We start from the raw sequence: 144,179 nt of genomic DNA on the forward strand, positions 1-144,179 counted from the left end.
CTAATTTTGAATTTTTCCTACCTAAAAATCATATCCCCAACTTGAAAATGCCTTGACCTTTCCTTTCTATCAAAATTCCTTTTAGTTTGCAATTGATGGTACTCCATAGTCTTCATAGCCTTGTCTTTGATCTCTTCTAACTACATAGGTTGTGCAGGTTTAACCTACAAGGGATCTCCCTATTCAAACAAAATAAATTAGCTAGCAAGGTCCAGAGTTGTCATCTCTTTTGATTTTATCAATCATGCCCATTTTGCATACACTACCATAAAGTGAAGTCATTATTTGATTCCCAATTAGTCACCCTTAAAATCCAGTGCATTATCTGATATGATGGATTCTAGAAACCCAAATCTACAAATTGGGTCTTCATAAAAAAAAAATTTAAATGACTCATTAACTTCTTTCAATGTTGTTGCTTTTGTCCAACAGGTGAAATATTGAATGGAAATTATTATCCACTTATGGCCCACACTTGAAGGTAGATTAATCATTCCAATGAAATTAATTCCCCATGTCATGAAGGTTTGTTCTACTTGAATTGGATGTAATGGTAATGAAAAGTCTTTTCCTTACCTAAAAACATTGCACACTTAACAAATTTTTCTAACATGTGTATGCACATCCTTGAAAATACTAGGCCAATAATAACCAACTCACATGATCTTAAATATTTTTTCCATTGTAGCATAGTCTCATCCTAAAGGTCCAAAAAGAAATTCATGTAGCACTTGGATGATCATATCAACATCAATGTACCTTAGTAGTAAGCCACCATGATCCTTCTTAAACAAGATATTGTTAATCAAAACAAAAAGAACTAATCAAATCCTAAAATACATTATCTTTGCATGGTCAAGACTAGGTGGACACTCGCATGTCCTTAGGAAATGTATCATCTTCTACAAAAACTTGTTGGTTGGTCACTTGCACCTATCTTATTGTTTGCTAAAACTATTCTTAATGCATCATCATCATCCAAGATAGGCTCCTTTCACAAAGACCCTTTCCTCTAACCAATTTGGTCACTTGGATATCCACATCATACTCAATCACCTTGGTGATCTACCCAACCCTCTTCTTATTCAAGTCTATTCTTAACAAAAATTCTTGTATGCTTGGGTGTGCTACCATTAAATGAACTTTATTATGAGACTAAAAAATGCCTAATTTTTTTTCAAACTTTTCACAACAAGGATTTCTTTTTCCACTAAGCTATACCTTTGTTCATATTCCTATATTCCTTTGCTAATGCAATTTATAGGTTGGTCAAAGCCTTCTAAATCTCCCCCCCCCCCCCCCCACCTTTTCTAATAGATTATATGCTAAACCCAACTGAACTATAATATTTTTTGGCATTACAAAGTTGGTAGAAACCACTATCTACCATAAAATCATGCACTAATTTATCACCAATAATAATTGAGATGCAAAAATAAAAGAAGTTTCATGCTCTTATCTTGGACTTTATTGTTGTCTTTGGGGGAAGCATGTAATTTTCAAAATAGCCTTGTGAGTTTCCACAATACCTTGCCTAGGAATAGCTTATTTAGACAAAGGCTTCTTTAGAAAATCAACTTGTCCCAGGATAACCAATGAATCCCTTATGGTCACACGGTTATGGTTATCTTCTTTATGTTGTCTGTAATATTGAAAGGCGTAGATTAATGTACCTTTTGGTGTACCTTAACAACTTTTGGATCCAAATCCTTGTGAGTTTTCTCTTTATTTGGAATGACATATGTTTTCTTAGTATACTTGAAATTGGTGTAGATGATTTCTCTATAGTTGCAGGCCCTTTATGCTTATCATCTATTTGCTCCATTTTTAGAGCTCTCTTTTTTTCTTGTGTATTGGTTGCAATTATTGAGTCATCATGTACACCACAAAACTCATCTCCTTGTCAATTAAGGAACGCAAACTCATTAGCTTGTGCATCCTATTATTGTTCATATATAGAAGGAGGTACATCTAGTTGCAATATCACAATATTTTGGACCATAAGTTCCTGAGTCATTACCACATTCAAACATGTAGTTTAGTTTTGAGCTTGAGTACATGAATAACACCATTCATACTATTTTTCTAGGTTGTTTTGTGTTTGAATAGTGTCCTTTACTAGATTAACAATATTAGGAGGAATTGGTTTTTGTGGATGAAAAGGCCTCTGACTAATATTTTGTCAAGCTCCTTGATAAAAACCTTGGTATGCATTTCTATTTTGCTGAGATTGATACCCCTTACCCTGATACTATTGATTCACTCCTTTGTTCTATTATTGAAATTTTGGCCTAGGCCCTTGATATTGCTTCTTAAAACTAATCCATGGTTTGTAGATATTCTGTATCTTTTGTTGACCACTTTTGATTTCTTGTAACTCATTAGAGATACATGAAATTGAAACTTCATGATTCCTAACAGTAGGAAATATTGGAACAATAGGTAAAAGGGCCAAAGGGTGGCACTTGAAGTGGCATATTAGGTTGAATGTCAATGAAGTAAGGCATGGGAGGCCTATGAGTTATCTTTGTTAGAATATATAGTCCACATGATATAATTGAGAGGGGGGGGGGGGGGTGTGGGTGAATCAATTATACAAATATCATCACAAACATTAACCTTAAATAAACTTAACCATATAAGTAATATTAACTGAAACCACAACAAGATACTCATGCACAACTAACACCAAATATATTAACTAGGGAAACTTTGGATTAGAGGAAAAACCACGGTGGGGATGGTACCCACAAGATGATGTACTAATATAAATATTCCTTGTTAGAGGATAGACCCTATTAGGAGTTGGTTACAACATTTAGTACATATGAGTCCCTATTAAGAGACTTTGAATCTCTATTAGGAGATTTCAACCTTGTTATGAGTTGTGGAAGATAGTTGGACCCACTACCCAAATGGCTTCAAGGTTAAGATCAAGGAATCCACTGTCCAAATGATCTCTATATTATTCCTTGTAGAATAATAGAATTTCAATGTACTTCCTTCCTCTATATCTATCATTTCAACCAAACTTCTGCTCCTTCAGATCTTTTGACCAAATCTCATATTACGCATCCAATGATCCCTTGGATTGCTTACATGCATTTAGTAAGCATTCTACTCCTTCTTGATTTGTGCACTAATACTTTGCATTCCACTTGATCCTCTCAATCCAAGTCTATTTACAAACATGGAACACATCTTTTCTTTATACCATATCTTCATAATAATTCCTTAACTCGTCCTTGAGGCTTTCCCAATTAATTAAAATAAGATAATTAATTAATTCATAATTATAACAACATTGTCGGCTCACAATCTATACCAAACTTTACACGTGTGAAACCACATCTTGTACACATGCTGGCATCATCACATGACTATTCTTTATCAGTTTTATCTATGCATCACCTTCATTACATCTCAAATGAAAGATAGTGATAGATCATCAAAACTTTGTTTTCCAATGCTCTATTTCTACACTACTTCTAGTAAAAACAAGTGTAACTTTCATACAACATCGAATCACATAGTCCTTTGAACCACATCATCAGGACAACCTCAAGAACATCTTGACATCAATGAAAAATGTAGTCATAAATGCAACATATCAATATTATTCAATGCTTAGGATACTCCCACAATGTAGTATCATCGGCATTCATGCTAACAATCTCTCACTTTTGCATTGATGACATCATAGATGAAAAACATCTAAGTTCCAAGAATATCAAACTCTACTCTACTTCTATTTTCTTCTCAAATCCTCTTCATCAATTTGAGATCTGCTAGAATGTTGTATTATTCTTCTTCTTCTTTTAGGATTGGTAGTTGTTTTTTATACTAAATAACTTATAATACTTTTTGATTGCATCTGTGCACTTACACATCCTTTTGCGCACTTACATGAATCTTTCTAAATCTCTATAAAGAGAGAACTCTCTCCCATTTCCATCTCAATAGGTTCTAATATTCTTATGTACATTCACTCAATATGTTTTTCATGTACATTATCTCCCTCATTGACATCAATGTCAAAGGTGTCAATCACAATACCAATTGCTAATTAGCTTCTAAAATCATCAATCAGCACAAGTGTCCAAAGACATTATTCAATACCAAATACCTAGATTCCTTCATGATTCAATACATATTAGATACTCCCCCATATAGAAAGTGGCAGCATTCAATCCAGTCTAACCATAGTGCTCTATACCACTAGACTGATGCACTACTTGCATCAACTACTCTAAAGTAGGTAGGGGAATAACCCCTAGCATACCTCTTAGGTACTCAAGAGTATCTTTAGGAAATGACTTTGTAAAGATATCTATAATTTGATCTTTAGTGCTTATGTACTCCAACCTTATTTCTTTCTCTATTTCCCTTTCTTTCAAAACATGATACTTTGTGTCCATTTTCTTAGTCTTAGAATGCAATACTAGATTCTTAGACATACTTATTGTACATGTTTTATCACAATAAATGATAAGATATCCTATAAACTCAATTCCAATATCCTTTAACATTTATTTCATCCACTTAACTTGATTATAGTTATATGTTGCTACAATATACTCTGCCTCAGTTGTACCCTAAGATATATAATCATGTTTCTGGTTCAACCAAGAAACCAATCTTCCTCCAAAAAATAATGCTCCACCACTGGTGCTCTTTCTATCATCTAAATTTCCTACCCAATCTGCATTAGTATAAATGCACAAGTTGAAATCACTTGATCTATCAAACCATATTCCATAATCAAATGTACCCTTCAAATATCTAAATATCCTCTTTATTGTTGCATAATGATACTCTTTTGGATCAGCTTGGAATCTTGTGACAATCCCAACTACATTTTGTATATCTAGTCTAGTGTGAGTCATATATTGCAATCCTCCAATCATAGATATATACTTCTTTAGTTCAACTATAGGTGTTTCATCTTTACTGGATAACTTGTGACTAGTTATCATGGGTGTACCAACAAGTTTGTAATTCTCCAAAGAAAATCTTTTCAACAAATCTTTCAGATATTTAGTCTGTGAAATAAATATCCCATCTTTGTTTAGTGCAATCTACAATCCTAGGAAAAAATTCATTTCTCTTATCATGCTCATTTCAAATTCATTTTTCATCTCTTCAGCAAGCTTGTCACTCTCTTCATCATTTCCTCCAAATATTATGTCATCCACAAATAGTACAATGATAAATATTCCATCATTAGTTCTCCTCAAGTACAAATTAACATCTGGTGTACCTTTAATAAATCCAAGCTTTGATAAATACTTGTCCAATCTTGCATACCAGGTTCTAGGTGCTTGCTTTAGACCATACAATGCTTTCTTTAGTCTGCATAAAAAGTCTTTATCTTCGATTAGATGGAATCCATTAGGTTTCTCAATGTAGACTTCTTCTTCAAGTTCTCCATTTAGAAAAGCTAACTTGACATCCCTCTGATAAACCTTGAAATTCTTGATTGTTACATAAGCCAAGAACATTCTTACTACTTCCATTCTTGCCATGGGTGCATAGGTTTCTTCATAATCTATGCCTTCTTGATGTGAGTAACCTTTTCAAACAAGTCTGGCCTTATTTATCACAACCTCTCCTTGCTCATTCATCTTATTTCTGAATACCCATTTGGTTCCTATCATATTCTTGTCTTTAGGTATGTTTCATTCTTCACAATCTAATCTAGTTCTTCTTTTATAGCTTGCATCCAGTGTTCTTAGATTCCACTTGAGAAATTAGACACAATTCCTCATTTACTATGTTCCTTATCATCACACCTTTATTCTTGCTCCCAATTATTTTCTCTGGAGGGTGATTATTTATCATGTTTCTGCTGGAAGTAAGAGTTGGCATCTCAACTATGATCTCTTCCCTAGGTTTAGATCTTTGTTCTTCTCTATGCTCAATAGATACTTAATTCTACAAATAATTGTTAGTCTCAAAAAGAACTTCAACATTCTATCTAACAATTCCAAAATTAGCCTCTTCTTCATCATAATTATAATCTACTATCTTCTCTTTAGTACCAAACTTTTCATCAATCCTTATGTTTGTGCACTCAATTATTGTCTTGGTTCTATAGTTGAAATATCTATATGCTTTATTTTTCAATGAGTGACCAAGAAACATACATTCATCACTTTTGGGATCAAACTTACCTATATCATCATCTCTCTTTATGTAACACTTACTTCCAAATATTCTAAAATACTTGACTAATGGTGAGTGACCAAACCCTAACTCATAGGGCATCCTGCTCATACCTTGTCTAATTTTTACTCTATTCAAAGTATATACTATAATTTCATCTACTTCTATCCAAAATGTCTTTAAGACATCATTCTCAAATAATATCACTCTTGCTACTTTTTCTACTAACTTGTTCCTTCTTTCAACAATCCCATTTTGTTTAGGTGTTCTAGGTGAAGATAACTATATTTTGATTCCATTCTCTTCACAGAACATGTTGAACTCTCTAGATGTGAATTATCCTCCTCTAACTTATCTTAAACACTTAATCTTAACACCAAATTCATTTTCAACTCTATTCTTGAATATCTTAAATTTCACAATAGCTTCAGAATTTTCTTTAAGAAATGCTACCCACATTATCCTAGTGAAATCATCAACAAAAATCATAAAGTATTGTTGCTTATTTTTGTGCCCCTGCCAAAAAATTGAATTCAAATACAAACCCCACCCAATGGCTAGTTCCCAGGTTTAATGTTATTTTAATGCCTAAGAAATACCAAAAAATTAAATGATTAAAACCTTAGTGTATTTCACTCCTTCCACTAGCCTGCAACTTTCGCACCATCAGATCTTCCCTATATCTACAGATGGCGCTATGTCGCTATTGAAAGTTGCATGTTGTTTTGCATTAGTGACATAGCACCCTTTTTGCCACGTGTCAGGTGGGTCCTCCTTTCCTTGACTCTTTAGCGTCGAGTTTTGATAGATCTACAGTGGACGCTATGGCGCCATCAAAAAATCCATAATTCTCGCCATTAGCAACATAGCACCCAGACAAAAAGTGTTACTGTGGCAACATCAATTTTCAAGTGGATCCCAAGTATGCCCTATCAAATATCAGCGAGGACTTGTCAGACGCGTTGGCAGTTGATCAATCTTTTCATTGGCTAAGATATGACTGTGTGAAATGTGGGTCCTGTTTCACTTGGTGGGCCTCAAACGAGGGTTGTTAGACAGGTTGGTACGTGGCTAGTTTCTATTGGTTGGTACATTGATAGGTCAAATCTATCGTGCATGCTATCAGATCAGTTCAAATCCATGATGGGCACTATCTCGCTATGGAAAGCTGCGAGGATTTTAACCATAGCGACATAGTGCCTCGGCAACGCGTGGCAGGGATGATGTACTGGGCCCACCCTTCTCCAAAGAAATATAATAGCTCATCCTTGGTGACATGTTGTCAGGTGGGTCATAGTATGGTGGCAATTTTTTATTGGTCCATTCAGCCAGCTCGATGCGCAGTTGTACAATTTTGTGGATCATCATAGATCTAAAGAAAATCCATGATAGGCACTATCTTGCTATGGATAACTGCGAGGATTTTAACCATAGCGACATAGTGCCCTTTCGCCATGTGGATCAGTGGGGCCAGGTCTTGCCAAGATAAAGATTCTAGGTTGTGCCAGGTGATTTCCAAGTGGATTCATGGATCAGAAACTTTATGGAGGCAAGCGCAGATCTTCCATGATCATTGATCTCATGGAGATCAATGGTGGGCACTATCTCACGATGAAAAGCTATGAGAATATTACCGTTAGCAACATAACACCTCACTGACACATGTTTTGATGAGTCCAATGCAAGCAGTAACAGTTAGCGGCTGGCAGTTAATGCGACCATCATGATCAGGGTTTGCAAGTTGGTGCAGTTAGTAATAAAAAGAGATGGTCAACTGCATTGGAGACTTTGTGGGGTGGTGAAAAGATAAAAGTCTGTTGGTCCATGTGGCTCATCCTGTTGCCAAGATAAGTTGGCTCGCTAATTCTATTGATTCATGTACCAAAAAATGATGAGAAATTAGGTTTTGTTGCACGATTTGATCTCTATAATCAACTTGAACCAACCCAAAATGAATGCAAGACAAAGAAGAATACTCCACCTCCGATCCAATCCATCTACTTGGTCAGAGCATAGTTATGGCACTGCCTCTATCTTCTCAAGGCCCTGTTTTAGTTAAAAAATAGATTTTGTGGTACTAAAAGCTATACTTAGATTAGATTTCTTCAGATCCCTATGATTGTCCTTGGCAGAGCCTTGATGGTGGTGGTTACACGATGGTTTTGGAGGGAAAATCTCAGTTATGTCTGAACTATAAAGGAAATTTTTGTGAATTTTGAAAAGGTTGATCATTCTCTATTGTTCTTTGTTGTTGCTCTACAATTCCAATGTAAAATTCCCTTTGCCTCTAAACTGTATGATTTCTGCCTTATCTCCTTCAGCCATTGGTGTGAAGTGCAAGAACTCTTTTCCTCCACTAGTTTTTTGTGGAAATTTGTAATCTGCATGATTGTACCTCCTTGACCTATGAATGATAATATAAGTGAATCTCTCTTTCCTTGTGTCATTCATCTTGGTCTTCTAATTTGCATGTGATTATTGGATTAAAGCAAGTTGGAATGTGTATATCCTTAGTTTCATTCTGGTTCAATAGTGCATATATGGGCAAAGATTGGTCTAAACACTCTATTTTGGTGCATCACCTCTTTAGATTAGATTAGGTAGATTTTCTTTCATGCTCTCCTTCTCCCTTTTCCTCTCCAAGAGTAGTTAGGTGCATCTTGATAGTAAGAGGAATTTGGCCTTCTCCAGAGACTCAACTTTATAGTTCAAGTCCCACAACTTGGAGGTTGTTCCCATATTTCACTAGGTTGTCCTCATGCATAGGCTTTGGACAAGGGTGCAAACCTAAGTGACAACAAGTACCTTTCACTATAGAATCCTTTGGTACCTGTAGGACCACTCAGATCTGTGTGAACAATCTCTAATTTCTCTATAGTAGAGAACTTCTTGCTAGGAAAAGATACTTTCCTCTGCTTAGCCAGAACATATTCCTTGTAGACAAGATTAGTAAGCTTAATACTCTTAGGCAGATCTCTCATTGCAAATGTTCTACTAACTTTTAAAATATTATCAAAGTTTATATGATAGAACCTTCTATTCCATAACCAAATGTTATCAACCTTTGCAACCAAACAGGTTATTTCAGTAGGATTTACCTAAAATCCATTTCCTCTGGTTCTGGTTCTAGTACCAATCAACTTACCATCTTTGTCTTCGATAATGCAAGTTTTCTCTATAAACTGCAATAGATATCCCTTGTCTACCAACTATCCAACATTTAACAAATTATGTTTCAAACCATCAACAAAGTAAATATCATTGCTGTTAGTTTTACCATCAAGAGTAATAGAACCAATCCCTATAATATGATAGGCTGCATTGTTACCAACTCTAACAATACCTCCAAAATTATTTATGAACTTAACAGATCTATTCATATCTTCCTTAATAGCCATAAATCCTAATTCATCATCAATGTCACTCTAATCCTTTTCATCAAAAAAAAATTTACTCATTAGTATATAAACAATTTCTATCCTTATCTCTTCTACACTTAAATTTTCCTTTGAACTTTTTCTCTCTTTTAGGACATTTAGATGCAAAATGACCATATTCATCACAATTCCAACACTTAAAAATTTTCTTACCATATTTTTCTCTTCTTACTAGAAGGGCTATTCCTTCTTCAATCTCCTTATCTTCTTCAGATCTGCTACTATTGGAAAAGTCTCCTCTTGTGCTTGTACTTCTTGAAAAATTAGGTCAAATAAGCATAGTACTAAAAGTTGTCTCAACTCTAGCTAATTCTCCAAACTATATCATTTCTACTTCTACAGATTTTAATCTTCCAAGAAAAGTTTCCTTTGTGAAATATTTGGTGTAGGGCATTAGTACCTAAATCATCTAAGTTGTTTTCTTGAATAGTGGTGATAAAATTTTCAAGATCTTCCATATAACCTCATCATCATGTTTAGTTCCACCAAGAGATCGAATATGTGCAAAAAATTTTGATGTTCTTCCTACTTAATTTCTTATGGATTCATCTTCCATCATCTTAGCATCTTGAAATGCATAAATCCAACTTTGTAGTTTCATTCTTTTTGCATGATCATCACCTTCAAAAGTAACTTCTAATGCTCTCCAAATTTCATGAGAAGTTTGAAATGTATTTACAATTTTATTCATTTTTTGGAAGAGATGATAGTAGGGCTTCTCTGGCTCTCATGTTACACATGAACATATATCTCTTTCTCCCCCACTGCATTCCTCTAGCTTTGATTCTTCAAAAATTGCCTTCTTAGCTTCAATCAATAGCCAATATCCTGGACCCATGCACAATAGATGAGTCTTTATTTTTTCCTTCCAAATATCATAGTTGGCCCCATCAAATCTTAGACTATCTTTTATGACCATATTCTTCATTGATCTCCCAAAGTTGTTAAGCCTTATCTTCAAGGACCTAATGCTCTGATACCAATTGTTAGAATATATAGTCCACAGATATAACTAAGAGGGAGGGTGAATCAGTTATACAACTATCATCACAAACATTAACCTTAAACAAACTTAACCATATGAGTAATATAAACTAAAACCACAAGAAGATACTCATGCACAATTAACACCAGATATGTTAACTAGGGAAACCCTTGATCAGAGGAAAAACCCCAACGGGGATAGTACTTACAAGATGTTGTACTAATATAAATATTCCTTGTTAGAGGATAGACCCTGTTAGGAATCTGTTACAACGTTCAATACATATGAATCCCTATTAAGAGTTGTGGAAGATAGCTGGACCCACTGCCCAAATAGCTTCACGGTTAAGACCAAAGAACCCAATGTCCAAATGATCTCTATATTATTCCTTATAGAATAATAAAACTTAAATATATTTCCTTCCTTTGTCTCTATCCAATTAACTAGAATTTTGCTCCTTCAGATCTTGTGACCAAATCTCATATTGTGCATCCAATGATCCCTTTGATTGCTTACACGCATTCAGTAAGCATTCTACTCCTTGAGCTACACACTCTTACTTTGCATTCCACTTGATTCTTCCAATCCAATTCTATTTACAAACATGGAAAACATCTTTCCTTTATACCATATCTTCATAATAATTCCTTGAGTCATCCTTGAGGCTTTTCCAATTAATTAAAATAAGATAATTAATTAATTCACAATTACAACAACACTATCGGCTCATAGTCTATATTGAACTTTACATGTGTGAAACCACATCTTTTGCACATGTTGGCATCATCACAAAAAATTTATGTATCACTATTATTTATGCATCACCTTCATTACATCTCAGATGAAAGATAGTGATAGATCATCAAAACTTTTTTTTCCAATGCTCTATTTTTGTACTGCTTCTAGTAAAAACAAGTGTAACTTCCATACAACATCAAATCAGACTTAGTCCTTTAAACCACATCATTAGGAAAACCTCAAGAACATGTCCCCTACTACACATCATTTAAAACTTCCTCTAATCCTACACATACTAAGATTGGTGACTACTATTCTTCTAGTCTTTATAGAATTATTGCCATGTTGACATCAATGACAAATTTAGTCATGAATGTAACATATCAATATTCTTCAATGCTTAGGATACTCCCCCAATGTAGTATCATTACCATTCATGATAACAATCTTTTCTAATTGAATGAAACTATTTTATGCTCTAATAATTATAATATAGGCTTATCACAATGAGGTGCCTCTCATGGATTGAATCATTATTGAGATATCATTATTTAAACTCTTTAGAAAGCATAATCAATGTATGACCTTACTGTAGCAAGTATTATATTCCATGGTTTTTGGAAAATATTAAAATCTATCATTTTCTCTTGAGGGGCTCTTTTGATGGTAGTCAATATTTCTACTAAAGCCAAGTGATCAATTCTTTCTTCAAAAAAAATGGTGAAAGCATCTCCTAGTTCATCCCATGTAGAAATTGAAGCAATTTGTAAGCTTCTAAACTATTCCATTGGTTTTCCTTTGAAAGATGCAACTAATAATATAACAACCACATTCTCCTATGTCACATGATGAAAATTAAAAAGTAAGACTACATATTTGATGTATTCCAATAGTGTTATTTGACCTTCTCCAATTAATTATGCTAGCTTCTTTAGAGCTACTAAAAAAATATCATCATGTTGGAAAAAATTGAAATGATTGCCCTGATTGAAAGGTACAAATACAAACACTCTTTGTACAACCATGGAGTTGGAATTTTGTATAGAAGAACTAGAACTTGCGAAAATCAAACTACAGCCTGCTAACTCTAATGCTAAAATATTAGAGCTTGTTGATCAATTATTTGCTGCTGAAAAAATGAAGCACTTGTTGTAACAAAGTTAATACTTGTTGAGAATGTGAAAGTTCCAAAAGAAGTGGGAGGCTTTGCTCTATCAGTTCGTGATGTTGAATGTCAAACATGATTCTCCTTTGAAGTCCTCATCCTCCTTTTGTACAATAAAAAGGGCTAATCACCTACACTAGGTGGTGTTGATTGGACTCTAGAAGAAGGGGCAGTCCTACTAAGTGTTCTCCCTCTTCTTCTTGGTTGAGGTAACTATGAGAACTCAATAATATTTGAGATCCTGGTCTCTATCCTTATCATAAAAACATGACACTGATATATTCCTTCACATAGAGTTTCCATATCTAATTGAAGACAACCTCTTAAAGGTTAATAACTTGTTATTCGCACATCAAAATAGGAAGAATTAAAAAAAAAAATCTATATATGTCTCACTAGGCATGCCAAAAATGTTATGCACCCAAATTGCACCCTTGAATGAACTATAATGTTTTTAGAATCTTGAAATAACATGGGAATCACTTCATCAAATCTAAGATATTCAAAACTGAAGTCAACCTCTGGTTCCTAGGTTGGTTTCTATTAAATGATCACTTTCTAAGCTTAAAATGAATTGTAGAACTTTTGAAAGGATGAAATAAAAGTGGATGCTTCAAATCAACCTAATTTAATAGATGATACACCAAACAAATATGGATATAGTAGAACCTTGTACAAAATATAATTTTGAAAAATATTTTAGTGATTAACTAACACAAACTTGGTGTTGTAGACACCTAAATTTCATTACATCACTAGTTAATCTTATTTAGTCATCTTCTAGGGAATTTTTTTATTTATCGGTAAATGGTTGAAGCCTAGATTAATTATTTTTATTTGTTGTAATTATTTTTTTTTATGTGTTAAGAAAATTTTGAACCTAAGACCTCCCACATGAGAGGCTTGCAAGTTACCATTGTGTTGTAGGCTCTTGCCTATCTTTTAGGGCATTATTGATTAAATATTTAATATTTAATTAATTAATCAGCATCCCCTAGTTAATTAATTAATTTAATTAACTATAGTCCAATTGATAAAATCAAATGACAACCCAAAGTCAAATTATCAATTAAATCCCTTTTTCTCTATTAAATTAAATAATTGCATAAATTTATTTAATTTAATCCCACGTCCTCTTTTATTAGATAAATCATTTAATAAAATAATTTCAAACCCCTAACCATTCCTAAAACCCTATCATTACCCAAATCCAACCCATTCACCCATACTAAACCAGCTTAGCTAGATAATAAACCTACCCCATTAATGCAAAACCACTTGCCTCCTAATCCCCTCCTAAGCCAAGCCTAATCCCCCTCCTAAACATGTGCACAACTTTAAGCAAGGATTAAGGCTTTTCAACCCAAGATGAAGTCAAAGTCCTCCCCATCCTCTTACATTCCTATCCAAGAGAATTAATGGCTCTTATATGCATTAATGACCTTTGAATGCCTTTTACATCTCTCTTCCACACCCTTTCTCCCTCATAACTCCCTTTGACCACTCATTTTGACCTTCTTCCCCTATCCAATACCCTTGTGACACTTGTCACAAGGCTACAACTTTGAAGAAGTAAAATCCATGTGCTTCCCCTTCCTTGCATCCTACCCTCCCTCATCAAAACCCCATCTTTGAATCTTGGCCCTCCATCTTACTACTCAGTCTATAAATTAGACACTTCCCTTCTCACAAATCATCCACTTTTTCATGAAAACTTATAATGTCCCTTTGAAGAACAAATAATTTAAACTCACCCTTACAATGAAAGAATTTATACTTACCCCGTACACCATGTTTTACCCCTTTGAATGCTTGAAGCACATTTGAGCATAGATCCATCATCCCTTGGGACACATGGAAACATCAAGGTCACACTTGGGGAGCTCACCATTCTTGGTTTGGCTTCATCTATAGTGTTTCCTTCATAATATAATATTTATTGTTATTTTATTTAGATGTGTGAATGTTATATTAGTTTTGATATTCATAGAACACTAATTTCATATCATGGACCCCACATTCGGGTCATTTCTAATCATTTTTTGCACTTTTGCATACTAATTAAAAAAATTAACATGTTGTGTCTTTTGTGTTGCATGTTAGCTTTTTAATTTTGTTTATAGATGTATTAATCCCAATCTAGGAAACACACTTTCAACCATTTTATCCATTTTCCACTAGCAAAACCCAAAAAAACATAATTTTCAAAAACCCGTGGTTGCAAGTTTGAGAGAAGAACTTCGCGAGATTGTGAACCCGTGAATGCGAGATCGAGTCTATCACAACACTTACCTTCCCTGTGGCCATTAAATTCCCTTTCTACATTCCCACCCTCCAATTTCTCTATGAGAATGCTTGTTACTACTAGTGGTTCACTTACAACACCTATGGGATCGCTCTACTAAAACATTCAGTCCCAAAAATCATGTTTAAAATTATGTCTTCAAACCCATTATTAAAATTGTCAGTGTAAATGCCTACCAAATCAATAGGGTCGACCTTTTGTGGGTTTGATCTATGAGTATTTCTTTCGTAGCCTAAATTTTTCTCTATTTTTCACCAGTTTTGGTACCATAATCCCACTCTATTTGACAACACTCCTACATTATGGGTGTATCATATTAAAATGGAAGCACGTCTATGTTAAGAGTGTTTAGCCCTTCAAGTAAGTGTTTTAGGGTCATGTCAAGCACCTTGAATGGGTCTTTGCATGGATCTTGTTGTTTTCACCTTGTTCTGCTTCTCTCTCTCTCCATTTCTAGCCTATTTCTAACAACTTGCTTTGTGAAATTAAAGATTTTGACTTCTAGGTCAAGGATGACCTGGTGGGAAAAGGTTGACCTTGATCCTAGCCTAGGATAAGGATGACCTTGATCCTAACCTAAGGCAAGGTCAACCTCATCCCTGACCCTAGTTCCAATTTCTAATTTCTAGGAGTTTTGGGATATTGGGCTTCAGAAAGTTTCATTTTCCTACTTTTAGGTTGGTTATTTCAAGTTTTGGAATGGTACACTCTTAAATTACATTTAATCTAGGTCCATTTCTAGGGGTTAGGGTTAACTAGGATTTAATGCTCCCATGTCGGCCTCCTTTAGAAGTTTATGCCCTAAATCTCTATATTAGGAAGCCTTCTTCCCTCATTTTGACATTGACTACCTACATGAATTTTTGATCTACTATCTATATTCATGAGTGCATCCACCTACTATGAAGTGAAGATCTACTATCTATCAAGCATACAAGAATTCAAGTATTCAAGCATTCAAGATTCATCAAGAGATCCATTATTAGCTATTGAAGGATTCAATCTCTATGGAGCCTTGTTGTTGAAGATTTCTCAAATCCTTTTCCTATGCAAAGATACATTCAAGATTGGTGTTGAAGATCTAATACCATTGATTTGATACATCCTACACACATTTATACATAAATTTGGAGCATCTATACTTTTGGATTCAAGGATTTGAATCCTCGACAAGGATTTCAATACAAGTAAGGTGACTTATTTCATTTACTTTGTTTATCTATATTATAATTTCAATTCAATTTCAAGGTTAATTCCAAACTAGGGTTTGACTAAGGCAAACCCCCCATCCAAACAAACTGACCATTTTTCTTGCAAATACAAATGTGGAACAATGAATTAAAGAGTGGATTTAGATACCCTTTTTGTCAAACTTGCAAGATCTATGAACAAAAATTTCATCAGAGTGGTGCAAGTCAAGGTCCAATTTTTGGGGTACAATTGTGCCACGAGGTAGGATTGTGCCCTACTATCAGGGTCAAGGATGACCTCCCTTCAAAAGGAAGAAATATTTATGGATTTTCTCCATCATGACATTTTTAGTTTGGAATGGGTTGTAGATTTTCCAAAAACTATACACAGACATCAGAAAATAGTACTTTCAAGATTCAAGGTTAGCATTTGTCTTTTATCTATTTTAGGATTTAAGCATGTACCCCCTCATAATAGAATGATCATTTAACTCCCTCTCTCCCTATTTTCCATCACATAATCCATTTCTGCATTGATCACTTTCTTGTGCTTAATCAATTTGGATCATCACATTAAAAACAAGGTTAAGAGAGAAAACCTTATTTTCTTTCTATTCATTTTGCTGAACCCGACATGCTTACCCTCTTTTCTTTTGTGGAATTAAATGTCCTATTGTGTTTTGTAGTGTTATATTTCATTTTATATTTGTTAGGTATTTTCTTGCATTAAGATTAGATTTCATTTATACTCTTGCATTTTAAATTCAAAAATACAAAAAAAAAATGAAAAATCTCTTTCAAAATACAAAAATATTTATGCTTTATGTTTTCTTAGTTTAGTTCATTTACATTATATTGGTTTATGAGCTTTATTACTTCTAGTCCTACTTCTAATCTTAGGGTTAGACATAGTCATAGACTTATGGGTACCTTTGAGCTTGAGTCTTCTGCTCCTTTCCTTAGGTTCCCATATGAGACTTTGATTCTTCCTTATTGTAATCCTCTTGTGGAGTAAAAACTCTTCTCACTCATCTCATGATGAGGATGATGCTTTAACAATTCCTCCTAGACAAGTCCAAAAACTTTCAAATGAACTTGATGAAATGGGTAACTAGCTTCTTCAAGAAAACCATAATCAAGATTCTATTCAAACTATTGAGGCTCTTAAGAAACTTCTTTGTGATAGTAACCAAGACATTAATCTTTTATGTGGTATTACAAAACTTGTACATTCAAATGCTAAACATTTAGCTCAAGGTTTGAGGTTTCTTCCTCCTGTCACTAGTGTCGAACCTTATTTTGTTCCTCTTCCTAGTGTTCCTACCTATAGTCCTTCTTTGGTGATTGTGACAATTCCCTCTATTTCTATGAGTTTTCCTCCTGTGTCCCTTCTTATATCACAAACTTCTTATCATATTGTTCCTTTTACTTATTCTACTCCTATGCCAATTGTCATTCCTAATGTTCCTCTAGTTGTATCTTCCATTCCTATAGCTTCTTACACTTTACCTAATGTATATAATGTTGCTATTCCTCCTATTTCTTTTCATGATTCTACAATTATTAGTTTGGCTCAAACTATGTCATCTTTACAACAACAACTTGCCTTGACTCAAAACAAGTTTAGCATCCCTACTTGTGACATGGGAAGCCCTTTTCCTTAGGATATTATTTGTACTCTTGTTCCTCAGCAAGCCAATATGCCTCATCTTGAGAATTATAATGGTAAGGGAGACCCTGTTCATCATGTTAAAACCTTTCAAATCCTTTGTAGTGATTATACTCATGATCATAGGATCTTAGAAAAGTTATTTTCTCAAACTTTTTATGACAAGGCTTTACAATGGTTATTTTCCTTGACTCCTTATTCTATTCATTCATTTCCTCAACTTGCTAATGCTTTTATTAAACAATTTCAAAACAAAATTGACCTGCAAGTGTCTTTGACTGATTTGATGCATTGTAAACAAAATTCTAAAGAAAAATTAACTGAATTCATTGGTAGATTTAAGCATTTGCATACTCAACTTTCCTATCATTTTCTTGATATTGATATTCAATGTATGTTTATTTCAAATTTACAAAACAATATTAGAGATAAGATTATGCTTATTGAATTTACTTCTTTTCAACAACTTTGTGCAACACTTCATCATTATCAATTAAAAGTGAGTCAATTTGAGAGCACCACTCCAATGGCTCTTGTTCTTGTTGATAAAAGTTTTGTTGCTCCTGATCCAAACAAAATTCAAAAAATCAATAACTATGGAAAGATAAATAAACAAGAAAATGCAGTTGTTGATCAAGTTGTTGCATCTCATAATTCCACCTCTATAGCCTTTAATTATTGATTGAATTGCATGTTTACTCCTCTCTCTAAATATTTACATTCTATAATGAATAGGTTGTTAACTGCTAATATGATTACTTTATCTCCTATTTGACCTCTTCTACCTACTACAATGGCATAGCTAAATATTTTGATCCGAAAGTTTTTTGTCAATATCATCGCCAGAATGTTCATGATACTAAGAAATTGTATTCTTTAAAACATAAGGTTTTGGACTTAATTAATTCTAATACTTTATCTATTAATAATTTTGATGGTAGTGGGAATAAGTTTGTTTCTCCTCCTAATCAAAATTTAAAAATCTATATAAATCCTTTACCTGCACATGATACTAATACTATTTCTCGTCCATCTTCTATGGATATTGTGTATGATTCAAAGATAGATGGTCTTAATCATGTGGTTAATTAAGTGGAGCATGTAGTTCAATTTGTACCTCCACCTTAGTCTCAATCTTTGCTTCAATTTCAAGTTTCAACTCCATCTCAACTAAAACCTAAGCCTAAATTGAAGCCTCAACCAAAATCTTGACAACAACCTAAGAAAAAACAACCTCGAGAACCTTTGATTACCTTTGATGATTCTGAGACTATTAAAGCTCCCACTGGTCCCCTTTATATTTATGCTAAGAATTTTGAGATACCCACTCATGGTTGTCTTGTTGATCCTACAGCCTTAGTCAATGTTATTAGAAAAGAAAGTCTTTTTATGAAAAGTTTGCAATGTGATTTTAATGATAAATTGGATGTGTGGATTCAAACTTGTAATGGTTTTCATTATCCATCATTTGGTTCTATTGATTTACTGGTTCAACTTTGTGGAAAGATTGTGAACACCACCTTTGTTGTTGTTCCTACTTCTAATCAATTTCAAGTTAATCTTGGTTTATCATGGTTAAATGCCATGCATGTTGTTGCTTCACCTATTCATTAATGTCTTAAGTTTATTTATGATGAAGAAGTGAAGACAATTAATCATAGTTTATATCATACTTCTAGGCTCAAGGATTCTATAACCATTGACTTATTTTGGCCTTTATTACCTAATTCATGTCCTTTTCTACATGGTCATCTTTTTCGTTCATATCAAGTCAATAAGCATAATAAGATTCCTGAGTTAAGTTTACCTCCTAAGGATCTTAACCATGGTCTTTTGCCCACACCTTCCATACCTGTTGTATCTATGACTTTTACAACTGTTAATCAAGCTCCTCCTATTATTTTTCAATCTACTAATAATCCTCCTATAGAACCTACGAAGGATCCTATAATTGTTCCTCTTATCTCAACAAATTTCAAATAAGGAAAAATGTAATCAATCTGCTAATGAACTTCTAAGAAGCATCATGCTCAAACTAAAGCTAGTAATTCTGTTATTCAAAAATCTTTACCTTCTTTGGAAATAACTATGCATGATGTGTTAGAAGAAGTTATTGCTAAAAATAAGTTGCATAATTCTATTTTTATCTTAGATCTTAGTTTGATTAATTTAGATGAAAAAGATACTCTTGATGATGTTGATGATGTTAATGATGACTATGAAACTATTGACATTGACACTGATTTACCTAATATGCTTTCCTCACAATTAAAAATTACACCTAGTATCAAACATTGTGATTCTCAAGAGGATCCTTGTTTGGAACTTAATATCATTCCTACTATGTTGAATATAGTCCCTCTTGCAAGTTACCAACCTTCCCTAAATGATATACAATGATATGGGGAGAGTAGGCGACGTGCTTGATTGGCTAATCCTTTATGGTAGTATTTCTTGTGTTTTGTTCTATTGTATTGTATTTCTCCCGTGATGTGTTTTCTATATGTTGTTAGATTCTTTTATACGATATTTGTTCCTTTGTCGATACAAGGTGATAAAAGAATTGAACCTATTTTAATATTCCTCTATATTATTCCCTATGTTGTTTCATGTTATGTGTACTTAAGTTGTTATTTGTACATGTTTTCTTGTGTAATCTACTTGGATTCATGATTTAGTAGCACTAATTCTTTTTTATCTCCAAGTCATGGTCTGAAAAGATTCTCCTTTTTATCTCTTACGTAATCTTTCCTCCTTTGTGATTGTAGTTATACTTTCTTTTGGTAATGATGTCAATTCATTTGTAATAATATCATATATATATTATCTTATGATCATACTGACCCCACAGTAGGTAGATCCCTTTAGTGTTCTTTGTATGTTTATGTACAATTTCCCTAGATTTGTCTTCGTCTGGGGACATCTCGTAGTGGACACATAATCAGTAGAGTTGTTTATGTTTCCATCAAAGCCATTGCTCCTGTTAAAGTGTTAAAAATGACTTTAACATGGGGGCATACGCTCTGCTCACTTATTGCACGCATACACTTTTATATATATTTATTTATTTATTTATTTTTATTTTTATTTTTTATTTTTATTTTCAAGATACTTTTTCTCGCTTTTTGGATTAGTGACTAATCCTTAAAGCATGGATTTATATTTTAGGATCTCTTGATCCCTCCAATTTGAAATATATTTTTGATCCCTTAAGGTCGAAGGTATCCTTAAGATTGGATCTCTTTTGACTTTTTGTTTTACTCTTATAGAATAGAATATCCTTAAGAGTGAATCCTTGATGGGTTGACTAGTGAGTAGCCACATTTACTAGGTGGTTCAATGCCATCTTTCCATTTGCTTAGTTTCCTTGTCTGGTTCACAATGGGACATAAGTTCTCATTAGGTGAGATAATCATACTCTTTTTCTTTTTCTCTTTTTCTAGAGATGCCTTTCTTATTATGATCTTATATTTGACAAAGACTTAAGTCTCTACAGGCTTAAGGATCTCTTTGTCTCTTTGATTTTAATAAAATTATCTTTTCATTGTGATCTACTCTACCAAGAGTTTGCAGCGAGTCAATTCTCTTGCAAAAGTGGGGGCTAAATGTATCATCTTAAAATGGAAGCACTTCCATGTTAACAGTGTTTATCCCTCTGAGTAAGTGGTCTAAGGTCATGTCAAGTTCCTTGAATGGGTCTTTGCATGGATCTAGTTGTTTTCTCCTATTCCGATTCTCTCTCTCCATTTTCCATTCTATTTCTGACAACCTACTCTGTGAAACTAAAGATTTTAACTTCTAGGTCAAGGATGACCTAGTGGGTCAAGTTTGACCTTGACCCTAACCTAGGTCAAGGATGACCTCAACTTTGACCTAGGGTAGGGTCGACCGTGCCCCTGACCCCAGGTTCAATTTTTCAAGTTTTGGGAGTTTCGAGATATCGAAGTTCGAAATGTTTCATTTTCCTACTTCAAGTTTTGGAATGGTACATTCTTAAATTTAATTTAATCTAGGTCCATTTCTAGGGGTTAGTGTTAATTGGGATTTAATGTTGCCATGTCAGCCTTCTATAAAAGTTTGTGCCCTAGATCTCTATATAAGGAAGCCTTCTTCCCTCATTTTGGCATCAACTACCTACATGAATTTTTGATCCACTATCCATATTCATGAGTGCATCCACCTACTAGGAAGTGAAGTTTTAGAGTGGGGTTGTCATTACAGCAAAAGACTAATTTGTCAATGCCTGATACAAGCACTCAACTTATAGTACACAAGAGATGGTTAAGCCCTTGTCACAAATCCCAAGGGGAGCATTGAAAAAAATTTCAACAATCTCCCACTCATCCGTTACCCAAGGGTTTGATGATTTGAACCTGTGACCAAGCTTTAATACCACTTGTTAGAGTGGGGTTTCTATTAGACCAAAAGATGGATCTGTCAATGCTTGATACAACTATTCAACTTATAATACATAGAAGGTAGTTAAGCCCTGGTCGTGAATCCCAAGTGCTAAACAAATTTCCAATAGTGAAGATCTACTATTTATCAAGCATTCAAGCATTCAAGTATTCAAGTGTTCAAGCATTCAAGATTCATCAAGGAGATCCATTGTTAGCTATTGAAGGATTCAATCTCTATGGAGCCCTCTTATTGAAGATCTCTCCAAGCCTTTTCTTATGCAAAGATACATTCAAGATTGGTGTTGAAGATCTAATGTCATTAATTTGAGACGTCCTACATACATTTGGAGCATCTATACTTGTGGATTCAAGCATTTGTATCCTTCGCAAGGATTTCAATAGAGGCAAGGTGAATTATTTAATTTACTTTGTTTATTTATATTACAATTTCAATTCAATTTCAAGGTTAATTTCAAAATGGGGTTTGAATAAGGCAAACACTCCATACAAAAAAACAAACCATGTTTCTTGCGGACACAACTGTGGAATAGTGAATTGAAGAGCATATTTGGATACCCTTTTCATCGAACTTCTGAGATCCATGAACAAAAATTTCATTAGAGCAATGCAGGTCAAGGTTGACTTTTTGGGGTACAATTATGCCCTGAGTTAGGATTGTGCCCTACTATCAGGGTCAAGGTCAACCTACTTCAAAAGGACAAAATATTTTTGGGTTTTCTCTATCTTGACATTTTCAGTTTGGAACGGGTTGTAGATTTTCTAGAAACTATACACAAACATTAGAAAATAGCACTTTCCAAATTCAAGGCTAGTATTTATCTTTTATCTATTTCAAGACTTAATTGCATACCCCCTCATAATTAAAAGATCATTTAACTCCCTCTCTCCCTATTTTCCATCACATGATTCATTTCTACATTGATCACTTTCTTTTGTTTAATAAATTTGGATCATCACATTAAAAATAGGGTTAAGAGAAAAAACCTTATTTTCTTTCTATTTGAATGCTTGAATGCTTTATAGATAGTAGATCTTCACTTCATAGTAGGTGGATACGCTCATGAATATGGATAATGGATGTCAAATGAGGGAAGAAGGCTTCCCTATATAGAGATTGAGGGCACTAACTCCTGGCCAACATAGGAGTATTAAATCCCATTTAACCTTAACCCCTAGGAATAGACCTAGATTAAATGTCATTTAAGAGTCTATCATTCTGAAACCTGAAATAGCCAACCCAAAAGTAGGAAAAAGAAACTTTCTGAATCCTAATGTCTTGAAACTCCTAGAAATTAAAAAATGGACCTGGGGTTAGGGACAAGGTTGACCCTACCCTAGGACAGGGTTGAGGTTGTTTGTGACCTAGGTTAGTGTTGAGGTTGACCTTGACCCAAAAGTCAAAATCTTCAATTTCACAGAGCACGTTATTAGAAATAAGCTAGAAATGGAGAGAGAGAGAGAGAGAGAGAGAGAGAGAGAGAGAGAGAGAGAGAGAGAGAGAGAGAGAGAGAGAGAGAGAGAGAGAGAGAGAGAGAGAGAGAGAGAGAGAGAGAGAGAAGCAAAAATAGGGGGAAAATAGCTAGATCCATGCAAAGACCCATTCAAGGTGCTTGACATGACCCTAGACCACTTACTCAAAGGGATAAACACTCTTAACATGGAAGTTCTTATATTTTAAGATGATACATTTAGCCCCACTTTAGCAAGAGTATGGACTCAATGCAAACTCTTGGTAAAGTAGATCACGATGAAAAGATAATCTTATAAAAATCAAAGAGATAAAGAGATCCTCAAGCCCCCAGGAGACTTAAGTCTTTGTGAACTCTTAGATCATAATAAGAGAGACATCTCTAGAAAAAGAGTCTGATTATCTCAACCAATGAAAACTTATGTCCCATCGTGAACCACACAAGGAAACTAACCAATTGGAAAGATGACATTGAACCGCCTAGTGAATGTGGATACTCACTAGTCAACCCATCAAGGATTCACTCTCAAGAATATTCTATTATATAAGAGTAAAACCAAAAATCAAAAGAGATCCAATCTTAAGGACACCTTCAACCTTAAGGGATCAAGAGATCCTAAAATATAAATGAAATATAAAATATAAAATTAAATATAACACTACAAAATACAATAGGGCATTTAATTCCAAAAAAGAAAAGAGGGTAAGCATGTCGATTTCACCAAAATGAATAGAAAGAAAATAAGGCTTTCTCTCTTAACCCTATTTTTAATGTGATGATCCAAATTGATTAAGCACAAGAAAGTGATCAATTTAGAAATGGATCATGTGATGGAAAATAGGGAGAGAGGGAATTAAATTATCTTTCTATTATGAGGGGGCATGTGCTTAAATCCTAAAATAGATAAAAGACAAAGAATAACCTTGAATCTTGAAAGTGTTATTTTCTGATGTTAGTGTACAATTTCTAGAAAATTTGCAACCTATTCCAAATTGGAAATGTCGAGACGGAGGAAACCCAAAAAAAAATTGTCCTTTTGAAGGGAGATCTACCTTGACCCTAATAGTGGGGTATAATCTTACCCTAGGGCACAATTGTACCTCAAAAAGTTGAGCTTAACCAATACTACTCCAACTAAATTTCTATTTGTGGATCTTGCAACATCAACGAAAAGGGTGTCCAAATTTTCTCTTCAATTTGTTGTTCCTTACCTATAACTACAAGAAAAAAGAAAAAAATTGATGGGGGGTTTGCCTTAGTCAAACCTCATTTTGGAATTAACCTTGAAATTGAATTGAAATTGTAATATAAATAAACAAAGTAAATGAAACAATTCACCTTACTTATATTCAAATACTTGTGGAGGATTCAAATCCTTGAATCCACAAGTACGGATGCTCCAAATGTATGTAGAAATGTATGTAGGATGTCTCAAATAAATGGTATTAGATCTTCAATGCCAATCTTGAATTTGCATAGGAAAAGGCTTGGATGATTATGGATGGAGAAACCTTCAACAAGAGGGCTCCATAGAGATTAAATCCTTTGATAGCTAACAATGGATCTCCTTGATGAATCTCGAATGCTTGAACAATTGAATGCTTGAATGCTTAATAAATAGTAGATATTCACTTCATAGTAGGTGGATGCACTCATGAATATGGATAGTGGATGTTAAAATGAGGGAAGAAGGCTTCTTTATATAGAGATCTAGGCACTAACTCCTAGAGAAGGTCAACATAGGAGTATTAAATCTCATTTAACATTAACCCCTATGAATAGACCTAGATTAAATGTAATTTAAGAGTCTACCATTCCAAAACCTGAAATAGCCAACTTGAAAGTGGGAAAAAGAAACTTTCTAAAGCTCGATGTCCAGAAACTCATAGAAATTAAAAAATGGACCTGGGGTCAAAGATGAGGTCGACCTTACCTTAGGTTAGGGTCGAGGTAGTCCTTGACCTAAGTCAGGTTCGAGGTCAACCCTAAACCACTAGGTTGTCCTTGACCCAGAAGTCAAAATCTTCAGTTTCATAGGAGCAGGTTGTTAGAAATAGGTTGGAAATGGAGAGAGAGAGAGAGAGAGAGAGAGAGAGAGAGAGAGAGAGAGAGAGAGAGAGAGAGAGCGAGAGAGAGAGAGAGAGAGAGAGAGAGAGAAGTAGAATAGGGGGAAATAGCCAAATCCATGCAAAGACCCATTCAAGGTGCTTGACATGACCCTAGACCACTTACTCAAAGGGCTAAACACTCTTAACATAGAAGTGCTTCCCTTTTAAGATGATACATTAGCCCCCACTTTAGCAAGAGTATATACTCGATGCAAACTCTTGGTAAAGTAGATCACAATGAAAAGATAATCTTATTAAAATCAAATAGACAAAGAGATCCTTAGACCTCCCAAGAATTAAGTCTTTGTCAACTCTAAGATCATAATAAGAGAGACATCTCTACAAAAATATAAAAATAAAAAGAGTGTGATTATCTCTTCTAATGAGAACTTATGATGATTATCTCTCCCAATGAGAACTTATGTCCCATTGTGAACCACACAAGGAAACTGCACCACTAGAAAGATGGAATTGAATTGCCTAGTGAATGTGGCTACTCACTAGTCAACCCATCAAGGATTCACTCATAAGAATATTCTATTCTATAAGAGTAAAACTAAAAATCAAAAGAGATCCAATGTTAAGGACACCTTTGACCTTAAGGGATCAAAAATATATTTGAAACTGGAGGGATCAAGAGATCCTAAAATATAAATCCATACTTTATGGATTATTCAGTAATCCAAAAAGGGAGAAAACGTATCTTGAAAAATAATATATGTATTGAAAAGTGTTTGTGTGTGTTTCTGTGCGATAAGTGAGCAGCGTGTATGCTCCCACATTAAACTCGTTGCTAACACTTTAATAGGATCAATTGCTTTGATGAAAACATAAACAGCTCTATTGATTATGTGTCCACTACGAGATGCCCCTAGATGAAGACAAATCAAGGGAAATAGTACATCAAGATACAAAGAAGATAGAAGGGATCTACCTACTATGGGGTCAGTATGATCATAAGATTTTATATATATATATATATATATGATATTATTGCAAATGAATTTACCTCATTCTCCAAAGAAAGTAGAACTACAATCACAAAGGAGGAAACATTACATAAGAGATACAAAGGAGAATCTTTTCAAACCACAACTTGGAGAACAAAAAGAATCAGTGCGACCAAGTCATGAATCCAAGAAGATTACATAATGAAACATGTACAAGCAATAGCACAAGTACAACATAATGTGAAACAACATATGGAATAATAGATATACATATAGAGGAATATTACAACAGGTTTGATTCTTTTATCACCTTGTACCAACAAAGCAACAAAGATCAAATAAAAGAATCTAACAACATATAACAAACACATCACTAGAGAAATACAATACAACAGACAAACACACAACAAAGACTACCATGAAGGATTAGCCAATCAAGCGCGTCACCTACTCTCCCCATCTCATTGTATATCATTTAGGGAAGGTGGGTAACTCACAAGAGGGACTATGTCCAACATAGTAGGAATGATAGTCAATTCAAAACAAGGATCCTCTTGAGAATCATAATGTTCGATACTAGGTGTAATTGTTAATTATCAAGAAAACATATTAGGTAAATCAATATCAATGTCAATAGTTTCATATTCATCATTAACATCACCAAGAGTATCTTGTTCATCTAAATTAATAAAAATAGGATCTAAGATACGAATAGAATCATCATAGTCATGCAACTTATTATTAGCAATAACTTTTTCTAACACATCATGCGTAGTTGTATCCAAAGAAGGTACAAATTTTTGAAGAACAAAATTACGAGCTTTAGCTTGAGCACAGTGTTTCTAATGGTGTTCATTAGTAGATCAATTTTTTTTTCCTTATTTTAAATTTGTTGAGAACTAGGAGGAACAATTACAGGATCCTTCATAGGTTCTAAAGGAGGATTATTAGCAAACTGGCAAACAAGAGGAGGAGCTTGATTAATAGTTGTTAAATCCATAGATAAATTAGGTATGGAAGGTTAGGTAAAATACCATGATTAACATCCTTTGGAGGTAAACTCAACTCAAGAATCTTATGATGCTTATAGATTTGATATAAACAAAAAAGATGATCAAGTTGAAAAGGACATGAATTAGGTAACGAAGGCCAAAAGAAGTCAGTGGTAGTAGAATCCCTGGGCCTAGAATTATGATATAAACTATGATTAACTATCTTCACTTCTACATCATAAATAAACTTAAGACATTTATTAATAGGTGAAGCAACAGCGTGCATGGCATTTAATCATGGTAAACCAAGCTTAACTTGAAACTGATCAGAAGTAAGCTCAACAACAAAGGTGGTGTTCACAATATTTCCACAAAGTTGAACCGGTAAATCAATAGAACCAAATGATGGATAAAGAAAACCATTACAATTTTGAATCCACACATCTGATTTATCATAAAAATCACATTGCAAATTTTTCATAAAAAGATTTTCTTTTTTAATAACATTGACTAAGGATGTAGGATCAATGACACAACCACGAGTGGGTATCTCAACAATCTTAGCATAAATATAAAGGGGACCATCTAGAGCTTTAATAGTCTTAGAATCATCAAAGGTAATCAAAAGTTCTTGAGGTCATTTTTTCTTAGGTTGTTGTTGAGATTTAGGTTGAGGCTTCAATTTAGGCTTAGGTTTCAATTGAGGTGGAGCTGAAACTTGAGATTGAAGTACAGGTTGAGATTGAGGTGGAGATACAGATTGAACCACATGCTCCACTTGATAAACCACATGATTAAGATCATCCATCTTTGAATCATACACAATATCCATAGAAAATGGTTGAGCAGTAGTATTAGTATCATGTGTAGATAAAGGATTCATATAGATTTGCAAATTTTGATTAGGAGGAGAAACAGATGTTTTCCCACTACCATAAAAATTATCAATAGACAAAACATTAGAATCAATTAAGTCCTGAACCTTATGTTTTAAAGAATAACAGTTCTCAGTATCATGGCTATTCTAGTGATGATATTGACAAAAAGCTTTCAAATCAAAAGATTTAGTTGCCATTATAGTAGGTAAAAGAGGTCAAATAGGAGGTAAAGTAATCATATTAGCAGTTAACAACCTATTCATAATAGAATGTAAAGATTCAGAGAGAGGAGTAAAAATATGATTCAATCGAAAACCAGTGGATGTAGAAGTGGCATTATGAGATGCAACAACAACTTGATCAACAACTACATTTTCTTGTCTATTTATCTTTACATAGTTATTGAACTTTTGAACTTTGTTTGGATTAGAAGCAGCATTACCTTTATCAATAGGAATAGGAGCCATTAGTGTGGTGCTCTCAAATTAACTCACTTGTAATTGATAATGATGAAGCACTGCACAAAGTTGTTGAAAATAAGTAATTCAGTAAGCAAAATCTTATCTCTAATATCCTTTTGCAAATTTTGAAATAAACATACGTTGAATATCAATATCAAGAACAAGATAGGAAATCTAAGCATAAAAATGCTTAAATCTACCAATAAATTCAGTCAATTTTTCTTTAGAATTTTGTTTACAATGCATCAAACCAGTCAAAGACACTTGTGAGCCAATGTTGTTTTGAAATTGTTGAATAAAATCATTAGCAAGTTGAGGAAATGAATGAATAGAATAAGGAATCAAGGAACAAAACTATTGTAAAGCCTTGTCATGAAATGTTTGAGCAAATAACTTTGCTCAAATCCTATGATCATGAGCATAATCACTACAAAGGATTTGAAAGGTTTTAACATGATGAATAGGGTCTCCCTTACCATTATAATTCTCAAGATGAGGCATATCATCTTGCTGAGGAATGAAGTATGAATAATATCCCAAGGTAAATGACTTCCCATGTTACAAGTAGGAATGCTAAACATGTTTTGAGTCAAGGAGGCAATTTTTTGTTGTAAAGATGACAAGTTTGAGCCAAACTAATAATTGTAGAATCATGAGAAGAAATAGGAGGAATAGAAACATTAGATACACTAGGTAAAGTGCAAGAAGTTGAAGGAATAGAAGACACAACTAGAGGAACACTAGGAACTATAGTTGGCATAGGAGTAGAATATGTAAAAGGACAGTGCGATAAGAAGGTTGTGATATAGGAAGGGACATAGGAGGAACACTCATAGGGATAGAGGGAACCACTGTAGTTGCCAAGGAAAGAGTATAAATAGGAAAACTAGGAAGAGGAACATAAGAAGATTCTACACTAGTGATAGGAGGAAACAACCCTAAATCTTGAGCTTCTTCAGCTAAAGGTTTAACATTGGAATGCACAAGGTGAGTAATACCACACAAGAGATTAACACCTTGGTCACTATAACGAAGAACTTTCTTAAGAGCCTCAATAGCTTGAATAGAGTCTTGATTATGATTTTCTTGAAGAAGCTAATTACCCATTTTATCAAGTTCATTTGAAAGTTTTTGGACTTGTTCAAGAATAATTCTTAAAGACTCATCCTAATCATGAGATGAGTGAGAAAAAATTTTCTCCACAAGAGGATTAGAATCAGCATGAACACCTACCAAATTAGTGGGATCAACCTATTATGGGTTCGCTCTATGAGTATTTCTTTCGTGGCTCAAAATTTTCTCTATTTTTCACTAGTTTTAGTACCATGATCCCACTTTGTTTGACTGCACTCTCATGTTTTAGGATCACAGCTTGAATCTTGCTAGTTTGCTCTCTTTTTTTATCTATTGTGTTGAATTTGTTGAGAAGAAATGGCATGCGGATGTTGCTTTTTATTTGGTCCCTTAATTTTTTGTTTGCAATTTTACTTTAGTTTATATTTGTGATTATCGAATTCAATCTTGAATGCCCTAAAGACAAATTAACATGCTTTCAAAATGGAAGTAGCAAACAAAAGTTGTTAGCAAGATCATCTACAACAACTTAGGAGTACTTCTAGTGAGTTCATCATCCCCTAGGAAGTGTGTACCCTCTGGATAGAAGCTCAAATTAGTAAAATACTCTGGCCAGTATATAAATGAGAGGAAGGGTAAACCTTCTTGGTCCATCAAGAAAGTTTTGGCAGTGTATTTTTGGGGGTAGCTTGTGGTGGGAAAACTTCCCATGAATAGATTCTTAAATGGATCACATACATAACAACCGAATGGCTATCTCCATGGATCTTATTATGAAACAACTTAGTAGCTACCATTTTATCCTTGGTGTGTTATTCATGGTGCAAGAGAATATAAGGCTTCTATGAAGTTACCTAACATATGTGTTTTCCCTAGTAGAGGCATAAGGCTATTTGGGTTTCATCTCCATGAGTCATTGTTCCCATAGAAGAGGGGCTTCTATTTTTCATACCTTGAAGGATCATTAACATGAAATTTGCTCAATCGAATCTTGTATTGACTCACCTCTTTGATTAGAGGGAAATATTGCACTAGATCTAAAAAACATCAAGATGGGCTCCATTCGATAGGCCCAATGAATAACACATTGAAACCAAAATGACCCTAGGGATAAAAGGTGTGATTGAATTATCTTATTTCTGCAAAATGCCTTGTGAAAAAAATTTGTAGAACATACACATTTATGGTTACTATCAAATCTTTTTGCTAAAGAGGTCATGTGTCTATCTCTCTCAAAGTTTCTTTGTCCTTTTAGAGATTTTTTGCTCACAATACACCATATCCAGTTATCAAAAGAGTCTTATCCTTGTTATTTCAAAATAGTTGCTAGCAAGTCTATTTGCAACAACCCTTAGTCTAGTTGGTTTTACTTCACCTCTTCCAAAATGAAAGGTCGTTACAGCTTCCTTTGATAAAAATCACTATCCATTTATCAAAAGAAACGTGTCTTTACCATTTCAAAATAGTTATTAGAAAGTCTATTTGCAACAACCCTAAGTCTAGTTTGTTCTACTTTACTCCTTATCTTTAAACTAAAAACAGTTACACCATCCTTTGGTTAACACCATTTCTTATCTACCTAGACCTATTTTTCTCTCCAAAAGATACATGGTGTCCAACCTAAAGTAAAAGGTATACTTATCATAGTCACTATGTGTTGGTACTCATATAGACCCAATAATTAAATTTTTAATTTATGGTCTTGAACCCCTTTGAACAATGGTTTGAAGTGGTTCAAAATGGTTCAATTTTCTCAAATAGATTCAAGTGATTCATTTGGTTTGAGGCAGTTCACCCTACAGGTTCAAATTGTTTTCAAGAAGTTCAAAAGGTTCAAGAATTTGGGTTCAAGATTCTAATCTAAGATTCGAGTTCAAAGTTTCAAACTCAAGGGTGTAGGTTTAGAAGTATGGTTTCAGAATCTAGATTCATCAAAGGTACATTAAAGATTCAAGTACCCTAATTTGAAGTTTGACTTCAAATTCATATTTCAGCTCACAGACATGATCATGGGTGCAATTCAATGGTTCATATGGTTTGAGGTTTAAGATTACAGAGTCCAAAGTCAAGTTTTAATTTCATATGTGTGCCCTTGTTAGACTTGAAATGTCAATTCAAGATGCAGTTTCAGTTTTTCAATTTCACACCCATAGTCCAAAATGCAAATTTTGAGGTTTTAGTGAGCAATTCAAGAGTTCAGTTTAAAGTTCAAGCCCAACATCATAGTTTTAATGTCATGTCTTGGTATCAAAATATGTTAATTATTTGGCTCACATTATTTTGACAAGGATTTTCTTTCAAGATAGAATATCTCGAGTGATATAGGTAGGGGTATGCCTATTTCAACAATATCCAAACCTGAGTTTGATTTTCCCTCAAACCTAATACATAAGATATGATTGGCAATATATGCATAAGACATAAAAGAATGAAAGAAAAGTGGAATACTCAACTGAAGATGTTGAGATGGGCATGATAGGTGCTTAAACACAACTGCATTATTGATGAACAAATAATGGTATGAACATATCCTTCCTAATTGGTTATGGTGGAAACATAATTGACCCAAGTTATGGAATTAACATCCTCCCAATCGAACAATGGTTTAAAATCTTATCTTGCAATTTTGGAGCATGATACATTTTGTGTGACAAGAAAAAACCTATCCTAATAGAACATTCATTGTTAAAGCTGGTCATGATAAAAGGTTTTTCATAGATCAAATAAGACACCTCAGTCATTATGCTCATTAGCAATATCAGAGAAGCTTGAACCACTCCAGTTAAAATGGAGAGGCTTATTTAATCATTATCAGCTAATGATTTGGCACATTGTGGTTCAGAGTCTTGAATAAAATGATGATGTAAATAATTAGTGCAATTAGAGGAAGGTACTTGAGAGTGTGTACAAATGTAATGTAGGTCCAATACTAGAAATTTATGCTTGTGGTGGTGAAATTAATTCAAACAACTTCCTTAGTGGTAAATGAACAATGACTACTGGTCTGCCTCACAATAGGTGTATAATAATCATGCCAAAGGTCATACTTAGGAATAGTGTATTCAATCTAAGGATTATTTTTCCCACTATGAGGTGCATTTAATTTTGTCAACCTAGGGATGTATACTTGAAATGGTCAGCATAGTGTGTGCACTAGGTTTCTTAAAGAGTCATTATCCTTATGTTGCAGGAAAGTAAAATGCAAGGAAAGAATCTACACTAGTGCTATAGGAAACTAACACACTTAACTCTTTACTAAAATGAATACTAGAAATTCAATGAAATGCTAACATATATTCGAACTCAGTTCATCTACTATAACTATTCTTACAGATGTTGTAGGAACACTCACAAAGTATGATGCTACAAGAAGGAACTTATAACTTCTACCTACAATACTAAAAATGTTTGAAAATAAATCTATACTACTCTAATCTAATCCACCTCCCAAGTGGTCCCCCTTGGTTGGATTTTGCTAATCTACTAACATAGAATGTAAACCAGGAACTATTTCATTATGTTCCAAAAATTTCTTACATGAGAATGATACATAGAACTATAAAAAAAACTCACTGCAAGAGTCAACAATTTCTTTTCATAAACTTTCTTCTAACTTCTAACACTATTGGTTTGATCCCTATAAATAGAAGATAGATGCTTATTCAGCAACATAAAAGAAAAATAAACTAAATTTTAATTTGCTAGATAAAAGGGAAGAAAAGATAACAACTCAAGGTAAGAAGAAAAGATAACAACTCAAGGCGGGAATAATAAAGTCTGCACAACCGCTTTGTCACAATAAAAAATGCAGAGAAATATAATAGTTCTTCATAGCTCCTCCATATTAGCAACTATATCCCTTGGTACCATTATGATTATGTCCACTGTGGCTTAACGTCTTTTCTCCTCGAATGTTATTGGTTGTCTTCAACATTTCCCTTTGAATGCTTCTAACCATCTTCAGCTCCCTTTGCTAATTAGGTTAGTTATTATGTAGAGATATTTGTAAATAAGCATTATCAAATTAAATTCAAATATGAGAACACGCATTTTGATGGTTATATGAAATACTACATTATATATATAATATTGGCAAAATATAACATACTATCTACCCATAGGTTTATCATTAGTTCAAGCAAACATAGGTTCACAAATGTCTTGGTGGAAATAAAATAGAGTATTTAAAACTATCATAAAATAGAGTCAATAATTAGCCTCATCATCTGTGCCCATTGCATTTCCTAGTCAGTGACCTAAATTCTCCAACTTTGGTCCTTCCTTTCCTACTACTCTTGAAGGTGTAGTAGAATCCTCATGTTCTTTCCCACACTTCCCTTCTATTGTCCTCCTACAGTTTTTCAATTCTATCAGCATTAATATCATACAGGGGCCACATGATCATTGGAGGTTGCATAGTGAGTAGGCTCCATAGTTTTGGCCTAGCTAGTTTCCCCTACTCTATATACTTTGGAACTCTATGAAGGGTAGCCTCTAAGTTGTTAAGACTATGTGGCTATAATCTTTTAAGTGTCTTAGGTAATCTGGCCCACCTACTTCTAGCACCAACCATGGCTCTCTAAAAGGAAAAGTAAGGTAGGTTCTCATATTCTGCGTACACTTTGGTTCAAGCAATGAAGATTCTATCCCTTACTCCCTTGTTCTTATCCCCATAAGTTAATCTAAATCAGTCCCTAAGAACTTCTTCTCATTTATTGCTCTCAACTCTTAATGATAGGGGCTATGTTCTTTCCTCATTTCTATAATTATTCAATTGTCTGACATAATTAGCTTCATTATGCATCTAAAACATCAAAGCCCTCAGATGTATATCCCCTATATAGAGTAAGGGATTCCATTGAGGTTCTACTAGAATGATAAAATTGTGCACGTATAACTCACAGAGAAAATTTTGCTGCCATGATGGCAGAGTCTGGTATAAACCATAGAATTCCTAAGCTAATTTGACTTTTGCATTTATGTTCTTGAGGGTTAGCATATAAAAGGAATTGTTCCTTTAAACACAGAGCATAAATCCATGGTGGTGGTCTACAAGCAAGTGCTTGATTAGCCAATTTGAGGGCATGATCCATCCTTTATTTTTTATTTGCCAATTGCTCTTTTAAATATGTAATTTGTGCACCTAGAGACACTATGTCTTTCTTCATTTTCTTCTTCTCTTCTTCCCATAGGGCTATAGCAAACATATGTTGTCCAAACAACTAGAAAATAATTTTTTATAGGGTAATGGAATTGATGTCCTCTTCATAGTTTCTTTTCCTCTTCCTTTGTTCCTTCCATAACTGCCTTACGAAATCTGTAAGCCATGTTGGTTTATAGGGAACTAGGCTAGTGTTTGAATAGACTAACTCATTCATTATAGGAACTATTGGTTGGCCTACTGGAGGATCATTTTGATTTTCATTTACTTCAACCCTACATTCCTCATTAGGGTTTTCAAGAATGTTTGTAGTTTCAGGGTGAGAAGGAGGATTGTCAGGAACAATTTGTACTGGGGATTCTTTAGTAGATGGTTTGGATGAAGTAGACTGAACTTCTACTATTACTTTAGAAATTTGTCTCCTCATTCTAGGACTTCTCATAGGGGTCTCCTCTAGTATCATAGCCTTCTTCCTACTTCTTCCTTTCGGTGTCTTTGCTATAAGAGTAACTGTTGTAGGACCCATCTTACCTTTCTTCTGTTTTGTGACTACAAGGTTTGGCTTTTCCAATACCAGAGCTAAGGTCTCCTCCTATAATTTATGTTTTCTCCTTGCCTAGGCAGAGGTAGGTTTTTGAGTCTCTTAAATAGGTAAAGGCATAGTTTCTTGCACATTCTCTTACACATTTTTAGCTTCAGCATCTTGAGTGCTTTGCTTAGTAGGTTCATCAGTGAGAACTACATTCTCCTCACTAAGCTATTCATTAAGGACAGCTTGGGGTTGTAGGGTTTTAGCTCGGAAAAATTCTACCCATGTCATAGGAGAGACATCCCTAAGTGATCTTTCCATGAGTAATTTAATTAGGGCATGATGGGTGATAGAATTGTCCTTCCCCTTTTAGGTTTCTTTAGCACTAATGCATAACATGTTATACAAGAAATTGGAAACATTTACTAGACAATTGTGCCTTATACAACTAAGCAATTTAAAATGATGTACATGTAAATATGAAAATCTTCCTTCACAGGTGAGGTACCTGATAATGTGCATAGCCAACTTGTTGTATAGCGACAGAAGAGATGTCCTTTTGCAACCTTTCTTGGTAATATCCAACTGAGGATCAATTGGTATGACAAACTAAGCCCTGGCTGATCTTGCATCATGCATATTAGGATAATGTTCTCCTATTACCAATAACCCAGTTACTTCAGCTATTCACTCTTCTGTAGCAACAACTGTTAAACCACATACAGTAGCTTCTCCTTCATTAAATGTTCTTGTAAACTCTGTAGCTACTTCTTCATCAAACACAGTTAAACTTACGAAATACCCTAACCAGCCACATGCATTAAATCTCCTCACTACTTCTACATCTAAGAGTAAAACAGTATGCTCCATTGATTCTCTTACTACAATTGTCCACCCATTCTGCTTAACAATTTCACTCTCTACTCTGTTTGCACTATTTCCCTTCTATGAATTCAAGATTTCAAACGTATTTTCACATTTTGTCATTTTTTTAGCTGATTAATGTCAACAATTCTTTATGAGCAACAATAATGTGGTTTATCATGGATATGTGAAAATCATCCAAAAATGGAATTTGGATCACTTGAAAATTAAATATGGGTCATATCATAGCCTGACAGCTAGGAATCATTAAAGAATAAGGGGTACGACATCTAGACACTTGCATACTTATAGCAATTGAGTTTCATAAAGGAAGTATAAAGATTTGAGAAAAATATTCATGAATAAATAGAAATATCATTGGGTTTTAGTAACCTTCCCTACCCCCTACAAAATATGGACAAGTGTCCACACATGTTAGACTTAGTACGGGGTATGGAACTGGCATAACGTCACCATAATATAAATAATGTAGTATTATATATAACCAACAAAATTAATGTACTATAAATGAATTAAGATTTGAAAAGTTTATACCTATGATTTGATTGTCACACATACCGAAAGTGGTAGAAATTACATTAGCATTGACAGCATACATTAGCAAACTTGCAGTGTTTATTGAAAGCATTAGAAAATGATGACATGGAAGGTGGGTGGGTGGTAGGTAAAGAAGTGAGATGAGTTGGAAAAGAAGAATTAGAAGGTGAATGGAGAAATTTGGAACTTTATGTGGCCATAAAGTTTTTATTATGGGCATGCATGAAGATATTAATATTGAAGAGTTGTAGGAAGAGTTACCTGGTGTGCATTTGAATTTGGCCGTTGAAACTACTGCAGGAAGTCCTCTTTTGTTTGGGGCCATTTATATAACTTTAGCCCATGACCATTGAATAATAATGTAAAAGGCATTAGGTCAATGGTAGTTAATTGGATGGCTCCATTTTCAAAGATATGGTTAATTTCATATGACCTAGGCATCTTGTCTACAACTTGCCTAGCATATCTTTATATCTAGAATCATATAGTAGTGCCCAGTCGCCAACTTGAAATTGTTTATTGCTAATGTGGGAGTCATACCATTGCTTTCTTTGCTTCTATATAATTTTAGTGCATTCCAAAGCAGTCTTGTACATTTCATCCAAGGAATTAAGATGTAGAAGACATTCTCTCTGTATTGTAGGAAGTTTAATGTTTAGCTCCAATGTAGTTCTTAAAGTTTTATGTTCAAATTCAATGGTCCATATTTTTTTGTAGGCCCAGATAGCTTCTGGTAATCTGTTATTCCAATCCCTACAGTGTAAATGAATTGTTTTTGTTAAGATAGCCTCCATCTCCCAATTTGTGACTTCTGCTTGCCCATTAGTTTGAGGGTGATAGGGACTTGATTTCTAGTACTTGATATTATATTGTTTCATTAATTATGTGATCGAATTAGAAGTAAATTTTGCACCTTGGTCAGTGACTAGTTCTTTTGGTACACCACAATGAGCAAAAATCTCTTCATATAGAAATTCTGCAACTTTGTGATCATGAGCATGCTTCATGGCTTTCACTTCAACCCATTTTGTCAAGTAATCAGTGCACACAAGGATATATGATTTCCCATTGGATGGAGGATCAATTGGACCAATAAAGTCCATACCCCATTTGTCAAATGGTGTTAATGCCAGTTGTGGATTCAGAGGCATACTATATACTTCTGTGTATAGTCAGTTGCATCTTTGTGAAGCGTAGGCCAATAGTAACCAGTTGTTAAAATTTTCAAGGCTATTATTTTTGCTACAAAGTGCCCTCCACATGGTTCATTATGACATGCATGTAGAATATCATATGTCTCATCCTCTCTCACACATCTTCTCATAACTTGATCAGGTCCAATGTAAAATAAGATATTATCAATCCAAGATAAATGAAAACTTTTGTCTACAAGCATCTTCTTTTCCTTATAAGAGAAATGTTCTAGCATTTTATTAGATGCAATATAGTTAGCAATATCTGCATACTATGGAGTTTGAATAGCAATATGAATAAATTCTCATCTAGAAATGCATCATCTATCAAAGTACTATCATTCTCATCATGATGGATTCTTGATAAATAATCAGCTACCACATTAGCTCTTTCAGACTTATCAACAATGGTGATATCAAATTCTTGCAACAATAGTAACCATCTTGTTAATTGGCCTATTATAGTAGGTTTTTTTATGAGATATTTAATTGTTGCATGATCAGTATGAACAAATATGGGATAGCCAGTTATGTAATGCCAAAATTTGTTCAGAGCATAAACTATTGCTAATAGTTCTTTTTCAGTCAATGTGTAGTTTAATTCTAGTCCATGAAGGCTCTTGCTAATATAATATATTGCATTTTCAAGATGTTGAGATTGTTGTCCTAGAACTACACCTATGGCATAGTTAGAGGCATCTTTATATATGTAAAAAGGCAAAGTCCAATCAGGGCCTTGTAAAACTAGGGTTGTAGTGAGAAGTTTCTTAAGCTGTAAGAAGGCTTCATTGCATTCAGATGTCCAAATAAATTCAACTTCTTTGGTCAATAATGTATACAGGTAACTAGCTATTTTTTTGAAATCTTTTATGAAATGTCTATAATATATAGCATGACCTAGAAAAGATCTTACATCTTTTGGTTTTAGGGGTGTGGGCAATGCTTGAATTACCTCTATCTTGGTTGGATCCACTTGTATTCCTATAGTTGATATGAAATGACCAAGTACCACACCTTCCTACATGAGCATGAAACATTTTTCACTATTGAGTGTCAAATTATGTTCTTGACATCTTATCACAACTTGTTCAAGATTCATCATTGCTTCTTCAAAAGTGACTCCAAATGTTGTGAAGTCGTCCATATATATTTCCATACAATCATGTGATATATCAGTAAATATGTTTATAATAGCTTGTTGAAATGTTGTAGGAACATTACATAGACCTAATGGAAAAATAGAGTTTGCAAAAGTACCCCATGGGCATGTGAATGTGGTTTTGTCTTGGTCTTTAGGAGTAATATTGATTTGATTATAACCACTATACCTATATAGAAAAGAGAAATACTTCTTCCCAGCTAGAATGTCTAGAACTTGATCTATGAATGGTAAAGGAAAGTGATCCTTTTTGGTGGCCTTGTTCAATTCTCTATAATCTACACAAATCCACTACTTCTCTTCCTTTTTGGGCACAATGATCAGGGGTGACACCCATCTACTATCAGATATATGATAAATAAAACTAGCATTAAGCAATTTTTGCAATTTAGTTTTAACTATTTCTCTAAGACTAGGATTTATCCTTCTCTGGGGTTGACGGAGTGGTAGACACCCTTCATTGATGTATATTATATGAGTGCATAATGTAGGACTCAAGCCTTTCATATCACCATAATCCCATCCAAAAGCCTTTTCATACTTTTGAAGCAGCTTCTTTAACTGTTCCATTTGTGTGGATATTAATTTGGGATTAACATGAAGATTATGACCTTTGGACAACTCAATAGTAGTGGTAGACTCTATCATAGCAATTTTAGAAATTGGACTTGTATCTAATTCACACGGTAAAATTTGATGAAGAATGTCTGGTTCTTTAAGAAAAGTACAATTCTTATCACATTCCTCATATGTGGTTAATTCTAACACAGAACTTTCTGATACATCTTTTTCTACCACACAATTGTTAGTAAGAATACTCTTAAGTACTAAATCCTCTTCCTACAACTTTAGAAAGGATTGTCTATGTAACATCATAAGTTTTCCTATAGAGTTTAATTCTTCTTCTTCATCCGCTCAATTTTGCCATACATATGTGCTCAAATCTTGTAATGGTTATGTTGGAGGATACAAATCAAATTTCTTTGTTGCTTGACCATTTGATATGGTCATATTTCTTGATCTACAACTTATATTTGCATTAGTTGTAGGTAACCAAGGTCATCCTAGGATGATAGGGTAACCATATAGATTAACTTTGGGAGACAGAATCATGAAATTTGCAAGATACTCTAGAGAGTTTAAAGTCACAACTATGTTCTCTATCATTTTATCAAGAGTGACAGTAGAACTATCTACGAGTTGCCGAATTGTTGGAGCAGCCTTTAATCCTTCTATTTTCAACTTCTTCATATTATCCTTAGTCATGAAATTTATAGCAGCACCAATATCTATTAAAGCATTTTTAATAGACTGACCATTTATACTCACATTCACAACTAGACTACCTGGATCGCAATATTTTAGATTGACCAATTTTCCTAACATAATGTCAGCCAATTCTCCCACAACATGGACTATAGTTGGGTCTTTTTTCTTCCTCCTAGTCTTCTTCAAGCAAGCTTCTCTAATGGCTTTTCCATAGATAGGAACATCTTTAATAGCTTGAAATAGGGGTATTTGGACATGCATGTTTTTCAACTGATCAACAATATCAAAAGATTGTTCCTCTATTTGTATAGGTTTACTTTGTACAAGCTTCTTTGGAAAAGGAAGTTTCACTATTGGCTGAGCTTGGACTAAGATAGTGACATTGGTTGGGTCAACCTTGTTAGAGACTTGGGGTTCCGATGTTTGTAGGATTATCTAGTATTTTAGTTATAAGAGGTGGTTTAGGTGCTGGTAAATTTGTACCAGATCTCATATGTATATTTGCAAAATTCAAAGCATAAGTAGGATATTGTTGAGCATCAGCAATACACATGGGTTATTGTGGCTACTGGTTATTTGGATTTGGCTAAGGTTGTCCAGGTAACTATGTTTGCTTTTGAGGTCTAGGATTCACATGTGGTGGCATTAATGCAAGTTGTTGAGATAGGGGTTGTAATTGTGGAGTACTAGTATTTTGGTTATCCCACTGTTGAGGTCCCCTCCATTGGTTTGTAGACTGCCTCACAATACATGTATAATAATCATGCCAATTCCCTTGGGATGGTTGCCATTGATTATGTTGGTTTTTCCATTGATTTTGTTGGTTTTGCCATTGGTTTTGTTGGTTGGGCCAAGATGGTTGGAAGTTATGAGGCCATTGGAGCTGTTATGAATTATTTTGCCAAGCATTGCTCTAATTAGGTTGATTATATTGTGGGTCACCTTGGGAATTATGGTTTTGTCATTGATTACAGTTTTTCCATTGATTATCATATAAATTTGGATTTTGCAAAGGGTCTTGAGGCATACCTTGACGTTGGGCCCATGGATGGTGTTGAGCAACAAAGAATACTTGCTCATCATCTCTATCTACCTTAATGTACTCAGTTGGAAGATGTTGGTTCTCCATGCTGGCAACCAATTTGCATTGGAAATCCTTCTTTTACTTCCATCAATGAGGACAGTATTCAGCTAGTTGTAACTTAGCTTCTGCATACTTCTTCTTTGCAGTCATTGTGTTGAGATGTGTAGTGACATCATTTATGATGTTCTACTTGAAATCTAAGAATAGGTTAGATATCTTGAGCTTTGAAACACCTTGGCTAATTCCTTTAGTGACTATGGAAAGAGATCCTCATCCTTTCTTCATAGTTGACCTTGAATAATTTTGACAGATCTTCTTGAGCTCATCCTAGGAAGCTTGATATACATCACCACTAGCCATCAAGTCTAGTGCCTCTAGACAGTTATAATTAACACCTCTCAAAAAGACTAGCTTTTGAGAATCCTCATATAACACATGTTGAGGGTTCTTTTGTAGTGTATACAAGAAATGTGAAACATAGTCTTCCAATGTTTTTTCCTTCTTTTGTGATATCTTGAAAACATCATCTCCTCTTGAACCAGATGCTTTGCAATACTCTTTATATTTATCCAGAAATAGAGCTTGTATTTCATCCCAAGTTCCTATTGCATTAGCTCCTAAGCCCATGAACCATCATAAAGCTTACTATTTCAATGTTGCTGGAAATAATTTAAGCTTGTGGGCATCAGTGTTGTAGTCAAAACTATGATAGAGTATGTCAAATTCAAACAAGAAAGTATCAAGGTCTTCGGTTGCAAGGCCATAGAACTTTGGAAGAGTAGCTACAAGTATATTCTTGAGGTTATCACTATTCATGAGGCTTGGGAGAGGAAATGGAAAAGTAGGTTGCACCATTATTGGAGGTATTAGATTATGAGGTTGTTGCTGAAAAGGAACATTGGGTATTGGATTATTAACAACTAGTGGATTTAAAGTAGTATTATCAAGGAAACTAGCCAAAATTTTAGCAAAAGGTTGAAGACCACTAGTATTTATAGGTTTTTCTCTTGAGGATGATTCTGTAGGGAAAATAGGGCTTGCATCTTCAAAAAGCAACTCAACTTCTTCTTCTTCAATTTCTTCATTCAAATTAATAGATTCTCGTGGAAGAAATCTGCCATATTCATCTCGTCATCTTCCTCTTAGATGCATGCAATTGAATTCTTCACACTGGTGAAGAAAGCTTTAAGACTACAAATTTCTAAGAAAAAATTAACTAAGAACTATGACTCAAGAATGCTCCTAGCTTGACACCATCTCTGGCAACAGTGCCAAAAATGGTTTGCCTCACAATAGGTGTATAATAATCATGCCAAAGGTCATACTTAGAAATAGAGTATTCAATCTAAGGATTATTTTTCCCACTATGATGTGCATTTAATTTTGTTAACCTAGGGACGTATACTAGAAATGGTCAGCATAGTATGTGCACTAGGTTTCTTAATGAGTCATTATCCTTATGTTGCAAGAAAGTAAAATGCAAGGAAAGAATCTACAGTAGTGTTGTAGGAAACTAGCATACTTAACTTTTTACTAAAATGAATACTAGAAATGCAATGAAATGCTAACATATATTCCAACTTAGTTCACCTACTATAACTATTCTTATAGATGTTGTAGGAACACTCACAAAGTATGATGCTACAAGAAGGAACTTACAACTTCTACCTTCAATACTAAAAATGCTTGAAAATAAATCTATAATACTCTAATCTAATCCACCTTCCAAATGGGACCCCTTGGTTGGCTTTTGCTAATCTACTAACATATAATGTAAACTAGGAGCTATTTCATTATGTTTTAGAAATTCCTTACATAAGAATGATACATAGAACTATTTAAAACAACTCACTGCAAGAGTAAATAGTTTCTTATCATAAACTTTCTTCTAACTTCTGACACTATTGGTCTGATCCCTATAAATAGAAGATCGACACTTATTCAACAACATAAAAGCAAAACTAACTAACTTATAACCAGCCAGAGAAAAAGGAAGAATAGATAGTAGCTCAAGGCGGGAAGAAAAGATAACAGCTCAAGGAAAGAATAATAAAGTCTGCACAACCACTTTGTCACAATAATAAATGCAAAGAAATATAATAGTTCTTCATAGCTCCTTCATATTAGTGGTCATATCCCTTGGTACCATTATGATTCTTTCCACCACGGCTTAACATCTTTTCTCCTCGAATGCTATTGGGTGTCTTCAACATTTCCCTTTGAATGCTTATGACCATCTTCAGCTCCCTTTTCTAATCAGGTTAGTTATTATGTAGAGATATTTGCAAATAAGCATTATCAAATTAAATTAAAATATGAGAACACACATTTTGATAGTTATATGAAATACTACATTATATATATAAGATTGGCAAAATATAACATAATATTTACCCATAGGTTAATCATCAGTTCAAGAAAACATAGGTTCACAAATGTCTTGGTGGAAATAAAATAGAGTATTTAAAACAATCATAAAATAGAGGCAATAATTAGCCTCATCAGCTACCTCTGAGTCATGAACCTGCTCTTAAAGATGAACCCGATCAATGAAGGCATTAACTATAGATGTGAATCATTTGAAAAAATTCCAACACAAGGAGCATAGGTGGACTATTTGATATAATAGTTGACGTCTAACATAACGTGCTCCTGCTCCCAATGATGATCGCTAATGTAGAATGGGAAACCCATGAGGCATGGATGATAGATGGGAAATTTCTAACACCTTTCACTTTTGAAGCCAACAACTAATGAACAAGTGTGACTTGAGAACATCACATTAAATTCCATCCAAATCCATGGCGACATGCTTAGAAGGGAAAGACTCCTCATACAGAAACACATGCAAAGCATTAAAAAATTTGAATTCAGGAATCCCATATGAATATTCTAATGGTCGAATATAAAAGGTGAATATGTGTGATTGGAAGGTTTGATAATAGGTATTGAACCTGAGTGGACAGGGTCATTTTTCACCCATAGAGGGTAAATTAGAACTATTTGACAAATTTTCAACATTTTTGAATGAATATAAAGTAAGAAATGTGCCCAAGACCCAACCAGTGATGAAGATTGTCAATGATAGAACCTATGTGCAAGGCATTGAAGAATTAGAATAAATCCATGTACATTTCTACATAAAAAGCCTAAAAATTGTTAAAATCAAATCCAATTTTGTGAATGAGTAGGCACCCACATAGTGAAAAAAATATTGATAAAGAATATACTAAATAAAAGAATCCAAATATGTGGAGAAGGCCTTACAGTCAAGAGAACATGACACCCTTGATGACACATAACATTAGTAAAATACCATCTATCATGGAAAAATTATGTGTCATATATGACATAAAACCTTCATGTTGATATTATGAAAGTAAAAAATCTATTACTCCTCATCACTTATCATAAAAAGGTAAAACTTGGTCCAATTGTCATCCAAGTAAAATTACAAAGAGTTGAGTGTGACTTTGATCGAGAAAGGCTTCTTTTGCAAGAATCAATTATGAGGAAAGTGGTTATGATAATTGATAAAGGGATGGGAATAGTCAAATTAAATAGGCATGTGGAAGAAAGAGAGATGGTTCCAATTTTTTGATGTGAGGAGCAGACTTTGTTCTATGAAAAGAGAGTCAAGAATAATAGAAAGATGAGGGGGATTGTACTTTTCTATGGACTTCATGCTATAGGAGAGCAAAAAAAATTATGAATAAGTGATTTTTGTGTGGCAAGGAATAGATTTTTCTTTGTTTTATTGTGTTTAGAGGAGGAAAGTTTTAATATACCATAACTTTGGGTTTGTATGTTAGCTTTTTGGTCAATGTCAATCTTTGAACTATCTTGATTGCCTCTAAATGTATTTTTGACACATATGATTATTGTCATCATTATCATTAAGACTTTGGGATTTTTTTATTCATGTGTTTTGAGAGAACAATTCATCTTCCTTTCTATATTTCTCCTATCATATAATGATTGAGTAAATGAGCTTTGTATCATTTACTTATTATTTTCTTTTGGTTAATTAGTTTCTTCACATCTACATCCTATTTACGAGTGGATGTTTGTCTACCTTTCATGCTTTCTGGTTAAAAGCATTCATATTTGTAGGTTTGTAAATTAATTGTAAATCATACATGGGGAGCTATACCTGGATAAATTTAGAGGGTGCTTATGCTCTTCAATAGTGAAGTGACCCAACTATTAGCATTGATTTAGTCTTCCTATTTGGGCCTTTTAGAGTTAATTTGTAGGTATTTCTTGGAAGAAAAATTGTTCACTAACACTACCTTAACTCACAGTTGTGATAAACTTAGTAAGAATACCCCATGTCAAACCAACCAAAACCTAAGTTCAAAAAGTTCAAGCTTCCATAAACAGTTGTTTATAGAGAGACAGAAACAGAATGTAAGAAAAACACACCTAATCCAAGACTTTCCAAACTAGATCAAATTTTGAAAGAAGGTGTTGAAGTTGCAAACTAAGTGGGACCGTAAAGTTTAGAACTTAACCCTAAGACATGGAGTCAACCAATGCCTCATTGACTACACTACCTAAACCCACTTTGATTAGGGTCTTCTTCTTCCAAAAACACTTTACATTTATCAAATCATAGATTTAGGTCTTTATATAGGTTCTCATCCTACTTGGGTATTTTATGGTTTCATCATCTCTAGGTCATGTCCTTTAGAAATCCAATCCCATCCAAATCTACATCATAGATCAAAAACATCCTCCATCATCTCCACCATACTTAAGTATTTGGTGTCACTTTGTTAAGAATTATCTACCCTGCATCCTACATCCATCACACTATCTCAATTATCCTTTAAACAAAGTATTTTTTAGGTAATCTATCTTTGCCCTTTATGTCCATCATCACCTTGAACAAAAGGTTGGGCTCTGCACGTAATCATCATTTGTCTTCCAAAACGTCACAAGTCTACCTTAAAGTTAACATCACCATCATATCTCGAGCTTACACATAGGGAAAAATATCTCCTCTTTTACTTCGACATCACATCACTCATCCTTAGGTTTCCCAGGTATCATATCATTAGAAGTAAGATCCTGCCCACACATCTACCATACATCCTTTTGCATCCTAGAAAATTCCACCATCATAGTTCTATCCTTAGGAAGTTTTAGCAAACCCATCCCCAAACATATTCTTACACTTATTACCCTACCATCTTACATTTCATCCTTAGGAAAATCATCATTTCATGTCAGCTACCACATGTCTCGCTAAGAATAAAAGGAAGAAGAAAGACATGGATCTTATTCTTAGCAATAGTTCAGCTAGTGAACAGTCATACCCACCACTATCGGCAAGCATACATAATCCACCACCATGGAATCTAGAATAATTGAATCCCTCACTAGACATATATGTCTTTATGAATCAACTAGGACACACGACCATTATTAATTCTATCATAGATAGAAATAGGGAAACCATCATGGTGAACTTCTTGAGAGACAACATTGGTGTCTTTGGCTTTGGGAGACTACCACCTTTAGACACATTTGATCCTGCACATCCCTTATTTGGAAGGCTACCACCCCCCATTGGTCCATCTAATCCAAGCAATCTAATTTTCATACCAGAACAAGGACATGATACAACCAAAACCCATGGATCCAAATATACCATCAACCCAACTTGATGCTTTGATCCCACAAAGCAATCAACCCACCATAGCATAATCGTTAGTCCACACAATATCCCAACATACCACTACTACACCATCTACATCTAAAAACACCACCACCTTCATTACTCCAATTTTTCAATCCTCTTCTATCCCACTCAGTAGTGTTGCATCTTCCTTCCCCCAATTTTTCACTTCCACTTCATATGCATCTACTAGCACTACAGTCCCTCCCCCTTGGCAACACAACCAATCAAAACTTCATTACACCATAGGGATGTCCTCCTTGGGTTCTATCAATCCACACTTTATACCACCCACTATTAGTAGCAACCCATATTCTACTCGTCACAAAACCGCCACCTCATTTCCACTAGGTCCCTACAATTTTACACAATCGCAAGGTCCACCTACAAACCTTTTTCACTAGCAATCCATTGATGCCTAATTTCCAACCACCACCACCATCTTCTATCAATCCTTCACCTACCATCACAAATTATTTTTCCATGTCACCTCTAGGAAGCAACCAAACCATACCATGCCAGTTAGTGCCAGTAATGGGCGCATTTTCTTACACTAACTATTTGGCTCCATATAACTCCCCATTGTCACCTCAACCTAGTAAAAAATCCAAAACTATAGCACCACTATATCCACCACCTTTACTCTTCCAAAAAATCCCACTATAGTCATCGCATGTCCAAACCTCCATATAGAATCCTTTGACTAGACAACAATCTTACACCTACCCTTCGCAGCAACAACTACCCTATCAAAACTACATCTAGCAAGCACAATAATATGTCCAACCACCATTCCAACAATCCATAACTCTCATCCTAGTAGTAGCACAATCTGCATTTTATCCACCATAGCATACAAATCAAATCTACCTACATTCACCTACCACATCGATACATACCCTCCATCGGGAGCACCAGGATTGGGGCACTAGCAATAACTCCTATCAACCCTAAGTGGGAAGAAATGAAAAGATCCCTAAAAGAACTCAAGGATGGAAACAAGTCCAATACCTTCAAGTTTGAAAATTATTGTCCATATCCATTTGATAAGACTATAATAATGGTGCACTCCCCTAAACACTTTGAAATCCCAAAATTTGATAAGTTCAGGGGGAAAGGTGATCCAGTCACACATGTCAAAGAGTTTTATATGCACTAAAAAAAGTGGCTTATAATGACATATTCCTCATGTAGATTTTCCCTAAAAGTCTAGGAGACCCCACTCTTGAATGGTTTTATCACATACCCCAGGGCACAATTAGTACCTTTGTTGATCTTTCAAAAACCTTTGTGGCCCAATATGCTCACCTAGTTGAGACCGAGTTATCTATAGTGGATCTAGTTCATACCAAACAAAAAGGAGGGGAGAGCCTTGCAGATTATTTACAGCAGTGGAAAACTCTCACAACTCGGATCTCATGCACCATACCTGAATGTCACCTTATCAAGATGTTCATTAATAATGCACATCCTAGTCTTGCACAACACATGGTTATGAATTGCTTGCAAAAATACAAACATGTCAAGGAAAAGGGGATGGGGCTTGAGAAAGGGCTTATTAAAGATGGTGTCATCAAAATTTACAAATAAAATACCCAAGTTTGAGGGCAATACAATGGCAAACCATGATATTGGAACAAAAACAAAAACATGGTCATCAATGGTGCCACTAATACCTGAAAAGTTCATGTGGTGGGAGCAACGCTTACTGCACCTAATACTCCTTATCAACAAATGTCACAACAAAAACAATTTGTCTATCAACAAAGTGCATACCAAAAATCATACCAACAGCCTCCATCATAACACAATCAACATAGTACACAAGCACCAAATCCTCCAAATCAAACTAATGCCATTACTATCACAGTTAGGCCAAGGTCATGCATCTAGAGGCAATCCTGAGTATACACCCCTTTGGGGGAACCACTTGATGTCATCTTTGAAAAATTGGCTAAAGATAATCTTATCTAACACCCACCAACTCAACCATTAGACAAAAATCAATCAAGGGCATCTTGGTATAAAGAAAATGAGTTTTGAAAATTTCACCATGTTAAAGGACATCCCACCCTAAAATGTATGCAACTCAAAGACTGTGTACAAGATCTCATCAAGCAAAAGAAAATCACAGTAGGGGCACAAACCTCTCCAAAAGTAGGATTATTGATCTACCAAAATGCATTTTCCCCACACAAAAAAAAATGGGAAAGGCACCTTTGAATGATACTACTACCAACAATGCCAAAAAACCCCATATTGTTCAAACCAAACAAGGTGATAACCACAACAAGTTACAAAACTATACATCAGTATACTTAGACTATGGTAATTTGATTGACTACATATCTCAGATAGAGCCTTCTATAAATGTAATAAATATCAAAGGCCCAGCTAACCAATGGCCAGTTACCACAATGAGAAATTGACTCAATATAGATGGACTGTCTGCACCTACCCCATCAGGCCCATAGTATAATATCTTGGAACACATTGGGAACATGTTAGCCCAAATTTCTATTCTAGAATTTTTGCAAACTAGTCCACTTTACAAATAAATCCTTGACAATAGTCTTCACAAGTCATGCATCCCTACTAATATCAATGCCACAAAATTTTGAAACATGGTAGGCCATCTCTCTACATCATGTGCATTGTCCTTCAAAACTTCTAATATTCTTGTTGTTGAGCTAGATCATATCCTTCCACTCCGCATAGTCATCATGGTTTCTAATTTTTTTGTCAAAAGGGTCATGATAGTTAATGCATTAGCCTTAAATCTCTATACTTTAAAGTTCATCAAACAAATCAGATACACTGAGGTAGATATCATAAATGAAGTCATCACTATCAAAGCCTATGACAACTTGGAGCAGACCACCATAGGAACTATCTTGCTACCTATTAAAGTTGGCCTTCCCACTCAAGAGAAATTTTGTCATGTGGTTGATCTTAACCTACCCTTCAACATTCTCCTCAGTCGACCATGAATTCACACTATGAAGGTCATTTCCTCCATTTACCATCAGTGCATCAAATTTTTGCATCATGGCACTGAGATAACCATCCACACTAATCCTAAACCCTTTGCTTATTACAACATAGTAGATGCCTCATATGATAACCATTGTCCTGGAATTGAGATTGGCAACTTTATAAGCCAGATCCTCTAGTACTTTCCACAATCAAGATACCATATTAGCCTCCACTCTTTCTACAGTTAAGATCAACTACCAAGGTTGTGGAGAATATAGTCTTTCGGATGCCTTTGTTGTTGGTTTTGTACTACTTGATCCACATACTTAGGGTTTATTGACCTATCAAGGACCAAAGCTAGACATGACTTCCTAGCTCAAGCAACTTGAGCCCACCATATTTGTTGCCAATGGAATCCTCAATGGAGAAGAAACTACCCCTAATATTAGTACATGGTTATACAAAAGGTAAAGAGCTCCTTGACTATTTCTAACAAAAATATCCATATTCATACTACCTTGCTACTAAACAGTGGGATTATCAAGGAGGTGGTGTTGACTACGAAGAACTAGGAATTAGACAACATGTAGAAGTGTACAAAGAGGAGAAAAGAAAGGTCTAGACTATGAACTCCCTATGATAGGGGGCACCACTAAAGATGGTCATGCCTTTTTAAACATCCAAAATAACCTTGAAGAAGTCAAAGACATCCCTAAGGAAGTTAAAAAGAAATCCTATGATAATATTTTCCTTGACAAACTCATCCTAGGAGCCTCAAACTTACCCCTTTCTCACCCTAAACTCATCGATTGGGGCCAACCAAGTGTTATTCATGTCAACAAATTCATTATGGAGCATGTGCTCCTTAGAGTCATGGGAGCTAAGACACCAAACAAAAGCTGCCACCATAATCATCTTATGTCTACAAGTTGAATCCCAAAGGTTACTTTGGGGAAGATGAAATCTCTTATTGTAAAAATGATCAAAAGAAAGAAAAAAAAAAAGAAAAAAAACAAAGCAAAAGTATCCCCTGGTGAAAAATCTTCAAGAGCACCATCAAATCATTCAAAAAATGAAATAAAAATAAAGGACATATCTAACAGTGAAAACCTTTCTAAGGCACCTGAAGATGGAGATTACATCCTTCCCCTACAAGACCATAGGCTTGCAGTATTATCAATCCTAACAGAGGACACCAGACCAGTCAACATTAGTCTAACAGAGACACCAAGGATCACATACATTGTGGCATCTTTATGACCAAAACAAGTGGACCTTCTCATTGAAGTGCTCTAGGAAAATATAGGTTAGTTTGCATGGTCGTATCAAAACATGCTAGGGCTAGATCCTAAGTTAGTGGTAGATTACTTGGTTGTAGATCCAAAGGTTAAACCAGTCGAGCATAAACTCCCAAAGATGGATCACAAAGTTGTTTTACTAGTCAAAGTGGAGTTAGAAAAGATGCTAGATGTGAATATCATTCTCATTTGCCCCATTGACTATTCAAATTGGATCTCTAACATGGTACTAGTCACCAAGCCTTCAGGTCATATAAGAATTTACTGATTTCAGGGACCTCAATAAAGCTTGTTCAAAAGATGATTTCCCTTTACCAAATATTGACATGATTATTGACCTCAAAGAAGGCCATGATCTCTCATCTCTCATGGATGGTTTCTTTGGGTATAATTAGATACAAATAATAGAAGTGGACCAACATAAGACAACATTCAGTACTCCTTAGAGAACCTTTTGCTACAACATGGTGTCATTCAGGTTAAAGAATGCAAGGGCAACCCATCAGCGAGCTATGACAATCATCTTCCATGATCTCATCCATAAAACCCTTGAAGATTATGTGGATGAAATCTTGGTCAAATCTCTTAATGCCCTTGATCACTTATCTCACCTCAAGGAAGTATTTGATTGGCTGGCCAAGTATCGTCTCATGTTGAATCCCAAGAAATGTTTCTTCAGCATCACATCTGGCAAGCTCCTAGGTTTTATTGTATCATGGCATAGTATCGAGATTGACCCTCATAAGGTCAAAGCCATCATGGATATGTATCCTTTTAAAACATTGTGACAACTTTTCTCTCTCCAAGGAAAGTTGTAATTAGTCAAAAGATTCATCTCACAGGTTGTAGATAAGTGTCAACCATTCACACGTTTGCTAAAAAAGGATCAAAATTTCAGATGGGATCTTATTTGCCAATGTAGCTTTGAATAGATCAAGCAATACTTGGCTAACCCACCTATCTTGGTTCTGCCAATTGTCAAATGACTGTTGATATTATACATAACAACTACCCCGACAACACTAGGTGTGCTTCTAGCACAACTTAATGACAAAGGAAAAAAAATGGCTATTTACTACATCAGCCACACTCTAGTTGGCCATGAGCTTAATTACATGCCTATGGAAAAAGATTTTTTAGTTATGGTTTTCACCACTCAAAAGCTTTGTCATTACATGTTAAATCATATTATGCAACTCATATCCAAGATTGATCCTTTCAAATACATGTTATCATGCACAGTACTCACAGGCCACCTAGCCAAATGGGTCATGCTTCTTAGTTAATTTGACATCCAATATGTCAATAGAAAGGAAATCAAAGGACAAGATATAGTAGATCATTTGGCTTGTATGCCCTTAATTGTTGATTACCCTCTCGTTATGGAGTTTCTAGATGAACATCTCTGCATGATAAAGGAACAACCATCATGGAAGCTATACATTGATGGATCTTATACATCTCATGGCTCTGAAGTAGGAATATTATTGGTCACCCCTCAAGGTGACTACATTCCTAAATCTTTCAAACTATTTTTCCAGTGCACCAACAACATCTCAAAGTATGAAGCTCTTATTGCAGGACTCAAGATAGCAATTGAATGAAACATTACAGAGCTATGGGTCTTTGGAGACTCACAACTGATTATTAAGAAATTTCTTGATGAGTACCAAACAAAGGATGATAAACTTCAACCCTACAAAGAATTGGTTGATCATTTAAAAGAACATTTAATTCAAATCCAATTCACACAAGTGCCCAGGTTGCAAAACAAGGTTGTATCTACCATGGCCACTATTGGTTCACTCTTGGATATCCCTTGGGAAGCTACACAATATGAATTCTTAGTTGAGAAACCACACAAGCAAGCATATGAGAATGACAAATACATAGGGTATGCATCTTGGTTGATCCGCAATCCCCGTAGTACCACAAAGTTCATGCTTATCTAAAAAATGGTATCATATCTCCTCATCTCACATGAACCCAATGCCACAACCTTATTTTTAGAGCATCCTACTACACTATCATAGCTAACACCCTATATCATTTAGGTTATCATGATATTACCTCTCAGTGTTTAGACCAAAATGAGGTTGCAATGGATCTCAAAGAGGTACACATTAGACTTTGTGGTTTTCACATGAGCAATATAGTCCTAGCTAGAAAAATAAAGTTAGATACTATTGGCCTACTATAGAACATGATGCTTGTGAGTTTGTCAAAAGGTGTCTACCTTATCAGCAACATGGGAGCATATTTTTCTTATCTTTTTGTTACATTGAAACCTTGGTATATCTCCTTTGTCATTGATGTCAAAGGGGGAGAAAAATGAAGAAGATGTCTACATGATGGATATATAGGTACAGGTACACATGAATATATAGGTATATAGGTACAAATATAGGATATACAAGTACACATGGATATATAGGTGAAAGTTGGTATTGACATCAATGTGAAGGGGGAGTATGTTGAACCATTGGTATTTGGTTTTTTATTGTTGTCATTGATGTCAATAATGAGCATATGCTATGACTAACATCATGTAATTATCTTATTTGATGTCCTTCAATATTTTTCAAAACATATTCAAGACAAATACTTAAGTGTTATACAATTAACACTTAATGTTCACATTGGTTTTGAAAATAGATATAAAAAAATAGTTCTAGTCTATTAGAAAGTCGACAACATTTTTTATTAGATATGTCCCAACTATCATACCTTTTTGGAAATTTCTTGGAGTTAGCTAAAATGGGTCTTTGTTAGTTTTTGCATAACACATAAAGAGAAAAAGTATGTTTATCAGAAATAATTACCAAATTGTTATGAGAGTTTTAGCAGTTTTGAGTGGTTTTGGTCTAATGGAAGTTTGGAGTATGTATCCACCTCCAAAAATTTTACTTTCTTGGTTTATAAGTAGAGGATACATTCCTCTAAGACATCCAACTGGTGGTTTTGATAGAAGTTGCAGAATTGGTGTGGAATTCCTTGTAAACTAAACAATTTGCAGGCAAATTTTTAACAGCAAAGAAGAGGACAATGCTTTATGTTTCTTATTTCATATTTGTGATTTGATTTTCACTATAGAAGTTTATCAGAGGTAGAAGAAGGGTTATATATTACTTCTTCATTCATCCATATCAGTATTTGATCAGATCTTTTAATGGAAAAAGAAAATATATTTGGATATTGGATGTTTTGAGGAGAATAGAAGTATATCCTGCATTGTGTCTTCAATAAGAAGTTGAAACTAGTGATTCATGATTTGTGTTGTAATAGAGATGATCCTCTAATTTTATATTCACTTGTTCATTTTTAAAGTTGGTGCTTCTTGTATTCATGAAGTTAGTGCTCAGGTGTAAGGGATTGGTGTTCCTTGAAATTGGTGTTTTTAAAATAGGGTGTTGGTGATTCATAGAGTTGTAGCTCTATTAAAATATTTTCCCAAGAGGCCAATAAATTTTTAGATTCAAAGTGGTTTTTTACCCTAAGGAGTTTTCCATGTTAAAATATTGTGTCACTTTGTTATTCATTAACTATCTTGCTCATGTGTTAAATTTTTATAAGTTGTAATTGTTTCAAGTTTTTTAAAGTATTTTAAACCAATGATTCACCACCCCCCCCCCCCTCTCAGTGATGTTTTTATTCCAATAGTCAGACTTTGTGGTTCTCACATGACTGGTATAGTCCTAGCTAGATAGATACTCAAATTTAGATATTATTGGCCTACTATAGAAAATGATGCTTGTGAGTTTGTCAAAAGGTGTCTACTTTATGAGCAACATGTAAATTTGATATGAGCTTCAGCTCAAGATCTTCAACCCATTGCACTGCCATGGTCATTTGCATGTTGGGGGTTCAAGCTTGTAGGTTTTATTGCACTGAGCTATCTTCATAAGGCCACAAATGGATAATCATAGCAACATATTATTTCACGAAGTGGGTGGATGTAGTCCCACTTGTTACTACCACAAGAGTTCAAGTATCTAAATTTATCCTCTATCACATTATATGTCACTAGTATCCCTGCTACTATTTTTACTGACCATGGAGGTAATTTTGAAAATCTCAATATGGAAGAATTGTGCACCTCCCTCCATATTCATCACCACTTTTTTAGCCCCTACTTCCCACAAGGTAATGGTTAGGCTGAGGCAACTAGCAAAACCATGCTCAAAATTTTCAAGAAATTTGTCAATGATTTCAGCTGTGATTGGCATCTACAAATTAACACAATGTTATGGGCTTATCGTACCTCATTTTGTACATCTATAGGCACAACACCATACTCCTTGGTCTATGGTGTCAAAGCAATCCTACCTATTGAATTTGAACTCCCATCCTTGCACATCTCTTTGCAAGGACAAATATCAGATAAGGATTATAGAGTAGCCAGACTCACACAACTAGATCTAATTAATGAAAAAAGGAAACAGGCCTACGACCATCTCATAGTCTGTCAAAATTGCCTCAAGCACAGCTTCAAAAAGAAGGTTCACCCATGGAAATTTCAAGTAGGTGACATGGTCCTCAAAGAAAATATAAAAGTTCAAATAGACCGAGAAAAGAAGGGCAAGTTTGAGCCCACATGGCTTGGTCCATATGTTGTCATAGCATCTTCTGGCTCTGGAGCTTATCAACTATCAACTCTAGAAGGTGAAGTATTGAATGATCCAGCCAACATCATTCACCTCAAGAAGTTCTACGCCTAAGATCTTTAGTGTGTCCTACTAGTCTTGTAGAAAGACCAGAAAAATCAAAATATTCAAAATAGAAAAAGAAAATAATAGTAAAAAATAAGCATCCACTGGTGAAAACTTGGCAATTCAAGTGCCTTAGATAGGTACCTTGGTAAAAACCTAGCAAATAGGTACCATGCGTACTTGGCCTTCCCATTATCTATCAGTGATCTACATCCATTCACTATCTCCCTTCATATCTTGTTGCTCATCTTCCCATTTCTCAAGGTGTTTCACAGATCCTATTACTACACTACCACTACTGTTATCCCCATCCTCAAGCTTGGAAATCAAATTAGAGTAGTGTATTATATCGTGGAAAATTCCTACATATATCATATCCCTGTACCCTATCACATGTATCATATTAGTTGTATCCTATCTCTTGCATCATATCTATATATCATACCTCTCATAAAATAGTGTATCATATCTTGTTTCACACTATTCCCTCATCCTAAGATTTGTCCCTTTGTAAATAAAATTGCTATCGTATCATGCTCTTAGTCTCATTACTTTGAGATTTAGTACACTAATCCTTGAACATATCTTGATCAGTTTGTCATATATCCTATTACTAAAAGTCCTTCCTAGTCTATTCCATTTGTAAATACCTTGTTCTCTCCTCAAGTCAGTTTTTATCTAATCATAGACCACATTTTCTCTCAAAAAAGTAATTTTTATAACCCTCTAGTAAGATCCCTTGTCATCAAATATTTGTCCTAAGGAAGTTCTAGTTGCCAAATTTGTCATAGTCCCAAATATTACCAATAGGTCCTTGTAGGATACATCCTTCCTCATGTATGATCTTAGTCTGTTAGTATCTAGTCCTACTGATATCTTTGGCAAAAGGTTACTTTTTATGGATTTATTCTTTCTTTTGATATTGGATTTCACTTTTTGGTTCTTAAATTATATTTTCCAAGCAATTTGGTTGTTCCTTCCTCAAGGTCACCTTGATCTTTATATCATGGTGTGTTGTGATTGGGGAAATTAGAGAGCGAGGTCTTGATCAAGTATTTTTCTACTTATGAGTTAGTCGGATGTGACCCTTTCATGTTCCAAACATGAGATCATTCATGATCACATGGTGCAATTGGGAAATATCATTTACTTGTGGATTACCCAACATTGTTTCCACTCTAATTCCATTGGGACCCATGTGTGATGTTGGGGCAATCCTTGTGTGCTTGTTCAAGTCAGCCCTATGTAATATTGGTGTACTTTTCTTGGTAACCTTGGCATATCCCTAGTATTCCTATATCAAACTAAGTGCTCAAACTATATGGTGGTACTTCTTTATGAAGTACCCCACCCTCAAGATTCAAGCATAATTTCACACCCCACCCCCATTTTACCTTTATTTTCCTACAAATATCCCTCATCTTACTTGTACCACCATCCATACTACCAATCCTATGCATGCATATCTTACTGTATACATCCATCCTACCTCTCTTACAATTCCTATTCCCAAAGCATCCCTAGTCTGCCTATTTTTGTCCTCTCCCCAAACCATGGCTATAGTTAATCAGTGATATGCTATAGGTCCATCCTACACACCCTCCTACTCCCACATACACTTCCCTATCATTCTACTTGTATTTTTGTATCATTTCCACTCATCTCTCACCTCATTATCATGATCTTTTTCATTTTCAGTTATCATCTATATCAACATAGTTTTAGGTCCATTTTAGTTATCATTTATACCATCATAGTTTTAGGCTCTTTTTTAGTTATCATATGCATCATCATAGTTTTAGGTTCATTTTTAGTTATCATTTGCATCATCATAGTTTTAGGTTTTTTAAGTTATCATTTTCATTATCATATTTTAAGGTTCTTTTTAGTTATCACTTGCTTCATCATAGTTTTAGGTTCATTTTTAGTTATCATTTTCATTCTCATAGTTTTAGGTTCTTCTTATTTATCATTTTTATTATCATAGTTTTAGGTTCTTTTTAGTTATCACTTGCTTCATCATAGTTTTAGGTTCTTTTTTAGTTATCATTTGCTTTATCATAGTTTAAGGTTCTTTTTAAGTTATCATTTGCCTCATCATAGTTTTAGGTTCATTTTTAGCTACCATTTGCCTCATCATAGTTTTAGGTTCCTTCTTTTTAGTTATCATTTGCATCATCATAGTTTTAGGTTCCTTCATTTTAGTTATCATTTGCATCATCATAATTTTAGGTTTCTTCTTTTTAATTATCACTTGCATGATCATAGTTTTAGATTCATTTTAGTTATCACTTGCACCATCATAGTTTTAGGTTCATTTTAGCCATCGTTTGCATCACCATAGTTTTTGATTCATTTTACATCATCATTATCTACCATAAACAAAATCACATCCTGCATCAACATGTCAATAACATCATATATCTGCCATAAACTACATCCCGAATGTCAATAGCATCATGCATCTCATAGTCCAACATCACATCTTGCATACCACATGTCATTCCACCTCATACATATATCCACATTCATCTCATAAAAATATATAGTACAATAAAATCACATAGGCACAATACTCATTACACACATATCTCCCACCCCAAAGAATGCTCATATATATATATATATATATATATATATATATATATATATCCTCAATGAATAAAGAATGCATTAGCCATCCCTAAAAGAATACAAAATGTCTATTATAGTCCAAATCTAATGTCCATATAGTACATTTATCCATACAAATAGATTTGGGTTTGTGCCTGCAAGAATACCAATCTATACATTAAAAATATCCTAAAGATCACAAAAATACAACATATCACTGCTCATATGTATCCTCGTCCATTGCCTCCTCACCATGAGACTCATAAGGGTCATTCTTTGCACCATGTGTTGTCACTGGTGGTGGTGGTGGCCTCATCCTCCCTCCTCCAATACCTTAACTCTCTACCTCGTCCCTCCTCCCAGCTATCCCCTCTCTTGTCTCTGGCTCTTCCCTAACCTGTGGCTTTTCCCTATCTATTGAGACCTACCAGTACTTTGTAAGCCCCCAGTGCTCCACCCACACTCCCCACCACCTTGCATACTTGTATGTGTGCCAATTATACCCAACCATGTCAGTCACCTATAATTCTCAATATGATCCACTAGCATAGCTACATGGTATCTCCACCTATAGAAACCTTCCCTCTCCTACATATCCTCCACCTCCCTCCTCAACCACCTCAGCTCCTTCCACCCTCCCCCCATAGCCATTTGTGCCCTTAGTGTCACCAACTCCACCACCAACCTATCTCTCTCCTCCTAAACTATCTCCACCCTCCCATGGATCCTCTCTCTCTTTGCCTCCATCATAGACAACTGCCCCTCCTCCAACCGCAATCCTCCTAGCTCAATCTCCACTCTATCTAATTTCCCCTAAGTCACATCCCACTCCTACTAGAACTGATCTTGCTCAACTCTGAGCTAGTCCCTCTCCTACTAAGTATCCCATAGCAACTAGCTCATAACCTTATGTGCCTTCTACAGTGATGCATATCTTCTCTCCAATCCCCCATCTCCTCCACCCATGGATGATCCTCATCCTCCCCTAACTGGACCTTGGGCCCCCTCTCCTCCCTCCTATTTTATCCTCTTTGGCTATGCCCTCACCTCCTCCTCTCTCCCCTCCCCCTCTCCCTCCCTCTAACTCCTCCTCTCTAACACCTCCCCTTGCACCACAGTCTCCACCTGCTATCTCAAGCCCCTGCCTCATACCTCCCCCACCTTGCCGCTTGAGCAATCTCCCCTACCACCATAGTTATCTTGGTCACCTGTATGCTCTCCATTGGACTTGGGTGATGGAACTGAACCCTATAGCCCTATGTAGACCCAGCATCTACAACCCTATCAAACCAATCACAATCCTATGATGCTAGATCTTGTCATTCCTCGAATAAACCCTCTCTTTGTAGAGGTGCTCCAAACAATGTAATTGATTCTCTAGTCACTCTCTGGTAATAGACCAAGTCCCCTGGGGCATCCTATGGCCATCCAAACTATTGCAATACCTTGTTTGGTCAATACTAATCCGTTATGTACTCCCACCCACCAAACATGAAACACGGTGAAATGGTGTAAGGTAGTTGTTGTCTCTCCTCTACCCATGACCTGAGACCTATGTATGGCCTCCATGTCATGGCTTGGATCTTGTTGACCTAGACTTGCTAGTAGTCCACCTCCTCAGAATGGTGGTATGTTAGTGGATCTCCCCAGTTGTATATCGCTAACTCCTCTAGCTACCTATCTCTTTGCCCAATCGATCTGAACATCGCTATGTTCTCCCAAGCCCAAATATGTAGTAGGGTAGCAAACCTCACACTCCTCCCCAAATGGCACCCTACATCTTGGTACACTATCATATGCAAGTCTTGATATAACTCTATGAGCATCAATGAGCCCCATGCAGCTAGGACCCCCTCATCTATGATCTGAATAATCATAGGAATTAGTGCTAGTGTCACTCTAGTACTACCAGTATCTTGGGATATATACCCCAACACTTTCCCAAACATGTAGAAGTATCTTTATTGATCTGCAGCCACCTGATCCAAGTGCTCATCCTAAACAAATAGCCCCCTCTATGTTTGAAACTAGACTCCAAGCCCCACTAGTTATTGAATCACTCACTCTCATATGACTTCCCTGTTTATTATCACTCGTATGCCTTGTACTAGAAGTTGAAAGATCCTATACACATCCTCCAAGGTGATGGTCATCTCGCTTGTCAACAAATGAAATGTTTGTCTCACTATGTCAACACTCACACAACACTATCACCATCATCATTTATGTATGTATGTGTAGAAATATAGCTAGATAACATAGCCTGATGGTGTCAATCCTGATCCAATTTCCTAGTTTGAACTACTCTCCAACATGTAGTATCACAGTGTGTCACTCTCGCGACACTAATGAATCTAGTGACCACTACATCCAGCAAACAAAACTCATGTCAATTCTACTTTCCTTTAACCCTCTTTGCCTATGTTTCATTACCCTCCCTTTTACCTATAGAACCTAACCCTGTGACTACATTCCCACAAACCATCCCTATCCCCATGTTCCCACCACTATAGATCACCACAGGAATGTATCTCATCTTTTTCCCACTCCCAACCCCCGTGTTTCCATAGTTGTAGGCCATAACAAGAATACATTTCCAATTTATCCCTCCTCGATCAACCACTACCCTGTTCTCACATTGACTTTTATCCTTTACCACCTTTGGCCTACGGGACTACATTCTCGCTAATGGGAAAGCTTTCCCACAATCCAAATTTTTTTCCTATGAAAACTGTAAGCCAGGACTGCTAACCCTTGAGGAAGGTAAACCAGATTCTTTTCCCATAAAAATAGCTTTGAACCTATTATTTAACCCCTTACCCTTGACCCTTTTATGGGAATGTGATCCCACTGATCCCTAGCACAATCTTGCTAGACCCATGCCTATAGGACAGCCCTTTCAAAATTCTAGGAACACTATAAACTATAAAATCAAAATCACAAGAGAAAATTTTTAGTATCTACCAATTGGTCTAGTGTCCATCGTGCCCATAATTGTCATACCACATCCACCCGATGCCCTGGTAGTCCCTACACAAACCATCATGTTGTCTAAACTAGAGCTCCATAATCAAAATATCTCAATGTAAATATGAGATCAGTTACTCCTTTTTGACCCTCCCAAACCCTCTTATAGGCTCCTTGTAGTGCCCTACTTCCCTCTTTGCCCCTCTGGCCCAATTCCCCGCCCCCCCAGCCCTATTATTTTCATAATTTTATTACCATTTTAACACTCTTCTAGTCCCTCTACATCCTCACCCTAGCTTGTTATCCCCTTTTCAAGAAGTCTTCTCTCCTCATCATCTTTTTGAGGGGGCATCATACAGTCTAGTCTCTCCCCTTCTACTCGAGACTGGGACAACTATGTTGCTTTAAACAAATCTTCTTCACATCATTTATGTTTGAACTTCTTTAAAATAGTGTTATCCCAATACTATGTCAAAGAGGGGCAAAATGTAGACACCTAAATTTGATGGCATTAGTAGGTAATCTTATTTAGTCATCTTCTAAGGCATTATTGATTAAATATTTAATATTTAATTAATTAATCATCATCCCCTAGTTAGTTTATTTATTTAATTAACTATAGTCCAATTGATAAAATAAAATGACAACCCAAAGTCAAATTATCAATTAAATCCCTATTCCTCTATTAAATTAAATAATTGCATAAATTTATTTTATTTAATCTCACATCCCCTTTTATTAGATAAATCATTTAATAAAATAATCACAAACCCCTAACCATTCCTAAAAACCTATCATTACCCAAATCTAACTTATTCACCCATAATAACCCCACTTAGCCAACTAATTAACCTACCCCATTAATTCCAAACTACTTGCCTCCTAATCCCCTCCTAAGCCAACCCTAATCCCCCTCCTAAACATGTGCATAACTTTAAGCAAGGTTTAAGACCTTTTAACCCAAGTCAAAGTCAAAGTCCTCCCCATCCTCTTACATTCCTATCCAAGAGAATTAATGGCTCTTACATGCATTAATGACGCTTTAAATGCCTCTTACATATCTCTTCTACACTCTTTCTCCCTCATAACTCCCTTTGACCAGCCATTTTGACCCTCTTCTCCTATCTAATCCCCTTGTGACACTTGTCACAAGGCTATGGCATTGAAGAAGCACAATCCATGTGCTTACCCTTCCTTACATCCTAGCCCTCCCTCATCAAAACCACATCTTTACATCTTTTCCCTCCATCTTACAACCCCTTGGCCTATAAATTGGACCCTTCCCTTCTCACAAATCATCCACTTTTTCATGCAAACTTGTAATGTCCCTTTGAAGAACAAATTATCAAAACTCACCCTTACCATGCAAGAATGTATACTTGCCCCATACACCATGTTTATCCCTTTCAAGGCTTGAAGCATGTTTGAGCATACATCCATCATCACTTTGGACACATTTCAACATCAAGGTTCTACTTGGGGAGCTCATCATTCTTGGTTTTCCTTCCTTTCCAGTGTTTCCTTCATCTTACCATACATACTATTATTTTATTTAAATGTTTGAATGTTAGATTAGTTTTGATATTCATAGCACACTAATTTCATAGCATACATGTGCATGAATAACTTTGATATAACTAAACCACTAAAAGGAGAATTCCCCTTGTACAAGATGATAGGAAGAATAAGCTTTCATAATCAACCAAACTTAATGTAGTCAACCTCACAAACTATGACCTATGCAAGATATGAAGGTTATTATTCACTTACAAACACAATGCTAAGACATAAACTTGCCAAAATTTACACAAATATGATTCAAAATAGATAGTACATCAAATCAGAATGAAAGTGTACAATACAATGAACACTAGTTAGGTATATAAAAACTCTATTCTTTTATTCAAAATTACAAGATACCACTGTCAACATATCCAAAAGTGAGTTACAACTATATGATGAGAAAAGAAGACAAGAAAAACCTACAAGAAGAAAACCTTCAATAGATTTGCATCATAAGGAAGAACTAACTTCAAATGAGTTGGAAAACTCATTAAGTACAAACAACCCTCAACCTCCTGGGGTTGGATGCAAGAAAATGATCCCCAAAATAGGAAACCCCACTCTCAAATAAAGTTAGATAAATGAAAAAGTCTTTCTAATCCATTAACACATATATGACTCACTAAAACCAACCAAAAAATGCTCCAACTGCTCATAAATGGCCTCCAAAATTTGGGGGTAAATTCAATTTTGACCTCCCTATATTCTCTCTTAATGTTTGAAAATTGATTGGACTTCCAAGAAGAAGTTTGAGCTCATGAGTACATATTATCTATTTCAGAAACGCACCAATATTATGTTTCATTTAATAGAGTTTAATAATTATTAATTGATTTGTAATATTTATCAATTAATAAAAGCTATATTACAACATTTCTTTTTAAAGGAAAGAAAAATAAAGTTATTATCTTTATTTAATTATCTAACAATATATTACTAACATATATCACTATATTATTAAACAACTTAGACAAAAAAAAATTTAAAAACCATCTAAAATGCAAAGGCATCAAACATGAAATGGTTTCAAAACTATTAAGGGCTTCTTTTAACTTGATACCCTAAAACACTTAGAATTTTTATTTGGAAGTTTCTAAGAAGAGAAGGTCCACTGCTACATTTTGTTAGGATTGATAATAGATAGAAATAAAAATTACATGCAAATATAGCCAATATCATAAATAAACAATGGACATAGAAGAGAACATAAGGTACACGGATTTAACATGGTTCACCCAATCCCTATGATACGTCCACCAATAATGAGTCCAATATTGTTATTATCCAATGATTACAACTTGATTACAATCCATAATACCTCATAGCTTAATACCACCACAAGAAGCTACAATCTCATCACACATTATATGAAATCCCAAAGCCTAAGCCATTTTATACAAGCTTTTTGTCACTTACAAAATTAGGGCTAGAATAAGTCGTCCAATAGAAGGAAAAAATTACAGTCGACACACTTAGGGCTCTACCCTAGGACCCTATAAGGTGCACTACCCTTTGACCCCATCTTGGGGGTGTGGCCCCCAAACCCCCATAGTAATATCTGAGAGGAAACCACATTAAATAAAATGGGGAAACATTACCCTCTAAGTATGATTAGGCTCCACATAATAACACATTTGACCCTAATTTTTTACATTAATTTTTAACATCAAAGGCACATTTTGTGATATTAATGTTTTTTTTTTTTTTTCTCCCAATATCGTTGAAATTCCAACCACCCATTTTAAGGTTGTTAGAATTTTGATGGTCATGGGAAATACATAAAAAAAAGAGACAAACACCAAATCATTTTCATCAGTTGACCATGTGCAAAAGGCACGATTCTAGTGTGATGAGGTTTGAGTGCAAAATTCCCATGTGAGTCACTCAATTCTGGAAGACCGCATATCATGGACACTATCTGGGTAAGGATGTTTACTGATTCAAGTTTATGTGATTTGAAAATGAAATTTCTTGAAACCTAATTTATGTGATTTGAAAATAAAATTATTTGAAACCTGGTATATGTGATTTGGAAATTAATTTTCCTAGCTTGAAACCAAATTTTATTTGAAAATAAATTTCTTGAAACTATAAAAAATCTATTCAAAAACAACATCAATTACCCCTTAAGAACATTAAAACCCTTGTTTCATTTGAGCAACACAATTTGTGGCACCAATCTTTTCACAATGACTTCCTATCAGCACTAAGTTGCAGCATAAACACAACCCCCTGACCCAATTTTACAACACACCCATTTCCATGGTATTCATATATTCATTTAGTATATTTTCTAACCCTCATTATGATTTTCTCTAATCTAGTTTTTGGGGTTTTGAATTATAAAGCTAGATGGGATTCAATGAGAAATAGCTAGGATTTTCTTACATGTATAAGAATATACATAGTTCCTTCTCATATATACACATAATATGTTGACACCAAGAAAGCATGTCTATGGTAATTGTAGACACCTAAAAATTGGAAAAGACCTAAAACAACACAATTTTTTATCAAAAAATGAAAATTAAGGACGAAATCAGATAACAGAGGAAAACAACATACTTTCAAATCAACGGTAACATCAATTCATTAATTAATCAAATCACCTATCAAATCAAAAAGGACCTAAATCACTTTAAAAAGAGGAAAAACAATTCATGAAATCATAAATGAAATTAAAAAAGGAAAAAAGGAAAAAGGAAAAGATAAAAGTTGAAAATAAATGGAACATTTAATAAATCAATATAAGCCATTTATCCTCACAAAAGTGAAAATCATCCTTTTTACATTTAAAAGAATAGAAAAATCCTCTTTTATGCTCACAAACTAAGTTTGTTGGATTCTTCCTCTTGGTGCCTTATGATATATTTACAATTTCACCATTACCCTCCAATCAAAAGTAAAATCCTGGTCCTTACCCCAACCCCCTTCTGAAATAATATAAATAGGAGGGAAATTCAAGAGCAAAAAGAACCCAAGTTTTAGGCATCTACACTATAGGCACATTTAGAGTTATCATCCCTTTTAGCATTGTTATTATAAAGAATTCATATCATTTCAATATCATTTTATCATTCATTTCATGTCATTTAATATCATTTAGGCTTGCATATGCACATTTTTCTAGCATTCTAGTGTTATTATCTTCACATAATCTGCATTTTCATATAGATCTAGAATATACTTTGATAGATCAGCATTCATGGCATACTCTCATTCTAGAACTATCACTGAGATATTAGTCTAAGAGAAATCTTAGTGGTTGTAGTCAGAGAAACATGGGATGTTTGTGGATTCTTTGTTTAACAGTGATTTCTTGGGTCTAGATTAACTCATGTTACTTTGATTGCACTCCACACTAAGATCTTATGAATATGCGAATCCACCTCGTACAAATTGGAACCCACCATGGGGCTTCATCTTAAAGCCTCTCTATTCTTTAAATTTTCTTTCTAATCTTCTATTTTCTTCTAGATCTATGTTTTTCTCTAGGTTCTTGTGCAAATCTAACTTATTACAAGTTTGACAATGTTCAAGAAGACTCATAATAGCAACAACAATCTTTTGAAAACATTCTTGAGGTCACAAACACTGGATCTAATATTTCTCTGACGCTTTGACACTTTTCAAAATTATTTTAACACTTTTGTATAGTCTTTTAACAAATCTAAAGTGTTTTGTAATGCATTTGAAGTTTTTTGTAATGTATATGCTTTGTTTTACAACACATCTGCTAGATTTTGTAGTGCATTTGCATGTTTGAATAGTGCATTTGATTATTATTATTATAGTGCATTTACACATTTCTATAATGCATATGCTTTTTTTTTGTAGCACATCTGATCAAAGTTGTAAATCACCATATCTAACTTGTAAATCTGATTGTTGGTTTTTTATAGATCTCTTCTAGGCTAACAGGAACTCACAGGTCACCAAAATTTGTGAGAAGGGAATGAAGACACTCAAAAATATGCCTAGCCTTTGCTAGCATCAAATTAGGTAAAACTAAACCTTTTTCAATTAGATTGTGACATTTCTAAATTTATAACCTAGTTTAAGTAGAAAGTTTGATTTCATTAATTTATTCAAAAGTAGACCTATGCATTGATCAGGATGCCAAACCTTCTGTAAGGATCAACATTAATCAAGTAGGGAATGAACAAACATGTAGAATTAAATAGGAGCCTCTTGTCTTTTGTAGATAAAGGCTTATAATTGAACAATCTTTGTCTATCGTGTTTAAGAGATCAAAGTAGTAGGGATATGCTCTCACCCTTTTCGAGTGATCAAACTCCCAAACCTGCTTTTCATTTCTACTTTTCCTGCTTTTTACTAGGTAGATTATTCAGTTGTAGAAAGGCTACCTCCCAAGATTTTCCTTAGTAGGGATGATGAGAGGGATGGCCTTCCGTCTTGAATTCCCAATTGAATGTAAGCCAATCATCTTTGAAATATAGCCTTTTCTTTAGTAGTCTTACAAGAGATTGTGCCAAACCTCTGTAGAGTTGGTGGGAAGCTCTCTATTGCCAAAGAGGTAAATTTGAACATTATTGGTCAAACACTAAAACCCTGTAGTCACCAACTTTAGCCAACCTTATTAGGTGTTGACATATCAGTCAAGTTTGTTATTAGTGACATACACTTATTCAGATTCTAAGTATCTATTGAGCTTATTGTACAGTTTACAGTGTTAACCAAGCGTTTTAGTTGTTGTCAAGTTCTACAGTTGCTACTGAGTCCTTTGGAAAAATTCCAGTGTAAACCAAGCAGTTACTACTATTGTAAAGATAAGCACTGTAAATTGAGCATCTCAGTGTATGTTGAGTTTGCCAGTGCAAACTAAGTTGTGCAATGCTTATCGAGTTCGCAGTTGATGTGATGCAAGTCTAGGGTTAATCGTGCTACTCAATGTTAATCAAGTGACTCAGTTTATACCAAGCTCAAGGTGATAGTGTTTACTAAGCTATGTAGTGGTAAACAAGTGATTTAGATTATATGTTGATTTTTACAGTATTCACCAAGTCACCAGTGCAGACCGAGTTCAAGACTACTTGGAAGTGATCAGTATGGACTAAGCTTCTATGTCTATCGAGTGCATGATGATGTAAGCATTAACAGTGGATGTCAAGTATTAGAACCTCACCAAGTTAGTCTTCAAAAACTCAGTGTCTACATTTGAGCCAACTTTGTAATATTTTTGTAAACTTGTATTATGGCTAACTTTGTAATTGTATAATTGGATTAGTATATATGTAATGTATTGTATCACATCCAAGGTGTGTGAACATATGCATGAAATCAATGTGATCATCAGTGAAGAGTAGGAAGTGTGAATTAAAAAGGCTACAATAGTATAAGGAGTGGCAAAGATTCATCTATCATAGCAAGGTGATTTGTATACTTAAACGAATCTCATTCAGCAAACCAAGTTGCAGATCAAAGATCAGCTACTGCTTCATCCTAACAGGTGGATTCAAATCCTTTAATAAGGTAGAACTAACAATCTTATGCAAATCTCTTTACCGAGAGCATACTTCATTGTATGTTTGTATATCCTTTAACAAGGTGGACCTAGCAGTCCTTATTGCTCCTAACAGGGCAGATCATTAGAAGTGATCAATGTAAGCCTTAACGGGCCAACTTTATACTATAATACTAAATCTTGTGGGTATCATCCCCACCCTAGTTTTACTTTCTATTTGGAAGGTTTCTGGGTCACCAAATCTTTGTGTCAAAGTGTTATGTATGCTTTTATGCTTTCAGTTTCTCATGCATGTAGTAAGATCAGTATTGGATTAATTGTTAATTGGATTAAAGTCTTATAAGTTTTATAAATTACTAATTCAACCCTCCCCTCAATAACTTAGCCTTTAAGAATATTTCCAACAATTGGTATCAGAGCATTGTGGTTCTCAAGAAAAAGTTTGACAACTTGAGCAAAGATCAAGGCCATGGAGATATTCAGAATTGACAAAGCTATTGACAATGAGAAGTTAGATTTGGAAATGGCTATTTCCCAACTGAAGACAACAAAGGAGCAACTCTCTCAATCCCTAAAAAGAAGAAAAGATCTTGCAATTCAAATGAATGATCATTTCTACATTGAATAAATAATTGAAGACCTTCACTCAGCAAGCAGCTTAGATGAAGCAAATGAAGCAATCAAAAAACTCCTAGAAAATAATGGTTCACTGCAAGAAGATGTAAGAAAACTAAGAAGAGAGCAAGAAATTCAATTAGTAAGATTATGTGAAGTTATGGAAGAAAAAAATAAGATAAGAGAAGAGATAGAAGGAAAGAACAATGAAATCCAGCACCTATCCCTTCAGAAAACAGACTTCATTGATTAGCTCTCCAATGCAAATGAAGAAATCATGAACCCAAGATCTTAAAATGAAATATTGTGGAATGACCTAAACTCTAAAAGATAAATCAATGAAAGAATAATGAAATCTCAAGAAAACATGAATTAGTTGAATGAGAAAAATCTCTATAGATAAAAAGGAAATGCAGAAATTGGATATACAGAAGAAGGAGAATCATCCAAGTAAGGAGTTCAAAAGAATCAAAGACCTACTTGCAATCACTATGGTAAGATAGGTCATACTTCAAACAAATGTTGGAGCAATGGAAAACCAAAATTCAATGGAAAATGTTACAATTTCAATTAGCATGGTCATAAGGCTAATGAATGCAAAGAGAAACCAAAATTTGAAGGAAAATGTCATAAATGTAAGAAGCATGGGCACAAATCATCTAAATGAAAAATGAAGATATTGAATCCAATAGAACAAATTGTGAAAGCCATATTTGGTTGGGACTATAACATCTGGTGCAGATGTCATTACTGTGGAGAATTTGGACACATTGGAATGAATTGTGTAAAGCATTATTTGAGGAAAAGAGATACTACTAAAAGATGTTTCATTTGTACAAAACTTGGTCATCTTGCCAAGAACTGTATGAATACTAGTAGAATTGAAGATGAAAAGAAGACAAAGGCTAATACCATCCAAAAATAGATGAGATAGCAATGGGTTCCAAATTCTACCGAGAATGCAAGTCCAAATAATGATGAACAAGTCACTCAAGAATTGGGTGGCTCCACAATTTCTACTTGATCTCTCAAAGGAGAAACTGGGATCTAGGCTACCAAAGAAGACATCCAAATCAGTTCCAATTGAAAAGACAAAAGATCCATATTTGTATTCAAGATACAAAGGGATCATCGAGTAAAAGGGTACTAGTTATTACCGAGTCACTCTCGTTACCAAGTGAGGTTGGGTCACAGACTCTACCAAGTGAGGTCAGGAGTAACTAAATTTCATATGGTTACCAAATGATGGAAGACTTTACCGAGTAATCAATGCAAGGAAGTGGATGATAGTTTTTCAATTTGATCTACCATCCATACTGAGAATTTATGGTGAAATTTGATAAAAGGAATAAAATTGAAGTCATTTTCATTGTGAAAAATTCAAGAGCTATTGTGCAGTGCAATCTTCAAGAGCTTCCAAGCGATTTGAGAAAATTGTTACCAACAGATTTTGAATTCTCTCAAAACCCTACCAAGTGAAGATGGCATCCAGTAATAGCAAGGAAAAGCGAGGTTCAAATATGCTAGTTTGTGGTGTGGAATGGAAGGCTCCAAATTTTAAGCTCACTCCTGCCATCGCTAAAACCCTAGATTCGAGTGGAGCATAGTCACAAATCCCTCCAAAGGTACGATTGATAAATGACATTCGTTCTCACTTTAAATGCATGATTCAAGATATTGGTACTTTGGAAATAGATGAAGCCCTAGAAAAGTTGTGTGTAAATGATGTTTTGAAACCAGAACATCAACACCTTGAGACAAAAGGGTTAACTCATATTCCTCACATGCCTCCTGAATCATGAAAAAGATGATTCATAGAATCACTGGTCTCCCAATGTTGGCTATGGCTAAAACAACCAAAACCCTAGGTTAGGTTGAACTACAAAAGAAAATCCTAGTAGAATGGGACAGTAGAGGCATGAAAATAAGTAGTGTCACTAATATAGAATTAAAGTTTAGTATACATATCATTGCACACATGATCTACAGTTTAAGCTGGTTGAACAATGTGTCGTGTGAAGTAGTTGACCTTGCATACAAGGTAGTGAAGAATAATATTTCTCTTGATCTTTCCAAGCTACTGTTGAAACAATTCAACAAAAACATGGAGAGAATCAGGACATCAAAGAACAACCCATGTAAGTTTGGCTCTCTATTGACTTTTTTATTCTTTTATGTTTAGAAATTCTTCTCTTCAAAAGGTTTAATTGTATGGAGAAAAGATGTGCCAATTCTCTACCAAATTAATGAATACATTGCTGAGATGGGAGAGAACTATAATAGTATCATGGAAAACTTTTTTGATGCATTTAAAGAGAAAATGAATAATAGATTCAAGATCCCAAGAAAATTAGTTGAAGATTACAAGGATGATGTGTGTTTCATGGTAGATAGTAGTGATAAGGTATACATTTAGGCAATCAAGCCTAGAATTGCATGGGTGAAACCTCTTGGATATGAGGTTCACATAGATGAAACTAAGGATATCATTAAGGCAATTGTAAATGAACAAGTTGATCCCAAGGCTACATATTTTGGTACATATGATGAAGCCAAATCCAAGATAGAACTAGAAATCAAGCTCCCTTAGGCGATAAACAAACATAAGAAAAGAATTGCTAAGTTGAAAACTAGTTCTACTCTTTTGTTGACCAAGGGAAAAGGTGAGGATGAAGAAGTAGAGGATGAGGAAGAATTAGAGGAAGAGGAACTATTGAAGAAGAAGGGCAAGGTAATCATTACTAAGCCTACCAAGCCATTCACTATTGTGTTTACAAGAATATCCTCAAAGAAGAAAGCTGATAAGGAAGGAGGAGATATAATATTCAGAAAACCTCCACTTGCATTCCAAGATAGACTGAAAGAACTATAGGAAGGAGTAGGTATAACAAATTTTAAAGCATTAAAGTATGAAATTAGGACTGGGGAAGAACAAAAGTAGAATAAAGACCTGGTGATTGACAAAATGGCTAAGTGGAAATACTCACCAGACTAGCTTATCTCTCAGCTTCATAATATTTTGATGGACAAGATTAAGCCAAGATGGGAATTTTCCATGCAAACTATAAAATAAATCTATGGGAAAACCCTAAAGTAGCTTATTCCAAACTTAATAGACAATGACATTAAGAAATCTCTAAAGAAAAATCAAGAGAAATTAACTCTAAAATTCAAAACTTGTCTGATTCTGATGAAAGATATTGAGCATGTGGTAAGAAATGCAACAAGTACATGGAAGAATACCTATCTTCTTCATAAAACAAGTGATTTTTCTGTTGAAGTGAAAGATGATGATGATGATAAAGAGGGAAAATGAAGAGGAAAAAGTTGAAGAGACAACACATTTTGATAACATTGATGATGAAGAGGAACAGGAGCAAGAGGCTACCGAGGAAGAAACATAGGATGATGAGGAAATTGACCTAGTCAAGATTGTTGTAGTAGTTGTTGCCTCACTCCCTCATTCTCCAAGAAAATAGTGACAACATCTAGCATGGAGATAGCCTTAGTAGGATTGATTATGACTACCATTTATAACACAAACATCCAATCAATCTTTGCACCAACTCAGCTTAGCACATCACTGACTGAAGTGACCTTCACTTCATCTACCAAGCTATAGATTCTTCCCTCTTCTACCATGTTGGCTACAACAGTGTTGGATACAAAAATTTTGGATACATCAATTTTGGTTGTTGTAGGTATTTCTACAATAAGTACAACATCAATTTTTGTGGCTAGTCCTATTATGTCTACTATTGTTTCCATTCCTAGTAAGCAAAAAATAAGTGTAAAGATAGTTTAGAACAAGCCTCAACTAAGCACAAAATTTTTGGGCCAAGGGAAAGAAATAGAGGAGGAAATAGACCTTGATGAGGATTTATTGATCCCAAACTAGGACATATCCAAACTCAATCCGGATCAAATGCAAACATTTGGTGAACTTCTCCAAAAGAAAGCCAAATAGCAGAGGCTAAGAGAGGAAAGGGACAAAGAGTTCAAAATCATTGAGGATGACAAGAATATTTTGGTAGAGGCTACAAGTATAGAGGTTTATTCATCTCAACCAATTTTGTTTCAACTAGCAAAGGCAATCCAGAAGTTCAATGAAGATTCAGATGGACAGGACAAGTTACTATAGAAGGTAGAGAATAAATTTGAAAATAAAGTGTTATAGCACATTGCTCAACAAATTACAATTTATCAAGTAGAACTCTCTACCATTTTGGGCTCTTTGGAAACTTCTTGAAAAAATGTATCATTACTTTTTGGTAAGCTATGTGATGTTTCAAATTTTACTAAGGAAATAAAGGACAAATTGTCCAAGATTGATGAAGACCTCAAGACGAGTGCTCAGTAGTTGTAGCTTGACCCTAGTTCAAGCTTTTCTCATTTCAATAACATTAAATTTTTGACAAAATTACAGGTAGAATTTCTTAGAGAAGAGGCCAGAATTAGATCTACCCTAGTAGATATCCAAAACATGATTCTTTCTAACATGGATGCACTACAAAAGCATGTTGCACATTCCAAAAGCCTCACCCATGATAACAACTTTTCCATAGTAAACCACATGATTGAGTTGTTAGCAGAAGTGCAGATTGCACTCTACACATGTAAGGTCTTATAGGACAATTGGGACAAAAATTTGGCTATCATACTCAAGGTACATTCAAACTTTTTGTCTCACTTTGGCATTAATTTGTAAATATATAGAATAAATCTTTGGCATCATTGTCAAAAAGGGGGAGAAGACATAGAAGATATAGAAGGAGAAGATATGGAGAAGATATGGAAATGATGAACTATGGGGGAGAAAAATGTAAGAATTGGTATATAAGCTGAAAAGAAAATGGGGGAGATAAATGTAAATAATGATTCAAAGAAGAATGTATTCAGATGTACAGTATACTGTATAAAAGCCTTACCATGTACATAAATATATCTTACAAAATAAATTTTGAAAAATCTCAAAAATAGTATTGTTGGTACCCAATATGGACCTGGATATTAAAATTTTCAATTTATGGCTTCGAAGCTCTTTGAACTTAGGTTCAAAGAAGTTTGAAGTGGTTTACTAGTTCAAAGTGGTTTGAAATGCAGATTTGTTGGTTCAAAAAAGTTCAAAATCTCATCTCAATTCATAATTTAGGTTCAAATTCTATCAGTTCAATAGTTTCAAGAAAGTGTAGAAGTACAAATCAAGATTTTGAAGATCTAGTTTGATGGATTAAATTGCAAGACGTAGGTTCAAATAAGTATAAGTTTTCATGCTGTCAAGATTCTATTTGTTTCATGATGAAAGAGTTCTGAAGTGCAGATTGTTTTAAAAATGTCAAAGCCAATAATTGACTTCAAATATTTGATCAAGTTTGATAAGTGATGTTACTTTTATAAAATTCAAAGTACAAAATTCTGATAAGTAAAGAGTAATCAAGTTTATACAGTGAAGACAAAGAATCTAGAAAAAATGAAAGAACTCAAAATGGGTTTGACACCATCAGTAAGTATGTCAATAATTCCCCAAATATTTATCAAACTCATATGCTATAAAGGATATTTTGAAATGAACTCAAGAACATGAGTATAGATTTTGAGAATCAAAGGATAGGACTACATGTGGAACACTTATCGCAATTCAATAAATACTTCTACAATGGAAACTATTATTTTCCCTTGATAAGGTTTGTTGGGTGTTGTATGTGTTTTAAGACCTTGAACATTCTCCAAGTGTGAATCACCTCCAAAACATATGACACTGAAACTTGATAACATCACTTTTACTAGTGATGAGAGTATGTAATTGAAAAAGTCAATGACTTGTTTGGCAAAATGTCAAATAGAAGATAGGGGACTTTGAGATATGCATCAAATTTCTTTCATTTCCCAATATAACTAGAAACTATTAAGATGTCATGTGTTAGCTAAGACACCACATCATAGATGACTAATGCCTTAGAATTCAATGAGGATGATGTTTGTAAACATGGAAATAAAAAACAAGTCTTTCTCATGAGTCTACCAACTGTCATTGGGTGAGGAAAATGGCTCGATCTGAGTGTGATTAAGAGGCTTTATTACATGGCAATGATTCACTCATGACCTGATTAGATTTTGATATAAGCTCACCAAAGTAATTCAGACAAAGCACACCAAGCATGAGCTCAATCATGGTGAAAAAAGACATGTTGTGAATTGTTTGAAAATCTGAGATGGTCATAAATCCAATAATAGAGGATGTCATGAATCTTGGTCGTGCCTAAAGGTGCGGTGTGTCCATACATCATATGAGATGTTTGGCAGAATGTGACAGTTGATAGAGAGTGTGAGAAACACAAATAATGCTTGCAAACCATTGGACAAATGCTACTACTATCGGGATTGAGTGCAATCATCTTTTGTTATGATTTTGTGATTTATGGTGTGCGCTCAATGAGGATGCTAAACCAAGGCTTTGCAAACCTTTTTTTTTTTGGTAATGGAGACCAAATGGTGAAAGATGATTACACATAAAATGGTCATAAAACCTATGGGCATGAATTGCAGTAATATGAAAGATATATGCTCAACACATGGTGCAAATTACATAGCACCAGTACTCTTTTAAGTTGAAGAAGGTATAGTGGTAAGGTGTTGGCATTTAAGTTTTGATCCATGCAGCTTCAAGTTTTGGAGTCATGATGCAGCGTGTTTTCTTCTTCAAATCTCAGAACTGACAGTAACATTGTAATACTTCCCATTCACCACCTAGCACTATTAGGCCATTTGTCAAATTAAGCGAGAGTGTTAGGGGTAGAGAACATCAATGTCTCATGTACCCTCAACCCGACATGCCACATCATTTAACACTATTACAAAGATAAGTGAAGCTATGTTATATATCTAAACTAGTGGAAATAAAGTCACTCAATGTCAATATGAAGATAATCTTTAAAACATCAAGTTATATATACACTTATCAATTATGAGGAATAAATATGTTATGGGTTGATGAAAAGATCAGGTTTATCTTAATTGCTAAGGAGTATATCACATCAAATGAATATATTTCTTCACAACAGAAAGGTATTTAAAGACACAGGGTGTATCAAGAAGTAAGAGGGATCATTCATGTGGACTTGAAGACTTTACATAAGCTATAGATCCAAAGATTTGTTAGTCAAAACATACCAAAAAAATGTCATATGTAGAGAAATTTTGAATATAAATTTTGTGGAGGAACTAACAAGTAAAAAAAGGCCCAAGGATGTAAATAGAAATATATGCAACTTAGGCAATTCTCTTTAAGATACATACCTGAGTGATGTTACTAAAATTTTATTTGAATCATATGCCAATTTTCTTTATTATAAACCTTATGGACATAATATTTATAAACATTGGACCATATGAGAGGAGACAATCATTATCAAGAATCAATTATGCAATTGAAATGTTACGTAGATAACCAAGTGTTAAATAGGCCAAAGAAAGGCAGAGTTTGGGTTCCACTTTTTCTTCCTGAGACTATAGACTGTGTGCTATAGTAGGAGGGAAAATAATTGTTCTAGATTATTTCATTTCTTGTGAGAGAGGGAAAGCAGAGCTTGTTTCTGAATTGTGTGTTAGAGGAAAGGATAAATTTTGATTTGTTACACATAGTGCAAGGGAAGAGTTTTAGTTTTCTTTAGATAAATACTTTGACTGTAAATGTGTAAGAGGATCTTTATTGTCTTTACACTTTAGAGAAGGGAGACTTGAGGATAATTGCATCAAAACTTTGATTATGAGGCAGTTTCTTTCCACTAATCACGATCTTCGTATTGTTTTCAATTTTCTATAAAATACATTTTAATGTCATTGTTTTCTTATTATGTTATCATTTCAAGATATCTTTAAGAGCTTTAATTTTTCATTTTCTCAAGAGGATGGAAGATACATTGTTTATTTTCACTTTGTAATGCAGCATTTTAGCAAATGAACTTTGTGTTATTTGTTGTTCAATTTCTTTCAATTAGTTAATCTTCCGCATCTATTTCATGTTTATGAGTGGATGTTTGTAAACCTTTCGTGCTTTCTAGTTAAAAGTATCCATTATTTAAATTCATTTTAAATCATGTACAGAGAGTTGTACCTGATAAATTTAGAGGAAGGTTATTAATTCAATGATAACCTATCCAACTCTTAGTGTTGATTCAATCTTCCTATCTGGGCATTTAGAGTTAATTTGTATTTATTTCTTCGAAGGACAATCTGTTCACTAACAAGTATACTCTACTGATCTAAGGATCACATGATGATGGATAAAGGTATTCAAGAACTTTTTGAATTCATTTTTGGCTAAATAAGTATTTTGTCACTAATGCCAAAGGGGGAGATTGTTGATATATCAGTCAAGTTTTCTATTACTGACATACACTTATTCAAATTGTAAGTATCTACCAAGATCATTGTATAGTTTACAGTGTTAACCAAGCATTTCATTTGTTGCTAAGTTCTATAGTTGCTACCAAGTCCTTTGGACAAATTCTATCGTAAACTAAGTAGTTATAACTATTGTAAAGACCAGCAATGTAAATCGAGCATCTCACTGTATACCGAGTTTGCCAATGCAAACTGAGCTATGTAGTGCTTACTAAGCTCACAGTTGATGTGATGTGAGTCTAGTGTTAAGCAAGCTACTCAATTTTAACCAAGTGATTCAGTTTATACCAAGCTCAAGGTGATAGCGTTTACCGAGCTATGCAGTTGTAAACAAGTGATTCAGTTTATATGTCAAGTTTCACAATATTCACCGAGTCACTAGTATAGACTGATTTCAAGACTACTTGGAAGTGATCAGTATGGACCAAGCTTCTACATCTATCGAGTGCATGAAAATGCCAAGCATTGATAGTGGATGTCGAGTATCAGAGCCTCACCAAATCAGTCTTCAGAACCTGAGTGCCTACATTTGAGCCAACTTTGTAATATTTGTGTAAACTTGTATTGTGGCTGACTTTGTAATTGTACAATTGGATTGGTATACATGTAATGTATTGTATCACATTGAAGGTGTGTGAACATATGCATGGAATCAATGTGATCATCAGTGAAGAGTAGGAAGTGTGAATTATAAAGGCTACAGCATTATAAGGAGCAACAAAGATTCATCTATCACAGTAAGGTGATTTGTACACTTAAAGGAATCTCATTCAACAAACCAAGTTGTGGATTAGAGATTAGCTACTTCTTCATCCTAACAGGTGGATCAGTAAAATATTTTAACAATTTAAACCTAACAATCTTATGCAAATCTCTTTACCGAGTGCATACTTCATTGTATGTTTGTAAATCCTTTAACAAGGTGGACTTAGTAGTTCTTATTGCTCCTAACAGGGAAGATCATCAGAAGTGATCAATGTAAGCCTTAATCGGCCATCTTTATATTTTAGTACTAAAGCTATTGGGTATCATCCCCACCCTAGTTTTACTTTCTATTTGGAGGGTTTCTGGGTCACCAAATCTTTGGGTCAAAGTGTTATGTATGCTTTCATGCTTTCAGTTTCTCATACATCTAGTTAGATTAGTATTGGATTAATTTTTAATTTGATTAAAGTTTTATAAGTTACTGATTTACGCCTTCCCTCTTAGTAACTTAGCCTTTAAGAATATTTCCAACAATCAGGAAGCCATTTCTTTCATTTTCTAGGTGTATGTGGGTTTATTTTATTATCATTTCTACTATAGTTGTGTTTGAATGTGTTTGATGTAATATACATTAATAAGCTTTAGACCATGACCCTTCCAATAAAATGCAATTGTGGCCAATAAAAACATTGTTGTATACCCTAAAATAACACATTCAATATAGTACATTTGACCATTCATGTAATGCATTTGCCTCCTATAATAGCGCATTTGATTGAAACAGTGGTGCATTTGAAGACCTAAACAGTGCATACATCTTGTAGAATAGTGCTTGGCACACCATAAACTAGTGCATTTAAAGTTTTGTATAGTGCAATTGAGGAAAATCTTAAACAGAGGTTATCTGCACCTATAATATTCATAAATAAACAATAGATTTGGATACCCTTTCTCCTCATCAACATTTTGTAGATTGAGGAATTGTAAAATTGACCACCACCTTTAAAGCACTCCATGTTCCAATCTAACATCAAATGTCTTACCCAATATTTATTGTTACTTCAACTTCACATATCAAGCCAGAAGCGAACAAACACACACATTTGTCTCCTACTTGACTTCACAAATTTGATTTTTATCATCATCAAACATCACCAAACACCTTTTATGAAACATATCTTTCTATTACAACACATTATGGTCTAGGAATAACCCTCACACCATCAAAATGTAGAATAATTAAGGGACTTTCATCCACATCTCATGCCACTACGTAAAACCAGTGTCGCTAGAAAATAGAAAAAGCCTAAGAGATCACCCATATGGGTAAGTACTAGGATAGCAAAAAGGACTATCAAATATGTGAGCATCATTAAGCCTATTACACCTGTTGACTGCTCATCAAATGCCACTACCAATGAATCACCCTTGTCTAAATAGAACTCAAAGCCCTTCAACACAATGGGTTCGTCTAAGATATGGGTTGAAAGGAGTATTGAAACTATAATCGAGGATTTCTAACAAAATCTTGAGCTTGTCAATATAATGGAAAAAATACTCGAACACCATAAAGAACGGTACCTGCTATCATTGCCACAAAAAGGTGTGAAATTACCACCTAACTTTGACATAACAAACCTTAAGAGAGATGAAGAAGAAACACCCTTGGAAGTTGTCACATAAAAACTCCAAGATTTACAACTGGAAATTCAAATAATGAAAAGAGGGAAGATCCAACCCACTGAGTTCAACCTTGAGAAATTATGTCCCCTCCCATTCGACAAAAGTGTTACCTTCACACCTTTTCTACAGAATGTGCAACTACCCAAATATGATAAGTATTTTGGTACATTTGATCCTCAAGATCATCTTAGATAGTTCTATACTATAAGTATGAAATATGTCCATGATACGACCTACCTGATGTGGTTATTTCCTAGAAGCCATGGAGTGGTTCTCCAAACTACCCTCTAGCATCAAGTCATTTGACCAAGTGCCCTCAATTTTTATTGCACAATATTCATACAATATTGAAAGAGAAGTTACTATGATCAATTTATGCAACACAGACTCCCCAGAGAGTCCTTTAAATTTTTCTTGCAAAGGTGGAGACACACTTTCACTAAATACCATCGAGACATCACAGAAAAGGAGAAATAGATATTCATCAATAGCCTCTCAAAACCTATGAATTATTGGCTACAACTTCAAGGGCCTAAAGAATCCAAGACTACATTTGAACACATTGCTACAGTAGAGGAGACCCTAATAAATAATGACATCATTAAGATATCAAAAGATGGAAAAGGTTTCTTAAATAACTCCACACAAACACATAACTCATCTAATCGGTCAGCTGATAAACAAAAATTATGGTGAAGTAACAATAAAAACATAGTTAATGATGGGGTGGTCAAGGAAAATCATGTTAAATCATAGCCTCATTGCTATCCAAACCAACAATATCCAACTATTAATAATACCAATGTAAATACTTGTCAAAAACTACCCAAACAAGACAATATTCATCCATTCTATAGATAAAACATAGCTACTCCTTCAACTTCCAATCAACAAGTAGCCTATAATCAAGCTCCTCCCCTAAGAGGATACTAGTCTTCGAACTTACCTAAAGAATACACACCCATTGGGGAAACCTATGAAAGAGCATTGCAAACACTCTTGGAGGATGAGTTCATCATCCTATTGGAAGTCAAGCCCTACAAACCATAAGTAAAACCTAAATGGTGGAGTGAGAAACACTTTTGTGCCTACCACCAAAATAAGGGTCATCTGAGCAATAACTGTTATGCCCTTGAAGGGGCTATCCAAAAATTGATTGATAATGGAACTATCGAAGTAAACAATCTTTGTAACAACGAAGACCACACAGCATTCAAAAATCCCTTCATGAGCCATGAGAAGGGAAAATCCTCTAGAGCTATTCAAAACACATCTTCCAATGATAAAGTCAACAATGCCCATAATTATGATAACACGTTCGATATGATCTTAGGGTTTACCAATATCGCAAATGTCATCATTGTAAAAGATAAATACAAGAAGCAATCATTAAAAATTAATACCCAAGGTCAATCCTCTAAGGTGGTTTTGTTTGGGGCAACCATTAGTTCTGAACATGCAACTACAAGTTCCACTGTACCCAAATACAGTTCAGTCAACCAATTACTGAAAACTCCCGCTTACATTTCCATCTTTGAATTGCTGCAAATATCATCAGAACATAAAGAGATCCTTACCAAAGCTTTAGTACCAAACAACCTTGATGTTAACAAATTTCAAAACATGGTAAGTAGCCTTGTTGTCCCACATTATGTATCCTTCTCGACGCAAGAAAACATGTATGTCATACATCCACAAAACTCTCTATTACATATTGAGGTCTTCATTCATAGAAATGGAGTCAAAAGAGCTTTGGTTAACAGTGGAGCAAGCCTAAACATTTGCACTCTAAGTTTGGTAAAAGCCATGGGGTACATAGAGGATGTTGTTGATCTGAAAAAGAAAATCATGATTAAAACTTATGATGATGAGGAGAGATCCTCTAAAGACATGGTCATTTTGCCAATAAGGGTTGGCCCTATAGTAAAAGAAATTGTCTGTCAAGTCCTGGATTTGAAATTGACATACAAAATATTGTTAGGTAGACCATCGATCCACAACATGCAAGTTGTCCCCTCCACCTCCCATCAATGTCTAAAATTTCCTTACATGGGCCAAGAGGTTGTGACCATACTTGGGGACCAAAATTATGCACAATACTTTAACTCCCTCATCCCTCATAATAGGAAAGAGATCAATGTTTTGAAATTTTTTTATTAGTCAATCCACATCAATAGACACCTCAACATCCATAGGTCATGACAACAATCACTTATCCACATTGACAAAGCGAAAAGAGAAAGTAGATTGTTCCAATTCTTCCACTCCTTCACCATCATCATCAAAAGAATCTAAACAATTACATTATGAGAAAATGGATTGCTTGATGAAAGAGTTTGATCATAAGTATAAATTACAATAAAGAGGGGTAGGTGAGAATTCAATTTCATTATTTGATCCTCTGTTATCACCAAGATCTAATGGAAAACCATCTTCAATAGCTAGGCCTTATCATGAACATTTTGTCAAAGAAAGTGGTTTATCTTTGAGTTCCATAGAGGAAGCAAGTGAGTGGTAACAAAATATTGACATTTCCCTTCACCTCTTTGGAAAAGGTTTTGATCTAATGAAGAATATGGGTTACATGGGTGATGGTCCTTTAGGGAAAGGAAAAGGTATTGTTGAACCCCTAGCAGTGCAGTTCAGATCAAACAAATTGAAGATAGGGGTAGGGTATTTGGAACAAGAAAATGAAAAGTCCATTTCTAAATCTCATTCCAAACATGGTACCTGAAGAAAAGGATGTCAACATATAGAAAGTAGTCGATACAAAGAATGTGAATCTATCCTTCCCTAATTTACATCATACAAGAGAACCATCTGCGAACCCCCCTAATAACAAAGACGATGATGATTCCACAAAGTGGGAATTTGACTCATTATCTAAAGAATCTATTCATGATAAGAATGTGATTTTGTTCACATTTTGGCACCCAATAGTTCCACAACATAAGGATCCACTTCTCATTCAAGCCTTACTTTACCACAAAGAGTCAATACACATTAGAATGGCTTAGAAGATGAAACAGAATAGATATGTGACATCACATCACATGAGGATGATGAACCTAATGATATGTTCAGTTTCAAACCTTATTTTGAGATATTTTTTTCTAGTAGAGGTAGAAGATGAGTATTATGAGAAACTCGCAAGCTCTACTTTCCCAAACACTTTAGAAGAGGCACATATTATAGATCTAACTGATACAACATATGAGTCATCAAACGAGGTCATGTCTTTGAACCTCATTGAATCCCATCCACACTACAAGTCACTATCCTTAGTCTACCCTAAGCTTATCAGCTGGGACACAACCAAACCTCACAACATCCCAAATTTTGACACTGACCAAGATATTTGTGTCTACCTTAACGTGGTTGAACCATCTCATTTGCAAAGAACAAGAGAAACACATATGGATGGGTTTGATATCAATCATCTTAGTCATACAAGAAATGGTCAAACACATCAAAAAACCAATGACCTGAACCACATAGTGGATGGTCTTGAGAAAAAAGTTGAAATAACTAGACATGATGCATCCAATGGTGAAAACCCAACTATGACACTCACAGATGATATGATTGATACCTTACCTAGACATTCAGAGGAAAGGTCATATATTTTGATTGAGCCTACAAACAAAATTAACATTGGAATAGAGCAAGAACCCAATATGATTCATTTGGCATAGTCCTTAACTATAGAAGAAAGAAGTGAATTCATTCATTTCTTCAAAGAGAGGTAGATAAACTTTGCATGGTCCTATGTTGACATGCCAGGGTTAGATCCAAATCTAATCCTTCACCATCTCAACATTTCTCTGGATGCCAAGCCTGTTAAATAGAAACTCAAGAAAATGCATCCTCACGTAGCATTATTAGTCAAAAAAAAATTGGAGAAACTACTTAGTACCAACTTCATTAGGCCCTTGGCCTATGCATCATGGATATAGAATATAGTACCTATCTCCAAGAAAGGTGGTAGCATACGAATCTGTATTGACTTCCATGATGTCAATAAAGCATGTCCCAAAGATGATTTCCCCTTCCAAATATTGACACACTTGTGGACTTAATAGCAGAACATTCCATGTTCTCCCTAATGGATGGTTTTATGGGATATAACCAAATCAAAATAGCACCTGAGGACCAAGAAAAAATAGCCTTTACTTGTGTATGGAGCACGTTCTGTTGGAATGTGATGCCCTTTGGACTCGAGAATACAGGGGCTACCTATCAACAGGCCATGACCACCATTTTCCATGACATGATGCACACTTTTATGGAAGATTATGTAGATGACCTTCTTGCCAAATCTCATACCCAAGAGGATCATCTTCCTATCTTAGATAAGATATTCACTCACTTAGAAGCTTTAAAAGTTAGGCAAAACCCTAAGAAATGTGCTTTTGGCATAAAATTCAGAAAGCTCCTAAGATACATTATCTTAGCCAAAGGAATTGAGGTTGATCCTTAAAAGTTACAAGCCATTATCAACATGCAACCTCCTAAGAACCTGAGTTAGCTATGCTCCCTCTAGGGGAGACTTCAGTTAGTTTGCCACTTTATATCCCAGCTAGCAAAAAAGTATGTGCCTTTCACTCATCTCCTCCATAAGGATATAATTTTCAAGTGGGATGGTCAGTGTTAGATGGCCTTTGATCTTCTCAAGAACTAATTGATGAATCCACCTATGTTGGTACCTCCAATGCCACATAAATCCTTGTTTCTCTATACCTCTCTAGCAAACAAATCAATAGGATCCCTCTTGGAACAAGAAAATGTCAAGGCAAAGAAAGAGCTATTTATTACATCAGTCACACCTAGGTCAATTATGAGCTAAATTACACTTTTATTGAGAAAGCTTTCTTGGTCATAGTTTTTGCTTCACAAAAGCTATGTCACTATATTCTGACACACAAAGTTAAGCTCATATCCAAAATTGACCCTCTCAAATATCTTCTCAATAAAACAACATTAATAGGCAGATTAGCCAAATGGGTAATGATCCTAAGTGAGTTTGACATTGAGTACATTGATAGGAAAGCTATAAAAGGACAAGTCATTATAGATCAATTATCAAATGCACCCATAGAGATCTCAATCCCTATCCTATCATACTTTCTAAACATGCACATTCTTTGGATAGAATTGATCACATGGAAGTTCTACTTTGATGGTTTCTACACACATCATGGTTTAGGTGTTGGTATATTGTTCATCACACCTCTAGGCATCACCATCCCCAAGTCTTACAAACTACTCTTCCCTAATATGGTAGAATATGAAGCATTGGTTTTGGGTCTCAAGCTAACATTAGAATGGAAGTTAACAACACTTGAAATTTATGGGGATCTCAATTGGTCATCAATCAAGTTACAGGCATGTATCAAACCAAAGATGAGAAATTGTTACCTTACAAGCATATGGTTGATACACTTAAGGCATTCTTCATTCATATTACTTTTGAAGAAATTCCTAGAGACAAGAATAAGGCAGTGGATGCCATGGCCACCCTGGCCTCCTTACTTGAGCTACTAGATTAGCATGAGCAATCTGAGTTCTTAGTTGAAGAGGTGGTTCAACCTACATTTACTCAACCTAAATCCCACATTATTTTCCATTTAAACACCCCAGACTCCCCTTGGTATGACTTCATTACCATCTATCTTCATGATAACATTATCCCTTTTGACCTCTCATGAAACTAAAAATATAACTTCATTGGACAGACCTCACGTTACACTTTGGTGGCTGATACATTATATAGGAAAGGTCTCAATGGTACTTTATTTAGATGTCTTGAAAAGGATGAGTCTAGGGTTGGCCTACAAGAGGTTCATGCTAGTTTTTGTGGGTCACATTCCAGTGGATTCACATTAGCAAAGAAAATTCTCAGAATGGACTATTTCTAGTCGACCATGGAAAAGGATTCTATTGACTATGTGAAAACTTGTAAAAAGTGTCAAATACATGGCAATCTTATTCATGCACCAACATAAGAACTCAACCCATTGGCCACACCATGGCCTTCCTATCAATGGGGTTTTGATTTGATTGGTGCAATCCACCCTCCTTCCTTCGGTGGACATAAATGGATCATCACCACAACTAAATATTTCACCAAGCAAGTTGAAGCAACACCACTTGTAGACTCTACCAGAAAAAAAATCTATTAATTCTTATTACACCATATCATTTGTTGGTTTGGCATGCCTCATGCCATCCTAACGGATAATGCCTTGTATTTTAAAAATTAAATAGTTGATGAGTTATGTGAGAAGTTTCACATTATACACCATTCATCATCAATCTATTATCCCCAAGGCAATGGCCAAGCAAAGGCCACCAACAAGAACATCATCAACATTCTCAAGAGAACCATCAATGATACTGGTAGAGACTAGCATTTATAGCTAAACCTTGCCTTATGGTCCTATAGAACAAGTGTTTAAATGCCTATGAGTGCAACACCCTTCTCCTTGGTCTACAGTAGTGAGACCATTCTTCCTTTAGAGGTTTAGATCCCATCCTTGAGAGTTACCCATTGTGATATCCTATCAAATGTAGACTATAGAGTGGCTCATTTAGAGTAGCTAGAACTCTTAGAAGAACCATCAGTGTATAGTGCATGAGTATCTCAAAGTGTATCAAAATAGGTCATCTAGACACTACAACAAAAAGGTCAAACCTCATGTCTTTCAAATTGGAGACTTAGTCCTCTGGGAAAACCCTAAGAATTAGGAAGCAAGGGAAAAGAAAGGAAAATGGGAGGCCAATTGGATTGGTCCTTACATTATCATAAAATCCTTTGGGATCGGTACCTACAGACTTTCAAATTACAATGGAGAATAACTAGCATAACCCATCAACAACATCCATCTCACGTTGTTTTATGTCTAAAGATTTGAGGAAGCACCTCATTGCTAAAAAATCAAAAATATCAAATACCCAAAAAACCAAAAAAAAAATAGAAAAAATTCAAAAAAAAAAAAAAATATATATATATATATATATATATATATATATATATATATATATGGTACAAAAGGAATGAGAAATATCACCTTTTGGTTTAAAAGGAGTGAGAGATAACACCTTTAGACTTCCCTAAACAACACAAGTCCTTCAATGTGGAAATACAACAAGACATGGCTCAAACAACCCTCTATGAAACAAATTTTGCTAGCCTTTTCACTTCATATCACCATTCTACCTAGCACAATTGAGTTAATTTCACACATACCCAATTGAGAAACACTTGTGGGTTACTGTTCAGTGGTTTATTGGCATTAGAAATAGTTTACAATAGTTGAGACAGCCAACAAAATAACAACAAAGGGGAGACAGGCAAATCAGAGGAAACATGGAGTCTGATTATGTTCTAAGATATCACAAGCATGAATTACAGGAAACTCAGTGCACATTTCAAATATCTGTCATGGCCAATAGTTCCCTACATCTATTTTAGCCTTCATAAAATTAATTTGAAGTCCCAAAAATCCTTTTTGCCTCCATTGTCTTAAATATAGCTCTCTGAGTTCACTTATAGCCTTTGCAGCCCACTTTTGGTCTCCTTGACTCTTTATGTGTTCCAAAAGGCCCTGATTATCTCCATATTCCAACAATATCACTCACATCCTCCTTGTCATACCACCAGTTCAAAAATCATCAAAAACATTCAAAATTATCAAAAATCATCAAATACAGTCAAAAAAATGTCAAAATTTGTCAAAAAAATCAAAAATTGTCAAAAACATTCAAAAATACAAAAAATCATCAAAAATAATCAAAACATCTCAAAAATATCAAAAATAGCTTGAAACTCAAGCCAAATAATAACAACCTTCTCTCAAATAGGCTACTTAATTTTGCATGAATTATTTTTGTATTTTTCAATCCAGTGATCTATTGATCTCATGTCGAGCTAGTGTCCATCTATAATTGTTGCTCCTTCAGGACAAGTTTGTGTACGACCAATTTTATATGAAATCAATGGTGAGGCCCACTATATTGAAAAGTATTTAAAGATTATATTGTCCTATTACCTTTGTAAAAAATAATAAACAAGTGCATTCATTAATTAAGAAGTGGCGTAGTTATGCCTTGAAACATCTATCTGGGCTTTGGAAAATCTGGCACAATGTGGCTAGTGGAAAAGGTTCCCTCGGTGTACCTTTTCTTTCCTCCTTTCAAGAATAACAGTTCCCAACAAATTTCCTTTCTTATTTATGTTGCAGAGACCACGATTGATCCAACACCCTTCAACAAATATATCAATGCTATCCTAAAAGGTCCTTACAATTTCATCACTCATCTTTACAACTTAAAGATATATTGGTTATCTAGACATCATTCGGATTGCCGCAGATATTCATTGTACTCTTTCATGACTACTCAAATAGCGGCACAAAATAAGTAAGCGTATATTTGAGAGATTACAACGGCCTCCCGCACCTTTTTAGGCCCTAAACACCTTTTTTGGGGCCCCATAGCACCTTTTTAGGCCCCAAATGCCTTTTTTAAGGCCCCGTTAGTGCCTTTTTAGGCCTCAAACACCTTTTTCAAGGCCTTACTACCACATTTTAGGCCCAAACACCTTTTCAAGGCCCCGTTAGTGCCTTTTTGGGCCCAAACATCTTTTTTAAGGCCCCATTAGCACCTTTTAGGCTGAAACAAATTTTTCAAGGCCATGTTCTACCTTTTTAGGCCCCAACACCTTTTTCAAGGCCCCACTAACACTTTTTTCAGCCATCAAAGCTTATCATAAGCCAAAATGCCTTTTCATAAGCATTGTGAGTATCTGGCTTAACACACACCTAGAGAAAAACCCTAATTGTCTGTAAAGGCTATCAATATATACAAAATGGTGCCTTGTCATTCATGGTTTAGCAATTCCTACTTTTTTCATCTGGTGCATCACAGCTCTCCAAATGTTACACAAGTTTGTACTCATCTTTCATTGAGAGCCCACACCAGTATTTGGTTACCACACATATGTGAAGGTCAATCTTCCTCTAAATATTCCATTGTTACCACTTTTATGGATATTGACAACCTTCCAAATATTCCCAAAATTTTCAAAAACATCCAAATATTCCCAAAAATGCCAAAAACATCCAAATATTCCCAAAAATGCCAAAAACATCCAAATATTTTTAAAATATGCCAAAAGCATCCAAAATTTATCAACAAAATATCAAAAAAAAGATGACAATGTTTATCTTCCTCTAAATATTCCATTGTTCCCACTTTTATGGATATTGACAACCTTCCAAATATTCTCAAAAATTTCAAAAACATCCAAATATTTCCAAAAATGCCAAAAACATCCAAATATTTTTAAAAGATGCCAAAAGCATCCAAAATATATCAACAAAATATCAAAAAAAATGACAATGTTTATTTGACATTTCCAATCACATTGTTAATTAACATGAGCACCAATAAACCTTTTGCTTGCCACAAAAACAACATGCTTTTTATTTTATTATGATGGCAACAACAATATTGCATTCAAAAAACCATTTGGTGGATCATTTATTATGGCCCCCCTTAAGGAGGTAGTAGGATAGGATGTTCGATTAGGGGTGTTTCCCTGTACCCAGTCCTAGAAGATGAAGCCCTTGGCATCAATCCCCCTTGTAACTAAATAGTATCCATGGGTATCAGAAATCTCCACTGCACAATTGTGCATTCAACAGTTGTGTGAATTGTTTATCCATGAACTGGGACTCCAATTGCTTCTCATTGGGGATCAACTAATAATAAAGCCCCATATAATAGGCAGCCTCCTAATGTACCATCATAGTCCATTGTATATCCACAAACACATTATCCACCAGCTTATTTATACATTCCATAGTGATTGCTCATTGAGCCACATATTGCTCCTATTGCATCTAATCAATCATCATTCTCCAGTGCTCCACATCTGTTTTCACTTCATTCCAACACTGCTACAACTTCCTCACCTTTGACTCACTAGCCGCTAAATGCTCTTGCAACTACTTCGTCATGGTGTTTGATGTTTCCACTGTTTGCTTGAAAGACTCTAACTACACTTGCAATAACACCAGTTCATTTTGTACACTTTCCAAACATACTTGTGTCATCCTTAATGACTGCTACAACCTTTGTGCTTGTGCTCACTCAACCTAGATCCTTGCATCATTTCCCTCTACTCATGACTATTCCACTCACAATTCCACTTCCAATGACTGCACTCAAGCTCATTCTAAATTCACCACCAACTGGAGCCACCACACTTTTGTTTTCACTCCATCCTTTTGAGCTGTCTCCATCAATCCCAATAGAAATGTTACTTGTTGCTCTACATTTTTTTCCTAGACTCTCTCTATGGCCTACGTTTAATGTAAATCCTCCACTTCACTTATCACTTGTGCTCTACCCTCCACCTCTAATTGTGGGTCCACCACACTTAATCCACCCTCCTTCTAAATCTTGAAGCTAATCAACTAACTTGTTATGCTTGTCACCTCACCCACACTGACATCCTCTACTGGTCTCTAAGGTTTTCCCATGATCTTCTCTAGAAGTCCATATTCCCCACCTCTTTCGCTACTTTTGACATGCTCTTCGTCACCCCAGGAAAATTATTCTCTGCTTGCATCATTGGGTTATCACCCAATACCACCTACAAAGCCTATTGTGCTACACTCCCTGGTAACATCATTAATTCTGACAAAGAATTTTCCTCCACCCTGACTTCCAAACCCTCAGGTTGTGCTTGTGTTAGTCCTGCATGACTTGATTCACTGCATTCATGAACTAACACTTGGAGTTCATGTTGATACACCAGTTCCTTGAATGTCCATCGAATGCACTTTTCCCTTTGTTCTTGCCTCACCCATCCTCCCTAGCTAACATCACCCTCTTATTATGACTGATTTGGTGATCTCAACATGCTTTCAATTGCACACTTACTTGACCTTTCAAAAAAACTAAGCAATTGTGCTATCTCCTTCACTGTGCTTCCTCTCGTGTGTACACTCCTCATCTATTTATGGTTGTCACTTGCCATGCCTTACACTTTTCCAGCATTGCCACACATCCACTTTATGCATCCCACCATGCTAGTACCATGTACACTTGCCACTCAGCTCTGACATTTAGACACCCTGATCCCCACCGATACATATCTTCCACCATAATCACCATGATCCTGCTATTGAATTATCATTGACACATCCCATGCTTTATTACCAGAATCCTACAAAGAGTTTCATCCACATAGAATTGAACAAAAATTGACATTATTGCACACAATTATCGACACATTTGATCTACAAATAATGGTTTTTCTATTGTTATGAGCTTCTAGTACCTTGATGATGTACTTGACTAGAGGTACTAGGATGAAGCCACGATATTTTAAAGCCTTTGGTTTTTCCCTATTCTACTCTAGTGATCCTCTGATTTTATGCATTATTTGTGTCCACTTGTAAGCACCTCCTCTCATTTGGAAGGCCCTGTGTACCTCAACCAGTTTTGCATGACATCTTAAGTGAGGTTCTTTATCTACCATGTGTCTATTTGCATGTTTGTTTTCATTTACTGTAACTATAAATTTTATTCAAAATAATTGGCATTTCTTTCATGTACACTATTTATGTTTATTCATGATTTTTAGTGTGATACAATATTCATATCACTGTAACTGAGCTAGTGGTGGTTGTAGCATGTCACTTTTTATTTTGACGCTCAACGATGACAATTTGCATCTTTTTACAAAAAGTGATAGTTAGCTACATTGATCTAGTTTGCATTTCATCTTGGTTATCTTATAAACAAATGGTTGGCACATAAATCAGGATTACAAAAGCAAGCCTACACAACATCATTCAACAACTCGACAAACATAATTTAGAAATGGCTATCAAAACTCAAACAACAACATCAATATCAAAGCGAGCTTCTAACACTCAACTATTGTGGGCTTTGTCTCATTTCATCACACTTCATTATCATATTATATCCACTCCACCTATTGCATTGTGTGACCTTCAAATCTCAAACAATTTCGATCACTATTTCCTCATCACATCTCATTCCCTCACTATGCCACATCCCTCATATCATCCATTGTATTATGTGACCTTCAAATCTCAAACAATCTCGGTCACTATTTCCTCCTGCCACACTTCTTTTTTCTCCCATTATCCATCACATTGTGTATTACGTGACCTTCAAATCTCAAACAATCTTGGTCACTATTTCCTCGTACCACACTTCTTTTTTCTCCCTTTATTCACCACATTCTATGTATCCACTATTTCACCCTTCTCACTAGGACATCGAGGTTCTTTTGTGGCTTTCGAATCTCAAAAGTTGAATTACTTCTCTTTATATCATTTCACCCCTAGCATCTTTTTTATGATATTTCTCATTACATCCTCATTTTATTTATTACAGTTCCTCATTTTCCATTTCTTATTCATTTTCATCTTTATTTCTATCTTTATATCATTTCATATCCACTTCATTAGTTCATTTTTCATTTTTCATTTTCATCACTTTCCATTTCCATCACATATCAAATATTAAATCTTTGCTCTTTATTTTTATCATTTCCTTCCATTTTTCACTTTCATTTCACTAGTATCATTTTCACTCTTCTATTTTATCTTAGGTCATGATTCCATTCCATTATTATCATCATACCATTTTTTCTCTCATTCATCAATCTTTTCATTACATTTTCACATTCTCATCATTATCTTTTTTCATATCCATTAATCATTTCATTCTTCCTCCCTTATTTATTTTACATCATAAACCTCTTTCATCATGGTCAGTTTATTTTCATGCCATCATTTAAACCACATTTCATTATCATCTATTCCATCATTGTATTTTTTATTTTTTATTTCATTTCATTACATTTCATTTATACATCTCATTTCATTTCATTTCATCACATTTCATTGCATTTCATTTATTCATTTTATCACATTTTGTTTATCCATCTCATTTTATTTCATTTATCCATCTCATTTCATTTCATTTATACATTTAATTCCATCACCTTTCATTTCATTTCATTTATTCATTTCATTACATCACACTTCATTATCATCTATTCCATTATTTTATTTTTCATGTCATTACATTAGATTTCATTTCATCATCACATTTCACATTATTCCGTTACATCCCATTTCATCTATGCATTTCATTTCACTACATTTCCTTTATACATTTCATTTCACTTATAAATTTCATTTCACTTATAAATTGCATTTCATTTCATTTATGCCTTCCATTACATCGTATTTCATTTATGCATTTCATGCATACATCTCATTAGCACATTTCATTCATACATATCATTTATGTACTACATTTCTACATTCATTATCCTCATATCATGTTATTACATTAAACATCTATACACTACATTCATCATCCACATTACATCAACATTTACAACCATCATATAAATTAAATCACAACATCACATACACCCATCCATAACATTAGATATATAAAGTCCATGATATAACAAGTGCACAAGTCCAAACATCAAAAGCTCGATTAGTCATATACCAAAAATATCGAATCACCAACATCACAAGGTCCAAAGGTCATCAACATCAATATCACAAGGTCCAAAGGTCATTAACATCAACATCAAAATGTCATCATCATAAATGACATACATGGTAAGCCAATCAAATGTAATACAAAGTGCTACACAAATCAACCCTGTGTCTCACCACCTGCATCATCTGTATGTGTATAATCCGGAGGTCCCTGCTCACTGGGGGCACTCATCTCATCTCAAGGAGCATGCACTATCACATGTATAGTTGGTTTCATAGTAGTAGTAGTAGTTGTCTAACTTGTAGTGGCCCCATCTATCCTCGGTGGCAGTGGTGGTGACAGAGCTGGGGGCCTCGGTGCCATTGTAGCTACAAAAGCGTGTAGCATATTTGTCAACTCACTCATTCATGCCTCCACAAAATCTCTGAGCCTCTATGTCTAATGACCCAACTGATCTCTCAGGTAGTATCTTTTGTTTCTCTTGTGGTTGTAAACCCTATGCACCTAGGATTGAGACCTGTGTTTGAGGTCTCTTTCACCAGATAAATTGCACATCATCTAGTAATTTGGCTCTATTCTACTTTGTCCTACTCTAACCCATATCATATTCTTGACAGCTAGACCCTACACCACTACCTATACCCCCTCTCATCATCACCCCACCTCATCCACAGACCTCTCTAGGTCTCTCTGCTCCAACATCTCTTGGCCTCTACATCGGACCCCATACAATAATCCTTTGTTAGAGCAACATTGCTACCCTACCTCGAGCTCCATATATCCCCTATACCCTAGCTCTACCTCTAGCTTGGAACCTACCCCTACCTATCCCCCAACCACCCTCATCATCATCATCATCCCCTCCACTCAAATCCTCCTCAATGCCAAGTATCAGCTCTATTGGATTTGTGTATCTTAGAAATGGGTGCTCTTTGAACCATTGTGCATAATCCCCCTCCATCCCCGCATCTACCTCTCCATCCATCAAAGCCCATACCAGAAATGTCTCTATCATCTATAAGAATGCCTCATCACATGCCTCATACTCCAATGTCAGCCCCCATACTAGCCTCTCTGACTACACTCAGGCATAGTGGGTTCATCCCTATAGCATGCCTTATCACCGACCAAACTATCTCACTACCCTCCTGAAGAAAAATCTCTCTATCACTAAGGGAATCTGGAAAAGAAAAAATTATGGACAAAAGGAGTATACCAACTCATCATTATCCTCATCTCATGCCTCAATAGACCTATATGGCCTCCATATGACTTCATCGAGGTCATCCAACATTCACTGCTAGTATTATGTCTTACATAGTTAGGGCAAAATGATCACACTTGAATAGGTATATATATATGACATCTCTTCAGGTTATTATTGCACACATATTAGATGAGTAATGGGAAGATGCTCCCATGTCCATATCTACAATAATACCACCCTGACTGACAATGAAGCCATATTTGAATACACCACCTCATGCAAATCATGATAGAGGTGGGCTAATATCTAGCTCCCCCATGAAAATATTGGTGGCCTATCAATCATATCTTGGATAATATGGCCCCATCCCATAGGACATCCATGTCCTCACCTATCTAGTAGGATAAATCCACCTATCAAACCAACCAACGCAGGAGGCAATGACTCATACTATAGCACCTAAAACCAGGATACATTGTCATCCCCAAATACATCTTTGAAGGTTGTCCCATTGTCAACCTGATCATAATAAAATAGGTCTCCCATAGTCAAGATCCTAAGAATCTGGTATACATCCTCTAGAGATATCATCATCTCCCCAAGTGGCATATGGAAGGTGTTGTGGTCCGAGTACCACTGCTCAGCCACAACTATCAATAAATCTTTATTCACCTAGAACTGAGGCATTTGTAATAAATAAGTAAAGTCACATTTGTCGATCACTTATTGCTCCACTATAGATAATCTCACTATCAACTCCAAGGGCTAGGGATACAATCCCCGCACCATGAGCTTGTGCCCACGTACCCATTTCATCAAAAAATTGAACAATAATGTTAGCTTTTATCTCAAGTGATCATCCTACATCAATTAAATATCAACATCTTTCTATTCAACTAATGGTTCTATTGTGGACCAATTATTTGTCCTACTCTGTATCCTGAGATGGACATGTTAGTTTTCCCTACTCTATATCTTGAGAGAAACATAATTTTCTACCTTTCCAACATCACGTAATTGATTTTACACATCACTTTGTTGAAACACAGTGTTGAACCTATTATTTGCTCCACTCTATATTTGGAGACAGACATTTTAGTTTTCCCTACTTTGTATCCTCAGAGGGGGCACTTTTCTTATCAATTGTTCTTATCAACATTTTCATAAATAAAATTGGAATATCCCTATTTTTGCACATCAATTTTTCCAATTTCATTTATGAGGGGGTAGTATACCAAGGCATCAAAACAATTTCAAATATAAAATATGTTCTACTCCATCCAAAATTTTAACTTCAAATCAAATTGGGCATCCAAGCAAGCTATTTCAAAGGACTTTAAACATAAAACCACCAACAATCAAACATCAAATTATTAATAATCAAACATCAAACCACCAGCAATCAAACATCAAATTATTAGCAATCAGGCATCACATTAACCTCGAATCAAGCAAACATCATTGATCAGACACTCAAAGAGCAAGGCTAAAAATTAGAAAATCAAGATAGTATTTGAACTAATATGCTTCACATATTAGCTCAAAGAGGGGAACTTGTAGACACCTAAAAATTGGCAAAGACCTAAAACAACACAAATTCTAATCAAACAATGCAAATTAAGGATGAAATCAGATAATGGAGGAAAACAATAGACTTTCAAATCAATGGTAACATCAAGTCATTAATCAATCAAATCACCTATTAAATAAAAAAGGACCTAAATCGATTTAAAAAGAGGAAAAGCAATTCAAGAAATCATAAAATGAAATAAAAGAGGAAAAAGGAAAAGACAAAGGTTGAAAATAAATGGAAAATTTAATAAATCAATAAAAGCCATTTATCCTCACAAAAGTGAAAATTCTTCGTTTTTCATTTAAAAGAATTGAAAAATCCTCTTTTATCCTCACAAACTAAGTTTGTTGGATTCTTCCTCTTGGTGCCTTTTGAGATATTTACAACTTCACCATTACCCTCCAATCAAAAGTAAAATCATGATCCTTACCCCAACCCCTTTCTAAAATCCTATAAATAGGAGGGAAATTCAAGAGCAAAAAGGACCCAAGTTTTAGGCATCTGCACTATAGGCACATTTACAGTTATCATCTCTTTTAGCATTGATTATTATAGTGAATTCATCTCATTTGGTGATCATTTTAACATTCATTTCATGTCATTTAATATCATTTAGGCTTACATATGCACATGTTTCTAGCATTCTAGTGTTCTTATCTTCACATAATCTGCATTTTCATATAGATCTAGCATATACTTTGATAGATCTGCATTCATAGCATACTCTTGTTCTAGAATTGTCACTGAGATGTTGGTCTGAGAGCAATCTTAGTGGTTGTAGTTAGGGAAACATGGGATGTTTGTGGATTCTTTGTTTAATAGTGATTTCTTGAGTCTAGATTAACTCATTTTTACTTTGATTACACTCCGCACTAAGGTCTCATGAATATGTGATTCCATTGTATATAGTAATGTTTTTCTTCCACATGTACACACTAGGATTAGGATATCCATTTCAAACTGGCAATAGGATTCATTTGTATTCATCTTTGATATGTGCCTCTCTACACATTGCATCTCATCCTATTCTCCCAAATCTCCTAACACCCATATAAGAAGTCAACATAGCATCTCCCCATGACCCACAGATCAGATTTTGTAGAAGGGTAGCCAATTGAGCATCTATCAAATTGGGCAGGGCTACCTTGGCCTGTATAGTGGAGGATGGTTAAAAGAATCCATTTATTTTCTTGTATTTTTGTGAGCAAATTGGGAAGAGAATTCAATAATGGAGGCTCTTCATCTTTTTTAGGGTCATGATAAGGGTGATGCACAACTATCTCCTAGAATTAAATTACATCCCATGGATGAAGAGCTCATAACACATTATCGCATGAGAAAGGTTTTAGACAACAGTTTCATAGGAAGGGCCACTAATGAAGTGGATCTCAACAAGTGTGAGCCTTATGACCTCCTTGTTATGTTCAATTCCCTCTTTTATTGTTCATTATATGTATAGTTCCACACATCCCTTTGATCTTGAATGATCATATGTGCATACTAAATGTTGAGTATCTCTACCGAGTACTCCAAAATCATTCATTTCATACCTTTATTTATACATAATTTATTTAGAGTTTGTTTCTAATAATTTATTTATAGTTTCTTTCTACTCATACACCTATTTCATTTCATAAGATCATCTCAAAATTGTGTTAGTCTAAGCTCTCAATTGTTCCCTCTTGTATGATCATCTCATAACTACTAATGATAATTATTGTAGCGCAGTAGCTCCAAACGTATACTTAATAATCTCTAACTTATGTCTACCTAATAGTTTCAAATGTCTATTTAATAATCTCTAACTTCATGTATGTGAATTTTTTTTCCAATACTTTATGTGCTATATTTGTTTATTTATATAAATGCATATTCAATGATGATTTGAATAAATTTGTGTACAATGATATGTCTAACGTGAGATATATAATATAAATTATTTTATTTTTCTCTCAACAATGCTTTCTATATATGAAAACTAATTTTGATCATGAAAAAAATATGTATCATTAGATATGGTATACTTCTATGTCAAATCAGTTCTCAAATGATTATAACTTCAAGTAATATTTGTCTTTTAGATATATTACTCTCTGATTTAGAAGCATCGAGCTTGGATTTTGGTGGAGTTATGCTTTTCATGGTTAGGGATGTGTTGGAGACACATTGGGGAACCTTTCCTCATTAGTGCATAGAGATTGGAGTTATCGTGTTGAAGTTAGAGTTGTTTTACCTTGTGACTAGAACTATATTTTCTGGTTTCTGCAGACTACTTGTGGGTGGTGTAACAAATTATCCTTAATAAATGAGAGGATTATTCTTTTAGTGATTGAAGAGGGCCTATATTACTATTTTTTTTCAAAGGATCAGGTCCTAATTCATTATGAATTAGGAGATATGACCATTCTCATGGAGTATCAATTTCTATCAGTTTATGCGTCTGATTTCTATGTTTGATTTTCATGATGCATGCAAAATTATCCTTAAGGGATCAGCCTTTCTGCACTTGGGGTCTTAAAAAGACCTAAAATAATATCTTTAGTTAAGATTGAAGGTCTTAATTTAATCAGAGTTCGGAGATATACCAATTTTTCTTGGTATCAATTTTCGGCCAATTTTTGCAAAAATGTGTGGAGTTTTTGTCTTGTGCGATTTCGTACAATGAAATGGGATCTTGTTAAGTTAGGTACATGTTATCGAGTCATGTGTGGACCTATATAGAACTTTTTATTGAGTTTTATTCATGTTTTTTATAGTTTTGGTTTACTCTTCCAAGGTGGACCTATAATGTAATTAAATGCTTTACTAGCCGACTTATGGCTTAGCTAGCTATTTAAGGAGGGCTTGGGTAGTGTCTTAAGAAATTAGAAGGCAATTCAGTTCAGTGTGGGAGCTAGAGAACAAATATTCAAGTTGGAATCTGGAATGGGATTTTGTAAGAAGAGCTAGTGGTTGCGATTTAGAAACAAGGAGGTTACTTGGTGGCTTGTGAGCACAAGTTGAGATCTTGGAGGTTTCTTCCAGACTTTTATTATGTTACAAATCTAGGATAGCTAGGAATTGAGTTAGATCTTGAGGGATCTTGGAGAACTATTATTGTAATTGCTATTGTATTTGGTCATAACCTAGAAGGCCTTACAGCTAGGCACATTGCATGCAACAGTTATTTTATAAATAAAGAGTTGTGAATTGGTATCGGATCTTGTGTTATTGTTTATTTTCCATTGTGTGGTTATTTTCTAGGGGCTAGGACATCTCCATTGGGGATTCTCTTACCTTTCACTACATTAGTCTCATCATGTTTTTATTATCTCACATGGAAATCTATATTTCTATGAGTGAGTTGTCCATCTCAAATATAAATGTGATTGATTCCTTTGCAAGGTTGATCTATATGGAATCTCATTCTTTTAATTCATAAGCTCCATATCTTTAATAATCGCTGCAACTAAATGATAAACTCCACTATGGTTGCATTCATTATTTTCTAATATGTTCACTGCTATTATAAATATATTTAACAACTTCAATTTCTATTTTACTTATCCTAAAGATAACACCTCCCTTTAAAATATGTTTTATAAAGTTCTTTTATTTTTCATTTGTCTTACATGCCTTTTATTTTATATAGTTGATCTTCCATTATAAGAGATGATTTTTCAAGTAAATGTATTTAATAAATTGATGCCTTATCATATCACTAGATAATCCTTGGATGATAATCTTTGCTTAAACTTGTTGCTTATAGTATTTTTTTTCACGGTGTAGATTGCAATGAGCATAAGAGTAGCCCCAAATATTTAATTAGATGGTATAATATTGACTTTGATTATGTAATGTGTCTTTCAATAGAGTATTATTTTGTTCTTCAATAGTGTTTGTGTACTAGTAATTATTTAATATACTTTTCCATGTAGTAAATTCAATCGTCTACATATTTATGGATGATAGAATAATTTTTTAATTGTGAGAGATTTTCTGATGTCACTACAATAGCCAATTCTTTGATGATTTGAAGCACAAAATTTTGGTTGTAACCAATGAATCAGTTCCACATTTTCATACATCTTGGCACTGGCTCGTGCTTTTTCTATTTGAAGAGTGATTCCATCATAGGTTTTTTTCTCAATGAACTACCATGTAATGAGTAGAAAGATGGTTAGTTTCATCATTTCTTTAACCTATCATGTAATTTTGTTTTTGATATTCATTTATTATGTTCTCTCCTCAATATGATTTCCCTTTGTTGTTATTATGAATTAATATTTTTAATGGTTTTGATAATCTAGCTATGTTTGTTCCATTTGGTGACCTATAGGTTAGTTGACATGATTGGATTAAGTGTCAACTATATATATTTCTCACTACCAAGTTTGATTTCTTTAGAAGGCATTAACAACATGTTTAAGGGTCTAAAATAAATTTCCCTCCAAAAACCTACTAACCATTAGAATTTTAAAAAAATTGAATATATAACGTACATTTATTTGCTTTAATGAATTTAAAACTCATTCAAATTTATTCTAAATGTACTCTAAGGCTAATATACCCTATCTAAGACCTTTAAAACTTATTTTATTCACATGTGGGCACTATTGGACCCCCTTCAATTCATTTGATCCCAAAGTCCTTATTTGGACTTTTTTTAATGCTAATGTCACAGGCTTTGAATTTTTCGAAGTCACGTTGATGTAATAATTGTTGATGCATCCATGGTGGGGCTTGATATTAGTGGTTAGGAAAAATCAAAATTTCTTATAGATGATTGGAGTACTGTGAGCACAAATTATTTGAAATATTATGGAAAATATCCTCACATTATAAAGATGAGATTATGCATAGTATGTAGGCCTCATCCAAGTAAGGGAAGGCTAAGGCACAATACATGAGCACATTGGCAATAATTTGGATCCTAGTCAAGCTTGTGCTTCCATGCTATTGTGACAAATGGAGGAAAGGTGCAAAGTGCATCTACTAGTTGCAAAACCTAATTGGCCCCCCTTTGAATTTCAACCATTGATTTTTCCATGATCGAAACACATCAACAAAAATATATAACATTGTGAACACCTAGTTCTTGGTTTAGTGGCCAAATAAAATCCATGCAAAGTTTAAAAAAATACAGAAGTTTGAACTTTTTTATAAGTAGAGAACTTTTTCATGTTGCGAGGGATCTAAACTATATTGAAAATCCAAGTTATTTGGTAAATGATATGGATCTAGTGTAATGTTTTGTAATCGAGATTTAATAAGTAGAAGGGAAGTTTAGAGATGCAGGTCATAGTTTTTGTGAGTTATTTCTAATTTATGTGGTAATATGATATTCCAATTAATCTTAACAAATATACTTATGTGTTATTTTTGTGATTGACTCCCTGAATATGAATATTTTCCTTATAAGTGAAGATATTAAGAGTTTATGCACTTATTGATAAACAATTGTTATATGGTTCACAACCTAGGTATGCACCAATTTGAGAATAGTTGTCTAGTTCAAAACCTAGATTTCAAATCAGAATAACAAAGTATTTATGTATTTTAGTTGTCTTATGTTCTCAAAGTGTTGAGGTATGATCCATTTAGACCTTGATATAGTACTGAGAACATAGTGCTCAATTTATATAAAAATGTGTGTGTGTGTGTGTGCACGCGTGCACGCGCTCCATTTTTTAGTGCTTGTAATTTTTAGCTAACATATGTAGGAACCTAAGAACCTTTCCCAAGCATCCCTCACAATCTCATGGATCAACAAGTATAATTCAATACATTGTATAGAGATAGTTTATTTAATACAATTATTAATAGAAAGACTTTTACTACAACATTTTATTATTACATTTTTTTGCTAACATTTTTCATATTTGATCTTTGTCTCAAGGTCACATGGCACAGACAAGGATATTGATACCCCAACTCTTCTTCTAGGTAGGTAACCTCATTGTAATTATTCAAATTAGATAGAAGCATAACATTATTTTATTATGTTCTTTTATTGAGTGTATTGAAGTTTCACATTGTTAATAATATTGTTGTCATAGACAGATGTTCATAGAAAAGGAAAGGAACTTGTGTCAATCCTCAAGGAGAGCTCTTATGGAGAGGGTTTTGATGCCATCACTGTAGAATTTGATGACCCAGTCAATGCGATTACAAAATTAATCAAGGATATTATAATTAAAGTTTTGTTGGATCTATTGAACAGAGGTAAAAAAGCTAAATGAAAATTATTTCCAATTGAATACTTTACCAATAGTCTATTTGGTGTTATGTTCCAACATAAAGTGACTATATTTGTTCTAAATAAGCAATGAATTATAACAATGTGCATGTCATTAAAATACAAATTTTTGCTTCTAGAGCATAATCCACACGTGGTGAAGGTCCTGATCTGGATTGTAGGGTTGCAAGTAATCATGTTCTATTAATTTTTTATGCAATTTAATGTTAATAAATATTAATGAACATTATTGAATTAATGTTAACTTGTTATGTGCTACTTATGTTATTGAATGTTAATGAATGTCATTGAGTGTTATGTGTTATTGAATGTTATGTAATAGTACTAATGAATGTTAAAGAATGAATGAATGATAGATGTGAGGTTTGGATATTATGAGATTACTTCATGGATGCTCATTAATTTTTTTAACTTCATGTCATAATGAATGAATGTTATATTTTAATGGATGAAATAATTAATGAATGTTATATGTTAATGGGGAATTTAGAGTTATGTTAGGAGGCAAGGTGGCGGTGGGGAGGGGGGTGGGGGGGGTCTAGTTAAGCTTCCACCTTTAGATGGTTGGCTATGTTAAGTAGAGAATAATAAACTATTCTTGAAACAAAGCAAAGATCAATAATATATTACATCCAATCATGATCTTGTAAACTTCATGTCAACCCTCTACCAACATCATGTCAACATTATCTTTCCTTCCAAGATCATTTTCTAACTTCCCTATATACATCATTTCAACATCCAAATCTTTCTCCCATATACTAACATTTCAAGATCTCAAAATTTTTGTAAATCAGAGATAACTTGACCCTTCAAACATGCATGGTGGTTACAACCTTGTTGCAATCTGTACATCTCTATACTAAGCTTGTGATCAACAAAAATGAATAAGAAAAATAGAGTTCTTAGGCTTTTGGTATTCCTCAACATACAATTGATCCAAAAAACTTCAACATTGATCTCATTCAATCATTTTTGGCATAAGTACACATCTCTTGGCTTTTTATGATCTTGTAAAGCCAAAATACTTTTACTCTTCTTTTGTTGCCAAAGTTGCATGGTTGCAAAAGTGAAACTTTTTCAATATGCCAACATTTCTGAACTAATATGTATTCCTATTTGTGTGACCATTCTAAGACATTTAAACAATCCTAATTATGAACTAACTAGTCTAATTACAGGCCCATAGGCTAATTTTGCAACTTGACCATTATGGCTTATTGGTGTACCAAGTTATGCCAATGCCTTACAAAATAGGCCTTTATTACAACTTAAAGAAATCAAATAACTTAAAAACATTAAATGACCTATTCTAATATACATGATGGAGTTATTTATATATTGAGGTAAAAGGAAAAGAAAAATTTTTTGTGTAGGTTTCCCTCAACCATACACCCTAAACAAATTTATCTCAAGCCCACTTGAGATGATATCTTATAGAGTAGAACCCTACTTCTTTATGTCTTCCTTTGTTATCCACACATCATCCACATCTAAATAGCCTCTAATTTTGACCTAGTACTACTTATACATCTTTCATCTAGTCTTCTTCACAAATTTGGTGTCAATTATCTTCTATAGTTTTGGAGATTCCTTCAATGGTAGGTCCTTGATGTCTTGTACATTTGTAATCTGCCCTGAATCATCTTCTTCATTAGCTCCTTTGAATGGCATGAGGTATGTTATATTGAAGATGGAAGAGATCCCAATCTCAAGTGGCAATTTAATCTCATAAGAATTTGTTCCAAACTTCTTCACTATTTGGGAAGACCTAGTTTTCTCAAAATAAACTTGGTATGCTTCCCTTTTGAAAACCTCTTCTTTTTGAGATGATCCCATACTAAATGTCCAACTTCAAATTCCACGTGCCTTCTTTTATGGTTTACATTTTTCTTATACTTTTTAGAGATTTGTTGAAGTTGTATTTTGACGTCATCATGAATCTCCTTGATGTTTGTGGTAAACTTTTCTCCTTGTGCACTAAGTTTCTCCTGTGAACTTGTGTCTCCTAGTTATAGGATCCCTCTAGGATGAATCCTAAACACCACTTGAAATGGTGACTTTCCTATTCTCTTATTAATGGATTCAATATATGCAAACTTAGCTTGAGGTATGATTGAATCACACTTTTCTCTATGTTTCCTTATGAATGATCTTGACAAATTTCCAAATGTTCTATTAACCATCCATGTTTGCCCATCAATTTGAGGGTGACTGGATAAAGAGAAGGAAAAATGTGTGCCAAGATTCCTATGTAGAGTCCTCCAAAAGTGTCTCATAAATTTTACATGACAATCTGAAACTATGTTGAGAGGTAGCCCATGAATCCTTATAACTTCTTTAGAAAACAAATCTGCTCTATGGGAAGCATCATTGGTTGATTTGCATGGAAAGAAGTGAGCCATCTTGTTGAACCTATCAACTACAACAAACATAATATAATTTAATCTTTGTATCCTTGGAAACCCCATCACAAAATCCATTTTTATGCTTTCCCATGGCCTGGATGGTATTGGCACAGGCTGATAGAGCCTTGCATTTGTAGTTCTACCTTTAGCTCTTTAACAAATCATGTATGTTTTCACAATGTTTTTGACATTAGTTTGAATTTTTGTCCAATACTAATATCTCCTAATGAACTCTAAGGTTTTACCCAAACCAAAGAGATCACCCATGGTTCCATGACACTTTTCTTTGATGGTATTTAACCTCATAGAAGACCTAGGCACCCATAATTTCCTTCCTTTGAAGAGAAGTATGTCCTAAATAATAAAATTAGAGAATTCAACATGATACCTATCACCAAAATCCATACATACCTTATAAATTTCTCCAAAATTAGGATTTGATGCTTAGATGTCCTTAATTATTTCAATTCCCATATTTTCTAGTTGAATATGAGAAACAATCATGTTCCTTCTACTAAGTGTGTTAGCGACTTTGTTGGATATTCCCTTCTTGTGCTTGATGGTGAAGGTATGGGCTTGCAATTCCTTCACCCATTTCATATGCCTATGACTTAGTTTGTCTTGGCTATTGAGGAAACTAGTTGTCCATATACACAATTAACTTCTTTGATTAAGTAATTCTCCACCTCTTAATCACTTGAACCAAAGCATACTTTTCTAAGTCATATGAAGAGTACAATAATGTTTATGTTTGTTCCTCTATAATTTATTAAGATACTTTTGTTTCAAATAATCCTAATATGAACAATTTGTTTCCTACTATACTTGTCTTTACTAGAAAATATTCATTTTCCTCTTCCTTGTCTTTTTTCCTCTAATGTGGTAGACTCTACACCTGCATCATTTTGACAGCTCATTTTCCATGGAACCTTATTAGTTTAAGGTATGTTTCTCTCTTCATTATTAATTTTTTACATCCCTTTGTTATGAATCTCAAACTTTCTTGGTTTGTCATTTAATGAAATTTATCTTTTTTATTGATGGCTATGATAAAGTAGCAATTTTTTTGGCTTCAACATTTATAATATCTTAGTTAATCAACTATTCGCATCCATTGTTTGTGCAACTAAAATCAAAGCTATGTAACTTTATCACTTCCAACTATAATTTGAAAACACTCCAAAACAACAATTTCCACAATAGTTTCTTCTAATTATGTGGTTCACTTATACTATGAAATGAGAGAGAAAAAGACATGCATCACTATACTTGCAATGGGTGTTTCTTGCAAGGATTTTCCATCTATCCTCTCAAATAGAATCTCAAGTATTTGTTGTTGATTATCTACACAGGGCTCCATCAAGAACAAATGATGAAGTCCAAAATATGTTATTCACCCATAAGTCTTATGATCTTGTCTTCAAATATTCAACCAATGATTTTGTAATTTTAAAAACCAGCTTACATATTCATCCATAAGTCTTGTGAAATGGTGTTCTTCTTATCAAATCATCTTACATATGTTGCTTTACTTGACATAGTGTTGGAAATGAAATAGATGTCTAGCATGAGATAATAACTTAAATTTAAATGGAAAGAAACTATTTCAAGAACATCACCTTAACATTATGTTAGAGAAATTAGATATTTTCTAATTAACTATATTTTACTTAAGCTAAACTTTAGGTGTATAATAATTAATTCTTCTATTAATTATTATCATGCAACCTAGGTTTTACCTTTTAGGGTTTTGATCTCTTTTATAAGGATTTATCTCCTTGTAATTATACAGTTCATTCAATTTTGATTAATAGAAAATTCTCTTTTTTCTCATCAAGAATGTCTCATCTGTGGATATGGGAATTCTAGCCTCCATAGCTTTTGCTCCTCTCTTTCTGTGACAGGTGTTTTCATGCAGGTGATTCTTTGGAGTTTTTGGGTTGAAATTTCATCAAATTCAACATGGTATCAAAGCTCTAGATCTTCATCCTTTGTTCTGTTCTTGAGAATTTTGGAATTGGTTTTCATATCTGTGGCTTTCAAAGGATTATGTATTGGATCTAAGAGTCCAATTTTTTGGATCACTTTGAGCCCAAACAAACATCGTCATTGAGCTAAGAATGCTTGAAAACCTTTATTTATATGTAAAATATGTCCAATTTGGATGCTCTTGAAATTTGAGGCAAAACAAATTCCACCAGGATGTATTGAATTGGGCACACAAATCAAGACAATGATTTTTTTCTTCCAAAAAAAAATTATTTGGAGGCAATTTCTTTTGTTTATTTTTTAAAAAAATTATTTTTTGCATGCCTCTGAAAAATTTCATCCAATTATATGACAGGAATGCAAAAAAAATTTGCATAGCGATAAAAATAATTTCAAGCACCGTACTTTATTGGGCCCCCGTATTTCTCCTAGCACACACTTTTTTGTGGGACACGTGTGCTAATTTCAAATGAAGGGAGCAAATTTTGTTTCTACAAAAAATGTGTGACCTTTCATTTTGGCCCTTCCTTGGTAATAACACCCATTTTTTTTGGTGCAGACCCCTTCCCAAGAAAAATATTAGCCTCTTGGTCCACACATTGAAGGTGGTATTGGCATGGAATAAGTGGGCGCATGGTTTTTGAAGTGGCTCAATTTTTATTGGGTAGTATTTGATTTTGGAGTTTACACCCATCCAACCCTCACTCCACACGAGTAGATTAATAGCTCAGCCCCCTACAGAAGCTATGGTGGAGCCACCATTTGGCCTTTTTCATCACCCTCTACCCCACGCAGGCCTTGTCCACTCCTACTCCAAACTCCATGTCATTTTTTCTTGGTTAGCATATTTGAGTTTTTTATGGGGTATTTTTTTTAATGGTGGACATAAGTCTCAATTTGGGCTGAGTTTTTTATTTATTAGGGGAGTTATTTCTAGCATTGCCAATCAACACATGTAGGCTTTGGAGGTACCACCTGAGTCAACACCTACTCATCCTAAAGCACCACGTAAGCCATATTTTTCTAAATTTGGAAGCCCTTCCTTTTTTGAAGGGAATTTTGCATGCATTCTTTTGATGTGGTTTTGTTGGCCACATTAACGATACATTTTTTGGTGTTTGTCCACATTTTTTGGTGAGCACATGCAATTTGGGACTTAAATTAATTTTGCAAGGTATGAGCCATGCTAGGCCTTTGGACATGTCACATCATAGGCCCCCTTTCCAATCATATTTCAAATCGAGTTGTTTGAAGGTGGTAAATTTGCTCATGATTTTGTGAATTGTGATGTGGTTTATAAATTTGCTTGGCAGTTTGTTATGTTTTTTATGCATCTGGGTGAGATTAATTCAGCATGGTTCATTTATTTCCCACACGTCTTTTTGGCCACCAAATTTTCTTAGCACCAACCCTTTATTTTCTGGCATATTGTTTTAGGTGATTGGATTTTTTTTGGTAGGGGTCATTTTCTAGCTTTTTTTCTTGATGACCATTTGATCATCAAACTTATGCTCATCACTTGCTAATATTAGCACTGCATCAGCACACTTGTCACCCCTACAAGCTCTATTTGGCCCTACCTTTGTGTTGTTGCTCATTTCTTGGGTATATAGACTTTGTTTTTGGCAAACCATATATCATCAGAAAGCTAGTTCCAAGCCCGTCACAGTGGTATAGGTAATTTTTAATTTTGATGTTTTATTAATGGTCTTTTTTATTGTCAAAGTTAGGAGTTCTATTTTGCACTTTGGGATACATACCTTAAGCATCTAATCTCTAATTTGAGAATTCTTTATACTATTGGAAAGGTCTTTTTGAGCTCTTTCCAAGGATGCTAGTTATTTTTTCAAATTTTGCACTAGGCGTGTTCTATTTAGTTTTTTGCATTTTTTAATTATGGTGGATATCTTGGTTGTTTCAAGTTTAGGGGTTGATTTTGTTGCTTTATATGATTTATCATGGGTTGTACTATCTATTGTGCCATCCTTATATCTCTTATGGTCTTTGTAGATATCATTTATATGCATTCTTGCAAACACACTTAGATAAAGTGTCATATTGCATATGTATTTTTGTTCCAATTGTTTTGACATGTTTTACCTTATGATTTGAGCAATATCATCTGAGGACACCAATACAGATTATTTTATTCTTGGGATTCACCATATCTTATGCCTTATTGTACATGCACTAGACTAATTAAAGTCCCATGGAGGTTGATATTTTGCCTTTTTTTGCCATCTTCCTTTATCCAATGAGTTTCCCTTATGTGACATTAGCCTCATAATGTGTCTAAGATTGATCACCTTAGTATACACATATATATTATGTTGTGCATCTTGATTGTGGTTCTTTGACATATAGCTCTATTGGCCCACTTTTCCAATTTCTTGTCACCTCACCCCTATCTATATTATAGGGGGTTCTTCTATTGTTTCTCATGCTTCTTCAATTTGATGGAGTGGGCTATATATTCATTATTACTTCTTATGTACTAGGTAGATGTAGCAGTTGGGTACATGTACGTTTCAATGAGATGGATCATTTACCTCATATACACTCTCCTTTTTGTTCCTACTTTGGTTACAACTTTCCTTGCTTGATAGATCAGCTTTTTAGGCTTTGGTGTTTTATTCCATCTATATCTTCGAGTTCATTTGGTTCCCTTGTTTGCCTTTTGACTCGATAAGTGTCTTATGAGAGCACTCATGTAGAGTATAGTCTTCTCTACCTAGTCAGGTTCTATTTTAGTGAAGGTTCTTCATATCAATATTTACTTTTGACAGTGCTTTGCAGCTTCTACATGCTTTAGTGGTGTTCTTCATGATCATCTCTTTTGTTCTGATCTTTTAGAACTTTCCCTAGTTTGGAGGCTTCTTCAATCCTTCACTAGTTCTTTTAGCATTCTTTCCATCTCTTTTTGGAGTAGGATTTTTCCCGTGTGGTTTTCTCTATTTCTCCTCTTTAGAGATATTTGGTTGCGCTTGGGTACCTCATCAAGCTTTGATGTTGGAACCCAAATTTAACTTCAGTAGTAGTTTCTAGGTTTTGAGCTACTCCCTAAGTTTATCTTAAGGGGGGTGTCAGAGTAATTATATATTTTCTAATTAGATCTATTTTAATTAAGCTAAACTTTAGGCATATAAGAATTAATTCTTTTATTTATTGTTATTATGCAACCTAGGTTTTACATTTTAGAGTTTCATCTCCTTTATAAGGATTGATCTCTTTGTAACTATATAATTCATTCACTTTTGATTAACAATAATTTCTCTTTTTTTCTCATCAAGTGATGCAGAGAAGAGTGGTGGTATTCAAAACACAATGAAAGTTGATAATTTCAGGGGTTTAGGCACTTGGCCTATCCAACAATCTTAAGTGCTTCAAAGATTTGACTTGTCTAGATCTATCACAATACTTCTAAATGATGATTTATAGACTCACAACGAACTTGGAATCAAAGACCTTGAGAATTCTATTTCAATTCCATACTCACACTTCACATAATGTTCTCGAATTGAACTCAAAAGCCTAATATTGTGTCTCTAAACCCTGCTACAAACTTAGTACAGTAATAACTTGAATCTTCCTCCAGACTCTTAATAAGACAAGGACATTAATGGATATTCTTTTTAAGACTCCAAGGCATACTGACAATATTCATACTGTTATTTGAACCAACACACTGATTCAGCACTAGAACCCTATTTTCCAATGTATAGAATGTCCCAATTTACAAAGGAACTATCACTCAACTAACTCTTATCAATCCAAAACCCTGGGCAGTACTTAGTTATACCACAAAATGATCACAGCCCAAAAGAATTAGCCTCATGGGTTCTACAGCACCAAATACCCAACTTTGTCTTCAATCCCCTTGATAACTAGGGCTCTTTCAATCCCTCAGTTCTCCACATTCCTGTAATAAATTAAAGATGGATTCACCATCTAAAGAACATCATACAATGTTTCAAATCACAAAACTTCACCCTTGCTTGGACTGATCACTATTTACCCTGTGATCACATTGTTTTCCATAAATCTCTGCATATGCAATGTTAGTGACATAATATACAAGTTAAACAATGTCATTCCATCAAGGTTAGGTCTTTACATTCACGGAACGACCTCCATTCCTTCTAAGGTGTTACAGTAACAACAATTTGAAATAAAGATAGATTGCTTTGAATTAGAACTAGTGTGATAGTAAGCCAGTTATAATATGAAACTCATCAACCAAAACACATTAGATAATGAAAAAACCCTTTCAATGCATTAAAAACCAAACCAAATTGATTTGAGATTCAAAAGCTTATGAAGATCTTGCCAAAATTGAAATTTTATTGCTTGTTGTCCCAAAAAGTTGTACATGCTAGTTTTCTTTTTTCACCCCCTCTTTTTCCATAATAGAGACACTTTATACAAAAATCTTCAATAACTAACTTCAACCAACTTTCATTGAGTTGAATGCTTAACCTCAAAACATAACAAACTAAAAACTTCCCTCTCAAACTAGCCATTTGTGTTCCAAAATTTGAATATTTGAATCATTTAACTTTAAAACTGACTTGAGTGTTAAAACCCATAGACCTTGGTTATTACTATAAACCCCTCTATTGCCTAAATAACTTCTTGGCCCCTTTGGATACTATAGGTCCCCCCTAGACTCCTAAAAACATTAAAAGCATTATTAAGATTTGGACATCACTGGTCCATTATAATCAGCCTATTGATCCTTATGAGGACACTACAAACATAAAAATGGATCCATTGAACACAGTGTTGCATCATTTGAAGCCCATAACAAGTGCTAAGATCCATCAATTGATCTTTTGTCCTTGATTAAGCTTTTCATCCTCCTGTTTAGTCTTCATGCTCTTTGAAGTCTCCTTTATCTTTGACCATGGATTAGATGTTGGAGGTGCTCCTGCACCATCAAGAATGTCTCATTTTTGGATCTAGGAATTCTAGGCTCCATAGCTTTTGCTCCTTTCTTTCTATGACATGTGTTTGCATGTAGGTGATTCTTGGGATCTATGTGGTTGAGCCTTCATCAACTTTAACACATTATATTTATATTAGAAACAAGTTGTAGGAGAAAACTTCCAAAAGTAAATTTAGTGAGTATAGTTAAAACTCTACAATGGCTTATTATATGGCAAGCAAGCTTAAAAGCCTACCTTCAAAAAGACGCAATGAAGTAAAATATGAATGCTTTCTCAAGGACCCAAGTCAATTGATTTGGATTCCACATTCTAAAAATCTCATAACACTTATTAGGTGAATTTTTTTTTATGTATTATTGTAACACAACTATAGTAACTTTAACGAGTAGTAACTTTGACAAGTAGTATATTTTAAGCCCAAGAAAATGACTAGTTTCAAAGCTTCTTTGTAACTTTTAGAAAATGACTAGTTCTTGCATTAGATTTATTTCTAATAACCATTTACATACTTCATTGCAGTTGGTAATACAATGGACATGTTAATATGTCTCATGGAAGCATCCACCTACCCTTGTCAAAATCATAATAGCAACACCTTTTTGGTATAATTACAACATCATTAACATAGACCTCCTTTTCTATGATGAAAATATTAATAAATCAATAACATGCTTTCATATTTCTTATTTTTCTATGTTCTTTGAACTTGTAGATCACACCAGTGCTATTTATTGGAAGTCTGATGACCTCTACATTGTATAATTGTGTTAGACAAATGATTTTTCAATTAAAAATTTCTACATTGGTAGTGATATAATATTCTCTTGCCACAAACCATTTTTTAAAAAATTGAATTAAAGATGAAAAGATATTCTAAAAATCATCATAAATGATTATATGAGGAGTATTGATCGTACAAGTGAAAAATTTTGTTTTTATAAAAATTGTGCGGCCTCTCATTCCAGCCCATCCTTGGTAATATCATTCATATTTTTTGGTGTAGACCCCTTCCCATGACACACGTCAGCCTCTTGGTTGGAACACTAAAGGTGGTATTAGCATGGAACAAGTGAGCTCATGGTTTTTGAAGCAGCTCAATTTTTATTGGGCAACATTTGATTTTGGAGTTCGCAATCGTCCAACCCTCACTCCATGTAGGTAGATTAATACCTCAACCCCCTATAGAAGCTATGATGGAGCCACCATTTTACCTTTTTCATCACCCTCTACCCCACGGAAGTCTTTTCTGCTCCTAGTTTAGGCTCCGTGTCATTTTTTCTTGGTTGGCACATTTGAGTTTTTTGTGGAGTGTCTTTTTAATGGTGGACATAAGTCTTAATTTGGGCTAAGTTTTTTAGTGGGGGATTTATTTCTAGTGTCACCATTCAACACATGTAGGCTATAGAGGTACCACTTAAGTCAGTAGCTACTCATCCCAAAGTGCCACATAAACCATATTTTCCTAAATTTGGAAGCCCTTCCTTTTTTGAAGGGAACTTTGCATGCATTATTTTGATGTGGTTTTGTTGCCCACATCAACGACACTTCTTTTGGTCTTTGTCAACATTTTTTGGTGAGTACCTGAAATTTGGGAGTCAAATTTGTTTTGGAGGGTACAACCCCTACTAGTGCCTTTGGATGTGTCACATCAGAGGGCCCCTTTCCAATCATATTTCAAATCAAGTTGTTTGAAGGCGGTAAATTTGCTCATGTTGTGAATTATGAGGTGGTCTATAAATTTGCTCGGTACTTTGTTATGTTTTTTTATGCATCTGGGTGAGATTATTTCTAGCATGGTTCATTTATTTCCCACACATCTTTTTGGCCACTGAATTTTCTTGGCATCAACCCTTTATTTTTTAGTATATTATTGTCAGCAATTAGATTTTTTTCTAGTAGGGGTCATTTTCTAGCTTCTTCTTTTTCTCGAGGACTATTTGATCATCAAATTTATCCTCTTGCTAATGTTAGCACTACATCAGCACACTTGTCACCCCTTTAGGCTCTATTTGGCCCTACCTTTGTGTTGTTTCTCATTTCTAGGGTATACAGACTTTGTTTTCTGCAAACAAGATATCGTCAAATAGTTATTTCCAAGCCTGTCATAGTGGTATAGGTCATTTTTAGTTTTGATGTTTTTTTATACTTTTTTAGTTTTGATGCTTTTTTATGGTGTTGCACTCTAGGATACATATCTTGAGTATCAGATATCCGATTTGAGAATTATTTATATCGTTGGAAAGGTGTTTCCAAGCTCTTTCCAATGATGCTAGTTAATTTTTCAAATTCTGCTCTAGGCATGTTCTATTTAGTTTTTTGAAGTTTTGCATTCTAGTGGATATCTTGGTTGTTTAAGGTTAGGGGATCAATTTTGTTGCTTCAAGTGATTTATCATGGGATGTATTATCTATTGTATCATCCTTATATCTCTTATTGTCTTGTAGATATCATTTGTATACAATCTTGCAAACACACTTAGATAAAATGCCATATTGCATCTGTATTTTTGTTTCAATTGTTTTGCCTTATTTTTCCTTCTGAGTCAAGTAGTATCATCTGAGGATACTTGTACAGATTATTATATTCTTAGAATTCATCATATCTTGTATCTTATTGTACATGCACTATTCTGATTAAAGTCCCATGGGGGTTGATGTTTTGCCTCTTTTTTCCATCTTCCTTTGTCCAATGAGTTTTTCTTCTATTACATTAGCCTCGCGGCATGTCTAATATTGATCACCTCAATATACATGTATGTATTCTTTTGTGCATCTTGATTGTGGTTCCCTGACATACATTTATGTTGGCCCACTTTTCCAATTTCTTATCACCCCACCCCTATCTACATTAAGGGGGGTTCTTCTATTATTTCTCATGCTTCCTTGATTTGGTGGAGTGAGCTATGTATTAAGTATTTGTTCCTATGTGTTAACATGCTTTCACCACCCTAGTTTTTTAAACTTTTTAAATTCATCCTATGGGGAAATTGCCTTAGTTTCATATTGGTTTTTGTTGCTAACAATGCCTTTGTAAGGTTTGTTCCACATAGAGGTAGTGTCCTGATATTGTGTTGAACTCAAACTTGAACCATGGGTTTCAAGTTCAAGTTCAAGTTCAAAGGTTCACATGGTTTAGATTTGAACACACATGCTTTAGAGTTCAAATTGAAGGTTTCATGTTTGGATTCAAATTCACCGATCCAAAAGTATGTAAATTTAGTTTTCAAATTTAGATTCATATCTCAAAATGCATATTTCAAGGTGTAAGTTCACTCGTTCACAACACAAGTTCTAAAGCACAATTTGATGGATTAAGTTCATTGGCTCCTATAGTTAGGGTTTGGTGGTTTGATAGTATGGTCTCAATCCCAATCATTTTCAATTTAAGTGACATAATTCTCAGATAACTCAAGGTTTCAAATATTCCAAAATTGAGAGTTCAAAAATATACCCTCCTCTCCTCAATCCAGAATTTGTGTTTGACTTTTCAATTAGCCCCTGAGCTTAGTTGTAAGTGAGTTGACAACTTGGGTCTCCATATATCTTGCAATGTTAATGGGCATGCACCCCATTTCTCTAGTTCAAAAGAGTGAATGGTCACCATAGTAAACATGTTAAGGCTCAAGCTTATAGAGAGATATATTCAAACTATTTGACAAAATGTCACAGCCAAAAGGAGAGCACTTCAACAAACTCATATGGACTGACCACATGCAAAAATTCAAGAGGAATACACATGGAAACCCAATCATCACTAGAATTGATCATGGAATATTATAGGAAGATTAGTTGTTATAGTTAAAGTTTTGACATATGGTCGTCATCAAGAAATAGGTTTCTCCAAATGTTATTCTAAAAGCACGATGTTAAAGCACCTTCTTAAGTGTAGGAAATAATAAGTAACTTCTCATTAATCCAACATGATAGTGAAAAGAACTTGTATTCCATTTTGGGCACTCAAAGCTCATGTTTCACAAATAAAGTCCAAGGGAAACATCAAGATGAGATGGGCCATCAAAATTCTAATGTTACATATTGCTAAGGGAGGTAGTGCACAAATGAAACTTATGGAGTTGAAAGTGAGGCATTTATGAAAACTATAGAGGATATCAAGAACAATTCACCTTTGAGAAAGTATGTACAATCAAGGACTCTATATGAATGCCTTATCTCCTTAATGCAAGAGGTGATACTAATTCCTTAAACCCTGAGTTCAATCAACAACTACATGAACATAAAGCAACACAGACTCATTCAGTGAAAGTAGTGGTGATCGACAATGACAAATGATGGTTGGAGTGATCTTAAATGTTGAATCACAAATTATTTTGAAGCAAAATATAAGTTGAAGCTCATTCTCATAGTGTAACCTCAGGAAATTGAGTCCTCAATTTCATATACAAAGAAAGATGTTTGATTGTGAACTGTTTAACAAAATGTCAATGTAGAAAATAGAGAGGTCTGAGCCTAATACACATAAGGGGATGCTAACAAATGTTTGATATCAAAATCATGTCATTCAAGATTCAAAATCATTGTAACGCATTGAGTTAAATAAAAAGGGGCTAATATTATAGAACCTGATAAGGGATAGCTCTACCAAGGACTCATAGTCAAGAATCCTACTATGATGGTGATCTAGATAGAAGTTGGGGTAGATGTAATTGAATCTACTAAATGGTTTTGAAATGCCTAATTTGTGGAAGTAATGAAGAACATAATGAAGTGCAAAGGGTTCTATGAACTCCACCATCATAGTCAACACCCTCACTAATAAATATCATTTAAATTACCTCTCACTTCCACAGGTTTTCTAAGCCAGAGGAATAGATCCAATCCAATGACATTTTAATGCATATCAAAGAACATGTGTTGTCAGAAGAACATAGAACATGGTCCCAAAGTATTTGGTAAAATGTCAATACTTGGTGATAGTTCATAAATCCCAAGTGTCATTGATATCATTGGGGCAGAATGTCTTGAAACATGACTCTTGAGCACCATCACAAGAGGGTGACCGATCTCAACAACTATGAAGGAAGGATGACACATATTAAAGAAGGTTTCCAATAGCTAAGATTTTACCATTATCATCTCACCATGACACTAAAATATGTGTTAAAGTCTCCAAACTCCCCTAAGAACTCAAGAAAATGACCTATCATGAGGCTCAGGTACATCATGGTAAAAGATGAGTTCATAATTGAATATGGATTTGAGTTCTCTGCAAGGATCACATTAAGACTAGCTAAAACTAATTAATATGATTCATAATTATATCTAGGGAAAGAAAGGGACCCTTCCATTAAATGTGATATCAACAAAATGAATAATGATAGAGAGAGCATTGTAATAGCCCGGAGGAAATAAATTGTGCACTGAATAGCATGGTCTATTGAAGTCTCGAAGAATTAAAGTAAAAGTAGATGGATAATTTCAAAGCACTAGACTATATGAGTGGGCAAGCAACTGTCAAGAGAAAGATAGAGATAAATGATTCTTTTCCAAATTGCCACCTGTCTAGAATATATACATAAATTGTTGGTTTGGGAGAGATTCTCATCTTTAAATCTTGTAATATTTAATTAGTTGGAGAGCTCAATAAATAGAAAAGGTAATTAATTAAAAATATTTCCAAGAAATAGTTCCAAGAACCGAAACACAACTACGAATATAATTAATGATAAAACAAGATATGAAATACAAGTTCTTTTTATTTATGATGGACAGTCCTGAGGCTGCCAGGAAAAGGGAGAAACATTTCTTGTGCTATTTGTAATAGGGAGAAGGGGGGATTGATTTTGGTTTTCTGTACTTTGATTAGATTTGCAGAGATAGGATAATCTTGTGGTCATCATGTTATGTACTTAAAATGTAGATTTTTATTATGTCAGATTTTGAAGTCTGGTATGAATTTCTTAGACTGATGTTGATTACGCGGTCACTTCTATCACATCTTAAATGCAGTTTTTGTATTGTCATTTTTTGTTTGTTAAACAAAGAAATACTTCCTTTCATTTTCTCTATAATATGAAGGATTGGTTAGGTAGTCTTGTGGCTTCTTATTCATCTTTCTTCTTCCATTTAGTTTATAAATCTAGTAATCACATTCATTTTATGTCTATGAATGAATGTCAAAAAACCTTAGTATCTTCAAGTTAAAGATCCATCCTATTATTCAATTCATTGTAAATCTTTCAATGAGGGAGTTGTACCTCTCAATTCAAACGAGAGTTATCAACCATTGATAACTCATCTAACTATTAGTTCTATTTTTTCTTCCTTCTAAGCATTGAAGAGTCAATTTATTTCATTATTGTTGAAGGACAAAGTTTTTTACTAACAGATTTTTGGTGACTCTGCTAGGGAGAGAAAGCAAAGTTACAATGCTTTCTTTCCTTGGATATCTAAAGGTACCTCCCCGAGGATGAAGGTTGGTGATCTAATTTGTTTTGGTAAAATAAGTCCAGTGCGATATGACTTTGGTTGCAACCCAGCCATGGGGGGCTCAGATTGGGCCATTTTCTTTATCCCAATAGTCATCTCTACTTAAAAGATCAAATGAATACTTCCCAAAGTTTTCTGGTGACACAAAAAAAGACCAAGATGTTCACATTAAAGAAGCCACAGTCTCTTATGGGATTCTTGGTGTGCAAGAAGAGGATATCTTTGTCAGAAGCCTCACTAAAAGTGCAACAGATTGGTTCTAGAATATGCCAACTAATTGCAACACTTGTTGGAATGATCTTGAGGTAAAATTTCTTCAAAGGTTTATGCCCACAGTTGATGTTGCTAAATTGTTATTAAATTTATTTCAAATCAATATGGAAAAATGGGAAGCCATGAGGGATTTCATTGATAGATCAATACAAGTGTTAGTAAGATTCCTCTAACCAGTTAGCACAGTGAGAATAACCAGTTGTGTGTTTTCATTGCCGCCATGCAAACTAAAATTAGATTCTTACTTCTGTGTCTAAAAGTATAGAGGTTTCAAGATGCACAAAGGGAGGTTGTTAGCTTGGATGATGATATGATCATTAGCAAGATGAAATCACATGCTAAAATATACACCTATAAACAACAACATTATCTAAAGGTAAAACCTGCTCAAAGGAGGCTTGTTCTAAAAAAGGCTAAACTAGCATGTCTTGTTTCTTCTTGTCAAAATTTGACAATTTTTAATGATGAATATTTTCTAATGCCTCTTGTATTTGAAAATAATCCCTATATCATAGATAGAGCTCATCATCTACATGTTGAGTATTAGTTTGTGGTGACTGATCAAGGAAGTACTGTACATACTTCATAAATTCTAATATTCGCCAATTGGTTATTGCTTATATTCACCAATTTATGGTTGATATGTTGTAACTAGTTTTAACACTAAAGTAGCAAAACTACTTATTTAAAAGGGCTTAGGGTTAGGGATTGTTTCATAAGGTGTGATGCAAAAATTGGTTCTTGTAGCGGTATTGAGCTGTAAGGGATTACAAATTGTAATAAGGTTGTAATCACTAAATCATAATAATATTGGACTTCTTGTTTGGTGGACATAGCTTGGGGTTTGGGTGAACCACGTTAAATCTTGGTGTCTTGTGTTCTTTTCTATGTGATATATTATTTTCTAATATTGTTTATATTTGCATGTAATTGTTATTTCTGTACGAGGTTCAATCCTAATAAGCGGTATCAAAGCAAGGTTTTTTTTTAGTTATCCTCTACAAGAAAGTCTTACAGTTGAGTGGGAGTGATGTCAAACAAGGGTAAGCTAAGGGCTAACAAGTTTAATGGGTAGAACTTTCAGTTATGGAAGATGCAAATGGAAGACTATCTTTATCAAAAGGATTTATGGAAGTCGTTAGAAGGAAAAACCAAGAATCAAGGATCTATGTCAAATGACTACTAAGATCTTTTAGATAGAAAAGCACTTGGAAACATTCAATTATGCCTGGCACCATCGGTGGCATTTAATATTACAGAAGTGAAGACAACGGAAGAGTTTATGGAAACCGTGGCAAAATTGTATGAAAAGCCCTTTGCTTCAAATAAGGTATTTCTCATGAAGCATTTATTTAATATGAAAAAGGCAAAAGGTGGATCTGTTGTGGATCATTTAAATGAGTTCGATATTGTTACTAGTCAGTTATCTTCTGTGGGTATTAATTTTGATGAAGAAATTAGGGCTCTCTTGATTTTGTGTTCTTTGCCTAAAAGCTAGAATGGCTTGGTAATGGTTGTGAGTAATTCCATTTCTAGATCTAATACTCTAAAATATGATAATGTGATCAATGTTATTTTGAGGAATGAAACTCATAGGAAATCCTCACGTGGATCTACATCCAGAAGTTCTTTGAATGTAAAAAGTCGAGGCAAAATGACTAATAAAGGAAATAATTCTAAAAATTGTGAGAAATCGAGAGGAAAGTCAAAAGGGAGGAGGTCTCAATTGAGAGGACCAAACGATTGCTAGTACTATGGGAAATCAGGGCATAAGAAGAAATATTTTTGGACCTGAAAGAAAAATGAAGGAGAAAAGCAAGATGGAGACAAGGAGGCAAATGTGATAAGTAACAAATCTGAAGAGGATGCTTTGCTTCTTTCTTTAGAAAGTGCTGATGATTCATGGGTTTTAGATTCTGGTGCTTCATTTCATGCTACACCTCATAGAGGTTATTTTACTGATTATGTCTAAGGGGATTTTAGGCTTGTTTATTTGGGGGATAATGAACCCTGCCAGATTGTTGGAAAGGGAAAAGTTAAGATTAAGTTGCAAAATGGGAATCATTGGCTACTAGATGAGGTAATGTAAGAATTTGCCTAAGGGAAAAATTCACCCAAGAACTAAGAACTCAAACACAAGCACAACTGTAGACCAAAAAATGGAGAGAGTATAATCAGAATAATAATGTATTCAATAATTGGTTCTCCTTAAGAGTACACTAGGAGTGCCTAAATATAAAGGCCTCAGGAGAGCTTCTAGAATGCATAGAAGTTAGCACCATGAAGTGTCATACAATCAAGCACATGTCCACCAGATATGGATTATCCTCCATTAAGAAAAGAAGTAAGTACGATGATGAGAGGATAATCCTATGAGGGTGGGACACGCAAAATAGTGTTGTAGACACCATGTGCTCAAATAAAGTTGCATACTCCTGTGTTGTCAACATGACAACTCAAAAGGTGTGCAAACTCCTAAGTGTCTCACAAATAAAAATAATAAAATAATGCATTAACCTAAGTAAACTTAAGTAAGTGTAAATAGTAAAGTACGTATTTACACCAACACCCCCCTTTAAGTGCAAGTTAGGGGAATGCCCTTAAGCTTACAAACTAGGTTGAAGATGCATAATGGGTCCCGGCTACTAGGCCATGTAAGGTACCCATGTACATAATGAAAATGCAATCTCCCATAAAGCGAGGAAAGAGGGAAAACCTCATGGGAAAAAAAAGAGAGATAAAGCAAGGATGCATCAATGGATGGAGTAATCAAGACCCCCCCATTACGACATACATCCACTATATACAAAAGAGAATAAGAGAAGGAAGAGAGACAGAATAGGCTCCCCCCCCCCAAAAGAAGAATGCTAACAAGTGAAAGATTCTCCGAGGAAGAAGTTAGTCCAAGAATGTAGAATGGTGTTCCTCACCTTAGGAGGAAACAATGCCCAAGGTAGAGTCCTGAAGATGTGTGCTGGCCTGAAAACCTGCTCAAGTATCCCTGTGTTGATGTTGAAGTTCACCCCTTCCAACTGTGCTAAAAAGAATGAATGCAGATCTAGCAAGGATGTCTGTTGAACCTGTTCCACTGAACCATCTGTCTCCTCTACTGACAAAGAGACCTCCACTAATTGATGTTCATAAGGATCGACAATCACACCAACCTGTGCAGATTGATCATGTAGAGAATGGACATGAGGGTCAGAGTGAGTCCTCGCAACAACTGTAGAAGAATAATCATCAATGAGAAGATGTAAGTCCTCAAGTTTGTCTCCCAAGTCAACTAAAGTTGGAGCTGAAAGACAAGATGTACCATGCTGTGATGGACCTTTCACTGCAGTAATGTAAGCATGTGGACTGGACTGATGTGACCTCTCACTGTAACAGTCGACAGAACCCCATGTGTTTGAACCTGTTGAAGCTCTATCGCTGGTGTCACTATCAATTTCCACTATGTATGATGTGTGGAGAGGAGTAGAGGATAAGCTGGGAGAACTTTCCTCAAAGTGTACATCCTTCTCCGCAAAAATCTCATGAGTCTCTGGATCCATAAGTCTGTAAGCCTTCACATTGTCTTCATAACCAATAAAGGTATAAGGCCTAAGTGTCAGTGCCTTGCAACTCCTAGAAGAAAGGTTTGCCCATGCTAGACAACTGAAGACTCTAAGGTGACTCACAACTAGTTTTCTGTCACACCATGCCTCAAAAGGAGTCTTGCCATCTAAGGTTGGATGAGGAGACCTATTAAATATGTGAGTAGCACTGCTAATGGCTTCAAGTGTAGGATCGAGAGACTTGGCCTTTATCATGCAACTTGCCATGGTCTTGAGAGTCCTAATCCTCATAGCTACAACATCTGTCTTGTGCGAACTAAATGCTGGTGAGTTCTGAAGATCAATGCCCTCAATTCTGCAAAGTTCTTAAGTCTTCTATCAACATATCTGTTCTCATTGTCCACTCTTAATACTTTGATGGCTTTCCTTGACTTGTGTTCAACATGAGTCTTAAAGACTTGAAGCTTATGCACTACTTCATTCTTATGATGAAGGAAGAAGACCCAAGTGAATCTCGAAAAGTCATCAACAAATGTGAGTATGTAGCGGCCTTGGCTGACTGAAGTCACTGCAAACGGTCCAGCTAATACCATGTGAACTAGCTGAAGAACAACTGGAGCTCGAGAAGACTTCCCTTTATCATACTTCTCCTTGAGATGCATATCCACTAAATAAGATGAACACTCCCCCTTAGAAAATTTGATATTGGGTAGACCTTTGACCATGTGTTTTAAGCAAAGTTGTTGAAGAGAGCGGAAGTCAAGGTGACCAAACCGCTCATGCCATAAGTTTTTTGAAGTAGAGTGAGTTAACAAGGCTTGGGAAGGACTCTTAGGCACAAAGTAGGAGAAGGAATAAGGCCTCCTACTATCATTGACTTTCCCAACTGCTACCAATGAATCATCTTTGAGACTTCACACCATCACTGAATCAAGAAGGAACTCAACCTTATGACCATCTCCAAGGTGAGTGATTTGGTAAACTGATAGGAGATTAGGGCTTAGATTTGGAACATAGAGAACATCTTTGAATTCCCCATCTTCCATTTCAACATGTCCTTTCCCTTCAACTTCCATTTTAGCATCATCTCCCACGAAGATGTGTAGTACCTTTGATTGGTTCAATGAAGAAAAATCTTGCTTTGAAGAACCCATGTGGTAAGAGGCACCTAAGTCAAGTATCCATTCCGAAGAAGAACTTGTGTTGGCCATAAGTGCTTGATCTTTACCCTTTGAAGACTTAGGAGTAGAATCCTTGGAAGTGCCTAGCACTTGAATCTTATTCTTCTTGAGTAGATTTTCTAACTCATCGATTATTTTTGTCTTGCAATGATGCTCATTATGATTTGGCTTTTTACAGTATGCAAAAAAGAGTTTGTCCTTCTTGTCATTACTTCCTTTCTTGTTTGAAGAAGTACCGCCTTGTTGAGAGGAGTCATGTTGTGTCTCAGATTGTGCTTTCTGCTTCCACTGCTTCTTCTTGTTATTGCTTTTTCCCCCTTGACTAGATTTTTTAGCATCACTAGCCACCAAGGCTTTGGTCTTAAATGACTTGAGAAGTCCAAAATCCACCAAGTGAGATTGTTCAACAATCAACATGTCTGCAAATCCATCAAAGGAAGGCTTCTGGTAAGCAGATCCCATGGTTAACCTGTGAGTATTAAAACTTGAAACAAAGTTGGCGTACTTAGAAGGTAGCTTCTTCAAGATGTGATGAATTAACCTATCATCCTTTATGGGATTTTCACAATCTTTAAGAAGTGCCCTATACTCATTGACTTTGATGATATAAAAATGAATTGTGTCATAATTTTTAGGATCCAAGAGAAGTAGATCATCCTCAATCTGAAATCCCTTTTCTTCATCCACTTTACCATACAACCATTCTAGTTTATCCCAAGCTTCTTTAGATTCTGAACAATTTTTAATGTGAAAGAAAAGATCCCCATGTACACAACTCCTGATAACACCTAAAGCCTATCGGTTTAGATTTGTCCAATCAATGAGCTCTTTAGCATTAGTAGGTTTGGTAATTGTACCATCTACATAAAGACTAAATCCTTTTTCCATTAATCTACTCCATGCAATATCTTTCCATGTAGAATAGTTGCGTGAAGTTAAAGGAGGACATTTAAAACCCATGATGCAGAAATGAAAGAGCACAAAATAGAGAGACACAAAAAACACAGTACGCACCCCCCCTTTTCACTCAATCAAAAGACCCCCCCAAAAAAGATGCTTTGGCACTTTATAAGTAGTGCATTTACAATGGGCCACTTGTCAAAAAGAACAAGGTAGACTTTCTAATTTTTCTTTTACAACTGCCTTATAAGGCTAAATTCTATCACTTAAGCACTGTAGCTCAGATTTACAACAATTCTAAAAAAGAATCAAAGCTTTACAATGCCAAAGAAGACCTAATTCTAAAAGTGAGAAATTGGTCCACACAACCCTAGAATCTGACTTTAGATCTGGAAAGTAGACAAAAAAATATGCACTTTCAAAAAAATGAAACCTGAAAAAGTGACCAAATGTGCCAGTACAGAGCTTCTGAAGTTGCAAAATGCAAGATTATGCAGGTATAATCGCCAAAAAATGCAATTTTTGCAAAATTTGTGCACCAAAACCAAAAAATAACACTACCACTAAAAAATTAAGGAAATTTTACTTGATTTCAAAAAAAATTGCCCCTGAATCGGAGTCTAGATGTCCAAGTTATGAGCTCGCAAAGTTAGGCTGCCAAACTGAAAAGCAATCTGGAGAGGGGTCTGGAGGAGAAACTGTGAGTCTAAATTTGACAGTCAAACGATCGGCAAAGCAATTCTAAAATGGCCTGGAATGACGTCTAGATAGCCATCAAATTTAACCCAGTGAAATGATGATGTCAGCAAGGAAAAAGTGCTATGTGCTGACGTGGTAGTCTGAGTTGGCATCCGTACTATACAAACAAGACACGTGGCAAGAAGCTGACTGTCCATGTGGCTGATGTGGCAATGTCGGTCAAGAGCGAATGTGGCAATTTTTCACTGGTCTGCGTGGAGGGACTGCTTCAGTAGACACGTGTCCAGCTGTCACTGCGTGAGAAAGAAAATGCACAGGCAAGAAAGTTATGCGATCACTGTCGGGAACTTAAAAATTTGCATTGATTACCCACGTCAAAGTTACATAACGCGGGCAAAAAAGCTTTGAATGTGTGCCGAAAATGCAGTCAGTGCTGGGAATATAGTGCACTTGAAAACCCTCGTTGGGAAATCGCGCTCGCTTGGAATGATGCTGGGAAAGCTACAGATGTTGGAGTCTTAGCAGCGGTCGCAAGGAAATTACTGCAATGCTGGGTTCTGAAAAAGGGATTTAATCCCTCAATCGCTAGGATGTGCTTCACCATTTCCTAGTGACTGAAAACAGGTTGCAGGCAACGAAAAATAGGTTGCACTTCGATGCCGAAATCTGCTGTCGTCGTGCCAGAAGAATTGATTGTTGTACCAAAGACTAGGCCCATTTGCTGGTGTTTTCCTTGGTAATTTATTCCCACATCGACAGTGGGTGGGTGCTTTGTGCTCTTTAAAACCAAACTTCCGCCCAGACCAAAATAAAATGGGAGCCACCGGTTATATGTTGTGGGCCGCCAGCAAGAGCCTGTCTTGGACGCCGTCGGTTGGTTTTATGTGCTAACCAAAAATATTAAACACCACTGCGAATTTGTGGTGGGATCGGCCGCAGAATTAAGGAAGCCAAAAAATAAATAATGGAACCCTACGAAACAATAAATACCTCCACACTAAAAATGGCAGATCTGGGGTGTCATTGCCTGAGTCTGTCAAAAAAATTCTCTGCTAGTGCCCGAAAGGGCAAAAAAAATTTCGCGAAATGTTGATGAAAATTAAAGTGTAGAGAAATTAAAAATGCAGATCCGAAAATAAATTTATAAATCTGCAAAAATGACCATACCCATACCGCAAATCAGGGCTTCCGGGTTTCGATTTGCAAAAAAAAATTTGCCTCACAGTCGACTATGGGCCAAGATAGGCATGCTTATAGTCAATTTTCACCAATTTAGTGTTCTGGACGAAATGGAGAGGTCAAATTTGCTGCTAGACACTCCCAATTTCTGCAGCACTCCGAATTTAGGCTGAGGTGATGAAGCAAACAAAAGGTCTCGAATGGCTTGTGATGAGAAAATCTCCAGGTTGCTCTGATACCATGTAAGAATTTGCCTAAGGGAAAAATTCACCCAAGAACTAAGAACTCAAACACAAGCATAACTGTAGAACAAAAAATGGAGAGAGTATGATCAGAATAACAATGTATTCAATAATTGGTTCTCCTTAAGAGTACACTAGGAGTGCCTAAATATAAAGGCCTCAGGAGAGCTTCTAGAATGCATAGAAGTTAGCACCATAAAGTGTCATACAACCAAGCACATGTCCACCAGATATGGATTATCCTCCATTAAGCACAGAAGTAAGTGTGATGATGAGAGGATAAGCCTACAAGGGTGGGACACGCAAAATAGTGTTGTAGACACCATGTGCTCAAATAAAGTTGCATACTCCTGTGTTGTCAACATGACAACTCAAAAGGTGTGCAAACTCCTAAGTGTCTCACAAATAAAAATAATAAAATAATGCAAAATAATTAAATAATGCATTAACCTAAGTAAACTTAAGTAAGTGTAAATAGTAAAGTACGTATTTACACCAACACGTAAGACATGTTCCAAAGCTGAGTAGGAATTTAATTTTAGCAGGGAAACTCGATGATGAGGGTTGTGTAGTTACTTTTAATGATAAAAATTAGAAGTTTTCTAAAGGTTCCCTTGTAGTAGCAAAAGGTGTGAAAGTAGACACCGTATATCTTTGTATAGGTTATATTGTTCCTTCTACTTTAATTGTTTTAGAGAAACATTAATGTTCAGGAATAGTTGCTATAGTTGAGCAGGCAGAACAAATAGTTGTTGTAGATTCTAATATAGCATTGTGGCACAACAAACTTGGGCACATGAGTGAGAAAGGTATGAAAGTACTTCATTCAAAAAAAAATTTACCAAGTCTAAAATGTGTTAATATGGATTTCTGTGAAATTTGTGTGTATGGAAAATAAAAGAGAGTGATTTTTCTGAAGACTAGGAAAGAAAATAAAAGGGAGAAATTAGAGCTTGTGCATATAGATGTATAGGGACTAGCTTAGTTATCTTCTCTTGGTGGCTCTCATTATTATGTTACATTTATTGATGATGCAACTAGAAAAGTATGACTTTATTTCTTTAGACATAAATCTGATGTATTTCAAACTTTTAAGAAATGGAAATGCTTGGTTGAAAATGAGATTAGTAAGAAATTAAAATGTCTCAGATATGATAATGGTGGTGAGTATTGCAGTCATGAATTTGAATATTATTTCTCCAATAATGGTATTCGTAGGTAGAAAACTATTCCAAGGACTCCATAGGAAAATGAAGTGGCTAAATGCATGAATATGACTATAATGGAGTGTGCAAGAAGCATGAGGTTACATGTTGGGTTGCCCTTACACATGTGGGTGGAGGCTATCAATACTATTGTATATTTGATTAATTGAGGTCCATCTACTCCTTTGGGTTGTGGTATTCCAGAGAAAGCATGGACTGATAAGAAGGTGAGTTATTCTTTTCTCAAAACCTTTGGATGTGAAGCATTTGCTCATATAGATTCTAAAATAGAACCAAGCTACAAGCTAAGTCAAAGAAATGTGTGTTTTTTGGATATGGCATTAATGAATTTGGTTATAGGCTTTGGGATTTTGAAAATAGTAAAATTGTAAGAAGTAGGGATGTCATATTCAATGAGAAAGTGTTGTACAAAGATTTGTTGCAACAATATGAGAGGAAAGAAGATGATTATGTAGTGTTGGATGATACTCCAAAAGATGATGTTCCAGCAATTCCTCATGATGTGCAACAACCATAACAAGAAATACCACACACATTAGTGAATGTTAGATGGTCAACAAGGCTAATTAAACCTCCAGAAAGATTTTCTCTCTCTTTGTATTCTATTTTACTAACAAATGTCGATGAACCTGAATGTTATGATGAAGTTGTGCAGGTGGATACTAAGATTCAGTGGGAGTCTATAATGAAAGATGAAATGGAATCTTTGCTAAAAAATAACACATGGGATTTATGAAAGTTGCCTACAAGTAAAAAGACTTTTTAGAATAAATGGGTCTACAGGTTAAAAGAAGAGGATGGAGGTAAGAAAAGATTTAATGCCAAGTTAGTGGTAAAAAGATTTGCACAGAAAAAAGGCACTAATTTTGATGAGATATTTTCTCCTATTGTTAAAATGACTTCTATTTGTACTATTTTAAGTATTGTGGCTACTGAAGATTTGCATTTGGAGTAGCTTGATGTTAAAACAACCTTCCTTCATGGTGATTTGGATGAAGAGATATGTATGGCATAGCCATAGGGATTTGAGGTCAAGGGTAAGGAGAACTTAGTGTGCAAATTGAAGAAAAGTTTAAATGGCTTGAAGCAAGCACCTCGGCAATGGTATCTAAAATTTGACAAGTTTATGCATGAGCATGGATACAATAAATGTCACTCAGATCATTGTGTTTACTTTAAGAGGTTGGATGATGCAACTACATTATTTATATTTATATGTTGATGATATGCTTCTAGCTGGGTCTAATATGGATCATATATAGGGGTTGAAATGTCAGTTAGTACATGCATTTACAATGAAGGATTTGAGGGCAACAAAACAAATCCTTGGTATGAAAATTTGCAAAGATTGAAAAAATAGAAAATTGACGCTATCTCAGACTGATTATGTTGAGAAGGTGTTACAACATTCTCTATGGAGAATGTTAAAGCTGTCAACACACCTTTACCTAGTCATTTGAAGTTGACTAAGGAGATTTGTCCCAAGACACAAGAATAGGAGGACAAAATGTCTAAGGTACCTTATGCTTTAGCTCTAGGAAGTTTGATGTACATTATGGTATGTACTAGGCCAGATATTTCACATGCAGTGGGAGTTGTTAATAGGTATATGAGTCATCGAGGGCTTGAGCATTGGAATGCAGTTAAATGGATTCTCAAATACTTGAGAGGAACATTGAGTAAGTGTTTACACTTTGGGGGCTCTACTACTAATTTACAAGGCTATGTTGACTCAGATTTGGCAGGGGATATTGATACTAGGCAGAGTACTATAGGTTATGTATTTACTGTTGGTGGGGGGCAGTGGTGAGCTAGGTTTCTAGGTTACAGAAGGTTAATGCTTTATCCACTACAGAGGTAGCCAGGGAGATGATATGGCTTCAATTCTTCTTGAAAGAATTGGAACACCCTTAGGGGGATAATAAATTTTTTATAGGTAGTTAAAGTGTCATTCATCTTACGAAGAATTATGCCCTGCATTCAAAGAGTAAACACATACAATTGCGGTACCATTTCATTTGGTCAATTTTGGATGATGGACAGTTAAAGATGGACAAGATACATACAGATGGCAATCCAACAGATATGTTTACAAAGGTAGTGACAATGGAGAAGTTGAATTCCTCTTCAGCTTCGATTGGTTTTCTACACTAAATAGGAATAAAAGAATAGCACAGTCCAAGGTGGTTTAATCCAATAGAAGCCCCATATGGTAGCGGTATTGCTACAAGATCAATCTCCAAGTGGGAGATTGTTGTCTAATGTGGAGTCTAATCAACCCTCAAATTGTTGTCTAGTGTGTAGTTTGATCAGTCCCCAAGTGGAAAATTGTTAGTTTGTGGTGACTGATCAAGGAAGTATTGTACATACTTCAAAAATTCTTTGGAGTTCGGAGCTATTCACCAATGGTGGGCTACTATTCTCTAATGGCTAATATCCACAAATTGGCTATTGCTTATATTTGCCAATTTATGGTTGACATGTTGTAACTAGTTTTAACCCTAAAGCAGCAAAAATACTTGTATAAAAGTACTTAGGGTTAGGGATTGTTTCATTAGGTGCAATGTGAAAATTGGTTCTTGTGACAGTATTGAGATGTAAGGGATTATGGATTGTAATCAAGTTGTAATCACTAGATCATAATAATATTGGACTTGTTATTTGGTGGATGTAGCTCAGGGTTTGGATGAACCACATTAAATCTTGGTGTCTTTTGTTCTTTTCTGTGTGATCTATTATTTTTCTAGATATTGTTTATATTTGCATGTAATTGTTATTTCTATCTAAGGTTTAATCTTAACATTGAGTATGATGATGAGGATCTTCAAGAGCCCACATTTGCTGAAAATGATTCCTTAGATATGGTGGAAGGTTATTGTTTGCATGTTGAAAATAACGATGAGAACATTCCTCGATCATCTAATCTAATGAATTGCCTTGTTGTGTTTCCCACCAAAGGAAAACTTGGCAGTGACCAAATAAATAAAAGCATCCCCATGGTTGTCTCACTACCAAAATTTAAACTTTTTCAAACTAAAATTTATAATGTTATTTCAACCATTGATAATAATTATGAAAGTATGGTGATTCAACATGGACAATGAGAAAGTCATTGTCTTGATACATAGAGGGAATATGAAATATTCCATTTTGATTATGTATCTCAAGAAGAAAGGTTGATCCCTAAAGTACTAGAGGAATAAGAAGACTCTCTAAAAGGTAGAATTGATCATGATACACAACCAAAAACAATAGTGACATGCTCAGGTATATCTTTTATTCAATACAAATTTGATGATGTTGAATCAAGCGGGAACTTATTGTCAGATGCTTATTTTTTAGAATTAGAATCTTTAGATTTCATGCTTATGACATATATTCAGCCAATGACTTTGATCAAGGAAGTGTAGTAGAATAAGAAAACCAAGAAATGCATAGGAGCGACAATACTGAAATAGAAATTTTCTTGCATGTTGATTACAAATGTTTTCAGTCTGGTCACATGGAACCTAATGACGAATTGTTATAGCCTGAGGCATTCAAAGAACTTGAAGAAATTGAAATGTGTACTTAAGAAGATTTATTTATCCCTATACTAAAATCTTGCATACAATTTGAGTTTGAAGTGTTAAGGTTTGATCATGAGGATGGGTTGATTGATGCCATTCATATATTGGACTCCTTTTGTTTTGAGGCAGATATGGGCCAACTCTTTCAAAGTAATGATAAAGTGTTGTGGCTAGAATTCTATGGAGTAGAATGGTTGTTTGGGCCTAACCTATTGATTTAAAGGTTTGTTCAAAACATGGTGATCAGATCCATACTCATGACTACTATTGAATGGTTGCTTTAGGTGGTGTATCTTATTTTCCAACCTCTTTTTCACACTGGCACATATTTTTCCTAGCCAATCTATGATTTTCTATGAGTGGCTAGGTGTGTTATTCAATGTATGGTTCACTTGCCCTTACCTTTGCATAAAAAGTTTTTTTTGTGCCTAGGAGTAGCTTGCTTTTATAGTTTCAGTAGTTTCTTGTTGGTCTATTGCCCTATCCCCTGGTTTTCCCCTCTTCACAAGTAGTCCATTGGTCTCAGTTATATACGAACTTTGTATTTCCAATGAATAAGGCACTAGTCTTTTACTAGACATTTTTCTAGATTCATTATGTCCCTTGCAGCCCACATCCCTAGTCAGAGCTAGTTGTTAGCATGCTTTCAACACCCTAATTTTTAAAACTTTGTAAATTCATGTTGTGGGGAAATTGCCTTAGTTTCTTGTTGGTTTTTTTTGCTAACAATGCCTTTGTAAGGTTTTTTCTGTGTAGAGGTTGTGTACTGATATTGTGTTGAACTCCAACTTGAACAATAGGTTTCAAGTTCAAGTTCAAGTTTGAAGGTTCACATGGTTTGGGGTTCAAATTTCAAGCTCAAGATTTAAATACACATGCTTCAGAGTTCAAATTGAAGGTTTCATGTTTGGATTCATATTCACTGATCCAAAAGTATGCACATTTAGTTTTCAAATTCATATCCTTAGCTCAAAATGTAGATTTCAAGGTGTAATTTCACCAGTGTTCTAAAGCACAATTTGATGGATTAAGTTCATTAGCTCCTATAGTTAGGGTTTGGTGGTTCAATAGTATGGTCTCAATCCCATTCATTTTCAATTTTAGTGACATAATGTTTAGATAGCTCAAGGCTTCGAAGATTCCAAAATTAAGAGTTAAAAAATATACCCTCCTCTCCTTAATCCAAAATTTGTGTTTGACTCTTAAACTAGCCCTTGAGATTAGTTAAAAGTGGTTTGACAACTTGGGTCTCCACATATCTTGCAATGTTAATGGGCATGCACCCCATTTTTCTAGTTTGCAAGAGTGAATGGTCAAAATGACTCACCATAGTAAACATGTTAAGGCTCAGGATTATAGAGAGATATATTCAAATAGTTTGACAAAATGTCACAGCCAAAAGGAGATCACTTCAACAAACTCACATGGACCGTCCACATGCATAAATTCAAGAGGAATACACATGGAAACCCAATCACTACTAGAATGATCATGGAATATTATAGGAAGATCGATTGTTATAGTCAAAGTTTTAACATATGGTTGTCATCGAGAAATAGGTTTCTCCAAATGTTATTTTGAAAGCATAGTGTTAAAGCACCTTCTCAAAGCACCAGACTATATGAGTCGGCAAGCAGCTATCAAGAGAAAGATAGAGATAAATTATTCTTTTCCAAATTGTAACCTGTCTAAAATATATGCATAAATTGTTGGTTTCAAAGAGATTCTTATCTGTAAGTCTTATACTATTTAATTAGTCAGGGAGCTCAATAAATAGAAAAGATTCCCAAGGAACAAATCCAAGAACCAAAACATAACTAGGAATATTATTTATGGTAAAACAAGATATGCAATACAAGTTCTTTTTTTAATGATGGATAGTCCTGAGGCTGCCAGGAAAAGGGGGAAACATTTCTTATGCTATTTGTAACAAGGAGAAGGGGGGAAATTTATTTATGTAGTTTGATTAGATTTGCAGAGATAGGATAATCTTGTGGTCATCCTATTATGTACTTAAAATATGGGAATTTAATACGTCAGATTTTGAAGTCTAGTATGAATTTCTTAGATTGATGTTGATTATGCAATCACTTTTGTCACATCTTAAATGCAGTTTTTGTATTGTCATTCATTGTTCATAAAATAAAGAAATAATTTCTTCCATTTTCTCTGTAATACGAAGGATTGGCTAGGTAGTCTTGTGGCTTCTTATTTGTCTTTCTTCTTCCATTCATTTTATAAATCTAGCAATCATAGTCATTTTATGTCTATGAATGAATGTCAGAAAACCTTAGTATCTTCAAGTTAAAGATGCATCCTACCATTCAATTCATTGTAAATCTTCCAACAAGGGAATTTTACCTCTCAATTAAAAGGAGACTTATCAACCAATGATAACTCATCCAACTATTAGTTATGTTTATTCTTCTTTCTGGGTATTGAAGAGTTAATTATTGTTGAAGGACAAATTTCTTTACTAACACTATGTACTAGGTGGATGTAGTGGTTGGGTACCTATGCATTTCAGTGAGATGGATCATTTACCTCATAGACACTCTCAATCTGAGTTTGGTTGCAACTTTCCATGTTTGAATGATCAACTCTTCAGGCTTTGGTGTTTTATGCCATCTATATCTTCAAGTTTATTTGTTTTCCTTATGCGCCTTCTGATTTGAGTAGTGTCTTTTGAGAGCATTCATGTCGATCATAGTCTTCTCTACCTAGTTATGTTTTATTTCAGTGGAGGTTCTTCAGATCAGTAGTTACTTTTGACAAAGCTTTACAGGATCTACATGCTTAAGTGGTGTTCTTCATGATCATCTCTTTCATTCCTATCTTCTAGGTCCTTCCCTAGTTTTGAGGCTTATTCAATCCTTCACTAGTTCTTTCAACATTCTTTCCATCTCTTCTTTAGAGAGATTTGGTTGTGCTTGGGTACCTCATCAGGCTTTGATTCTAGGACCCAAATCTACTTTTAATAGTAGTTTATAGGTTTTTAGCTACTCCCTAAGTTTATCTTAAGGGGGTGGGTTGGTGGTAGAGTACTTAGATATTTTCTAATTAACTTTGTTTTACTTAAGCTAAACTTTAGACATATAAGAATTAATTCTTTTATTAATTATGATCATGCAACCAAGGTTTTACCTTTTAGAGTTTTAATCTTCTTTATAAGGATTAATCTCCTTGTAATTATACAATTCATTCACTTTTGATTAATAACAATTTCTCTTTTTGCTCATCAAGAATGTCTCATATGTGGATCTGGGAATTCTAGGCTCCATAGCTTTTGCTCCTCTCTTTTTGTGACATGTCTTTGCATGCAGATGATTCTTGGGAGCTATACAGTTGAGCTTTCACCAACTTCAACACATTATGTTAATAATGAAAATACATTGCAGGAGAAAACTTCCACAAGTAAATCTAGTAAGTATAGTTAAAACTCTACAATGGCTTGTTACAGGGCAAACAAGCTTAAAAGTCTACCTTCAAAAAGACACACTGAAGTAAAATATGAATGCTTCCCCAAGGACCCAAGCTCAACCTTTTTGGTGTGAATTGATTTGGATTCCACATTCTAAAAATCTCATAACACTTATTAGGGGAATTTTTTTTATGTATTTTTGTTGCACAATTATAGTAACTTTGACGAGTAGTATATTTTAAGTCGAGGAAAAAGACTTGTTTCAATGGTTCTTTGTAACTTTTGGTAAGTGATTGGTTCTTGCATTAGATTTATTTCTGACAACCATTTACATACTTCATTGCAGTTGGTAGTACAATGTACATGCTATTATGTCTCATGGAAGCATCCACCTACCCTTGTCAAAATCATTATAGCAACACCTTTTTTGGTATAATTAGAACATCATTAACATGGACCTCCTTTTCTATGATGAAAATATTAATAAATCCATAATGTGCTTTCATATTTCTTATTGTTCTATGTTCTTTGAACTTGTATATCACATTAGTGCTATTTAGTGGAAGTCTGATGACATGTGCATTGTATAATTGTGTCAAACAAATGATCTGTCAGTTAACAATTACTACATTGGTAATGGTATAATATTCTCTCGCCACAAACCATATTTAAAAAAATTGACTTAAAGCTGAAAAAATATTCTAAAAATCTGTGCAAATGATTATATGAGGAGGATTGATTGTACAAGTGGAAAATATCCAGCTTAAGGTCATGTTATTGTAATGAAAATCAACTTAAAGACATTTATCTAAGAGATTGACTGAATTGCATAAATGTCTTTAAGTTGATTCTCATTTTAATGTTGTGACTTTAAGATGGATATATGCCACTTGTATAACCAACAACCCTCATCTAATCATTTGTGTTATTTTAGAACATTTATGTAGTTTTTAAGTCAAACTTTAAAAAATTGTTTATGGTAGGAGAATACTATATCACTATCAAAATGGAAATTATTAACTGCCAAATTGTTTTCTTAACAAAATTATACTATCAACAAATAGTCAAATTTTTGACAACAATCCAATGATTTTTTATGTAGGTTCCAATAAGGATACCTTACAATCAACAACATCCTTGTCAATAAATTCAAATCCTTAACATCAAAATATCATTGACCACCGATGGGGTTTTCAATGAGGATGTCACACCCCTAACAAAAATGACATCGATAAAGTTGCTTTCATCAATTTGACTTCCCCATAATCTATCGATAATGTTGGATGTTGGTATTATGATGATATCTCATGTCCGATGACTAGTCCTACCATTGGAATTCTAACGACTTTGGGATCCATAAATTTTTTTCATACTTATTCAACGATGACTCATTTAGTAAGTATATCTTGATGTTTGTTCGTTGGTCTGTGTGATGAACTATCATCAAAAAATGATCCCAAATGTAGTAGTGGTCGAAGGTTTTGAAACCCTATCTAGTCACCATGGATATCTAGTGAAAGTTTTTGAAACTTTTAGAGCTTGAGCCTAGATTTCTTTGTCATTTTTTAGCAAGATTTACAAATTATGAGTGTTGGTAATCATTTTGATGAATTGATATCAATTTTTTTATGGGAATCTTCTTACTTTTTTGGATTTGGCCATGTATTGTGTTTAACTTGTAGCTTGTAATGCCCTGCCGGGAGATCCTTGGAAGAAGGATAGATAAAAGCCAAACAACTTTTTTTTTAACAAGTATGGATAAAATTGGCTAAGTCTTCCATCTTGAAGCCCTAAAACTTGGCTAAATCTGAATTTCTGAAGCCCTAAAATTTGCTAGAATCTTTATCTTAGCTCGTAGAGGTTTGGAACCTATCTCAAAAGACTCGTCACATATATTAAAATAGATCTTAAGTATAAATACTTAAATAATATATTTTAAACCCCATAGGAAACTTGTTTTGAACTAGGAAGATGTACAACATATCAAGGTGTCCAAAACTGGTGCAGGGGCACCTTGAAACATAGGGCCCTCGCCTTTCATTTTTTTGTGTTATGCTCCAAGAGAGCTTTTGTAAATAGGAATAAGGGTCATTGGACCTAGGTGTGATAGTTAGGGTGTAGGAAGTAAAAATGCCTTTAGAAGAGTCATAAATAGCCTAAAAAGCAAGATATACCTTACCATAGGGTTATGAGTAACCTAAGGAATGATTCATTAGCTTAGGAAAGGTTCCCTAGCATGGAATTTCTAAGGGATAGCTTAAATGACAAGTTAAAGGTGTTACAAAGAGCAAGCATGACAAATTGCAAAAGTTGCTATATTGCAATTTTGCAATTTTTGCAAGAATGTTGATTTAGTAAGAAAAATGATGATTTATCTTAAAACACAAGGAGAAGGCTGATACAAGATCTAATAGAAAAGGGAGATACCTATTAAGACATATATATACCTTCCAAACCCTAAAAGAGACATAAGGAATTTTCATTTGTACGGACAAGTGTTGTAGCATGACATTTTGAAGGTAAAAATACTGATTTTCTGAGTTTTAAGAAGTTTTTGACATTGTTATTGGTTTTTGTACCTAGTGGAATCATAGATAGAGTTAATTAGAATATTTTTTCTTTAGGAAGTTTTCTTTGAAAGCCTTTTGGTTGATAGTTTTAAAATCTTTCCATTTTAGACAGTTTGTTGTCCTATTTTTAGCAGCTTGTAGGAATAATGGTGTAACTCACTATCCATGGTTGAAATTTTATGACCTCTTGGGAATAGTGAGTACACTCAATGTACTATATTTTTTAAAATTTATGGCCCTTAAAAATGCTAGCAATCATTTTTAAGCTCTTGCCTTAAGTGAGCTAAAGCATGCCCAGCTAGGAAATAGTGATGTTGCAAAGCTTGTTTCTTATAGCGTGATAGAGAACTTTTGAAAGTTGAATATGGAGATTCCAAAGGAGTGTTATGAGACACCTTGGGTGGAAGTAGAAGGTTCCACAAATCCATCTTGGCACCTAATAAGACCAAACAACTAGTTGGCCTAGTAAAACCTCAAAAAATCCTCCATTTCAGTATTGGCACTGTACGACCATTCTAGGGCCTAAAAACTAAAAAATCTCAAATCCCTCACAAAATTAATGGAGGTCCATGAAGACACCTTGGAAGTTTTATTGGAAGAAAAGTGAGTAAGTCCTTGTTTTGTAGGTGAAATAGGGCTAATTGGGGCTCTTCCTTGTAGCCCTGTTTTGAGGAAAAAGGGTAAAATCATGTAGAAACTTAACCATAGGGAGATTTTTTAAGATGCCAAAGGAGTAAATTGCAAGGTATTGAGACTCATTCCATGATCCTACAAGTGGTTGAGAAGAATGGTTTAAAAGACCTAGTTTCGTTAAAAACTTTGAAAGCTCTTCATCTAGTATGAGAGCCTGGCAGACAACAAGAAGTGGAAATTGTTCAAGATAGTGGAGTAGGGTTTTGGATTGGGAAATATTAGCTTGAAAAAGGGCCTATAGTTCCATGTGGTGGTCTAGAAAGACACCCTAAGTCTTAGAGGTAGACAAGAAGCATGAATCAGTGATTGGTTCATCCCTACTTCTCCCTATCAAGTGGTATCAGAGCCTGCAAAAGGTGTGGGAAAAGCAGGTGCTATGTAAGGTGAATATTGTCACCTAGTGAATCTAGTGGTTCTAGCACAAAGGTGACCAATGTTGAATTGGCCAAGAAGGTAGGAGAACGAGAAAAGAAAGTAGAAGAGCAAGAGGAAGACAACAGGTCTTTGAGAGAAAGATTGGCACAACTTGAACAGTTGTTGAGCAAGGTCCAAAACACAACCAATAAATTAAAGGAAAATATTGAGTAGAAAGAAGATAAATAAGCCAAAGAAAAAGATTGAGTTGGAAGAAAAAACTCCAACACCAGACCTTGTTCTGCCAGAAGAGCCTTTCTTGAAGGCAATAAAGGCAATAAATAGTAAAGCCTTGGAAGGCATTCCTCTATTCAGTGGCAAGATGGATCTAGAGCTCATCATAGAATGGATTGAAGGAATGGAGAACCATTTTGAATTTTATGGTGTCTTTGATGCTTAAAAAGTCAAGGTGGCAAAATCAAGGTTAAGAGGTACTGCTCTAACCTAGTGGAAGTTTGTTCTAACAAAGAGGGGAAAAGAAGGAAAAAGGCCCATTGTCACTTGGAAAGGAATGGTGGCTAAAATTAGACAAGCCTGCATTCCTAAAGATTATGTAATACAATTGCATAGGAAGAGACAAAATCTGAGGCAAAAAGACATGAATGTGCACTCTTATACTGAAGAGTTCCAAAAGTTATGCTTGAGGTAGAAGATGAAAACATCGTATTGGTAAGGTATTTGAATGGACTCAAGTGGTCTATCCAAGAAGACATGAACCTTGTCACTCCTAAGATGGTCCACCAATGATATCAAATGGCTTTAAAGATGGAAGAGAAAGGAAAAAAGAAAGCAAGATCACACCTCAAAGAATAGAGGAAGAGGTAGAGATGGTAGAGGACAAAGAAGAAGCTATGGAGGTAGGAGCAATGAAGGAAGATCCCAAGGTGAGTCCAAGCTGACTAAACAAAGTGGAGAAACTAGTCAAAGAGGTGGCTCAAGTAGAGGTAGAGGCTGAGGTAGATCACCAGGAGGAAAGGGACCATCTTACTTTGCTACAATGAAATGTTACCATTGTGAGAAACTTGGGCATCTTGCCTATAGGTGTCCTTAAAATGGATCAACATCATAAGGAGAAAATAAGATAGCCTACATCCATGAAGATGCTTCAAGTGTGAATTCACCTGATATCTAGTTGGATTCTAAAAGTGAGGAGAACTTGATGATAAAGAGGATCCTTGATGTAGGAGCAGTGAGCTTGGATTTGATGGATTTATGCTTTTTATGGGTAGGGATTTGTTGGAGACACATTGGGGAACCTTTCCTCATGATTGCATAGAGATTAGATGGATTGAGTTGAAGTTAGAGTCATTTTTACCTTGCTACTAGAGTTATGTTTTATGGTTTTTGAGTGCTTGCTATAGGCCATGTAACTAATTTTCCATAATGAGTTAGAGGATGTGAAGTTTAGGGATTAAAGAAGGTCTAGAGTAAAATCTCTGGTTAAGTTCCCTAGTCCTAATTCATTATAAGTTGGGAGATATGGCAATTCTCTTAGAGTATCAATTTCTACTAGTTTACACGATGGGTTTCTACGTGTGACTTCTGAGATGAATCTAAATATATCCTTAATGAATCAGCCTTAGGCTTAAGAGGTTATAGAGGACCTAAATTAATAACCTTGGTTCAAAGCACGAGTTCTAATTCAATTGAAGCTAGGAGATATTGCAAGTTTACTCAGGTATCAATTTTTGGACATTTAATTACTATTAGAGGCTGACTTGTGGCTCTTCAAGTATTTAACATGAGTTTTATTTAACATGTAATTGCTAGGCCTACTTTTGGCTTAGTTGGGTATAAATAGGAGATTCTTGTGGAGTCTTTTAGTCAGTCATGATGGAGTGATTCATTCATTTAGAGGAGAAGTGAGTGTGGGAGCAGCTGAAGGGAGAGGTTTCCTAAGTCTGTGGACAAAGCACTGAATGTGAGGCAATTTATAGTAGGATTGTGATAAATTTGTGAGTGTATGGATAGAACACCAAATGTGAGGAAATTTATACTTAGATCTTGGATAAAGTTGGAGCAGAGCCAAGCTTGCAGTTGGAAAACAAGGAGATTGCTTAGTGGGCTTGCAAGCACAAGTTGAGATTTTCTTGGTGGTTTCTTCCAAATTGATGCTCTATTACAAATCTGTGCTAGCTAGGATAGTGTTTGGATTGGATCTTGAGGGATCTTATAGAACTATTACTTGCTTTGTATTTGATCATAGCTGGGAAGGCCTTACAGCCTGGCACATTGCCTGTAATCAGTTATATCTATGAATAAATTATTTTAATTTGGTATCAAATCTTGCATTGTTATTGTGTTTTCATTTAGTGGTTATTTATTGAGGGCTAGGACATCTCCTCTGGGGATTCTCCTACCTTGAACTACATCAAACCTTATTAAAGAACCAGTCAAAGGAGAGCCAAAGCAAAGAAGATCACTCTTTAGGGTGAAATGCAAGATTATGGGAAAGGTATGCAAAGCTATCATAGACTCAGGGTCTACTAATAACATCATTTCAGAGGAAGCCATAGCTAAACTCAAGATTCCAAAATTACCTCATAGCACTCCCTACAAGGTCACTTGGCTAAAAAAGGAGCAACATGTTTTGGTGAATGATCAAGCATGGATTGAGTTCACCATAGGAGGCTACAAAGACAATATTTTATGTGATGTTTTACTAATGGATGCCTGTCACCTATTATTAGGTAGACCATGGTAGTTTGATAGGAAGGCCATACATAATGGTGAACTCAACTCATAGACCTTCAAGAAGGATGGGGTAAGTTATAAAATGTAGTCATTACTAGAATTTGAAAACCAAGGAAGTGGACCTAATATGCTACTATTGAAGGGGAAAGATTTCATGAAGACTCTTGACAAAGAAGAGGAAGCAGGTTATGCCATTGTGGTGAAACCCAAGGAAGAAGGAGAAGCTAAGAAGGAGGAAATACCTCATGAGGTGCAATAGATTCTTGATGACATTAAGGACATTATATCATATGGTACACCAATAGAACTACCACCTTAAAGAGCAATCAACCATCAATTAGACTTGGTTCTAGGAGCATCTCTTCCAAACAAAGCACCTTACATGCTAACTCCTGAGTAGAATAGAGAAGTTGCAAAGCAAGTACAAGAGTTGATGGATCAAGGGTCGATAAGGAAAAGCATCAGTCTATGTGTTGTACCTACTATTTTGGCATCAAAGAAAGGAAAAACATGGAGATTATGCAGAGATTCTAGAGTAATAAACAAGATCACATTCTAGTATAGGTTTCCCATACCTAGGATTGAAGACTTAATGGATTGCTTAGGAAGGGCTAAGTACTACACCAAGATAGACCTTAAGAGTGGTTATCATCATATTAGAATTAAAAAGGGAGATGAATGGAAGAAAAAATTCAAAACCACTAAAAGACTCTATGAATGGCTAGTTATGCCACTTGGCCTTTCCAATGCTCCAAGTACATTCATGAGGCTCATGAATGAGGTGTTGAAAGACTTCACAGGTAAGTTTGTGGTAATATATTTAGATGATATACTGATTTTCAGCATGAGTAAAGAGGAACACTTAGAACATATTAGGATTGTATTGTCTAAATTGAAAGAACACTTAACTGTCAACCTAGACAAGTGTGGTTTCATGAAGTAGGAACTAGTCTATTTAGGCTTTGTTCTTTCACAAGGAGATCTAAAAATGGATGAAGATAAAGTTGTAGCAATATTGAGTTGGTCAACTCCAAAGAATGCTAGTGAAGTGAGGAGTTTCCATGGCCTAGCTTAGTACTGTAGAAAATTCATCAAGAACTTTAGTGGGATATGTGCTCCCATGATGGATATTATCAAAGGTGGAATAAAAACTAAGTTTGTGTGGACACTTGCAGCAAATAAGGGATTTGAAACATTAAAGAAGGAGTTAGCTACTAAGCCTATTCTTAAGTTACTTACTTTCAATGAACCTTTTGTGTAGAATGTGATGCAAGTAATATAGCAGAGGGAGGAGTCATAAGCCAAAGTAATAGACCAGTGGCTTTCTTTAGTGAAAAACTAAATGCAGCAAAGCAAAAAGTACTCTTCCTATGATTTGGAACTTTGTGCACTTGTTCAATCCCTTAGGAAGTGGAGGCATTATCTCTTTCCCAAGGAGTTTGTATTGTTCATAGATAACCAAGCTTTGAGTTTTCTTAACTCTCAAGACAAGTTAAGCCATAGACATGTCAACTAGGTGGAGTATCTACAGTCTTATAACTTCACCATAAAGCATAAGAAGGGGCATCTTAATAAGGTAGTTGATGCTTTGAGTAGGAGGCTGCTTATAGTTCAAAAAATCCAAGTAAGAAGCATAAGGTTGGATAATTTCAAAGAACTCTATCAAACCGATAAAGATTTTGTAGTAGCATACAAGGTGTGTCAAGAGCACCAAAATCACTTTCATGGTCAGTTTGCAGACTTTACATTGCAAAATGGATAACTCTTCAAAGGCAGGTAGCTATGTGTGCCAAAAGGTTCCATGAGGGAGAACCTTACACATGAAAACACAATGGAAGTTTGAGTGGCCATTTTGGCATGAATAGGACCTCGGAGTTGGTTCAAAGGTACTACTATTGGCCCAAAATGCAGCAAGATGTCAGAGTTTATGTTGAGCAATGCATCATATGTCAAAGAGCAAAGGGGAATTCTACAAATGTAGGACTTTATCAACCTCTCCCAATACCAAACAAACCATCGGATGCGTAAGTATGGATTTTATGGTTGGTTTACCTAGAACAAAAAGTGGTTTTTATAGAATCTATGTAGTAGCAGACAAATTTAGCAAAATGAGTCATTTTATTCCACGCAAGGTCATTCATGATGCAAGTCATATTACCTACTTACATTTCAAGGGAGTTGTGAAGATTCATGATTTGCTAACTAGCATTGTATCTGACAAGGATAGAAAATTCATGGGACATTTTTGGAGATCCTTGTGGCAGAGGTTAGGCACCAATCTCTCTTTTAGTTCAGCTTACCATCCTCAAACTGATGGTCATACTGAGGTGGTCAATGGGACTCTTGGAAACTTGCTAAGATACTTAACCAAGGAGTATGGTTTGACATGGGATTTGATTCTTCATCAAGCAAAGTTTACTTATAATGATAACATTAATAGAACTATAGGAAAGAGTCCCTTTGAGACTGTGTCTGGGATACATCCTAGGGGTGTATGTGAGCTGATAAACCTAGATGGACAAGTACCTAACAATGGTTATGCTAAAGATTTCAATCAATAAATGAAAGAAGTGCATGAGCAAGTAAAACAATCCCTTATTGATAACACCAAGAAGATCAAGGATAAAGCCAACCTCAAGAAGAGAGAAGTCCAGTTTGGTGTAG

Source organism: Cupressus sempervirens, chromosome 5 (assembly GCF_028749045.1).
Source record: "Cupressus sempervirens isolate cs-2001-9-10 chromosome 5, ASM2874904v1, whole genome shotgun sequence".
In the NCBI taxonomy this organism is placed as follows: domain Eukaryota; kingdom Viridiplantae; phylum Streptophyta; class Pinopsida; order Cupressales; family Cupressaceae; genus Cupressus; species Cupressus sempervirens.